This window comes from Triticum urartu, chromosome 2A, assembly GCF_056163025.1.
Source record: "Triticum urartu cultivar PI428250 chromosome 2A, HENAU_Tu73, whole genome shotgun sequence".
NCBI lineage: Eukaryota > Viridiplantae > Streptophyta > Magnoliopsida > Poales > Poaceae > Triticum > Triticum urartu.
In genome coordinates, this window is record NC_141874.1 from 763203160 (window position 1) to 763343125 (window position 139966).

General features: G+C 46.2%; 3 protein-coding genes and 2 pseudogenes across 4 annotated transcripts; 2 read left to right on the forward strand and 3 right to left on the reverse strand.

Annotated features, from left to right (window-relative positions):
* The window catches only part of LOC147988020 (uncharacterized), a 716-nt pseudogene extending 209 nt beyond the window's left edge, over positions 1–507 (forward strand).
* A 62541-nt stretch (positions 508–63048) lies between these two features.
* LOC125527755 (3'-5' exonuclease-like) lies at positions 63049–64107 on the reverse strand. Its single transcript, XM_048692277.2, has one exon. It carries the CDS (start codon positions 63955–63957, stop codon positions 63253–63255), a length of 705 nt encoding a protein of 234 aa, XP_048548234.1. The 5' UTR covers positions 63958–64107; the 3' UTR covers positions 63049–63252.
* A 17442-nt stretch (positions 64108–81549) lies between these two features.
* Positions 81550–82242, reverse strand: LOC147988021 (uncharacterized). The gene has a single exon (XM_087542581.1). The coding sequence runs from the start codon at positions 82240–82242 to the stop codon at positions 81550–81552; it is 693 nt and encodes a 230-aa protein (XP_087398707.1).
* Positions 82243–93891: 11649 nt separating this feature from the next.
* Positions 93892–114859, forward strand: LOC125538524 (disease resistance protein RGA5-like; annotated as a pseudogene).
* An 18331-nt stretch (positions 114860–133190) lies between these two features.
* On the reverse strand, positions 133191–136624 carry LOC125534616 (uncharacterized). Of its 2 annotated transcripts, XM_048697791.2 has the most exons (4): positions 136559–136624; positions 136278–136399; positions 133908–134257; positions 133191–133833 (listed from the first exon to the last, which is right to left on the reverse strand). In XM_048697791.2, the coding sequence occupies exons 3-4, from the start codon at positions 134253–134255 to the stop codon at positions 133342–133344; spliced, it is 840 nt and encodes a 279-aa protein (XP_048553748.1). In that variant the 5' UTR covers positions 134256–134257; positions 136278–136399; positions 136559–136624; the 3' UTR covers positions 133191–133341. The 2 variants fall into 2 exon arrangements, with proteins under 2 accessions (XP_048553748.1, XP_087396620.1); XM_087540494.1 differs by lacking the exons at positions 136278–136399; positions 136559–136624 and having other exon boundaries at positions 133908–134270.
* Between the last annotated feature and the right edge of the window lie 3342 nt (positions 136625–139966).

Here is a 139966-nt window from a genome sequence, read left to right on the forward strand (position 1 = left end):
AAAGAAGTCATGCACGGAAGGAAGGAGATATTTTGTTTGCCCCAATTATGCTTACGATCGTGCGCTTCCAACTAACGCCTATGACCTTCCACCGATATGCTAGAGAAGTAACATGTTACTCTAAAATGTGTGTCAACACTAGCATCCGTTTTATGTGCAGTCACCGCCTCCTCTATGCAAGTACTTCACCTGGATAGATCATGAAGTGCCAAAAGATGTCCAAAAGGACCAATATGAAGATTGTCTTAGGCGCCAGCGGCTGTTCGAAGAAAGGTTTCAAAGAGGTTTGGAGGAAGAGCGTCGTCACAAAGAGAGGACGGAGCGGAAGCAATGCGAGGACGAGAGGACATGCCAAGCGAAGCTTGCTCGTGAGGAGGAGAGGGCAAGAAAGCTTGCAAAAGCTTTCAAGGCACAAGAGGAGGATGAGGCATGTGACAAGAAGGGGAAATGGCCCCGTATGACTCAGTAAAGCCTTCGCTTCAGTGGACTCGTCATGTAACCGGATGAAGCCATGCCAAATTTATCATGAACTATGTAGTACTAAGGCAAGAAGCCATGTGTCGTGAACTTGTCGTGAATGAATTTGTATTGAATTTGGTCTGGAGATGTTTGCAATGTGTCGTGAGAACTTCAGTTTGTCAGCATATTCTATGATTTGTCATGATCCTTATTTAATAACTGTTGTGCTGAGAAGAAGGATAGAAACAGAGGATTACCCTGTTTTCTGAGCTTCAAACCCTACCGCCACCGCCTCTGGCGGTAGGTTGCACGACCCTACTGCCAGGGACCATGGCGGTAGGGGGGGGGGTAAACTTGCTGTGATGGAAAAAACGAGCGCTCTGGCGGTAGGGTCAACCCCTAACGCCATAGACCGTGGCGGTAGGGTTGACCCTACCGCCAGGGTGCTCATTTTTACCGTCACAGCAAGTTTAACCCCCCTACCGCCATGGTCCCTGGAGGTAGGGTCGTGCAACCTACCGCCAGAGGCGGTGGCGGTAGGGTTTGAACCCTTTCCTCTCCTCTGTTTTGCCCCTTTTGTCGAATGTTAGAATAATATACCACCCAATTCTATCAAATATTAGAATGATCATCTCGCAAGCACATACATAACTCAACTCAACATAGTTCATTACATCCACGAATAACACATGTTCAAACTAATTAAAACATGACCCAGTTCGGATGACATCGGTTCAAACTAATAACTCATGCTCAACGGCACATTGTCTAAACAGGTAACATCTTTCTCATACTTATCAGACGTTCAATTTGATCGTCACGCGCTTGATTACGCTTCAGTTGAAAGTCTGTGGATCATGCCCAATGACCCAACACACCATTCGTTTCACGAAACCAAGCCCATGCAGCACGACGGGTGGGATTCTCTGACATGCCTTGTTTGATTGCCCATCCTATGACCTGGCCGGGTTTCCTCAAGTCCATCTCACGGAATTCTTCTTTACTTGCAGTGAACGCAATCTCAATTGCCAAAGCATGTCTGCAAGCATATTCCCGGTCTTGCAGCTCATCAAGCATCCTCTCTTTCTCCTTCACAAGCTTTCGGAAATATTTTTTCTCCTTAGCATCAGAAGGTTCCTTGATAACGTGATACTTGCTGAAACCCTTCATGGCCGCATTTGCCTCATCACAACTCTTCAACCATGCTTCACATTCCCCCTTCAAGCGACGGTGTCGCTCCGACATGACCTTCTCACACGCTATGTTCATATCATGGATCGAATGTCCATCCTACATGAATATACAGGTTTAAGATGACATAGACCAAAACACAAAATAAATTCAGTGGAGTACAACATTTGGTTACTTGATATGACATACAACACCAAGTTCTTAATGAGTCCAAATGTTAAGGGTACAAGTCATAGTAGTTCAAATGACGACCAAGCAAAGGGTACATGTCATTACAGTCCAAATGACAAAGATTACATAGCCTCATGCAATTCTATGTGGCGTACGGTCCCGGGTTGCAACAAATAACATCATTTCTTTCTTTGACCCATGCCCAACGAGAAGCCCGCTTCTCGTCCGCCGAGAATGGTTGGAGAACTAACCAATCAATGACCTGGCCATGATTTCCCATCTCTATCTCAGCATATTCTCCCCTTGTCGCACACAATGCAATTTGCATTGCAAGATCACGCCTACAATTCTTTTCCGCCGTCTTGAGCTTCGTGATCTGCCTCTGCTTTTTTTTGATAAAATTTTCGGAACGGTCTTTAGTGAAATAATAATGTGAAAAGGCCCTACACTCCACATTCAACGCATCAATGGCTTCCATCCACAAGTTCATCTTTTCCTCAATCAATTCGCGTTCACAGTTCGCCGCCGCCTCAGCAGAAACTTCAAAGAAAACGAACGGTGCCATCCTACATTTCGAGAAGTTGCTATTAAAGTAACTTAAGTTTAATTGCTTTCTTAAGCATAACCCAACCCCAATTATGTACACTAAGACTAGCACTAGATCTAGGTACACAAACTATTCTACAAGCAATTCTAAGCACATCATACATAAGGAAATCACAAACATAAACCTAAATGGATCATAGTAATTGATTTGACCACACCAAAATGATGAGCTAGGGTTTGCAACCAAATGAGAAAATGCAAAGTAAACAAAGATATCAACCAATCAAAATGAGGGGAAATGAGAGAGCTACCTTGAGTGATGAAATGGTAAGAATCCACCGGAGAAATCTCAAACAAATGAGAGAGATTTGGGAGACTTGAGCTCAGTGGAGAGGTGAAGTGGCCTGAATGAGTGGTTGAGGAGGGGGGGGGGAGGAAATATCCAGCCCCTCCCCACCTTATCCACCACATAGGACCCTACCGCCAGAGGGGCTGGCGGTAGGCTTCAGTACCCTACCGCCAGGCCCCGTGGCGGTAGGCCCTTTTCCACGTCAGTACGTGCCGATGGCCGTCAGTCACCGTCAAAGGGCCTACCGCCAGGGCTGATGGTGGTAAGACATGCAAACCTACCGCCAGCCCCCCGGCAGTAGGCAAAAGCGTCAGATCCTGAAATATTTTCAAACTGGGGTCAGATCCTGAATTTGTTACCAAAAAGGGTCAAAATACGAAATTTTGCCCCGTCGTGTGCACGTGTTCCGGCAGTCCCCTCCAATCCACAGTTCTTGCATTTCCCCGGCTTACGGGGTTGCTTGGGAATCCCCTCGGTCTGGGAAGGTTGGCGCTTGTGGCCTTCTCCACGACAAATGCTGCAGAACCTTGTATGTTTACTCAACCCCTCGTACGGCCCTTTCTCCTTGCTATTAATCGGCCTGCCAACACCTCCTTGTTTCTCTGGAGCAGCAAGACCTTGAAGGGCAATCACATTTGTAGAGAGGCCACCACTGTCTTCATGGTCTGCACCGCCATTGCCAACAAATGCTTCCCGCAAAAAAAAAACAAAAAAACTAATGCAACTTCTCCATTGCCAAGCAGCTTCCCGGAAGGCAATTTTGGCAGGCGGTCCTCCAAACCCAAACCTCCCTCTTCTCTGCGAATGGTGCGTCGCTCACCAACAAAGCCTTTAGCCCCGCTGACATGTGCTCGAACACTTCTGCACTGGCGTCGTCCAAGAGTTGAATGCCTGCATGTGAAAGCCATATTTACCGAATGGTCTTTATGGTATTGAACGAGGTGCGTGGGTAGTCTGTCCCTTTCGTCCTGGTCGACCTATTGACGATGTGCTTTGTATGAATCTCCTCCAAGTGAAGTACATCCATCACCTGTAGAAGACCAACAAAGGGCACACAACTGAAAACACTTATCCAAAATGCGGACAGGGACATAAAATGATATCTACTACTCCCTCCATCCTATGATATAAGAGCGTTTTTTATACTACATTAGTGTCAAAACGTTCTTATATTATGAGACGGAGGGAGTAGGAAATTATCCTTAGTACATGGCAGCATAATGTTCCTGTGTGCTAGAATTGTCATCACTCACACTCACCTATGTGCTAGAATTGTCGGCACCCACACTCAAATTCTGAACCATCATCCTTTGCTATCACCTCGTACACCATTCTGCTCCATTTCTCTCGCTTGGCTACATTATTGCGTGTTGTGAGAGCAACAACACAACAATCCAAATCGTGTCTAGTTTTGCCAATGTCTTATTCGTTTGGGTCGGTCGAGCGGACGGGTTTATCCGTTTTTTCGTTTGGGTTAGCCGATGTGCCCAACGGTAGCCGATGCATTTTGTGGCAGGGCGAGTGCGGTGGTCGCGTCCTGCCATGGAGAGCGGTGCGGAGCTATGCGGCATGCAGTGGTGGATGTACAGGGTGGCCAGGGTGGGCCGCGGCCCACCCTGGGTTTCTGAGACAGCCCATATACATATAGATTATAAATGGGCTAGAAAAAAAAACAGCCCAATAAACAGACCAGGTCCATATCCAAATTGCGTCTAGTTCCCCGACGCCCACTGCTCCCTCGCACCTGCTCGACGCCTCGATCCTGATAGCCGCCTCGCCTCGCCGTTCCTCGCCGCCGTTCACGCCCGACGCCCTTGCCGCCGCCCAACAGCCGAGGAAGCTCTCAGCTCCCGCCTCTTCTCCAGCCCGCCCGGTCGGCCCTCGATCCAGGGCTCCAGGCGCATCTCCCTGCGTGCGCGGTGAGCCCCTGTCCCAGCGTGCGGCTGTGCCTTGGCCCTGCCGCCCTACCAGAGTCTGGCTGCATGCGCCCCTGCCGCCGCTCGTCGGGCGGTTGCCTGGTGGACCTGCCCTCGCCCCCCTCCAAATCCGGCTGTAGTGAGGTACTGAAAAAATACCCCAAATTCATGATTTACCCCAAATTTATGATTTAGGGTTTGCTTTTTTGCACTATGTTCTGCCTCAATTAGCTTTATTTATAGGAAGCAGTACTTATAGAAAGTAGTATTCTTGCAGATTTGTTGAAGAATGAAGAGGGCAGCAGACATTGTTTCTCTTTTCCAAAGAGAAGCTATGAAGATAGGAAAGAAGAAGAAGGCAGAGAATATGTCGGATGTGGCTGAAGAGCAGACCCGCGAAGTTGTGTGTATGCCGGTTGTGATCGAAGAGCAAATTGAAGAACCAACATTGTCTATGTCAAATGTGACCATAGAGCAAACTGAGGATGTGTCACCGCCATCACCACCGGTTTATGATTTTAGTCGTCTTAAACATGATCCCGGGGACAGGCCACCCATTGCAAGTTATCCTATCAATGATCAAGACGCACTTCGAAGAGCATATATCCTTAAAAAGCCATTCAAACCTTATGCACATGACTTTAAAAAAAGAACAATTGGGAGTAGAGAACGTTCATTCAATCCTTTGTGGCTCCATAATCATAGCTGGCTTGAATATAGTATCAAGAAGGAATCTGCATTTTGCTTTGTATGTTACTTGTTCAAAGAGAAAAAACTGGTGATAAGGGAACTAATGCATTTACTGATGGTGGTTGGAGTAGTTAGAATATAGAGAGGATGCTCATGTTGGTTGCGTATCAAGTGTGCATAATGCAGCTCAAGAGAGATATAACTTATTTGTGAATCCTCATGCAGCAATTGATGATCTTTTTATGAAGGTGAACAGTGAGAATCTACGTCTTTACAATGAGGTTGAAGTATTCACTTAGATACTTGCAGTTTCTTCTTCATCAAGGATTGGATTTCGTGGGCATGATGAAAGTGAACAGTCTAGCAATAGAGGAAACTTCCTTGAGCTATTGAAGTAGCTTGCAGCAAATAGTGAGGAGGCGAATAAGTATGTTTTGAAGAATGCACCAGATAACTGCCAATTGACATCTCATCAGATACAACATCATATTATTCAATGTTGTGATCTATTTCTATGTGCTATTGATAATTAGTTAGAATGTTCACATGTCATATTAGTTATCAAAAAAAATTAGGGCGGACCACCACTAGTGCAGAACCGGGCAATAGCACCGGTTCGTAAGGCCCTTTAGTGCCGGTTAGGTAACCGGCACTAAAATTTCGGCACTAAAGGCCCCCCCCCCTTTAGTACCGGTTCAGCACGAACCGGTGCTAAAGGGAAACCACGTGGCACGAGCCAGCTCCGGGGGCCGGGAGCCCTTTAGTACCGGTTGGTAACACCAACCGGTACTAAAATGTTTGGGGGGGTTTTGGTTTTATGATTTTTTTTTCATTTAATTTTGTGTTTTCCATTTTAATTCTTTTTCGTTTGCTGGTATTTTACGGTACTACACATTGTACACGTTATGCATATATATATATATATAGAATTTCTAGTAGAACCAATCATATATATATATATCATCAATCATGTCTCACAAACCACCATATTAATTCACACATACACACATGTATAGCTATATACAATTTCTCCTACATATGCATGTTGCCTTCGGAGCCAGTGGCATTAGCCTGATTGGTGCCTTCGGAGCACGATGACAATTGGAAGTGGTTCATGTCTTTTTCGATGGGGCGGTAGCGGGTAATAGTATTCTCCCTTCGGATTTATGACCCGGTCGAGCAAAAATCCTGCTATTTCCTCTTGAAGTGCTTCTACGCGCTCCGTTGGTAGGAGCTTGTCCCGCACCTCTTTGAACTGTTAAGAAGGAGATCAATATGCATGTGTATTAGTTGTGTGACTAGATATCGATAATGGTGTAAAAATTGTGAATAGTGTTCTGACAAGCGTACCCATTCCTGTCTTTGAGATCTGCTCCTTTCGGACGCCATCATGCGAATGTTCTCGCAAATGCAGAATGCACACAGATCAGTCCCCTGCGGCTGCTTCAGGGCCTTTATTACGAGAATTGAATTTAATTTGATCAGATAATAATTAATCAAGCATGATAATTAAAGAGATGGCAGCTAGCTAGCTAGCTAGTACTACTTAATTACTTACCTTGGCTCGAAACCATTTCAGCTTTGGTTTCCATTCGCCTTCCGTGATGCTGATGAACCTTGCCCAAGCCCTGCCCGCCGACAAAGAAAATGAATAAAGGGGTTATTAAATAGTTCATATCGTGAAATGACGAACTAAATAGGCCGAGATATATAGTTAATAATGATTGAAATTACGTGTTGACTATCCCAAACAAGATGTTATAGTCACTATTTGCTTTGAGTAGCGAGTCCAGTATTTCAACTGTTCCGGCGTCAACTTTAATGATACACAAGATCCAGTGAAATCTGCATGCACACACGTTTGCATGTCTTAATTAAGCGGGCATATGTAAGCAAAAACATGTAGCTAGCTAGTAGGCAAAAACAGAGAATTTGTAGTACAAGAAAGTGTGACTCACTGGAAGTTGTAAGGAAGTAGTATATCTTCATTGTATTTGAGGCGCTTCAAGAACTCTAGCATGCTGTCCTCTACCTACTTTTCATAATACTTGCTCATTTTCCATGTGTATTGATTAACGGTGTTTGGGTCAATGAACCCAATGCCATAGCGTCCACCTTTTCTCATTTCATACATCTTCATCCTGCATAATACCATAGAAAAGAATATAGTGAGGATAATTACACGTAATGATTGATCAAAAGGATCACTACAGCTAGCTTGAGACTTAAATTACAAAAATAAATCACTTACAGACAATAGCAACTGACGATAGATTTGTCGAGTGCGTCTTGATTGTATAACTGAAACAGTTCAGAATACTCAACGGCCATAGCTTTCTCATGGTAGTAATCATCCTTCTTGACATACACCATGAGGGACTCTCGATCGGATCTCTTGGTAATGTCCATGTACCATTGCTGCAATTCATACATTCTCGTTGGGAGCTTCTTGACATCTTCTGGCTCGACCAAAGGTTGGCCCCGGACAAATTTCCGTTTTATTTCCTCCTCTGTAATCAGAGGCATGTCCTCGATCTCGAGGAGTTGTCCAACAGTGATCTTGAGTTCTTCAGCCTGCATTATATGCTCCTGGGTTATTACCACATCGCCCACCTCGGGAACGTAAACTGTTTGGCCACAATAATATTGGGCGCGCATACTGTCACGTGTTGTTGGCGGCACAACAAGCGGGGGGGTCGATTGCGCCGCCTGTTTTCCCAGCTGGGCAACGGTTTTCCCGCATTTTTTGACAGCTGCTTGTTGTTTGCTCGAGCTCGAGCTCGCCTCCTTCTGTAGACGTTGTCGATGTAACTTCCTGATGTGGCGCTCATAGTCTGAGTCAACAGGCTTAGGAGCTGGTGGTTGAGCCATACGAATGAAGTGGTCAACTACTTCCACAGGCACTTTCTCCCTTGGAGGCGGTGGCGGTTTCGGTCCAAAATGGGCGTCGACTTCTGCCCGCACTATGGCATTGGTTTGCTCCTCGGTCCTGTCGTAAGCCCTCACAGGAAGAGGAGTACTGAGGTTTGGACCATATTTATATCGCTTGCCTCCGCCTGTACTTCCTGTACTATCACCTCGACTCGTACCGCTACGCACCATAGCTGCGGGGTGTCTCTTCTGCGATTGCTGAGGCGGCGGAGACGGCTAGCGGGGCTGAGTTGGACGAGGAGGAGTGGCCTGAAGCTGTGCTGGACTTGGAGGAGGAGTGGCCTGAGGTTGTGCCGGACTTGGAGGAGGAGTGGACGTCTGACGCTGTGTCGGACTTGGAGGAGGAGTGGCCTGACACTTTGCCGGACTTGGAGGAGGAGGAGTGGCCTCACGCGTTGGTGGACTTGGAGGAGCGGGAGTCTGCTGACTCAGTGGCGAACTTCGACGAGGAGTCGGGTGACGCGGTGTCGGTGGCCTTCGAAAGATGATGCAATCCTTTCTCCATAGGATGATATGATGTTTGGCATCTCCGAGTGTGTGCTCCTCGTCACCTCCAGGAATGTCAAGCTCTAGCCCCGAATATTGGTCCACCACCTCATCAACCACGACACGAGCATAGCCTGCTGGAATCGGGTTGCAATGGAAGGTTGCATCGGGGGAATTTGTATAAGCAACACCGTCCGCCACCTTCAAGGATATGTTCTTAATTTTGAAGTGTAGCTCGCAGTTAGTGTTCTCCGCGATATCATCCATGGGGTATCTATCCAGCAGTGCGTCGCCCGGGGCAGAACCCACGCTGCTTCTCGGCATGGATGGGGCGGTGGTATCCAATGCTGGATCATCCGCTAGCTGCTGCAGCTGCTGAGACCCCCTTTGCTGGCTAAGTGAGTCGATCTGCTCCTGCTGCCGCTGGAATTTAGCTGCCAATTCCGCTTGACTTGCTTCTAGGCCTTGAAGGCGTTCATAGTCCCGCTTCCTCTACTCCTCCTCCATCTTCCTCTTCTTCTCCTCCGCAATCTTCTTTCTCGCACGTGTTCTGTAGTCGGCGTTCCAGTCCGAAAACCCCTCATACCACGGAATAGCGCCCTTGCCTCGTGTTCTTCCCGGGTGTTCAGGATTTCCCAGGGCACACGTAAGCTCGTCGTTCTCTCTGTTGGGCTGGAACACCCCCGATCGAGCCTCTTCTATTGCAACAAGTAGCGCATCGTCGGCTCCGTTCAGACATGCCTTCGTCGAAACATTACCTGTCTTCGGGTCCAACTCCCCCCCATGCACATAGAACCAAGTCCTGCACCTGGGGGGCCAGCTCTTAGTAACCGGAGTGACACTTGCATCCTCCATCTCTTTCTCAGACTTATCCCACTTAGGCATTGCCACCGCGTAGCCACCTGGCCCCAGCTTATGGAACTTATCCTTTTTTCGGCATTCTTCTTGTTTATTCTCGACCGTTCCTTAGCTAATTCTGAATCCTTGAATTTCATGAAATCGTCCCAATGAGCACTTTGATTCTCTAGTATCCCCTCGAATACTGGAGTCTTCCTTCCTCCCTTGACGTACTTCTCCCACGTCGTTCTCTTGTGGTTCTTGAATGCAACCGCCATCTTCCTAAAAGCAGCGTCCTTGACTTTCCGCACATCTGCTTCTGTGAAATGATCTGGTAGGGTGAAATGTTCCATGAGAGTATCCCAAAGCAGTTTTTTTGATTCTCATCGACAAAAGTAACATTTGGACGTGGCTTTGCTGGCTTTCTCCATTCTTGAAGGGAGATCGGGAGTTGGTCCTTCACAAGAACTCCGCACTGACGAACGAACTTGTCTGCAATCTTCTTAGGCGCTAATGGTTCGCCATTAGGTCTGATTGCCTCGATATTGTACTTTACGCCCTCCTTCAACTTTTTGTTCGGGCCTCGTTTCGTCCTTTTGCCTGAAGATTTGCTCGATCCGGATGGCTGAAAGAAGAAAGATCGATTCGTTAATATATCTTCAACTCATTTAAAACATGCGATGATCACCAGATTCCTGCTTATATAAATATATATACCTCGCCGGTGTTTGTTGTTTCAGGATCAACATGTTCTTCGTCGTAGTTCATGACTTCATCTTCTCGGTCGTCGCGATCGAATATCATATCACCCTCTCCGGTGTTGTTTAGAAATTCGGAGCCGTCAAAATCTTCTTCATTCTGATCATCATCTAGCCCGCGTATGATATCGAACATGGTCTGTTCTCTCTCTCTGTCGGTATTGTCCGCCATAGCTTTTATTTAACTATGCCAAAAGAAATATAAAACAATTTAGTATTCAAATTACATTGTCTCGAATAATAGATATAATCTCGAATACATTGTCTCGAATAATAGATATAATCTCGAATACATCGTCTCGAATAATAGATATAATCTCGAATACATCGTCTCGAATAATAGATATAATCTCGAATACATCATCTCGAATAATATATAATCTCGAATACATCATCTTGAATATTATATATGGAGTACATCACTGGCTAGGTAGCTAATAAAGATCGAATACTACAGAAGAATGTAGGACACTCGCGGTTCCTGTGGCGCAGGCGGTGGACACCCAAAGAGAAGGAACCCTCACAGGATCATAGCTGAAGTGAGATCCCTGAAGAAACTGCCAGGTATTGGAGAACCTGCCGCCCTCTAACGCAACCATGTAGCGATGGATGTGCTCGTCCTCCTCCCTGACACGGCGACGTACCTCCTCCGGCGGGGCCGGCTCCCTCCGCACCGAAACTGGCCCACGTGAACGCCACCAAACGAGATCAGGGTCGACGACGGGACCCGGGGCCGGGTTCCTCATCAAGCGGCGCGCCCCTCCAGGCAGCACCTCCCAGTGCCAGCCCGGCGGAGCCCAGTCCCGGACATGGGTCAGCCGGACGTCGTCGCGGACGGGTCGACGGCGAGGATGCGGGCCGGGCATCGTCGAGAACAAATACTATCTATATGTCCGCAAAAAGTAACATTTTTTTAATGATTAGATTTTGATAACTAAAATTTCTAACATTTCTATATAACTAACATTCCTATAACATATCTAACAATGCTATATAACTAACATTTCTATAACATTTCTAATATTTCTATAACTAAAAAACAGAAAAACTAGCATTTCTATATAACTAACATTTCTATAACATTAATATAGAAAAAACTAACATTTCTAACATTTCTATATATAACTAAGATTTTTGTAACATTAATATAGAAAAAACAGAAGAAAAAAACTAAAAACTAAAAACTAAAAACAGAAAAACTAAAAACTAAAAACATTGTGTGTGTGTGTGTTTGTGTGTATGTGTGTGTTTGTGTATGCATGCGTGTGTGCAGAGGCGACGGCGATGGCGAGCCAAGGCAACGGCGTCGACGGCGTGGCAGCTTCGATTGGAGGGAGGAGAGGGGGGACAGGGGCTCACAGCGCGGGCGAGAGGTCGAGGCGACGGCGATGGCAACGGCGACGCGGGCAGGTGCGGGGACGTGGACACGGGCCGGTGCGGGGACGGGGACGGGCCGGCGACGCGGATGGCGTGACGGGAGCAGCGCGACGAGGACAGGGGCGGCGCGACGGGGACGGCGCGGCGGGGGTGGAGATGGTGCGACGGGGACAGCGCGACGGGGGTGGCGACGGTGCGGAACTAGGCGGCGGCGATGAAGCAGAGGAAACTGACGAAATTTTTCGAAGTGTTTTCTTATATAGAAAACACCTTTAGTACCGGTTGGTTACCGGTTGGAGCCACCAACCGGTACTAAAGGCCTGTTTTGGCCAGGCCAAGCGGCGGGAAGCACCGCCCTTTAGTACCGGTTCCTGGATCCAACCGGTACTAAAGGCCCCCCTTAGTACCGGTTGGTGCCACGAACCGGTACTAAAGGGGGGTACGCTGCCAGGCGAGGGGCGCAAAGTTTAGTCCCACCTCGCCTAGCGAAGGGCAGCCGCACTGGTTTATAAACCCAGCCGCGGCTGCTCCTTCAAGCTCCTCTCAAATGCAGGCCTTCTGGGCCTACCTGTGCTGTGCTGCCCCGTGGGCCTACCGGGCTTTTGCGGGCCTGCATCCTGGCCCAACAACGGGTTGGGTTTCTAGTCATATGAAGGCCGCTCTAGCCTAGTAGGCGGGCTTTTTTATTTTTTTTTGCTTTATTTATTTTTGAGTTGTTTTTTTGTGTATTTAGAGTTTCTTTGTGAATATTTTTGCTTTAGGTACAAAAAATTACAAATTTTCTGTTAGTGCCCGTAGTTTTCAAATTTGAATAGTTTAAATTTTCAATTATTTGAAATTAGTGTGAATCACTAGTTTGTGAATAACTTAACTTTAAAAATCAGTAAAGGCATGAAAGAATTTGTTTGCACATAAAATTTCTTCGCGTTTCAAATGCCAAAACACATAATTAACTACCCTAACTATTACAGAGATTCCCTTCTGGGTGTGAAACACAGAAGAAAGTGATGATAGCTAGTGAAGCCGATCACATCCCAGATCTTTGGGTGTGGAACTTTTTCTTCGCGTGTGTCCCTTTGCACCGTAACCATGGAAAATCTTCATCATTTAACGGGATGCTCGGGTCAATATTCACTGTGAATGGAGCAATTTCATCAAACTTTTCATAATCTTCTGACTTGTCTGTCTTGTCATCCACTCCCACGATGTTTCTCTTTCCAGAAAGAACTATGTGCCGCTTTGACTCATCGTACGATGCATTCGCTTCCTTATCTTTTCTTTTTCTTGGCTTGGTAGACATGTCCTTCACATAGAAAACCTGTGCCACATCATTGGCTAGGACGAATGGTTCGTCTGCATACGCAAGATTGTTGAGATCCACTATTGTCATTCCGTATTACGGGTCTTCCGTTACCCCGCCTCGTGTCATATTGACCCATTTGCACCGAAACAAAGGGACCTTCAAACCACGTCGATAGTCAAGTTCCCGTATGTCCTGTATATAACCATAATATGTTTCCTTTCCCGTCTTGGTTTCTGCATCAAAGCGGACACCACTGTTTTGGTTGGTGCTCTTCTTATCTTGGGCGATCGTGTAAAATGTATTACCATTTATCTCGTACCCTTTGAAAGTCATTATATTCAAAGATGGTAACTGGGACAGCAAGTACAGGTCATCTTCAATAGAGGTGTCATGCATGGTACGTGCTTGCAACCAGCTGGCGAAACTCCTGGTTTGTTCACGTGTAATCCAGTCATCAGACCACTCCGGGTGTTTGGAGCGTAGCAAATTCTTGTGTTCATCCATATACGGAGCCACCAAGGCGGAATTCTGTAGAACTGTGTAGTGTGCTTCAGTGAGAGAATGTCCGTCCATACATATTATTTGTTCCCCTCCTAGCGTGCCTTTTCCATCCAGTCTGCCCTTATGCCACGATTCAGGAACACCAATCGGCTTAAGGTCAGGAATAAAGTCAATACAAAACTCAATGACCTCCTCATTTTGACGGCCCTTGGAGATGCTTCCTTCTGGCCTAGCACGGTTATGAACATATTTCTTTAAGACTCCCATGAACCTCTCAAAGGGGAACATATTGTGTAGAAATACAGGACCCAAAATGTTAATCTCTTCGCATAGGTGAACTAGGACGGGCGTCATGATGTTGAAGAAGGATGGTGGGAACACCAACTCGAAACTGACAAGACATTGCACCAAATCATTCTGTAACCTTGGTATGATTTCTGGATCGATTACCTTCTGAGAGATTGCATTGAGAAATGCACATAGCTTCACAATGGCTAATCGAACATTTTCCGGTAGAAGCCCCCTCAATGCAACCGGAAGCAGTTGCGTCATAATCACGTGGCAGTCATGAGACTTTAGGTTCTGGAACTTTTTCTCTGCCATGTTTATTATTCCCTTTATATTCGACGAGAAGCCAGACGGTACCTTAATACTGAGCAGGCATTCAAAGAAGGTTTCCTTCTCTTCTTTGGTAAGAGCGTAGCTTGCATGACCCTGATGTATGCCGTCTTTTTCGTGCATACGTTGCTGGTCCTCCCGTGCCTCAGGTGTATCTTTTGTCTTCCCATACACGCCCAAGAAGCCAAGCAGGGTCACACAAAGATTCTTCGTCACGTGCATCACGTCGATTGCGGAGCGGACCTCTAGGTGTTTCCAATAGGGCAGGTCCCAAAATACAGATTTCTTCTTCCACATGGGTGCGCGTCCGTCAGCGTCATTCGGAACAGGTTGTCCACCAGGACCCTTTCCAAAGACCACCTTCAAATCCTTGACCATATCATGTACATCAGCACCAGTACGGTGGCCAGGCTTCGTCCGGTGATCCGCCTCACCTTTGAAATGCTTGCCTTTCTTTCTTACGGGATGCCTGCTCGGAAGAAATCGACGATGTCCCAGGTACACATTCTTCTTACAATTAGCCAAATATATACTGTCAGTATCGTGCAAACAGTGCGTGCATGTGCGGTATCCCTTATTTGTCTGTCCTGAAAGGTTACTGAGAGCAGGCCAATCATTGATGGTCACGAACAGCAACGCCTTTAGGTCAAATTCTTCCCCCATGTGCTCATCCCACGCACGTACACATGTTCCACTCCACAGTTGTAAGAGTTCTTCAACTAATGGCCTTAGGTACACATCAATGTCGTTGCCGGGTTGCTTAGGGCCTTGGATGAGCACTGGCATCATAATGAACTTCCGCTTCATGCACAACCAAGGAGGAAGGTTATACAAACATAGAGTCACAGGCCAGGTGCTATGGTTGCTGCTCTGCTCCCCAAAAGGATTAATGCCATCTGCGCTTAGACCAAACCATACGCTCCTTGCGTCATCTGCAAACTCCTTCCCATACTTTCTTTCAATTTTTCTCCACTGCGACCCGTCAGCGGGTACTCTCAATTTTCCGTCTTTCTTACGGTCTTCTCTGTGCCATCGCATCGCCTTGGCATGCTCTTTGTTTTAGAACAAACGTTTCAACCGTGGTATTATAGGAGCATACCACATCACCTTGGCAGGAATCTTCTTCCTGGGGCGCCGGCCCTCGACATCACCAGGGTCATCGCGGCAGATCTTATAGCGCAATGCACCACATACCGGGCAAGCGTTCAAATCCTCGTACTCACCGCGGTAGAGGATGCAATCATTAGGGCATGCATGTATCTTCTGCACCTCTAACCCTAGAGGGCAGACAACCTTCTTTGCTTCGTACGTACTCTCGGGTAATTCGTTGTCCTTTGGAAGCATATCCTTTATCATTACCAGCAACATTCCAAATCTCTTGTCAGATACACCATTCTCTGCCTTCCATTGCAGCAATTCCAGTGTGGTGCCCAGCTTTTTCTTGTCACCTACGCAATTCGGGTACAATAATTTTTTGTGATCCTCTAACATGCGCTGCAACTTCTTCTTCTCCAAATCACTTGCGCAGTTTCTCTTTGCATCGGCAATGGCCCGACCTAGATCATCAACGGCCTCATCTGATGCCTCTTCTTCAGCTTCTTCCCGCATTGCCGGCTCAGCTTCTTCCCGCATTACCGGCTCAGCTTCTTCCCCCATTGTTGTATCATCGTATTCAGGGAACCCATGGCCAGGATAGCTGTCGTCGTCCTCTTCTTCTTCATTGTCTTCCATCATAACCCCTCTTTCTCCGTGCTTGGTCCAAACATTATAATGGGGCATGAAACCGGACTTAAACAGGTGGACGTGAATGGTTCTTGACGTAGAGTAATTGTGACCATTCTTACAGCGAGCACATGGACAAGGCATAAAACCATCCGCCCGCTTGTTTGCCTCAGCCGCAAGCAGAAAAGTACGCACGCCCTCAACGAACTGGGGAGAGCATCGGTCATCGTACATCCATTGCCGGCTCATCTTCATTACACAACACCGAATAGACCAAATTAATACAAGTTCATACATAAAGTTCATACAACACTTAAATGCAACAAACAAATAACACTCTAGCTAAAGCATTTAAATGCAACAACAAATACGATCAAGATCGCAACTAAGGTAACAATGGATCCAACAGCATAATGATACCAAGCCTCACTATCGATGGCATATTTTCTAATCTTTCTAATCTTCAAGCGCATTTTCTCCATCTTGATCTTGTGATCATCGACGACATCGGCAACATGCAACTCCAATTCCATCTTCTCCCCCTCAATTCTTTTCAACTTTTCTTTCAAGTACTCGTTTTCTCTTTCAACTAAATTTAACCTCTCGGCAATAGGGTCGGTTGGAATTTTCGGTTCACATACCTCCTAGAAAAAATTTCTATGTCAACTTGATGGGCATAATTTGTCATAAACACGAAATGCAACTAGTTTTAAAAGAGAATATACATACCACATCCGAATCATAACGAGGACTAGGGCCGACGGGGACGGATATCAAAACCATGGCACTATATGTATAACAAACAACGTACGGGTAAGATAATTATACGAGTAACTATATATCCAAATCACACAAACATCAATTTTTATATAAAATTTCATGAACAAGAGGCTCACCACAAGGTGGTGCCGGCGACGGGACGGTGCGGGCGATCGACGGTGGCTACGATGGAGATTTAGAAGGCACTAAGTAAACCACACCTACATATGCAAACTAAGTGTTATTTTTGACCTCAAATTGCATATAAATCAAATACTAGCACACACACACATATATATATATATATATCCTCCCAAATTACTAAACTCGCAAATTAATCACTATATAAAGCATTGCAAGAGCTAATCTAGCAATGAGAGATGAAAGGACAAAGTTGCTAACCTTTGTGATCATTTGAATGGATGGGGGCCTTCAAATCTTGACAAATTTTGGGCAAATGTGTGATGAGCTCGAGAGGAAAAGGGGAAGAACAGAGAGGAGAGGGGAAAGGGGAAGAACAGAGCGAGCTCGGGTGGACGAAGGGTTTATGTAGGACGACCTTTAGTACCGGTTCGTGCCAAGAACCGGTACTACAGGGGCTGGAGGGGCCCCATTCTGACAACATCCTGCCACCACTCTCATTAGTACCGGTTCGTGGCACGAACCGGTGCTAAAGGTTCGCCACGAACCGGTACTAATGAAAGCGGTGCCGGCTCAAATACAAACCGGCACTACTGTGCTTCACGTTTGACCCTTTTTCTACTAGTGCACCCTGATGTCAAATGCTAGCTCCGCAACTGGCGGCATGGCGGGCGAGAGAGAGAGAGAGAGAGAGGAGAGAGAAAAGGAGTTGCATGAGTGGTTGGCAGGTAGCCACGCGGGACAGATGTGGCCGAAGATGACACATAAAACGTTTGGTTTGTGTTCGCCTTCGATTCAAATCTTTCAAAAATTTGAAATGAAAATGAGTCTAAAAACAAACAAAGCAGACAAAAAAAATGTGTCCATGCGTTAGGCGGCAAAATTTCACGGTTTGACCTTTTTTTAAAACTTGTTCGAGATCTGACCCTAGCTCGTAAAAATTTCAGGATCTGACCCTTTTGCTACGGCCAGGGTCCATGGCATAGCCTACCGCCAAAGTCCTTGGCGGTAGGAAACATCCCTACCGTCAAATAAGTTGGCGGTAGTCTGTACAACCCTACCGCCAAGATGCCCCGCGATATAGCATGCACTGTGTTCTATACCTAGAAAAAACTTGTGATAGGGCGTGCAACCCTACCGCAAGAGACCTTGGTGATAGGCTACAGCCTATCACCATAGACTCTGACGGTAAGAAAAGGGTCAGATCCTGAAATTTTTTCAGACTAGGGTCATATCTCGAACAAGTTTCAGAAAAAGATCGAAACACAAAATTTTGCCGCGGTAGGCAAAGTTTTTTTTGGCCGCGCGGACACAAACTGGCAAAAGAGTTGCTCTGACGTATTTCCTCATCTTCTCAACTTCTGCAACATTGTATGTTGTGCCTTCAATTAGCAGACGGCGGAAGTGCTCGAACATATACAGTGATTTTTGGCTGCACTGTATTCATCGTGAGCAAGAAAGTTGAGCATGACGTGTGCAGGACACGCGGACAATCTTTTTTTCCTGCAGGGGTCAAGTCTGAACAAGCTAGACGCCCTAGCCCACTGTGGGCTGTGGCCTCGACTACCAGAGTCGACCGCGATACTGTTCGCTCCGTGTTCCTGCCAGCAGTAGTGCAGCGGAGCAAGCTGGGTCTGTCAACGGAGAAGACACGTCTGTCAGCTCTGTCTGATGTGTCATTCAGAAATAATAGCACGGCGCTACTTGAACTCAGTGGACTCCAGGAGCACCTAGCTCTTTTTTTTGGGGACATGAGGCATGGTCAGAGCAACTTCAACGGGCCGACCTAAACGAACGATAATTTCATTCGCTTTTTGTCCGTTTGGATTGGCCAGACAGATATGGATGCCCGCTTTCGTATTTGGATCGGCGCCTGCGCCCAACGCTGGCCTGAGACCCATTTTAAGGCGCCAAAAAATGAACGCATGCATATTTAAAAAAAGAGAAACAATATTAATTAAACATTAAACCCGGCCACGGAAGCCGGCGAGAGTCCATGCGTCCACATATGCATTAAAAAAACAGCCTAAACTACGAGGCGGCGCGCTGCCCTAGGCGTCGTCGTCCTCGTCCTCGGGGTCCGTGAGGTCGATGAGCGTCGGCGCCGGCCCGGCCCAGGCGAACGCCATGTTCCAGAGCACCGCCATGTCGGGCTGTGCCGACGCAGACAATGCCGGGGCGGGGGGCTGTGCGGCCGCCTGTGCAGCCGCGGCCTGGCGCGCCTCCTACTCGGCCTCGCGTGCCTCCTCCTCGAGGTCGCGCTCGAGCATCTCCTCGTACTCGCCTTGACGGCGTTCCTCTGCCAGCCGGCGCTGGCGCCACATCTCGAGGTAGGCCTGCTCCTGCGTCGGCGTCGCCCCAGCCAAACCGGTGGCGCGGACATCCACTCGCGCACCACTCCATTCAAGGAGAAGCGCGCGATGGGCTCGGGCTCGGGCTCGGGCTGTGGCTCCGGCTTGATGGGAGACGGCGGGGCCACCGGCGGCACCACGCTGTCGCCGGCCACGGAGAGGGCAAGGGCCTGCGCCATTGCCGCCTCGTAGCGGGCCTCCTCTTCCGCCTCTGCCGCCTCCGCTCTGTGCCGCTCGTCCTCCTCGCTCTCCCGGTAGACGGCCGCAAGAGCCGTCTGGTAGGCGTCCTCCGCCGCCTGGTCCTCCTCGCGGACGACGAGCGGCGTTGGCCTCAGGTCGACCTCGCGCACGCGCCGTTGCCTTCCTCGTGCTCGAAGGCGAACCACCTCGCCAGTTGGGCGAGTCGGTTGCGTAGATCTTGTCGAGGCGCTGCTCCGCCGTCAGCAGCGCCCGCCGGCGCCGCACCTCCTCCGCGTGGGCACGAACCGTCCGTGGCGCCGCTGGCACTGGGATCCTATCTGGATCCAGATGCCAGTCGTGCGGCAGCGTCACATCCGGATACGGAAGAGACTGGCGTTTCTGCCAGTGCCACTCCGCCTGGTGCACTGGCACGTTGACGCGCTGCCTATGCCAGCGAGGCGCCGGCGGAGGTGGGAGGAACTCAAAGGGAAAAGGGGTGGCGGGGGACTTGCCCTTGGCCTTGCTGCCGCTGGCGCCGGAGAAGAGGCCCATCCTCGTTGTGGTTATGGTGGCTAGGGTTTGCCGGCGACGAGGGAGCAAGGTGGGCAGATGAGGACGGCGAGTTTGGATGAGGACGGCCCCGCCGCACGGTCGGCTTAAAAAAGGACGAGCGCCGCCGCTGACGCGTGGGCCAGTCGTCATAAATTAAGCTGACCGCGTGGGCAACGGATAGTTGGACGGCTGCCCATGTGGAGACGCGGCGGATAGCGAGAAGGCGCGTGAAGCGTCCGTTCGGCGTCCGCGCCGACGCATTCGGGGCACAAATTTGGGCCGCAAATGCGTCGGCGCGGACGCGACGCGGACGTGATTTGGGTTTGGGTCGGCGCATTGGGCCGCTATTTTTGTCCGCGCCGACCCAAACAGATGCAGACGAACGAAATGGGTCGGTCCTTTGGAGTTGCTCTCACATCATCTTCGGTGCTGCACCGCCCATCTGCCTAGGAATCATTATTTGCTTTTTTTTACAAAGAAGTATAAGAAGTAGTGATCTAAACATTTATAATTTTTTACAGAGAGTATTGTTTTTTTCATCAAGCCAGATTTTATGCTAAAAATTGGCCTTGGTAGTGTGTTAAATATTGGCCATTAATTGATTGATTAGTAAGTTATCTTGACTATCTCACATAAAATTGCTAATATTTAAAGAATTGATAATATCAATATTTGACAATGCCAATATTTAGCTAGCCAAATATTGATAACAAATCAATTCTGCTCATAACAATGCCCCATGGTCGTCAACGTCTTCCTTCTTTTTCTCTCTCTTTCCTATTGTGGTAATTTGCCTCCTCCCTCCATCTTCCCCTCTCTCTCCTCTCTTTTTCTTCTTTTGCTCGTAAAACATCCGGCTCCTCTGCAAGCCACAACGTTCATCCGCTCAAAAAAAAGTGACCTCAAACCTATCTCAAATCCGAGAAGGATATGTGTCTGTCCGATCACGCCCTGACTCTCCACTCCATGTCATATTCCTCCCATGCGGTCCCACCTGCAGCCACACACTCCTTTCTCTCTTTCTCATCTCTCTATCGATCAAAGCCGTCCGCTGCATCCTAGCCGCCGCGTGCCCACCAGCCGCCCATGTCCAGGCAAGTCGCCGCGTGCGCGCCGCTGCCCGCGTCCTGGCCGCCATGTGTGTGCCAGGCTGCCAGCCATCCCGTGAACGCAGCCCTCGCCTCTGGACGCCGCGTGCTGGCCGCCGTGTGTGTGCCACCTGTGCGTGCCGGCCATCGCTGCATGCTAGTAGCTGCGAGGCGCTGCTGGGCGAGCCGCTGCATGCTAGCTAGCTAGCCGTTACGGGCGCATCCGCATGCTGGCGAGCCGCTGCGTGCACAGCCGCCCGCTGGCCACTGACCGCTGGGTGCGCGCTCGAGCCTGCGTCCGCGGTGGTCAGAACCGGAGCTCGTGTGCCCGTGGAGGTTAGCGCCGGATCCTGTCACCACCGTCGCCACGTGCTCTAGCGAGGTCCCATGCAGTGCGCTCGTCAAAATGCTTTGAAGTAGGGAGGAATATTTAAGGTGCATTTTTATTTAATAGAAAATACGAGGGGTCAAAACTAACACGCTTCGGTCACTGCCCGAGCGTGTCTGTGAACGTTTGAGAGATGAGATTTGCTCATTGTGGCGGTAAATGCTCTAACAACTCACATCTTCAGCCGCGACTTGCAATCGGATGCATCATTTGTTCCCGGTCACCTGACCACATGCACGTAATGTTTGTCCCCATTTCAAACGAAAATTGACAACCTTTTCTTTTTACAGAAACTAACAAATTTCATGCAAATCGGAAATCATTTAGTATTTTTTTACATATTACATTAAACAAAAGAGGACATGACACTTTTATTAATATAATGATTTTCTCATAGAAAAAGTTACCCTAGTCTAAATCTTCACCGGCCACATCCTGTTGTTCGCCTGACGTGGGCATGTCAGTGTCACATGTCTTACTCTTTCTCGCCGGATTCCGCTGTCTGGCCGTGGACGTGGCCGATCGAGGTGAGGTCTATGATCAATGTGTACAGGCCGGCCTCTTGGTCGTTGCGGCGTGCGCGCCGCGCGGCTGCTGGTGTTGGCACCGCCTCCTGCATCTGTCTCCGCCTAGGACCGAAGCAGCCACCGCTTGCGCTGAGCGGTGCATGCACTACGCGCGCGGACTCGCAAAACACCCGCTGCTGGTCGACAAAGCCCGTATCCTTTGAGACAATGGCCGTGATGACCTACTCGTTAGCCAGCTCGCCGGCGATCTACTCCTTGGCCAGTTGGTAGCGCGAGGAGGTCGAGGTTGTATCCTCGTTACCGGTTTTGTTCTTTTTACTCGTACCCGTATTTTCATATCCCGTGATCATAATCTCAAGTATCTGGCCATACGATAATTATATCGTAACACCGAGTGGGCAGAGAGTATCTCTTTATCGTTAGACGAGCAAATCTCTACCTTGTACTATCGATACAAAGACATATATATCCGATTTACCAGTAAGTTACCTTTATTCCCACCCAATTATGAAGTGATATTTCGTAACCCCAAAGTAATCATCTGGTATGTTCGTACACGATATTCTTAGGGTCAAAGGAACTAAGTAAATGTGAACTATTATAGGAAAATACCGATAACATAATAATGATAACATCTCTTAGTAATTTATAGGTTGGGTAACAATGCTTCTTAGTATGACAATGCTCATGATCAGGAAAATAAGACCATTATTAATAGGGATAAGTATATTTTTCGTCCTCGAACTCTTCTGAGAGTTTAGAAATCATCCCTCAACTCAAAACCGGATAGTTTTCGTCCCTCAACTATCAAAACCGGATAGTTTTCGTCCCTCATGTCGTTTTGGGCAGTTTTCGTCCGTCATGAACAGTAAATTTGAAAAAATAGCAGAAAAAATTAAAAAAACTGAAAAATTGTGGGATCAAAGTTCCTCAGGTGCGCAAGGTGCGTAAATTTTTTCATATTGTTTGGACATTCCAGGTGCTCATGAGAAAGAAAAAATATAAATATGTACGTCTGTGAACAGTAAATTAAACAATAGCAAAAAAATATGAATTTTTTTGACATCAAAGATGCATGGGTGTGCAAGGTCCGTGCATATTTTCGTGCTCAAATGACATAGGAGGAGCTCTAGCAAAAAAAAAACAAAATAGTGCAGTTTTTCAAAGTTTCTTTCCCAGCCAATTTTTTTTTTGCCACAAGCTCCCACAATGTCCAAACACAATGAAATTTTGCAGACACATTGAGCACCCGAGCATCTTGTATGTCAACATTTTTCATATTTTTTTAATTTGTTTTCTATTTTTTTCCGAAATTACTGTTCACCGGCGTACATATTTATGGTTCTTCCGTTGTCACGAGCTCCTTGAATGTTTAAATAGAAAAAAAAATACGCACCTTGTGCACCCGAGGAACTTTGATCCCACAAATTTCCAGATGTTTTTGACATTTTTGCTATTTTTTAAATTTACTGTTCATCAGTTTACTGTTCATGCGGACGAAAACCGCCCGAAGCGGCATGAGGGACGAAAACTATCCGGTTTTGATAGTTAAGGGACGAAAACTATCCGGTTTTGAGTTGAGGGACGATTTCTAAACTCCCGGAAAAGTTCGAGGACGAAAAATATACTTATCCCTTATTAATACATGAGCTAGTCTTGAAGGCAAGACTAGGAATCATATTGGTGTTTATGTTTCCACACGTGTATTTGGGTTTTCATCTAAATCTTATATTCAAGAACCAATACAATTATAGCACAAAAAATAAACTTAATTACAAACATGGAAATGTAATGTTATATTTATTATTGCCTATATTTCTAACATGAAGTACCAACAAAACCTTCAGCCATGTCCCACTGATACACCCATGTATGCATACACTCCGAGTTATCATGATAGGCAACAGGGCTAGCAGGATTCATGCCAACACATTCTACGATTTCCTTCCCAAATCTGAAATTGTACATGCACTGGTGTATGAATGTTGACAATTTGATTGCAGTGGGGACTGGCAAATAAAGTGCAGTGCTCATCGTTGCATATATATTCAGGCCAACATCAAACTTCAGTGTGAAGATCAGGCAGGTAGCTTTGTGCATCATTGGATATGAGAATTGCTTACTATATATTGGGAATTGTTTCTGTTTCTTGGAAATATTAACCGTAGCTTCTTATTAGTGCCAGGCTGCCAGCATGGTGAAAGAGCTATATTGTTGTGCCTTTCTTGGATTCAGATTCTTCTATTCCATATGCTCACAAGAAACTTGAGAGTATTTCACAAATCTTTGCCTTGCCAAAATAAGGGTGACTGCAAACTCACTTATTCTGGCCTATTTAGTTTCTGATTGCTCACTTTCTTATTTGTGTGCTGAGTTAGGAGTTTTCACAGATTAAAGGTATGGTGGAACTGTACATGCCACAGCCAAAATATGGAACTGTCCTCTCGCCCCCGCCATGTCGTTGTTCTATTACAAAACTAATGACATCGGCCTCTGAAGCTGCTCACAGTCGCGGGGATAGACTGACTTGTAGCAAAGAGCTGGCCACTGAAGATTAGTTCGTGCAGGGGCGAATCATGATCCAGAAGCAACGGTAGACAATACAAAGTACAGAAAACATTTCCAAAGAGATAGCAGAATACCAATGTGTGTAGAGAGTATTTACATGAGCATAGAAGAATGCAAAAATATTCGTGGCATAAACAACTTGATTACAACATGGTAGTTGTTGCTATATTTCCTGTTCATACTTTTTGTTTTTTTTTGTTACAATATCGCAATCCTTCACATTATTTGGAAAGAAGATCCCTAAACCTTTTCTGTTTGTTGCCTGAGAAATATATGTAGTACTCTACTGAGCTCTTACTGAAATTCTATTGGTATTTGCTTTTCTTCTCTTTTGGTGCCAAAAACCAAATGAAAAATCAGTAAGTAAAATAATTTGTGGTAGTCTGAAGGAGTTACAGTTGGCTGCACAACGCATGGGTTGGACTATTGTTTTTTTTCTCAATGACAGAGTTGTCTGAGTTGCACCGTGAGATTGTATTGGGAAGCTACCAAATGTGAGAGGGTAGTCCTGATGTTCAGAGCATGTGACCATCATGTGTTGGTCCATTGAACCTTGATTTTCTCTCTCTCAGAGAAACGTGGAAGCTGGAAAGTAATGAGATATGTATTCCCGCCAGTGTTATAACCATAACTTCATAATTATGCATGCAATTGTTACTATTTCACATGTTTCCTTGATATATTCATCCAGTTTTAAATCCAAAAAGGTGAACATTAGTCATTACTCTTAATAATAATTTGTGGCTTAGCATCAGGCATAAACGTTATTACCATAAAAACTGTAAATTGGAGTCTTCTATGAAACTATTTTTCTTGAAATTCCTACTCTTAAAGTCAGAGTTTATAAATGGAAATGTCTAAATTAAATTCTGCTATTATATCTATTCACACAAATACCTCGACGATTTTCAGTAGTTAATACATAAAGAACAATAAGCATGTCTCGGGTTGGTACACAAATAGAATCCCAAATAACGGAAAATAAAAATAAAATGTTCAAAACAATATCGCACGTAAGTATATTTAGACGACATTTTTTTGAGAACATCATCTTTTATCAAGTTAATATATCTTTTATTAAGCAGAACAATGTTCAGGTTTACGAAAAATATATTTAAGGTTTAGGATAAAGTTGTTCTAGCTTCCAAGAATATTGTTCCAAGTCCATGAGGAAAATATCCTAGGTTTAGGGAAAATATTTATCCATGTTTATGATTATTTCTTAATGAGCCAGTGACAACTGTTAACCTAATCAGATTAAGACGTCTTGAATTAATCTCAGACAATTAATACACCATCATGACTAGATAGCACCTCAAACAGTTGAGGTGGGAATACAACTAGGAAAGACCCAAACTGAACAAACATACATTTCTCAGTCGTTTTGCAAAAATGGTCCTGTTGAAAGCACAATTCTTTTTCATGTTGGGAATAATTGATGTGGGAAATGAAGCCATTAGTTGTATTTTGTGCCATACTTACTACTCCCTCTGTTCCTAAATATAAATCTTTCTAGAGATTCAAACAAGTGACTACATACGGAGCAAAATGAGTGAATCTAAACTCTAAAATATGTCTACATACATCCGTATGTTGTAGTCCATTTGAAATGTCTAAAAAGACCTATATTTAGAAACGGAGAGAGTATCTGATAGGGAAATGTGATGGAGTTTTCATCCATTGCAACAAATTTAAGGGCGTGATAAATATTTCTCCCGTTTCAATGCACGGGCTCTTTTGCTAGTCTTATATTCAAGAACCAATACAATTATAGCACAAAAAATAAACTTAATTACAAACATGGAAATATAATGTTATATTTATTATTGCCTATATTTATAACATGAAGTACCAACAAAACCTTCAGCCATATCCCACTGATACACCCATGTATGCATACACTCCGAGTTATCATGATCACTCGTTGAAACCCATAGGAGTTAGCCGCTCAACTAGCAAGTGCTCCCAGCTCCAGACCAATGAGACGGTCATCAGACCATCCATATTTATTTTCTTTGCATGGCGGTGTTGTCTCGATCAATGCCCCTATGGCAAGCCTAGTCCAAGTACACACACAGCAAGAGAACTATGTAAATACAAACTAGAGAAAAATCTATATTGTGAAGATACTATGCACAACTAGTTACCTGGTGGTACAAATAAGCTAGTGCTAGGTACCCCAATTGAGTCCACGCTCCCACCCAGAAAAAAACTTAAGCTATATAAAGGAAGCCTTCACGCTAGTGCCGTCAGGAAAAAGAACCCAGCGGATTACATACCACAAGTATGCCCGGGCATACTGCTGCACCATTTCACTATTATCAGCAATCCAATGATAAGTTGCATCCGCGGACTTTCCTCGCACCCTTGGCTCCTTCCAGATGAGTCCAACCATAGTGTCAGGCCATCTCTTAGAATTTGTGCCAAGACAAACATGATCTCCTTTGATAGGAAGTGACAGGATCATTGAAACAACCTGCAAAGCCACGATCATCTCCACACAATGTATGTGGAAAGTATGTGCCTCAGGTCGGTCAACGAGTGTCGTGCTCGCAAAAGGGTTGAACTTCGGTGGCAAATGAGACATAGGTGTGATTAAAGGGAGAAGCCCAGTCTTTTAGATATACTTTGTGTATCGCCTGTCATACTACATCTTATCATGAACCCCACCGGACCTAAGGTGAAGTTGGTCAAAAACTCTTCCTTCCCGTGAATGGTGCAATTTATTGTACGACTCATGGATCAGAGACATCTTGCAAACTTGCAATGTATCGTAAGCCTTGGTGTTATTGTGCAAATATTCATGCAAGTGCAAATATCCATACCCCATTTCTCATATACTATCATGTGGTACTATAAACTCTACTTTATTATTTTTAGTATGTTCATATACTATATCTAAGATACTCCAAAGTGAGTTATATGAAAAAAATTGTAAGTGAGTCCATAGTTTTATTGTATTTGTGAAATACGCACATATTTATATGCAAAATAAAGTATGCACAAAATATGATACATACTACCAAAAAAGTAGTATATATACTACCTAAACATTATTATATACTACATATTTTACCCGTACATACTCTCCGGTATGATAGATACTACGTAGAACATACGGAATAAAAGTGGAGGTAACTACACCCGGTAGTAGGAAAAAATTGTCCATATATGTGTGTGTGTGTGCGCGCGCAGATAAATACATACGTGCAAATATCCATACTTGTGTACGTAGGTACACACATTTACAATTATCCATGCAAGCGCCATGCCAAATTTGCTACAAACCCCAACCCATACCTAAAAACTATAAGACCCAACTATACATACAAAAGCCCTAACCATAGCATACAAATCCTAAACCATGCCTAACAAATACAAGTGCAAGCATAAATGAAATTTGAAAAAGTGGGTGAACTAGGATTTTTCTAAGTTGGTACAATGCGAATATAGAAACCAATAAAAACAGAATACATATGTCAACTAGTGACCTTCTGTCAGTGACCCTGAAAGAATTGGTCATAGATCTATGACCATTTCAGACCAATCGGTCAAAAACTGTTCGGGGGGCTCCAAACCCTAAACTATAACGACCATTTTGGTCAGAAAGGTCGTAATTTCCTTACACGAAATGGTCATAAAGCAGATAGCACAGGTCTGCTGCCTTATTTCTAGCTGATCATGACCAATATAGATGTTCATAACCTTGTAAATTGTGGTGGGTTGCTATGACTAGCGCTACCTCATCAGTTTTGCCTATGTGTCATGTCCATGTGGCAGTTTTTGCCCTAGGTTGTGAAGCAACCTATATTTCTGTCATTCCCAAAATTCCCAAAAAAATCTCATAAATTCTTTGGGTCATATCTTCGTCAAATATGTAAAAAAACCTTCCTTGCCTAGTTCAAAAATAATTCAAAAATATTCATTTTCTTATTTTGTTCAGAAAAACACTTTGTGAAGGAAGTACCACTTTGGCATGTCCAAATGGTATCCATTTTCTACAGTGCTTTCCTATGCCCAAATAACCATCCTCCACCAAATGCCAGCTCAATCCATTCATTATTTTGAGCTCAGCTTCAACATTTGTATTTATGTCCAGTGTGGTACTTTGCAAAGCAAGTACCACCTAGGCTCCTCCTTTTGAGCTGAAAATTTGTGAAGATGGTCTTCTTAGTAACTGATCATCCTCAGCCAAAACTCATGCCCATTAGCCATGTGAATTTCCCGTACCGCTAATCAAACACTTGACTGCTTATTCATGTTTGAGTATCGACCGGTCTCCTCGTGAGAATCTTATGTTATGATTTTCTTCCTAGCACTTACCTGGGGAGTGCCCAACCCACTAGACATGCCTAGGCCGCCCAGAACACATGGCAACGCCACAGTCACGCGGTGACCACGTGGCGGGCATGCGAGTTTACGCGCTCTAGAGTTGGGGCCCTCGGCCACCGTCCAAACCTCGACGTATCGCCACCAAACCATGTATTTATTATTAAATAGGTACTTATGTAACTAGAAATTATTTTTGGAAAAAATAAATAGAAAACTATGAGGCAGCTGCAGTCCAAATTGGACCCGCTTTCTACTGAATCGGCGAGAATTTGTCTTTTTCACCAGAGGTGGATCAAAACTTTTGACACCCAACCATTTTGTCAATTGTGCATTAAATATGGCCTAGTATTTTAGAAAATTGATTTGGTCCAATTTTGCAACAAATATATGGTAGGTCCTTCACAAAAAAAACTCATTTCAGGCACTCAGAAAATGGAAAATGAATTTTCCGTGCAAAGAAAATGAAAACTCGCTTAGGCAACATTGTTTGGAATTCCAAGATGCACCCTTGTGCACAATATGAGATCATTTGAACAAACTATGCCATGAATGTGGCCATAAGATTGATCATTTGGCTTGAAAGCCATTAATCTTCACGCATGATAGCTCATTTTTAAGAACACTTTTTAAAAATAATTTCCGTATTACAAGTTTATTATTTTTTCTATAAACTTGGTCACATATGATGACACAATCCGAAGGTTTTCCAATTTTTTGATTTTTTTGAATTTTTTATGCCCATTTCAAAATGCGGTCAAAACGGCGGGAATGACCGTTCCTAGCTAGTGGTTGAATCTTGGATATTTTTGGTGTTTCTTTGAATAAATAGATACTTATGTACCTATAAATGATTTTTGAAAAAAATAATGAGCAAACTACGAGGCAGCTGCAGTTGAAATTTTACCCGCTTCCTGCTAAATCGGCGGAAATTTGTCTTTTTCACGAGAGGTGGATCAAAACTTTTTACACCCACCCACTTGGTAAATTGTGCATTAAATATATCCTAGTATTTTAGAAAATTGATTAGGTCCAATTTTGCAGCAAATATATGGTAGGTCCTTCACAAAAAAACCTCTTTTCGGTCACTCGAAAAATGGAAAATGAATTTTCCGTGCAAAGAAAATGAAAACTCCCTTAGGCAACATTGTTTGGAATTCCAAGATGCACCATTGTGCACAATATGAGATCATTGTAACAAACTATGCCATGAATGTGGCCATAAGATTGATCATTTGGCTTGAAAGCCATGAATCTTCATGCATGATAGCTCATTTCCGAGAACACTTTTCTAAAAGAATTGCCGTATTACAAGTTTATTATTTTTCCTGGTAACTTGGTCACATATGATGACACAATGCGAAGGTTTTCCAATTTTTTGATTTTTTTTGAATATTTTATGCCCGTTTCAAAATGCGGTCAAAACGGCAGGAATGACCGTTCCTAGCTAGTGGTCGAATCTTGGAATTTTTTTGATGTTTCTCTGATTAAATAGATACTTTTGTATCTAGAAATGAATTTTGGAAAAAATAAATAGCAAATTATGAGGCAGCCGCAGTTCAAATTTGACCCGCTTCCAGCTGAAACGGCGGAAATTTGACTTTTTCACTAGAGGTGGATCAAAACTTTTGACACCCAACCATTTGGTCAATTGTACATTAAATATGGCCTGGTATTTTAGAAAATTGATTTGGTCCAATTTTACAATAAATATTTGGTAGGTTCTTCAAAAAAACCATTTTTGCCACAAGAAAATGATTAAAAATATCTAGAAAGATAAAAAATGCATGCAAATCGGTGATCATCCATAAAAATGGGGTCTAACTTGAGTGAAAAATTTAGTTTTGCTGTTTTGCAAAATATTTTAATAGTTGCTTCATAAAATTTCCCTATTTTTAGTACTTAGAAACTATTTTAAATCACTGATTTTCCGAACCAATCAGGGCTCTTCCCACGGATCGATGAGATGGCGTCCATCCATCCATCCATCCATCCATCTCTCCATCCCACATCCATCCATCCATCCATCCATCTATCTACAGAAAAAAAGAAACAAAAAAGAAAAAGAGATACCCCACGCATCCCCAACCCTAGATCAAACCCCTCTCCCCACATCGCACCCCTCCTCCCTCCTCCCAATCTCCTCGCCGCCGCCGCCGCCACCTCCTCCTTCCCGTCCCCGGCCCCTCCCGATCCACCTCCACCCCGTCCCCTTCCCGTCCTCTCCCACCCACAGCCCCGCACTCCTCCCTCGTCCCCATCTCTCTCCTGCACACCTCCCTCGTCCCCATCTCTCTCGCCCCCGCCACCAACAGCGCCCGATCCCAACGACCTCCGGCGGGAATCGACGGCGCCCATCACACCAACGTGACCCCGACGCTCCGCTCTTCCCTCCTGTCTGGTGAGATCCGGCACGCGCGTCCTCCGGCGGCCAAGCGCGGCCGTCTCCCGTCGTTAGGGTTTCGTTTGCCGATGGATCTAGCGCCGGCCGGCGACGAGGGCCGCTAGATCTGCGACATGGGAGGCTCCTCCAGTAGGATACGGGAGCAGAGCGCCGCACCCTGCAGTCGCCGGTCCAGGACGAGCGCAACGGGTCGAGGACGGTGGCGACAAACGCCGGCGCTCCTCTGCTTCATCGACCTGGACGGCTGCTACTCTGCCAAAGACGTCGCCTACAGGTTCGCCAACTCCTCAGATATGTGCCCAGGTCGTTGGACAATTTGTTGCAGAATTTCCCCGTCAGGTTAGTAAAGGGCCTTTGTGCATTGCCTGCCAAATAGGATGCCCACTACTACAAGCTAGCTGAGTGGCCTCATCGTGCGATGGATGGTCGAGCGAGCGGGTGGCCGTGCGTGGTTGTTGACCTAATTTGCGTTTGCATGCCTTCTGGCCGCTCCTTTTGAGTTCCCTCCGTGTGCACCGTTGAAAATTCAGATAAATTCCATCCGCTGATTTTTCTTTTGTACTTGCAAAAAAAAGAAAAAAATTGTGTTATTCTGTTCATGCATGCACCGTTGGCATTACAATCTTTACATATGCATACATATGCGTGATGTTTGTGACTCTGTGCTATGCCAACCTGCTTGCACGAACGTATAGATGATCAGTCCACATCTACAGATATAGATGCCTGTTAGGATGTGGAGTAGAGTATTCTCAGAGCCTAACTGCTCCACTAGCCAGCCCACTGTTGGTACCGGATGGATAGCAGCAGTATCATACAGTATATGGAATAGGATTCAGCGTACATGTTAAAATAGAACATGTCCGTACGACGCAAGCTCAAGATACTACTACTACTAGTGACAGTATAGTTGTATAGTAGTGTGGATCAGGGTATGTTTCTGCAATTCTGCTGTCGACAGTATTTTATTTTCATTCATCGAAAAGGAGCGGTGCTGCCGGCTGCTATGCTAGTGTGCAGTGCACGTGCTGGAGATGTAGATGCATTGGGGGTGTCTGTGTGAAGAATATTCCCAGCGATCGGTCGACAACGCAACCTGACATGCGTGAAAACTTACTTGAGCAACACACCCTTCTGTCGTTTATGTAAGGTTCCACCGTGATTGGCTCTTAAAAGCGCCACCCTGCGCTAGCTGCTGCTGTTCTACTTCGCATTGACTCGAGACATGCAGTGTCACGTAATGCTGCTGCTGTGCTTGGTATTTGGTGGATTATAGAACATAACCGAACCAGCAGTTGAGGCTGCATTTGGTGGATTATACAACATACCTGCTAACTTGCCGTAGATCACATTCGTGTAGCAGGAGAAAATTGTTGCGTGAAGAGTAGAATATCTTGCATCGACCGGTGAAGTTACACATAAATAAATACTCTAGGACATGATTTGAACTTGTAAAGGCGTACGGAGAGCACCGAACTGTCATTTATATACCACACGACGTTCCTGTTCAAAAAGTAGGACGGTAGCTTCAGGTTTGTATATAAAGCATCTATGTCCAGTTTGATGATGTGTGTTGTTTGTTTCTTACTGGCAGCTGTGGATACTGTGGCTACACATTGAACTTGAGCTCCTCAACACGGAACACGGCCAACATTGGATCCAAGTATGGGAAGCAGATCAGGAAAGGCGTCGTCTCATTCTTCGCGATTTTTTGTATTGTGTGCCTTGAAAAGCATGGTTGCAACCATTCCTAAGTTTTTGTTCTTGTTGTTGGGGAACGTAGCAGAAATTCAAAATTTTCTACGCAACACCAAGATCAATCTATGGAGTAATCTAGCAACGAGGGAAGGAGAGTGTATCTACATACCCTTGTAGATCGCTAAGTGGAAGCGTTCAAGTGAACGGGGTTGATGGAGTCGTACTCGCCGTGATCCAAATCACCGATGATCCTAGTGCCGAACGGACAACACCTCCGTGTTCAACACACATGCAGCCCGGTGACGTCTCCCACGCCTTGATCCAGCAAGGGGAGAAGGAGAGGTTGGGGAAGACTCTGTCCAGCAGCAGCACGACGGCGTGGTGGTGGTGGAGGAGCGTGGTACTCCAGCAGGGCTTCGCCAAGCACTACGAGAGACGAGGAGGAGAGAGGTAGGGCTGCGCCAAGAGAGAGATCAAATCGCGTGTTGGGAAGCCCCCATACCTCAAGTATATATAGGAGCAATAGGGAGGGGGAGGCGCCCTAGGGTTTCCCCTAGGGGGCGGCGGCGAGGGCAGATGGGATCCCCCCCTTGGGTGACTTGGCCCCCAAGCCAGGAGGTGGGAACCCTAGATGGGGTGCCCCAAACCCCCTGGTCACGTGGGAATAGGCGCCCCCTTACCTTGAAGCCCCCCCAACACTTGCCGGGGCTCCCGAAACACCTTTCGGTCATGCTGGTCATCACCCGGTACCTCCGGAACACTCCCGGACTCCAAAACCCTTCGTCCAATATATCAATCTTTACCTCCGGACCATTCCGGAACTCCTAGTCATGTCCGGGATCTCATCCGGGACTCCGAACAACCTTCGGTAACCACGTACATCTATTCCCTATAACCCTAGCGTCACCGAACCTTAAGTGTGTAGACCCTACGGGTTCGGGAATCATGCAGACATGACCAAGACACCTCTCCGGCCAATAACCAACAGCGGGATCTGGATACCCATGTTGGCTCCCACATGTTCCATGATGATCTCATCGGATGAACCACGATGTCGAGGATTTAATCAATCCCGTATTCAATTCCCTTTGTCTAGCGGTATTGTACTTGCCCGAGATTCGATCGTCGGTATCTGATACCTTGTTCAATCTCGTTACCAGCAAGTCTCTTTACTCGTTCCGTAACACATCATCCCGTGATCAACTCCTTGGTCACATTGCGCATATGATTATGTCCTACCGAGTGGGCCCAGAGATACCTCTCCGTCACACGGAGTGACAAATCCCAGTCTCGATTCGTGCCAACCCAACAGACACTTTCGGAGATACTCGTAGTGTACCTTTATAGCCACCCAGTTACGTTGTGACGTTTGGCACACCCAAAGCATTCGTACGGTATCCGGGAGTTGCACAATCTCATGGTCTAAGGAAATGATACTTGACATTAGAAAAGCTTTAGCATACGAACTACACGATCTTTGTGCTAGGCTTAGGATTGGGTCTTGTCCATCACATGATTCTCCTAATGATGTGATCCCGTTATCAACGACATCCGATGTCCATGGTCAGGAAACTGTAACCATCTATTGATCAACGAGCTAGTCAACTAGAGGCTTACTAGGGACATGGTGTTGTCTATGTATCCACACATGTATCTGAGTTTCCTATCGATACAATTATAGCATGGATAATAAACGATTATCATGAACAAGGAAATATAATAATAACCAATTTATTATTTCCTCTAGGGCATATTTCCAACACTTGTTACATCAGGACCCATCAAGTTGTCCTATCCGAGGGTTGATTTAAAAAAATTCAGAATAAGAATTCTGAAGGCTTGAACGATCCTTTTCACAAACGGATTGAGATGAAATTGCATGCTTTATCTGATAGGTTCTCTCCTTTTAATTATTATTATCATTGTGTGTTGATTATATGAGGTGTTAGCTCTTCCTAGACCTCTCATCATTTCACCTGTAGCTATTGAAGCTTAGTGGGAAGCATCAATAAATAATTGTTGGAATATTTGATAATTTAGATAGTTGCTGAGGCAGACATGCTGGTCCTCAGGTCAAAATATATCTTTGCTTGATCTTTGTATAGGTGGTATGACTATAACTGAACCATATGTTCTGTTTTATCATATATAACTGAATCATGAGTTTGTTTCATATTTTAAACCTACATCTTGATGATCCCTCATGCATTGCTCTCACTACCTCTTGCCCCTAGATTTCCAATTGCCTTTGTTTCCTGCTCATTTAATTAATTAAAACTGCATGTGTGCGTGTAAGTATATTAATTTGCTGCTGTTCATCTTCAAAATATATGGATATACCTATTCCTACAATGTTTTGATTTCCTAGGTAGGTCTGTATTAGGCAGTGTTTCTTCTATGAAGAACTGTGCACTAATAATAGTGTGAGATTGTTATTTACCCTTTACTTTTTTGGTGCTGGTTGGTGTGTGTGCGATCTTAAGTGCATATCGTTTGTCATTCACTGTTATTTACTTATGTGATCAGCATCATTTCTATGTAGATATGCAACTCTTGAGTATATTGTCCTTATATGCCCCTTTCATACCATTCCCACTCAAACCAAAGCTTCTGTATGCACTTGATATTTGCAATGAGACTTGAGAGAACTTCTATATGCATTGAAGTTTTCTCTAATATAGATTTCTCAAATCTCTCTCTAAACTTTTCTAATAAAAAATGGTGCTAACTCTTAAAGCTCTTCGTGGTGACATGTTTCTTTTACCAATACAATACTATATTAGCACTCAAGGACTGTTTGAGTGATAGGCTGTTCATAATATTAGAGAAGTGAACTGATTAAGCTATTGCTTTCCCCAACAACAAAAAATAAACACGGCAGTTGAACAACATGTATCCCTTCACTTGAAAGCCTATGAAACTTTCTGTAGCAGCAGTGCAGCACACTTTATATACATGTATGAGGCTGGGTAGTTGAACTCTACTTTACTTCCTAACTCATTCATATATATGATGGAAATTGTGCAGGTTCCATGGTGCCAAGTGGCCTCTGGCCATCTTGAACTGGGACTCCAGTAACAAGTAGATGTTGCTGCCGCACTCAATATTTTAAGTTGCTTTTTTTCTTCTCTGGGATGTTAATCACCCAGTTTCCCTGTTAATAACCTAAGAACACTTGCCTCCTCCCCAACCCTCGCCCCAGCCTGCCGCTGTCGGCTTGCCGCGTGGCTGTCGCCACAGCAGCTAATTAGATTTTTGGGACTCTGTTTCTATGCTTTGCTCGATAACATTTTGGATATTGATTCGACACGCTTTATATAAAATGATTTATCTTGTACATTGCTCTGCCTAACTTGTATACATGAAACCATAATTGTCAAATATCGAGTATCACTGCAGAATAATAACGTCTTGTTTTCTGTTTACTGAATCACAATTCTTCTCTCTTTTTACCATTAGTCCATCTTACAGCCATCAATAAGAAAAACACTTATCTTCATATTAGGCTTATTATTTTCTTGTCTGCAGTATTATAATGTACATATGCTTTTCTATTCACTGAATCACAATTCTTCACTCTTTTTACCATCAATCCATCTTCTTACAGTTGCATGTTTTTTGGGCTGTCCAGATGACCAAGCCAAAGGAGGAAGCGGCTGCTCATCACTGAGGACAAGTAACTCCAGCAGGTTGACGCCGTAGATTCACAATGTACCTTCCATATGCCCATCCAGTTCTGTGATTTGTTTCTTGAAACCCAAAAAACCCCATGCCCATGTGGGAGCTGAACCATAGTTTTTTGCTTGTGGAAAATAATATCCTTGGCTGAATCGACTTGAGGCAGTTTCTTCGAAATTCTTGGAAATGCTTTGGTAGTTCCTTTCGGCGAGAAACTGTTTCGTACTGAAGTTTACTTGTACATGTGTGGTTTGCTACTGTTGCTTTGTTTGGATTGGGTTGGTTCCAGCAGGGAGATGTGCACGCACACTGGCAGCATGAGCTAGCAGCCATGATTGCTAGCCAGCCACCACCATGTCAATGTAATAAATGTGTGGCCTATCTAGTGTGCTGCTGATAGAAATATAGATGTGTGGCCTATCTAGTGTGCTGTTGATAATCTATTTTTACCTCACTTGGCAGGCACCATAATCTGTTTTTACCTCACTGTACTGTAGGAATAAATGTGTGGCCTATCTAGTGTGTTGCTGATAGAAATATAGATGGAAGATTAGTTGACCAGTTATGCAATCTAGAATCCTTCATATATATTGTTGTTGTCTATGTGTGCTGCTGCTTCATACATGTTTAATAAAATCTATCAAGCAGTTGTTGTCATGTCATGCTTGCTGTATTAATAGCCAATTTAGTTGTGTATTGCCATTTCTATTTTGCTACTGAACACCTTCCAACTTAAATGTTGAATTGCCTTGTACACATAATTGTTTGTAATCTATGGGAAAGCCGTTAATAGTCAGCTGACCTTGTGAACTGTATAAATATATCAAAATCTTTTTTGTTAAATTGAGCTTATTGTCAATTCTTGCTTATAAGCTATGTTTGATGCTGCCTGCATGTTCTTATTCTTCTTTTCTTTCATAGGTGAAGTATGAAGTGCGAAGTCGTAAAGCCTATCAGCAAGAGTAGCATATTATGTATTGTAATATCAGTCAGAGTGTAATATTAGTCAGAGTAGCATATAATGTATTGTAATATTTAGTGTTGTTTTGGATGAATTTCATTCGCTCTAGTCTAAATATTGATTGTGTATATAACTTCAATACTATGAAATGGAAACCTGATCAGGGGGACATATTTATCAGAATTGTTTGACAAATTTTGAAATTTCTGACGTGTGGGTCCAATTGTGATATCAGCATGACAAGTGGGACCAATCTGACCAGTGGGACCAGCACAAAAATAATATGGCTGAAAATAGAAAATTAATAGTAATGGCCCAGAAAATAAAAATGTTGAATTGTTGGGCCAGGCCCATGTATCTGACCAGAATTAAAAAGAAAAATAACATTAAATGGGCTGAATTGTTGGGCTCGGCCCATATAGACACCGAATTGGACCGGGCTGAATCTTATCAACAACCTTTTCAATTGGTCGCAATTTTGCCACGTCAGATCCGACGTGGCTTGGGCAGACAGCTAGTGACCAAAACAAAAGGTCATGGGTTCAATGACCTTTTGTTTTGGTCGTAAACATCTGCGACCTTATCCCGAAGAAGGTCGTTAATATCAGTTTATGACTGCCAGCTTTTGACCTTCTGTTTTTTGTCACAAAAAGGTAACAAATGAAAAACAATGACCATTCAGTGACCAATAGTCAAGGTCACAAGTTGACATATTTCTTGTAGTGGAAGGGGAAGAAGATTCCCCTTTTTAGCTTCCATCCGCAAGATTTGGCCACCTATTTTTGAGGGGGTGGGGAGAGGGGCGAAGGGGGGGGGGTCCGAGGAAGAAAAGAAGAATGTACATAGTCCTCTGGCTCGGGGTGGGAGGCCTCGTGCTAGTGCCTGCCTGTTTTCTTCAATGAAGGGGCATGGTGCCCTGGGCTAAGGCTTTATATGGTTGTGAGCATGGAGCCTCCGTCTGGGAGTCATACTCCGTCAGCTAGGCCCGTTTGGTTCGATGTGGTAGGTCAGCTCTGACCTCATGGTGCCCTTGACCAGGGCGTCATGCTGTCTAGCATGGCATGCTGGGCCGGGCGTCTTGAAAATGGGCCTTTTTTTCAAACAAAATTCATTTTGCACTTAAGTTTTTTATAAGGGTCAAATTTGTCATTTTCACTATTCCGCATAAGGGTATCTCCAACGCTGGCCCGGACGCACTTTGCCATCCAACGCAACACCCATCGGTCTCCGTCCGAAATCCCGTAAACCGGGATCAAACAAGGGCAACTTGGCGGAAGTCCGAACACCTACAACATAGAACTACGACATCCTCGACCCACCCAAAACCGAGACGGAGCCCGCCCATTTGGAGCGGTCCGTATTGTATACAAGCCTAAAACCCTTCTCTCCTCCCTTTCTACTCCAATTGTCACCTTCCTACCCCGGTTTCGTTGCCACATGGGCCCGCTTGATGATTTGCCAGTGCCGGCAGAGGTGGACGATCCATAGAAGGAGGAGGCCCGAAGGATCAACTTGGCGACACGGCAAGCCCGCCACCTCAAAGTGAATGCAAAAGGATGGGGCGGCCGGCAAAAAGAAGTGCGACGGTCAGGGCCTTGGGCTGGGTGCAGCAGCCGGTCGGTGCGCCACCACCGCAGCCGTCCATGCACACAAGCCATCCTGGCCTATTAGGATATTCAAGTACTTGACATCCGATTTTACAATGGTGGAGAAGCCGGCGGCGGCTGGTCCTCGCCTGTTACGATGTTCAATTACTTAGTATTCGATCTTAAGATGGAGGAGAAGACGACGACGACTGGTGAGGAGGCGGTTGGTGATAAGGAGCTGGCAGCAGAGTGCGTAAGGAGGCTCGGGCAGTGAGTTAAGGGCATCTCCAAAGCCGACCCTCAAACTGTTGGGTTTCGTAGTAATTTCAAAAAATTTCCTCCGCACACACAAGATCATGTGATGCATAGCAACGAGAGGGGAGAGTGTTGTCTACGTACCCAACACAGACCGACTGCGGAAGCGATGACACAACGTAGAGGAAGTAGTTGTACGTCTTCACGATCCAACCGATCAAGCACCGAAACTACGGCACCTCCGAGTTCGAGCACACGTTCAGCTCGATGACGATCCCCGGACTCCGATCCAGCAAAGTGTCGGGGAAGAGTTCCGTCAGCACGACGGCGTGGTGACGATCTTGATGTACTACAGTAGCAGGGCTTCGCCTAAACTCCGCTACAGTATTATCGAGGACTATGGTGGCAGGGGGCACCGCACACGGCTAAGGAATAGATCACGTGGATCAACTTGTGTGTTTCTGGGGTGCCTCTGCCTCAGTATATAAAGGACTAGAGGGGGAAGGCTGGCCGGCCAAGCTTGGCGCGCCAGGAGAGTCCTACTCCTTCTAGGAGTAGGATTCCCCCCCCCCCCAATCCTAGTTGGAATAGGATTCGCGGAGGGGGAAAAGAGAGAGAGAGAGGGGGCCGGCCACCTCTCCTAGTCCTAATAGGACTAGGGGAAGGGGGTGGCGCACAGCCCATGTAGGGCTGCCTCTTCTCTTTTCCACTAAGGCCCATCATGGCCCATTTAGCTCCCGGGGGGTTCCGATAACCTTCCCGGTACTCCGGTAAAATCCCGATTTCACTCGGAACACTTCCGATATCCAAACATAGGCTTCCAATATATCAATCTTTATGTCTCGACCATTTCGAGACTCCTCGTCATGTCCGTGATCACATCCGGGACTCCGAACAACCTTCGGTACATCAAAATGCATAAACTCATAATATAACTTTCATCGTAACCTTAAGCGTGCGGACCCTACGGGTTCGAGAACAATGTAGACATGACCGAGACACGTCTCCCGTCAATAACCAATAGCGGGACCTGGATGCCCATATTGGCTCCTACATATTCTACGAAGATCTTTATCGGTCAGACCGCATAACAACATACGTTGTTACCTTTGTCATCGGTATGTTACTTGCCCGAGATTCGATCGTCGGTATACCAATACCTAGTTCAATCTCGTTACCGGCAAGTCTCTTTACTCGTTCTGTAATACATCATCCCGCAACTAAATCATTTAGTTGCAGTGCTTGCAAGGCTTTAATTGATGTGCATTACCGAGAGGGCCCAGAGATACCTCTCCGACAATCGGAGTGACAAAACCTAATCTCGAAATACGCCAACCCAACATCTACCTTTGGAGACACCTGTAATGCTCCTTTATAATCACCCAGTTACGTTGTGACGTTTGGTATCACCCAAAGTGTTCCTCCGGCAAACGGGAGTTGCATAATCTCATAGTTACAGGAACATGTATAAGTCATGAATAAAGCAATAGCAACATACTAAATGATCGGGTGCTAAGCTAATGGAATGGGTCATGTCAATCAGATCATTCAACTAATGATGTGACCTCGTCAATCAAATAACAACTCATTGTTCATGGTTAGGAAACATAACCATCTTTGATTAACGAGCTAGTCTAGTAGAGGCATACTAGTGACACTTTGTTTGTCTATGTATTCACACATGTATTATGTTTCCGGTTAATACAATTCTAGCATGAATAATAAACATTTATCATGATTATAAGGAAATAAATAATAACTTTATTATTGCCTCTAGGGCATATTTCCTTCAGTCTCCCACTTGCACTAGAGTCAATAATCTAGATTACACTGTAATGATTCTAACACCCATGGAGCCTTGGTGCTGATCATGTTTTGCTCGTGGAAGAGGCTTAGTCAATGGGTCTGCAACATTCAGATCCGTATGTATCTTACAAATCTCTATGTCTCCCACCTGGACTAGATCCCGGATGGAATTGAAGCGTCTCTTGATGTGCTTGGTCCTCTTGTGAAATCTGGATTCCTTTGCCAAGGCAATTGCAACAGTATTGTCACAAAAGATTTTCATTGGACCCGATGCACTAGGTATGACACCTAGATCGGATATGAACTCCTTCATCCAGACTCCTTCGTTTGCTGCTTCCGAAGCAGCTATGTACTCCGCTTCACATGTAGATCCCGCTACGACGCTTTGTTTAGAACTACTCCAACTGACAGCTCCACCGTTTAATGTAAACACGTATCCGGTTTGCGATTTAGAATCGTCCGGATCAGTGTCAAAGCTTGCATCAACGTAACCTTTTACGACGAGCTCTTTGTCACCTCCATATACGAGAAGCATATCCTTAGTCCTTTTCAGGTATTTCAGGATGTTCTTGACCGCTGTCCAGTGATCCACTCCTGGATTACTTTGGTACCTCCCTGCTAGACTTATAGCAAGGCACACATCAGGTCTGGTACACAGCATTGCATACATGATAGATCCTATTGCTGATGCATAGGGAACATCTTTCATATTCTCTCTATCTTCTGCAGAGGTCGGGCATTGAGTCTTACTCAATTTCACACCTTGTATCACAGGCAAGAATCCTTTCTTTGCTTGATCCATTTTGAACTTCTTCAAAATTTTGTCAAGGTATGTTGTTTGTGAAAGTCCAATTAAGCGTCTTGATCTATCTCTATAGATCTTAATGCCTAATATGTAAGCAGCTTCACCGAGGTATTTCATTGAAAAACTCTTATTCAAGTATCCCTTTATGCTATCCAGAAATTCTATATCATTTCCAATTAACAATATGTCATCCACATATAATATCAGAAATGCTACAGAGCTCCCACTCACTTTCTTGTAAATACAGGCTTCTCCAAAAGTCTGTATAAAACCAAATGCTTTGATCACACTATCAAAATGTTTATTCCAACTCCGAGAGGCTTGCACCAGTCCCTAAATGGATCGCTGGAGCTTGCACACTTTGTTAGCTCCCTTTGGATCGACAAAACCTTCTGGTTGCATCATATACAATTCTTCTTCCAGAAATCCATTCAGGAATGCGGTTTTAACATCCATCTGCCAGATTTCATAATCATAAAATGCGGCAATTGCTAACATGATTCGGACAGACTTAAGCATCGCTACAGGTGAGAAGGTCTCATCGTAGTCAATCCCTTGAACTTGCCGGAAACCTTTTGCGACAAGTAGAGCTTTGTAGACAGTAATATTACCGTCAGCGTCAGTCTTCTTCTTGAAGATCCATTTATTCTCAATTGCTTGCCGATCAACGGGCAAGTCAACCAAAGTCCACACTTTGTTCTCATACATGGATCCCATCTCAGATTTCATGGCTTCAAGCCACTTTGCGGAATCTGGGCTCACCATCGCTTCTTCATAGTTCGTAGGTTCATCATGATCTAGTAGCATGACTTCCAGAACAGGATTACCGTACCACCCTGGTGTGGATCTTACTCTGGTTGATCTACGAGGTTCAGTAGTATCTTGTTCTGAAGTTTCATGATCATCATCATTAGCTTCCTCACTGACTGGTGTAGGTGTCGCAGAAACAGTTTTCTGTGATGTACTACTTTCCAATAAGGGAGCCGGTACAGTTACCTCGTCAAGTTCTACTTTCCTCCCACTCACTTCTTTCGAGAGAAACTCCTTCTCCAGAAAGTTTCCGAATTTAGCAACAAAAGTCTTGCCTTCGGATTTGTGATAGAAGGTGTATCCAATAGTTTCCTTTGGATATCCTATGAAGAAACATTTCTCTGATTTGGGTTCGAGCTTATCAGGTTGAAGCTTTTTCACATAAGCATCGCAGCCCCAAACTTTTAGAAACGACAACTTTGGTTTCTTGCCAAACCACAGTTCATAAGGCGTCATCTCAACGGATTTTGATGGTGCCCTATTTAACGTGAATGCGGCCGTCTCTAGAGCGTATCCCCAAAACGATAGCGGTAAATCAGTAAGAGACATCATAGATCGCACCATATCCAGTAAAGTACGATTACGACGTTCGGATACACCATTACGCTGAGGTGTTCCGGGTGGCGTGAGTTGCGAAACTATTCCACAATTTTTCAAATGTACACCAAGCTCGTAACTCAAATATTCTCCTCCACGATCAGATCGTAGAAACTTTATTTTCTTGTTACGATGATTTTCAACTTCACTCTGAAATTCTTTGAACTTTTCAAATGTTTCAGACTTATGTTTCATTAAGTAGATATATCCATATCTGCTTAAATCATCTGTGAAGGTGAGAAAATAACGATATCCGCCACGAGCCTCAATATTCATCGGACCACATACATCTGTATGTATGATTTCAAACAAATCTGTTGCTCTCTCCATAGTACCGGAGAACGGCGTTTTGGTCATCTTGCCTATGAGGCACGGTTCGCAAGTACCAAGTGATTCATAATCAAGTGGTTCCAAAAGTCCATCAGAATGGAGTTTCTTCATGCGCTTTACACCGATATGACCTAAACGGCGGTGCCACAAATAAGTTGCACTTTCATTATCAACTCTACATCTTTTGGCTTCAACATTATGAATATGTGTGTTACTACTATCGAGATCCAACAAGAATAGACCACTCTTCAAGGGTGCATGACCATAAAAGATATTACTCATATAAATAGAACAACCATTATTCTCTGATTTAAATGAATAACCGTCTCACATCAAACAAGATCCAGATATAATGTTCATGCTTAACGCTGGCACCAAATAACAATTATTTAGGTCTAATACTAATCCCGAAGGTAGATGTAGAGGTAGCGTGCCGACTGCGATCACATCGACTTTGGAACCGTTTCCCACACGCATCGTCACCTCGTCCTTAACCAATCTTCGCTTGATCCGTAGTCCCTGTTTCGAGTTGCAAATATTAGCAACAGAACCAGTATCAAATACCCAGGTGCTACTGCGAGCATTAGTAAGGTACACATCAATAACATGTATATCACATATACCTTTGTTCACCTTGCCATCCTTCTTATCCGCCAAATACTTGGGGCAGTTCCGCTTCCAGTGACCAGTCTGCTTGCAATAGAAGCACTCAGTTTCAGGCTTAGATCCAGGTTTGGGTTTCTTCTCTTGAGTAGCAACTTGCTTGCCGCTCTTTTTGAAGTTCCCCTTCTTCTTCCCTTTGCCCTTCTTCTTGAAACTAGTGGTCTTGTTGACCATCAACACTTGATGCTCCTTCTTGATTTCTACCTCCGCAGCTTTCAGCATCGCGAAGAGCTCGGGAATAGTCTTGTTCATCCCTTGCATATTATAGTTCATCACGAAGCTCTTGTAGCTTGGTGGCAGTGATTGAAGAATTCTGTCAATGACGCTATCATCTGGAAGATTAACTCCCAATTGAATCAAGTGATTATTATACCCAGACATTTTGAGTATATGCTCACTGACAGAACTGTTCTCCTCCATCTTGCAGCTATAGAACTTATTGGAGACTTCATATCTCTCAATCCGGGCATTTGCTTGAAATATTAACTTCAACTCCTGAAACATCTCATATGCTCCATGACATTCAAACCGTCGTTGAAGTCCCGATTCTAAGCCGTAAAGCATGGCACACTGAACTATCGAGTAGTCATCAGCTTTGCTCTGCCAGACGTTCATAACATCTGGCGTTGCTCCTGCAGCAGGCCTGGCACCCAGCGGTGCTTCCAGGACGTAATTCTTCTGTGCAGCAATGAGGATAATCCTCAAGTTACGGACCCAGTCCGTGTAATTGCTACCATCATCTTTCAACTTTGCTTTCTCAAGGAACGCATTAAAATTCAACGGAACAACAGCACGAGCCATCTATCTACAATCAAACATAAACAAGCAAGATACTAATCAGGTACTAAGTTTCATGATAAATTTAAGTTCAGTTAATCAAGTTAAAGAACTCCCACTTAGATAGACATCCCTCTAATCCTCTAAGTGATTACGTGATCCAAATCAACTAAACCATAACCGATCATCACGTGAGATGGAGTAGTTTTCAATGATGAACATCGTTATGTTGATCATATCTACTATATGATTCACGCTCGACCTTTTGGTCTCCGTGTTTCGAGGCCATATCTGTATATGCTTGGCTCGTCAAGTATAACCTGAGTATTCCGCGTGTGCAACTGTTTTGCACCCGTTGTATTTGAACGTAGAACCTATCACACCCGATCATCACGTGGTGTCTCAGCACGAAGAACTTTCACAACGGTGCATACTCAGGGAAAACACTTCTTGATAATTTAGTGAGAGATCATCTTATAATGCTACCGTCAATCAAAGCAAGATAAGATGCATAAAAAGGATAAACATCACATGCAATCAATATAAGTGATATGATATGGCCATCATCATCTTGTGCTTGTGATCTCCATCTCCGAAGCACCGTCGTGATCACCATCGTCACCGGCGTGACACCTTGATCTCCATCGTAGCATCGTTGTCGTCTCGCCAAGCTTATGCTTCCACGACTATCACTACCGCTTAGTAATAAAGTAAAGCATTACATCGCGATTTCATTGCATACAATAAAGCGACAACCATATGGCTCCTGCCAGTTGCCGATAACTCGGTTACAAAACATGATCATCTCATACAATAAAATTCAGCATCATGTCTTGACCATATCACATCACAACATGCCCTGCAAAAACAAGTTAGACGTCCTCTACTTTGTTGTTGCAAGTTTTACGTGGCTGCTACGGGCTTGAGCAAGAACCAATCTCACCTACGCATCAAAACCACAACGATAGTTTGTCAAATAGACTCCGTTTTAACCTTCGCAAGGACCGGGCGTAGCCATACTCGGTTCAACTAAAGTTGGAGAGACAGTCGCCCGCAAGCCACGTATGTGCAAAGCACGTTAGGGGAACCGGTCTCGCGTAAGCGTACGCGTAAGGTTGGTCCGGGTCGTCTCGTCCAACAATGCCGCCGAACCAAAGTATGACATGCTGGTAGGCAGTATGACTTATATCGCCCACAACTCACTTGTGTTCTACTCGTGCATATAACATCAACATAAATAACCTAGGCTCGGATGCCACTGTTGGGTTTCGTAGTAATTTCAAAAAATTTCCTACGCACACGCAAGATCATGTGATGCATAGCAACGAGAGGGGAGAGTGTTGTCTACGTACCCAACGCAGACCGACTGCGGAAGCGATGACACAACATAGAGGAAGTAGTTGTACGTCTTCACGATCCAACCGATCAAGCACCGAAACTACGACACCTCCGAGTTCGAGCACACGTTCAGCTCGATGACGATCCCCGGACTCCGATCCAGCAAAGTGTCGGGGAAGAGTTTCGTCAGCACGACGGCGTGGTGACGATCTTGATGTACTACAGTAGCAGGGCTTCGCCTAAACTCCGCTATAGTATTATCGAGGACTATCGTGGCAGGGGGCACCGCACACGGCTAAGGAATAGATCACGTGGATCAACTTGTGTGTTTCTGGGGTGCCTCTGCCTCAGTATATAAAGGACTAGAGGGGGGGAGGCTGGCCGGCCAAGCTTGGCGCGCCAGGAGAGTCCTACTCCCTCTGGGAGTAGGATCCCCCCCCCAATCCTAGTTGGAATAGGATTCGCGGAGGGGGAAAAGAGAGAGGGGGGGCCGGCCACCTCTCCTAGTCCTAATAGGACTAGAGGAAGGGGGTGGCGCACAGCCCATGTAGGGCTGCCTCTTCTCTTTTCCACTAAGGCCCATCATGGCCCATTTAGCTCCCGGGGGGTTCCGGTAACCTTCCCGGTACTCCGGTAAAATCCCGATTTCACCCGGAACACTTCCGATATCCAAACATAGGCTTCCAATATATCAATCTTTATGTCTCGACCATTTCGAGACTCCTCGTCATGTCCGTGATCACATCCGGGACTCCGAACAACCTTCGGTACATCAAAATGCATAAACTCATAATATAACTGTCATCGTAACCCTAAGCGTGCGGACCCTACGGGTTCGAGAACAATGTAGAAATGACCGAGACACGTCTCCGGTCAATAACCAATAGCGGGACCTGGATGCCCATATTGGCTCCTACATACTCTACGAAGATCTTTATCGGTCAGACCGCATAACAACATACGTTGTTCCCTTTGTCATCGGTATGTTACTTGCCCGAGATTCGATCGTCGGTATACCAATACCTAGTTCAATCTCGTTACCGGCAAGTCTCTTTACTCGTTCTGTAATACATCATCCCGCAACTAACTCATTTAGTTGCAATGCTTGCAAGGCTTTAATTGATGTGCATTACCGAGAGGGCCCAGAGATACCTCTCCGACAATCGGAGTGACAAAACCTAATCTCGAAATACGCCAACCCAACATCTACCTTTGGAGACACCTGTAATGCTCCTTTATAATCACCCAGTTACGTTGTGACGTTTGATAGCACCCAAAGTGTTCCTCCGGCAAACGGGAGTTGCATAATCTCATAGTTACAGGAACATGTATAAGTCATGAATAAAGCAATAGCAACATACTAAACGATCGGGTGCTAAGCTAATGGAATGGGTCATGTCAATCAGATCATTCAACTAATGATGTGACCTCGTTAATCAAATAACAACTCATTGTTCATGGTTAGGAAACATAACCATCTTTGATTAACGAGCTAGTCTAGTAGAGGCATACTAGTGACACTTTGTTTGTCTATGTATTCACAAATGTATTATGTTTCCGGTTAATACAATTCTAGCATGAATAATAAACATTTATCATGATTATAAGGAAATAAATAATAACTTTATTATTGCCTCTAGGGCATATTTCCTTCACAAACCTCCCGCAATGATCCGTGCCGCACTGTCTGGACAGCGGAAGCCATCCAACGTCGACCTGTATCAGTCCGCGGAGCGGTTTGGACCTAATTTCTCCCGCAAACCAAAGACAAACGTGGGGGGCTTTGCGGGAGTCTGGTCATGCGAAACGTCGCTCTCTGCCATCATGGCCCACCCAAAAGGAAGGTGGAGCCCGCGCTTTTGTAGCATCCGCACTGTTTCAATGCCAAAATCTCCCGCTCTCTTTTTCAATTCCCCGCCGCTCTTTGCCCAATTCCCACTCATGTCTCCCACCCTCTCTTCTCTTTCACCGCCGACGCATGTAACCGCCGAAGAACTTGTCAGAGGTGCCGGAGGATCCAAGCATCACGCTTGCCCGGAAGATCAGTTCGAAGACGTGGAAAAATTGTCGCGTCAAATCGAAGGCCGCAAAGGAGGAGCAGCTCAAGAAGCGGTTGGCCACTGGTGGGCCTGGTAGTGGCGATTGGCGTGGAGGTTGTGGTGGACGAGGTGGTCGGCTGGGTGTGGTGGACGTCGGCAGATCGGCACGCCGATAGTACCGACATCACCGTGGCCGGAGCTTTACAAGCCTCCGTAATACTACGCCGCCAAGCATCTCGAAACCCCCGCCGGTATGGTGCCTTACATCGTCGATGATAATGAGGCACCACTTTTCTCTGAGTATTCTTTGTCGCCACTTGCCCGGGCTCGATCGGTGGCCGGGTAGCAGATGGGTGTCCGCCCGCTGTTCGCTGTAATGCCCAGAGAGCTGGTGTATGATGCGAACAAGGAGATGCTCAAAATCATCGACGACGGAGGAGAGGGAGGAGGAGGGGACTATGAGGATGTGCATGTCGAAGACTCGGATCCCACCCAGTCCGACAACTACCAGCAGCAACTGTTCTACACCCAGACGGCCACCCAACAGTCCTACACCTAGACTGGCGATGGCACACAGCAACAGCAGCATTGGGCCGCAGGAGAGTAGCTTCCAAAGGGAGAGCAGGAGTAGCACTAGTAGAAAAAGGGTCAATCGTGAAGCACATTAGTGCCAGTTTGTATTTGAGCCGACACTAATGTATACATTAGTGCCGGTTCCAATGGCTAGCCGGGCCGCTTTCATTAGTACCGGTTCGTGGCGAACCTTTAGCACCGGTTCGTGCCACGAACCGGTACTAATGAGAGTGGTGGAAGTATGTTGTCAGAGTGGGGCCCCTCCAGCACCTTTAGTACCGGTTCGTGCCACGAACCGGTACTAAAGGTCGTCCTATATAAACCCTTCGTCCACCAGCACTCTGTTCTTCCCCCTTTCCCCTCTCCGGCCCTCTCCTCCGTTCTTCCCTTCTTCCTCTCGGGTTCATCACAAAATTTGCCCAAAATTTGTCAAGATTTGAAGGCCCTCATCCATTCAAATGATCACAAAGGTTAACAACTTTGTCCTTTCATCTCTCATTGCTAGATTAGCTCTTGCATTGGTTTATATAGTGATTAATTTGTGAGTTTAGTAATTTGGGAGGATATATATATATATATGTGCTAGTATTTGATTTATATGCAATTTGAGGTCAAAAATAACACTTAGTTTGCATATGTAGGTGTGGTTTACTTAGTGCCTTCTAAATCTCCATCGTAGCCACCGTCGATCGCCCGCACCGTCCCGTCGCCAGCACCACCTTGTGGTGAGCCTCTTGTTCATGAAATTTTATATAAAAATTGATGTGTGTGATTTGGATATATAGTTACTTGTATAATTATCTTACCCGTACGTTGTTTGTTATACATATAGTGCCATGGTTTTGATATCCGTCCCCGTCGGCCCTAGTCCTTGTTATGATTCGGATGTGGTATGTATATTCTCTTTTAAAACTAGTTGCATTTTGTGTTTATGACAAATTATGCCCATCAAGTTGACATAGAAATTTTTTCTAGGAGGTATCTGAACCTGAAATTCCAACCGACCCTATTGCCGAGAGGTTAAATTTAGTTGAAAGAGAAAACGAGTACTTGAAAGAAAAATTGAAAAGAATTGAGGGGGAGAAGATGGAATTGGAGTTGCATGTTGCCGATGTCGTCGATGATCACAAGATCAAGATGGAGAAAATGCGCTTGAAGATTAGAAAGATTAGAAAATATGCCATCGATAGTGAGGCTTGGTATCATTATGCTGTTGGATCCATTGTTACCTTAGTTGCGATCTTGATCGTATTTGTTGTTGCATTTAAATGCTTTAGCTAGAGAGTTATTTGTTTGTTGCATTTAAGTGTTGTATGAACTTTATGTATGAACTTGTATTAATTTGGTCTATTCGGTGTTGTGTAATGAAGATGAGCCGGCAATGGATGTACGATGACCGATGCTCTCCCCAGTTCGTTGAGGGCGTGCGTACTTTTCTGCTTGTGGCTGAGGCAAACAAGCGGGCGGATGGTTTTATGCCTTGTCCATGTGCTCGCTATAAGAATGGTCACAATTACTCTACGTCAAGAACCATTCACGTCCACCTGTTTAAGACCGGTTTCATGCCCCATTATAATGTTTGGACCAAGCACGGAGAAAGAGGGGTTATGATGGAAGACAATGAAGAAGAAGAGGACGACGACAGCTATCCTGGCCATGGGTTCCCTGAATACGATGATACAACAATGGGGGAAGAAGCTGAGCCGGTAATGCGGGAAGAAGCTAAGCCGGCAATGCGGGAAGAAGCTGAAGAAGAGGCATCAGATGAGCCCGTTGATGATCTAGGTCGGGCCATTGCCGATGTAAAGAGAAACTGCGCAAGTGATTTGGAGAAGAAGAAGTTGCAGCGCATGTTAGAGGATCACAAAAAATTGTTGTACCCGAATTGCGTAGGTGACAAGAAAAAGCTGGGCACCACACTGGAATTGCTGCAATGGAAGGCAGAGAATGGTGTATCTGACCAGGGATTTGGAAAGTTGCTGGTAATGATAAAGGATATGCTTCCAAAGGACAACGAATTGCCCGAGAGTACGTACGAAGCAAAGAAGGTTGTCTGCCCTCTAGGGTTAGAGGTGCAGAAGATACAAGCATGCCCTAATGATTGCATCCTCTACCGCGGTGAGTATGAGGATTTGAACGCTTGCCCGGTATGTGGTGCATTGCGCTATAAGATCTGCCGCAATGACCCTGGTGATGTCGAGGGCCGGCGCCCCAGGAAGAAGATTCCTGCCAAGGTGATGTGGTATGCTCCTATAATACCACGGTTGAAACGTTTGTTCCAAAACAAAGAGCATGCCAAGGCGATGCGATGGCATAGAGAAGACCGTAAGAAAGACGGAAAGTTGAGAGTACCCGCTGACGGGTCGCAGTGGAGAAAAATCGAAAGAAAGTACGGGAAGGAGTTTGCAGATGACGCAAGGAACGTATGGTTTGGTCTAAGCGCAGATGGCATTAATCCTTTTGGGGAGCAGAGCAGCAACCATAGCACCTGGCCTGTGACTCTATGTTTGTATAACCTTCCTCCTTGGTTGTGCATGAAGCGGAAGTTCATTATGATGCCAGTGCTCATCCAAGGCCCTAAGCAACCCGACAATGACATTGATGTGTACCTAAGGCCATTAGTTGAAGAACTCTTACAACTGTGGAATGGAACAGGTGTACGTGCGTGGGATGAGCACATGGGGCAAGAATTTGACCTAAAGGCGTTGTTGTTCGTGACCATCAATGATTGGCCTGCTCTCAGTAACCTTTCAGGACAGACAAACAAGGGATATCGCGCATGCACGCACTGTTTGGACGATACCGACAGTATATATTTGGCTAATTGTAAGAAGAATGTGTACCTGGGACATCGTTGATTTCTTCCGAGCAGGCATCCCGTAAGAAAGAAAGGCAAGCATTTCAAAGGTGAGGCAGATCACCGGACGAAGCCTCGCCACCGTACTGGTGCTGATGTACATGATATGGTCAAGGATTTGAAGGTGGTCTTTGGAAAGGGTCCTGGTGGACAACCTGTTCCGAATGACGCTGACGGACGCGCACCCATGTGGAAGAAGAAATCTATATTTTGGGACCTGCCCTATTGGAAAGACCTCGAGGTCCGCTCCGCAATCGACGTGATGCACGTGACGAAGAATCTTTGTGTGACCCTGCTTGGCTTCTTGGGCGTGTATGGGAAGACAAAAGATACACCTGAGGCACGGGAGGACCAGCAACGTATGCACGGAAAAGACGGCATACATCAGGGTCATGCAAGCTACGCTCTTACCAAAGAAGAGAAGGAAATCTTCTTTGGATGCCTGCTCAGTATTAAGGTACCGTCTGGCTTCTCGTCGAATATAAAGGGAATAATAAACATGGCAGAGAAAAAGTTCCAGAACCTAAAGTCTCATGACTGCCACGTGATTATGACGCAACTGCTTCCGGTTGCATTGAGGGGGCTTCTACCGGAAAACGTTCGATTAGCCATTGTGAAGCTATGTGCATTTCTCAATGCAATCTCTCAGAAGGTAATCGATCCAGAAATCATACCAAGGTTACAGAATGATTTGGTGCAATGTCTTGTCAGTTTCGAGTTGGTGTTCCCACCATCCTTCTTCAACATCATGACGCACGTCCTAGTTCACCTATGCGAAGAGATTAACGTTTTGGGTCCTGTATTTCTACACAATATGTTCCCCTTTGAGAGGTTCATGGGAGTCTTAAAGAAATATGTTCATAACCGTGCTAGGCCAGAAGGAAGCATCTCCAAGGTCCGTCAAAATGAGGAGGTCATTGAGTTTTGTATTGACTTTATTCCTGACCTTAAGCCGATTGGTGTTCCTGAATCGTGGCATAAGGGCAGACTGGATGGAAAAGGCACGCTAGGAGGGGAACAAATAATATGTATGGACGGACATTCTCTCACTGAAGCACACTACACAGTTCTACATAATTCCGCCTTGGTGGCTCCGTATATGGATGAACACAAGAATTTGCTACGCTCCAAACACCCGGAGCGGTCTGATGACTGGATTACACGTGAACAAACCAGGAGTTTCGCCAGATGGTTGCAAGCACGTACCATGCATGACACCTCTATTGAAGATGACCTGTACTTGATGTCCCAGTTACCATCTTCAAATATAATGAATTTCAAAGGGTACGAGATAAATGGTAATACATTTTACACGATCGCCCAAGATAAGAAGAGCACCAACCAAAACAGTGGTGTCCGCTTTGATGCAGAAACCAAGACGGGAAAGGAAACATATTATGGTTATATACAGGACATATGGGAACTTGACTATCGACGTGGTTTGAAGGTCCCTTTGTTTCGGTGCAAATGGGTCAATATGACACGAGGCGGGGTAACGGAAGACCCGCAGTACGGAATGACAACAGTGGATCTCAACAATCTTGCGTATGCAGACGAACCATAAGTCCGAGCCAATGATGTGGCACAGTTTTTCTATGTGAAGGACATGTCTACCAAGCCAAGAAAAAGAAAAGATAAGGAAGCGAATGCATCATACGATGAGTCAAAGCGGCACATAGTTCTTTCTGGGAAGAGAAACATCGTGGGAGTGGATGACAAGACAGACAAGTCAGAAGATTATGAAAAGTTCGATGAAATTGCTCCATTCACAGTGAATATTGACCCGAGCATCCCGTTAAATGATGAAGATTTTCTATGGCTACGACGCAAAGGGACACACGCGAAGAAAAAGTTTCACACCCAAAGATCTGGGATGTGATCAGCTTAGCTATCATCACTTTCTTCTGTGTTTCACACCCAGGAGGGTATCTCTGTAATAGTTAGGGTAGCTAGTTATGTGTTTTGGCATTTGAAACGTGAAGAAATTTTATGTGCAAGCAAATTCTTTCATGCATTTATTGATTTTTTCAGCTAAATGACCCTGAAATTGAAAAGCATTTCAAATGAACTCAGAAAAGGATGAAAGTTGGCATGGTATCATAATTTCACCCACATAGCATGTGCAAAAAAGTAGAGAGGGTTACCGCAAAAACTGGATACACTTCGTGTACAAAATGGACAATCTGTTTCGAAGTATCAGGGTTTCGGACGAAAACTCATCCGTTACAAAGGCATTTCATTTTTAAATAACTTAAGCATTACCAAATTGAATATAATGATAAAACACACTAATATTAAACATAAGAAAAAAGAATCACTGGAAAATGTATTTTTAAAGTTAAGTTATTCACAAAGTAGTGATTCACACAAATTTCAAATAATTCAAAATTTAAACTATTCAAATTTAAAAACTACCGGCACTAACTGAAAGTTTCTAAAAACTATCAAAAATATTCACAAAGAAACTCTAAATACAGCAAAAAACAACTAAAAATAAATAAAACTAAATAAATAAAGCAGAAAAGAAAAAACTAAATGAAAAAAGCCCACCTACCGGGCCACAGCGGCCTGCATACGACTAGAAACCCAACCTGTTGTTGGGCCAGGATGCAGGCCTACAAGCCCAATAGGCCCCACAGGGCAGAGTAGCAGAGGTAGGCCCAGAAGGCCTGCTTTAGAGAGGAGCTCGAGACAGCAGCGGTGGCGGGGCTTATAAGCAGGTGTGAGCGCCCTTCGGCTAGCGAGGTGGGACTAAACTTCTGCGCCCCTCGCCTGGCAGCGCACCCCCTTTAGTACCGGGTCGTGGCACCAACCGGTACTAAAGGGGGGGCCTTTAGTACCGGTTGGAGCCAGGAACCAGTACTAAAGGGGGGTGCTCCCCCCCCCCCCGCTTGGCCTGGCCAAAACAGGCCTTTAGTACCGGTTGGTGGCTCCAACCGGTACTAAAGGTGTCCCCTATATAAGAAACACTTCGAAAATTTTCAGTTTCTCATCTCCCACTTCTCTCTGCCACCGCCCCGTCCCGCGCCGTCGCCGCCCCCGTCGCGCCGTCCCCGTCGACAACGTGACGCCCCCGTCCTCGTCGCGTCGTCCCCTTCGACTCCGCGGCACCCCCGTCGCCGTCCCGGTCGCCGATCCCCTCGCTTCGCCGTCGCCGTCGCCTTTGGATCGACCTCGCCCTCGCCGTCGCCGTCGCCTCGACCTTGCCCGCGCGCACTGTGAGCCCCTCCCCCGGCCCCTCTCCTCCCTCCAATCGATCGTAGCACACACCGACGCCGGTGCCGGCGCCGACCGTAGCGCACACACACGTGCGCGCACGCACACACACACACACACTACACACACACTAGACGCGCACACACACACAATTTTTCTGTTTTTAGCTTTTAGTTTTTTCTGTTTTTCTGTTTTTCATACAAAGTTTTAGATGAATTAATTAATTAGATTAGATTAATGTCAAATAGTATGTAGAAATGTTAGTTATAATATATATAATGTCAAATGTTATAGAAATGTTAGTTATATAGAAATGTTAGAAATTTTGGAAATGTTAGTTTTAGCTAGCTAGATGAATTAGATTAATTTCAAATTGTTAGACGATGATCGATGTTTTTTTAGTTTCTTATATTTTTAGTTATAAAATTTAGAATTTGCATATATGAAATCATCACAATCCATCATTTAAAAAATGTTACTTTACTTTTGCGGCATATAGTATTTTGTTGTAGACGATGCCCGGCCCGCATCCTCGCCGTCGACACGTCCGCGACGACGTCCTGCTTCAGAGGACCCATGTCCGGGACTGGGCTCCGCCGGGCTGGCACTGGGAGGTGCTACCTTCAGGGGCGCGACGCTTGGTGAGGACCCGGCCCCGGGTCCCATCGTCGACCCTCATCTCCTTTGGTGGCATTCACGTGGGCCACTTTCGGTGCGGAGGGAGCCGGCCCCGCCGGAGGTGGTACGTCGCCGTGCCAGGGAGGAGGACGAGCACGTCCATCGCTACATGGCTGCTATGGACGTCAGGTTCTCCAATACCTGGCAGGTTCTTTGGGGAGATCACCCGAGCTATGATCCAGTGATGGTTCCTTCTCTTTGGGTGTCCACCGCCCGCACCTCAGGAACCGCGAGTGGCCTAGATTACTCTGTACTATTCGATCTTTATTAGCTTGCTAGCTAGCTAGCTAGTGATGTATTCAATATTATATCTATTATTCGAGATGATGTATTCGAGATTATATCTATTATTTGAGACGATGTATTCGAGATTATATCTATTATTCGAGATTATACTAAATTGTTTTATATTTATTTTGGCATAGTTAAATAAAAGCTATGGCGGACAATACCGACAGAGAGAGAGAACAGACCATGCTCGATATCATACGCGGGCCAGATGATGATCAGAATGAAGAAGATTTTGACGGCTCCGAATTTCTAAACAACACCGGAGAGGGTGATATGATATTTGATCGCGACGACCGAGAAGATGAAGTCATGAACTACGAAGAACATGTTGATCCTGAAACAACAAACACCGGCGAGGTATATATATTTATATAAGCAGGAATCTAGTGATCATCGCATGTTTTAAATGAGTTGAAGATATATTAACGAATCGATCTTTCTTCTTTCAGCCATCCGGATCGAGCAAATCTTCAGGCAAAAGGACGAAACGAGGCCCGAACAAAAAGTTGAAGGAGGGTGTAAAGTACAATATCGAGGCAATCAAACCTAATGGCGAACCATTAGCGCCTAAGAAGATTGCGGACAAGTTCGTTCGTCAGTGCAGAGTTATTGTGAAGGACCAACTCCCGATCTCCCTTCAAGAATGGAGAAAGTCAGCAAATCCACGGCCAGATGTTACTTTTGTCGACGAGAATCAAAAAAATCTGCTTTGGGATACTCTCATGGAACATTTCACCTTACCAGATAATTTCACAGAAGCAGACGTGCGGAAAGTCAAGGACGCTGCTTTTAGGAAGATGGCGGTTGCATTCAAGAACCACAAGAGAATGACGTGGGAGAAGTACGTCAAGGGAGGAAGGAAGACTCCAGTATTCGAGGGGATACTAGAGAATCAAAGTGCTCATTGGGACGATTTCGTGAAATTCAAGGATTCAGAATTAGCTAAGGAACGGTCCAGAATAAACAAGAAGAATGCCGAAAAAAAGGATAAGTTCCATAAGCTGGGGCCAGGTGGCTACGCGGTGGCAATGCCTAAGTGGGATAAGTCTGAGAAAGAGATGGAGGATGCAGGTGTCACTTCGGTTAGTAAGAGCTGGCCCCCCAAGTGCAGGACTTGGTTCTATGCGCATGGGGGGGAGTTGGACCCGAAGACAGGCAATGTTTCGATGAAGGCATGTCTGAACGGAGCCGACGATGCGCTACTTGTTGCAATAGAAGAGGCTCGATCGGGGGTGTTCCAGCCCAACAGAGAGAACGACGAGCTTACGCGTGCCCTGGGAAATCCTGAACACCCGGGAAGAACACGAGGCAAGGGCGTTATTCCGTGGTATGAGGGGTTTTCGGACTGGAACGCCGACTACAGAACCCGTGCGAGAAAGAAGATTGCGGAGGAGAAGAAGAGGAAGATGGAGGAGGAGCAAAGGAAGCTCCACTATGAACGCCTTCAAGGCCTAGAAGCAAGTCAAGCGGAATTGGCAGCTAAATTCCAGCGGCAGCAGGAGCAGATCGACTCACTTAGCCAACAAAGGGGGTCTCAGCAGCTGCAGCAGCTAGCGGATGATCCAGCATTGGATATCACCGCCCCATCCATGCCGAGAAGCAGCGTGGGTTCTGCCCCGGGCGACGCAGTAGTGCTGGATAGATACCCCGTGGATGACATCACGGAGAACACTAACTGCGAGCTACACTTCAAAATGAAGAACATATCCATGAAGGTGGCGGACGCCGTTGCTTTTTCAAATTCCCCCGAGGCAACCTTCCATTGCAACCCGATTCCAGCGGGCTATGCTCGTGTCTTGGTTGATGAGGTGGTGGACCAATATTCGGGGCTAGAGCTTGACATTCCTGGAGGTGATGAGGAGCACACACTCGGAGATGCCAAACATCGTATCATCCTATGGAGAAAGGATTGCATCATTTTTCGAAGGCCACCGACACCGCGTCACCCGACTCCTCGTCGAAGTCCGCCACCGAGTCAGCAGACTCCCGCTCCTCCAAGTCCACCAACGCGTGAGGCCACTCCTCCTCCTCCAAGTCCGGCAAAGTGTCAAGCCACTCCTCCTCCAAGTCCGACACAGCGTCAGACGTCCACTCCTCCTCCAAGTCCGGCACAGCTTCAGGCCACTCCTCCTCGTGCAACTCAGCCCCGTCAGCCATCTCCGCCGCCTCAGCAATCGCAGAAGAGACACCCCGCAGCTATGGTGCGTAGCGGTACCAGTCGAGGTCATAGTACAGGAAGTACATGCGGAGGCAAGCGATATAAATATGGTCCAAACCTCACTACTCCTCTTCCTGTGAGGGCTTACGACAGGACCGAGGAGCAAACCAATGCCATAGTGCGGGCAGAAGTCGACGCCCATTTTGGACCGAAACCGCCACCGCCGCCAAGGGAGAAAGTGCATGTGGAAGTAGTTGACCACTTCATTCATATGGCTCAACCACCAGCTCCTAAGCCTGTTGACACAGACTATGAGCGCCACATCAGGAAGTTACATCGACAACGTCTACAGAAGGAGGCGAGCTCGAGCTCGAGCAAACAACAAGCAGCTGTCGAAAAATGCGGGAAAACCATTGCCCAGCTAGGAGAACAGGCGGCGCAATCGCCCCCCCCCCCCCACTTGTTGTGCCGACAACACGTGACAGTACGCGCGCCCAATATTATTGTGGCCAAACAGTTTACGTTCCCGAGGTGGGCGATGTGGTAAGAACCCAGGAGCATATAATGCAGGCTGAAGAACTCAAGATCACTGTTGGACAACTCCTCGAGATCGAGGACATGCCTGTGATTACAGAGGAGGAAATAAAACGAAAATATGTCCGGGGCCAACCTTTGGTCAAGCCAGAAGATGTCAAGAAGCTCCCAACGAGAATGTATGAATTGCATCAATGGTACATGGACATTACCAAGAGATCCGATCGAGAGTCCCTCATGGTGTATGTCAAGAAGGATCATTACTACCATGAGAAAGCTGTGGCCGTTGAGTATTCTGAACTGTTTCAGTTATACAATCAAGACGCACTCGACAAATCTATCGTCAGTTGCTATTGTCTGTAAGTGATTTCTTTCTGTAATTTAAGTCTCAAGCTAGCTGTAGTGATCCTTTTGATCAATCATTACCTGTAATTATCCTCACTATATTCTTTTCTGTGGTATTATGCAGGATGAAGATGTATGAAATGAGAAAAGGTGGACGCTATGGCATTGGGTTCATTGACCCAAACACCGTTAATCAATACACATGGAAAATGAGCAAGTATTATGAAAAGTAGGTAGAGGACAGCATGCTAGAGTTCTTGAAGCGCCTCAAATACAATGAAGATATACTACTTCCTTACAACTTCGAGTGAGTCACACTTTCTTGTACTACAAATTCTCTGTTTTTGCCTACTAGCTAGCTACATGTTTTTGCTTACATATGCCCGCTTAATTAAGACATGCAAACGTGTGTGCATGCAGATTTCACTGGATCTTGTGTATCATTAAAGTTGATGCCGAAACAGTTGAAATACTGGACTCGCTACTCAAAGCAAATAGTGACTACAACATCTTGTATGGGATAGTCAACAGGTAATTTCAATCATTATTAACTATATATCTCGGCCTATTTAGTTCGTCATTTCATGATATGAACTATTTAATAACCCCTTTATTCATTTTCTTTGTCGGCGGGCAGGGCTTGGGCAAGGTTCATCAGCGTCACGGAAGGCGAATGGAAACCACAGCTGAAATGGTTTCGATCCAAGGTAAGTAATTAAGTAGTACTAACTAGCTAGCTAGTTGCCATCTCTTTAATTATCATGCTTGATTAATTATTATCTGATCAAATTAAATTCCATTCTCGTAATAAAGGCCCTGAAGCAGGCGCAGGGGACTAATCTGTGTGCATACTGCGTTTGCGAGAACATTCGCATGATGGCGTCCGAAAGGAGCAGATCTCAAAGACAGGAATGGGTACGCTTGTCAGAACACTATTCACAATTTTTACACCATTATCGATATCTAGTCACACAACTAATACACATGCATATTGATCTCCTTCTTAACAGTTCAAAGAGGTGCGGGACAAGCTCCTAGAAACGGAGCGCGTAGAAGCACTTCAAGAGGAAATAGCGGGATTTTTGCTCGACCAGGTCATAAATCCGAAGGGAGAATACTATTACCCGCTACCGCCCCCATCGAACATGTCATGAACCACTTCCAATTGTCATCGTGCTCCGAAGGCACCAATTAGGCTAATGCCACTGGCTCCGAAGGCAACATGCATATGTAGGAGAAATTGTATATAGCTATACATGTGTGTATGTGTAAATTAATATGGTGGTTTGTGAGACATTGATGATATATATATATATGATTGGTTCTACTAGAAATTCTATTTATATGTATATATATATGCATAACGTGTACAATGTGTAGTACCGTAAAATACCAGCAAACGAAAAAGAATTAAAATGGAAAACACAAAATTAAATGAAAAAGAAATCATAAAACCAAAAATCCCCCAAACATTTTAGTACCGGTTGGTGTTACCAACTGGTACTAAAGGGCTCCCGGCCCCCGGAGCTGGCTCGTGCCACGTGGTTGCCGTTTAGCACCGGTTCGTGCTGAACCGGTACTAAAGGGGGGGGGGCCTTTAGTGCCGAAATGTTAGTGCCGGTTCCGAAACCGGCACTAAAGGGCCTTACGAACCGGTGCTATTGCCCTGTTCTGCACTAGTGCAGGAAGAGGAGGACGTCGATGACGATGATTCGGATGATATAGCCGGCGATCAGAAGAAGAAAGGTAGAGGAGAAAGTTTCAACATGCGGGAGGACGAGCTGTTGTGCGATGATTGGTTGTCCACTAGCCCTGATCTTCTCCACGGCGCAGAGCAAAAGGGCTCAACTTTTGGAGGAACATTCACATATGGTTTCATGAGCATGAATGCGCTCCCTACTCCGACGCGTTGATCTGCAACCGTGACTGGAAGTCCCTCAACCATCGATGGTACACCATCCAAGAGGACGTCTCCAAGTATTGCGGGCACTTGAAGCATCTCATCGCATGGTGGCCTAGCGGTGCACAGATCACCGAGCAAGTAAGTTGATCACTAGCCGGATATGCTTTAGTTTGTTGAGCACTAGCCGGATATGCTTTAGTTTTGTTGATCACTAGCTGGATATGCTTCATTTTGTTGATCACTAGCCGGATATGCTTTAGTTTTGTTGATCACTAGGCGGCATGTATTGCTTTGTTTCTCACTAGGCGGATATGCATTGTTTCACTTTGTAGCCTACTCGTGCTTGTGTGATGTACAAGAAGTTGGAGAAGAAGTCCTTCACCGTCATGCATTGTTGGTTGAAGTTGAATGGGCAACTGAAGTGGAACATTTTTATTGCCAAGACCGCCGTCCTATAAGCCAATGAGGACGAAACCGGTGACCCTACGGAGCCAACCCAAGAACCACCAAAAAAGGTTAGAAGAAATTTACGGGCCAAGAAGTGGGAGGAGGGGAGGGCGAAGCGAGTAGGTGTGGTGGCCAAACTCACGGAGAGGTTCGAGGAGATCTTGGCGAAGAAGGAGGAGCCATGCGTGAGGCGCTCGAACATCAAGGAGGAAAGGAAGTCGGAGAGGTTCAAGCAGTTGATGGACGCGACGGAGAAGAAGATCAAAAGATCAAGCTCGAAGAGAGGAGGACCATTATCGAAGAAAGGAACCGATGCTCGAGGAGAAGAAGGGCGTGCTTGAGGAAGAAAGGGTGAAGATCGCTGCCAATGCGCAGGACGCCAAGATATTGACCTTGAATATCGACTCTTTGGATGCCGGCGCTAGAACTATTGTGCAATCGGTCCGCTACCAGATGTTGGAGCGGCATAAAGATGAGTTGGCAGCGACGGAAGATGAGGACATGGCGGAGGCGGAGGCTGCCTACGCGGCGCCGACGGCACCTTCTTGATCATAGAGCAGCTCGTTGGCATTGCTGGTCCGACAGTGCAGAAATGCACGGACTGTCAGACTAATGTTCTTTTGGTTCGGGCATGTAAAAACTAAGCATATTTGCCTTTTTTCGTTGTGATCGGGGATACGATCCGGCGCGGGTGTGATCCGACGTATCGTGTGGATCAATCGTACTTTGAATGTGCATTTGTTGATGGACATATACACGCTTCGGTTGGATGTCGCGCTTCCCTATTGTGTCTAGTCCCTGTCCGAAAACGGATGCGGAGGAAATTTGGGGTGCAAAAATTTCCATTTTCTAGACGGACTGCCGTGGCTAGAACTTTTGTCATCAGGCGTACGAAGAAACTATTCCCTTAGAAGTCAGTTCATTGTGCATGACACGACAACACCCTGCAGGAATAGTGAGCAGCCAAGTACAACAAGCACCGCTTTGACAGCTACTGACCCGTCTTTCACTCCTCTGCTGTAGGGGACAGGCCCGTCATCACGACCTAATGCCTACACCTACTGCTATACCTAGGTCGCTTTGTGCACCGCAATTAGAGGCGCTAAATGGACCGAGAAACTGCCCTGCTGCTGATAACTATGGTCTGTTGATCCTCCTCAACCCATTTCCCAAATCTATCTCAGCGAGACTTGACATGATAACGGGTGTGTTTAGTCCCGTTGCACTTCTAGAGATGATGTAGTCGACCACCCGTCAAGATCAAAGCCAACTCTGGTGGACATTTGTATGGAAAGGCTCTAGCCGAAGCAGTTGCCATGGCCATCACCTCTTTAGAAGAAAGCGGTCCTCGACTCCTCATCATTACGAATGTCTGGCTGATTCTTCAACACAAATCGATAAACTCCTAATACTAGTACTAAACAACCTTAACGCACTACCTAATTAGCTTAGATATTGTTTGCAGCAAGGACTCGGGACGGCCATCCCCACTGTCCTCAGACATGTTGATCGCAAGAAATCTAACTTGTTGGTACTGCTCCACTGAGAAAATGCATATATAGACGACGAGAATATTAATAATTCACAAGTAGCACAAGTTGCCATTGCACCAAGCTAGATCTAGCCACAAGAAGCTACTAGTCATGATTATCACCATGGCAGGTACACTCCTACTCCTAAACCATCCACTGCTTAACCTTACGAGATCAACAACTAGTAAGTCTAAACGCGAGCAGGACACGGGACGACGGCCATCGAGATGACCTCAGTAGTCCTCCTCGGAGGAGCCATACTCATCGGAGGAGTAGTAGGAGCCATCTTCTTCTTCCTCCCCTTCCTCCTCCTCTTCATCATCAGAGGAGCAGTAGTAGTCACCGGTGAGGAGCTTCCGGCCGACCTCGAAGGAAACGAACGCGCCGATGCAGGCGTACTTGATCTGCTCATGGGAGAGGCGGTAGGCGTCCCAGGCCCCCGTCCTCACACGCTGTGGCTTCTCCAGGTTGGCCCTCATGACGGCGCCCGTGCTGACCTTGAGCCCGGCCTGCCGGAGCCACGGCCTGCGCATCCCGTCGGCCGCGAGGCCGCGCAGGTCGACGGTGTTGTTCACCACGAGGTCGTGGTCGTTGCGGAGGCGGTCCGCGTCGTCCTGCACGCCCACGCCGACGAAGCGGAAGTCCGGGTCGGCGAGGAAGCTCTCGAGGGACCGCGGGATGTAGTCGGCGTGGAGGAGCTGGAAGATGAGGCAGCGGCGGCCGACGCAGAGCTGCAGGAGCGCGACGCGGTTGTACCCGGGGCCGAAGCTGGGGCGCCACTCCACGTCCAGCCCCACGATGAGCTTGTGGTACACCCAGCGGTAGGCGTACCGGATCTTGCGGAGCCAGGCCACGACGGCGTCGCCGGAGGACGTGACGGTGGTGCTGATGACGTCGTCCTCGAAGGCCACGTCGGTGACGAACGTCTCGGTGCCCATTGCGATCTTTGTTGGACCTTGGACGAGCGACAGCGATCCCTCAAGCTAGCTACGGGGAGTTGGCTGGGAAGAGATGCGCAAACACAGGAAGAGATCAAAACAAGAAGGCGAACACCAAGCGAACGAGACATCTGTATCTGGTATTTATACTGTTGAGGTAGTAGGAGTATTTTGGTAATTTATTGCAAACCAAACCTATATATATCTTCCATGTGATGGGACGAGTAGCCAGGCCGGAGACCAGGTCTAATTCAAATTCAAAATCCTTCCATGCACCATGTAGTATAATTCAAATTTGTTCCATGGGCGAGTTCGAATTTATAATTCAAAGTCCTAAAAAAAAGAATTTATAATTCAACGGTGCATAATTTCCGGGGCAGGAGAACAGCCACGTCCAATTCATTGTTAGGCCACATGCAAGCAATTTGTGGAGGCACTTAATTCAATCTTGCATGCTTAGTTAGCCGTTTCAATCTAGGAATTGAATCAACCTGATTAATGCATGCGGCAACTGAAAGAGCATATTGTGCATGCATGTAAGCCTCGGCGGAATTGCAGGGGACGAAGGATTTATTAACACGGCCAGCGACCAGCATGTCGGACTCTACCATTTTTTAGGAAGTATACGGTTGTATTCAATCACAAAATAATACAAAGTCCTTAATCCGTACAAGCACATGCTAATACATGCACCAACAACCGGAATAACTCTTATAAAAGTGAATGAACAGATAAAACTCATATATTCCATCCATAAACAGTAAATGAATATACAACTAGAACGGACGCAAAGCAGTGGCGCGTCCGATCGCGGGGATGCGAGAAACCGTCGTGGCGGTTAAGTATCTGCATGTGCAGTTCAGAGAGAATTATAACTTAATTCAACCCTTACACTTCCCCTAATCCTTGTCTGTCCCTATGACTGATCATACTTGGAATTATCTCCTCCAAAACCATATGGGAAAAATATGAGAAGATACACATAATATGCCATAGAAACTCCTTTAAAAAACCCAGTGGAAAAATAAGAAGAAAATGACACATCACAATGCTTGTACTTCAACACTTCCCCTGAATCTTGCAAATCACAAAGTCTCATCTCATACCAATTCCATTAACGTATTTTTGTAATAAAAAATTTGGTAAAGCCTTAGTGAACAAATCGTCGAGATTATCACATGACTTCGCTTGAACAATATTTATCTTCCCACCTCTTTTCAACTCACGGGGAAGAAAAATACATTCATAGCAATACACTTTGCATTATTAGTTTTTATAACCTGTTTGCATCTCCGTAATACAAACAACATTATCTAACATGTACACGTAGCACGTATGTTCATTACTACAATACCCTTAAAATATTATAATAATCATTTACCACAAATAAAGTAATTAAATATGTTGACGAAAATTCATATGTATGCTGCTAGACATATTGATGTACATGCATATTTTTCCTATAAAATATATATTAAGGAAAATTATATTGTTTTTTGCTTTTTAAGTCCAAATGACCTGGATACATTTTGGGTTTTCGGATGTGAATACCTCGTCTTGTTTTGTCAACATTGGATCAAACAGGGCAAAAATTCTAATCTGAGCTCAAGGTCAAATGCTCTTGGCATGAACAGTAAAATCAAAACAAATTTAAAAAATTAAAAAAAATCTGAATATGTTTTGAGGCAGACATTAATAAATGTTTAAAGTGCTTGCAAAGTTTCATCATCATATCATATTTGTGGAAGTTGTGGCAAAAAAGACAAAATCATCACTCCAAAATGCTTTCGAAAGTAGCATCTTCGAAGCATCAATTTTTTCACGATTTCCATGAATGTGATTCCAAGATAAAACTTTGCAAGCACTGATTTTTTTTCTTAATGCCCCCCCCCCCATCCCCCCAAATCAGAATTTTTTGATTAATCCGGGCTCACCCGAGCTAAGAAACTCCATGTCCAAAACAGGGTAGCTTCTTATACCTTCTAGTCCAAGATTACTTTTTTGAAGTCTTGTTTATGTTGCTATCACTTCTTACGATCAATATGATCTTCCTCAAAGATACCGAAAAACTTGATTGGCCTCATGTTAGCTATAGAATTGTGAAATGTGCTTCATGCTTAGAGAACTTGCAATTACTTGGAGATGGTTGTGGTTAAGGTACTAGCTAAGACTGATTATATAGAGTAGCAGATATAATCATAGAGTTATATCTGTATTTTAAAACCTTTAAAGGTCTGAGGCAGGGTGATGCAATGTCACCATTGTTGTTTGATTTGGCTTCTGATGCCATGGCTGTTATTTTAAAACACGCAAGAGATAATGATGTAGTGAAAGGAGTGCTTGGAGTAATGATAACAAAGGAGTAAACATGTTACAATATGCTAATGACACTATTTTTCTGTTGCAAGATGATTTTACTAGTGCAAAAAATTTAAAGTTCATTTTGTATCCTTTTGAACAAATGTCAGGGATAAAAATCAATTTTCATAAGAGTGAATTGCTTCTCTTTGGCAAGGCTAATGACAGAAAAGAAATCTACCAGGAAATCTTTACATGTAAGATGGGAGATCTACCCATGAAATATCTGAGCTTGACTATGTTTGATATTAGGGTTAGCAACAAACATTGGAATGGGGTGGTTGATAAGATTGAAAAATGGTGCAGCTGTTGGAAAAGGCAGGTTATTGGGCTCTATAGCTGGTAGAATTTCTCTAGTCCAGGCTTGTATGACTATTACGCCCCTGTTCATGATGTCCTTCTATTCCTTGCCAGTAGGTGTAAGAAAAAAACTGATTTCTATAGAGTAAGACCTGTACGGCAGGGAGATGAGGACAAAAGAATTACCATTTGGTAAATTGGAGGGAGTGCTGTCTCCCTAAAGATTGTGGGGGTTTGGCAATTTTAAATCTAGAAATTATGAATATAGCTTTGCTTGTGAAATGGTTTTGGAAAATGGAAAATGATGAAGGATTGTGGCAAACTGTGTTGGTTGACAAATATATCCCTGATGGATGTATATCCAGAGTGAAGATGAAACAGGGAGATTCCCAATTTTGGAGCAGTTTATTAAAAGTCAAAGATAATTTCTGCAAATTTACTAACGAAAATTTGGGGTATGGGAAAGGTACTAGGTTTTGGGAAGATCTTTGGGTTGATGATCATGCTCTAAAGGATGATTACCCCAGGTTATACAGTCTCTGCTTTGATCATAATATCACTCTGACTGCAGAAGGATGGCAGGGATTTAGATTTAGGAGAACTTTGTATGGAGAAACTTTGGAGCTCTGCAATAGTTTAAAAGATAGATGTGGAGAGGTTGAAATGGGCGAGGGCAGAGATAGAGTTGAATGGACTCTTACTGCTGATAAAAAAATCTTAGTTAAAACCTTATATAGGAAAATGGTCACTGCAAAATTGTAATTATCCTAAAAAGAAGTGGAAAGTAAAAGTTCCTACAAAAATTAAAGTGTTCCTTTGGTTGATGAATAAAAAAGTATTTTAACTAAAGATTCTTTGATTAGAAGAGGGTAAAGGATCTAAGGGATGTGTACTTTGTGGTAGGGGGGAATAGATAGATCATTTATTCTTTACATGCCCAACTATATCGCTATTACGGAGCTTGTTAAAATGTGCTTTTGGTCTAAAAACCACTCCCACCTGAGTTGAGGAAAGCATTGGGATTTGGTTCAAAACTTTCAGGAAAACGGAACCGGATTTAGTTCTGGTGGGGCTGTCAGCAATCTTCTGGGCTATTTGGAAAAGCCGTAATGCAATTATATTTGAAAACAAAAATTATACTGATCCGATGACACTGGTTCAAATGATGATGTATTGGATCATGGCATGGTCTATTTTGCAGATAAAGGACGAAGCAAAAAGTAGCTGGAGCTGGGCTCAAAGCTTCTTGAACGAGTAGCAAGTGAAGTTTACAAGTCAGAGCAGGGGTGGAGATTTAACGTGCCAAGACTGGAAGCTTGAGAAGTCAGGCAGGGCATGGGATACATCTTTGCCTCGAATGCAGTAGCTGACTAGTTTAGGCTTTGTGTTTTCTTTGGCTGTTGCTTTTGGTGTTTTTGTGTCAAAACTGTAGTAGACCTTTTCCCTAGTCTTATATGGTTTTATTTCCCTGTTTAGTCGTAGTATCAATTCTATTGGAAAAATTCCATCGATTATTTTTGGAGATTTTGAATTTCCTCTACCTACTGTCAAGAAGAAATATGATATTCTTATTATAGGGGATGTGCATATCCCCGTTAAGGTAACATAGTGTTATTTAAAATTTCTCCGGTTCCATGTTATTCGGAATGAGTTTGTTAACAAGACCTGATCAACCTTGTTAGTGGATTCTTTTTGATGAGCATGAGATGGATGAAGTTAGAAGGCACAACCTTCTATACCCTCCTTTTACTTTCTGTTATTTGGTTGAAATAAAGTAAAATTAGTATTTTTTGTTTGTTTTCTGAATTATCCGTGCAATATAAAAATACCCAAAAATAAAAGTCCTCCAAATGCCCTGCCAATTTAATATGATTTTTTCTGAAATATTTGAGAATATTTGGCACTGAGAACACAGCAGAGGGAGCAAGCACCTGGGCACGAGGGTCCAGGGCGCGCCCACCCCCCTAGGCGCGCCCCCTGCCTCATGGGCCCATGGTGGCTCCCCTCCACTTATTCCTGCACCCACACACTTCTTCTTCCTCCCAAAAAAATCACCAACCAGCTCAAGCACGAGTTCTAGCTCATTTTGCTGCGATTTTCGATCTCCTTGCTCAAAGCACCTCTCACAAAACTGCTTTGGGGGATTGTTCCTTGGTATGTGAGTCCTCCATTGGTCCAATTTGTTTTTGTCCTAGTGCTTTATTCATTGCAAATTTGTGCTGCCTAAGTGACCATGTTCTTGAGCTTGCATGACAAATTTATATGGTTCCAAGTAGTTCTAATGCATGATATAGGATCTAGGCACTTGTAAGAGTAGTTGCTATCAATTTTGTTGAGTTTGGTTCACTTTTATTTGAAGTTACTAAAATTTTCAGAAATTTTTCAGAGGAAGAAAATGTTTAGAAAAATGTACCAAGGTGGTCCTTCGAGGAAGCAAGGACCCAGGCTTGCAATGCGCGATGCTGACGATGAGCCACCAAGGGATGCTCCAGTGCAGGCTTGTGAATGGCCTTCAGAGGACTTCATGGATCAAGCAGGAATCAAGGAAGAATTTAACGCATATATGCGTAACGCTGATCTTGTGAGCTTCGAGGCAGACAAGTGTCGTCAGTACCACTATTTCACTAGTTCCTTTGTGGGGAGGTTTGAATTTTCATCTTCACGCAATTCTCAAATTGTCCTGTTTGATCTTTATGAAAATTCTTATACTATGGACTTAGAGGATTTTACCACTGCTTGCAAACTTCCACAATGGGGTAGTACTAGGGAACCTCGCAAATCTGAATTTAGAGATTTTCTTGCTAGTATAACTGTGGGGGAATCTAGAGACATAGCACAAGCTACCACAGGGAGCATCCATTTCCTGCTATACATTATTTTGCTCTCTTCATAGGTAGGTGCATAAATGGTAAGGATGAAGCATGTTACATGTGTGTCCCTGACCTCAGTGTTCTCAGGAGTGCTGTGTTAGAAGATAAACATTATAATTTGGGAGCCATTGTTGCACATAGGTTGCATAATAATATATTTAATGGAGATTTCTTTGGTGGAATTTATGCAACCCGTTTAGCTAATTTTCTTGGTGTGACCATATGTGAGGATGATATTGAGTTGCCTCCTACTTACTTAGATTATGAGGCTATGGTTCGTCATCGTTTTGTTGAGTGGAACGATCAGTTCCTCCAGTACCGACTAATCTTTGACAGACGATGCACCTATCATGTCGCTCTTCCTGCTTCTATTTTCTTTGACTTTCAGGCAAAGGGGAGATATTTCATAACCAGAGGGGAGGGGACCGAGTACGAGAGGAGGGCTGAGATAACTCGCCTCCAAGCTGCAGCCCACAATGCAATGACTGCTGCATCTTAGTATGACCCCAATTACAACTTTGGATATCCGCCAGCCCAGCCGTGGCAATAGACCAACTTAGGCCAAAAGCCTAAACTTGGGGGAGTACGTATTTCCCACCGACATTACATTTATGTTCACACACACTCATTGCTAGATGTCGGTGCTCATATTCTTTCACTGTAATATACATGCTAGTTTATTTTCCTTTTTATGCTTTCTTCTTGTGTGTTTGATAAACCTTAAGAAAAACAAAAAAAATAGTAGTAGCTTTTATCTAGTTTACTTTCCATGCTATAGTAGTAATAATTAAAAGAAAACCCAAAAAGATTTCCCGTTCTTCTTTTGCTTGTTGGGAGCTTTCCCATGTAAATAGTTTTATTTCTTTTTCTTTTCTTTGGGGGTCGATAGGAGAAGACCATGATTAAATTGTTGAAGTGACTCTTTTATGCATTATTGTTGATTTAACCAAGAGCCCATATTGCCTTGTCTTCTCCTGTTTATTGAAAGCCTGCAGATTCCATCTTAGTCCAATGCACGTGCACTATTATTATTATTCACATCATTCGGTCGTGCAAGTGAAAGGAAATTATGACGATATATGATGGACTGCTTGAGATGAGAGAAGCTGGTATGAACTCGACCTCTCTTGTTTTTGTAAATATGATTAGTTCATCGTTCCTGATTCAGCCTATTATGAATAAACATGTTTTCGATGACAATTAGATATTATAGTTGCTTATGCCATGCTTAATTAGCTAGGAGTTTATAATGGTTTACCTTGCGTGCCAACATGCTATTAAAATGGTTGTGATGTGGTATGATAGGGTGGTATCCTCCTTTGAATGATTCAAGTGACTTGACTTGGCACATGTTCACACATGTAGTTGAAACAAATCAACATAGCCTTCACGATATTTATGGTCATGGTGGATTATATCCTACTCATGCTTGCACTCAATGTTCATTAATTTTAATGCATGTTCATGACTGTTGTCACTCTTTAGTTGGTCGCTTCCCAGTCTTTTTCTAGCCTTCACTTGTACTAAGCGGGAATACTGCTTGTGCATTCAATCCCTTAAACCCCAAAGTCATGCCATATGAGTCCACTATATCTTCCTATATGCGGTATCTACCTGCCGTTCCAAGTAAATTTGTATGTGCCAAACTCTAAACCTTCAAATGAAATTCCATTTTGTATGCTTGAATAGCTCATATATCAACTAGGGTTGTCCGTATCTTCCATGATAGGCGGGTTATTCTCAAGAGGAGTGGACTCCGCTCCTCACTCACGAGAAAATGGCTGGTCACCGGGATGCCCAGTCTCATGCTTTATGCAAACCAAATCAAAATAATTGCAAACAAAACTCCCACGGGTCTGTTGTTAGTTGGAGGCACTCGTTGTTTCGAGCAAGCCATGGATTGATGCTTGTTGGTGGAGGGGGAGTATAAACTTTACCATTCTGTTTGGGAACCGCCTATAATGTGTGTCACTACAGGAATCAGCTACTTTGCCATCTGCCACGGCAGACGGCAAAGGCATGGATGGCTGACGGCAAAGGTCTTTGCCGTCTGCCGCGGACGGCAAAAGGGGACGGCAAAGTAAGGTTCGGCAAAGAGCTACTTTGCCGTCTGCTTCGGGCGGCTGACGGCAAAGGGGCCTTTGCCATCAGCAGCGGACGGCAAAGAGTGCAGACGGCAATAAATGCGCTGTTACTCCGTTAGGTGGTTAACGGCAGGCCTTTGCCGTCCTCCGCTGACGGAAAACTTCGGAAGGCCTTTGCCGTCCGCCGAATGATGTCAGCCGACGTCACTACACGGCAGGCCTTTGCCGTCCGCCACTATAGGCAAAGTTTTTACTCTTTGCTGTCCGCCGCGGACGGCAAAGCCTTTGCCATCAGCCGCTGTAGGCAAACTGACCAAATTGGTCAGCCTCCCAGGAAGCACAGTTGCCTGCCACGTGGCCTCTTTGCCGTCCGCTGCTGATGGCAGACGGCAAAGAGCCTGCATATTGGCTCTTTTTTCTGTTTTTTTAATCCAACAATTTTCACAGCAAATATATATGACATATATAGATATATTTAACAGCAAACATATCACATATCCAGCACATAATTCCATATACATATTACATAGCAAAGTTTCATCAACATAGCAAGTTCCATCAACATAGCAAGTTCCATCAAGTTCCGTCCATACACATTGTTCCATATACATATTACATAGCAAGGTTTCATCAACATAGCAAGTTCTATCATAGCAAGCTAGATACAATGCAAAGTTTTAGCAAAGAAAAAGCAAGCACTCCATCATAGCAAGCTAGCTTCCATGAAGTGAGTGAAATCTGCAAAATGGTAAATAAGAAAGTTAGAAATAGGTGAATAGAACAAGAAGAAGACTAGAACAAGAAGTATATGTCATTTATGAGCTAACTTAGGTGAAATGGATCATATATAAGCTAACAAAGTTGAAATGGGTTGTTTATGAGCTAACTTAGTTGAAATGGATCATTTATGAGCTAACTTAGTTGAAATGGGTCGTTTATGAGCTAACTAAGGTGAAGGGCATCGTTTTTGAGCTAACTAAGGTGAAATGGATCGTTTTTGAGCTAACTAAGGTGAAATGGATCGTTTTTGAGCTAACTAAGTTGAAATGGATCATTTTTGAGCTAACTAAGGTGAAATGGATCGTTTTTGAGCTAACTTAGGTGAAATGGATCATTTATGAGCTAACTTAGGTGAAATGGATCATTTATGAGCTAACTTAGTTGAAATGGGTCATTTATGAGCTAACTAAGGTGAAATGGATCATTTTTGAGCTAACTAAGGTGAAATGGATCGTTTTTTTTAGCTAACTTAGGTGAAATGGATCATTTATGAGCTAACTTAGTTGAAATGGGTCGTTTATGAGCTAACTAAGGTGAAATGCCACGTTTTTGAGCTAACTAAGGTGAAATGGATCGTTTTTGAGCTAACTTAGGTGAAATGGATCATTTAAGAGCTAATTTAGGTGAAATGGATCGTTTTTAGCTAACTTAGGTGAAATGGATCGTTTAGGAGCTACTCTAGGTAAATTGGGTCATTTTAGAGCTAACTTGGATAAACTGGATCATTTATAAGCTAACTTAGGTAAGATGGGTCATTTTGGAGCTAACCTAGGTGAAATGGGTCATTTTGGAGCTAACCTAGGTGAAATGGGTCATTTTAAAGCTAACGTAGGAAAATGGATCATTTAGGAGCTAATCTACGTAAAATGGGTCATTTTAGAGCTAACTTGGATAAATTGGATCACTTATAAGCTAACTAAGGTAAAATGAGTCATTTTAGAGCTAACTTAGGTAAAATGGATCCTTTATGAGCTAACTAAGTTAATTATGCAATTTTTGACATAAGTAAGCTAATACATATCGTTTTAGAGCTAACTTAGGTAAAATGGATGGTTTATGAGGTCAGTAAGCTTATTAAGTCATTTTGGAGGAAAAGAAGCTAACTCTAGGTCATTATGGTAAGCATATTGGAGGAAATAAAGCTAAGTCTAGGTCTTTATGCATTTGTTAAGCAAAACACTAGAGAAACTTACCGTGATCACGAAGATGTAGGAGTGGGCTGGCTCGCGCCGGTAGCTGGAGAAGGATCGCCCGATGTGTTTCTGGAGTTAAGCTGCACCAAAGATCATTTCCAATGTCTCGTTAGCATTATGACACTCAAATGTTAAGACTAGCAAGTAATGTCCATTCAAATTAAACTCACCGTGCTCCCAGGAGCAATCACTGGCATCGGCGGAGTGGTCTGACCGGACTTCTCGCACACAGACTGCACATTTGGTTTTCACAACAGAGTCATACTAGTTAGTAATGAGACTCAAATGTTAAGACTAGCAAGTAATCTGCAGAAGAAACTTACCACAAGGAGCTCGTACATGGCCCTTGCCTGCATGTCATTCTGTGCCCTCTCCTCCTCCAACATCTTTGTCGTCCTCTCCTCCAACTCCCGCTGCCTCTCCGCCGCCTCCGCCAGAAGTTTCTCCGTTCTATCTCTCTCTCACTCTGTATAGCAGCCTGCAACACCACTCACATGAACATTTGTAATCATTGATGGAAGCGCACACAATGTAATGGAGAAAGATAGCTGAGTACGTATAACTAACCTTGAAGGCGAGTTGGACTGGCCATTCACGAGGCCTTATCTCAGGAGCGGAGCTCGACTGGCGCGCCTTGATCTCCGGGAGAGTGCTAGGACAACGGATAAGTCCATCTCCCATGGCTATGGAGCCATGGGACCTCCCGCCACCAGATATCACCAGCAGCTTTGTATCAATGGGACCCTGGCTCGGGTTAAAGTCCTCCCCTTTCCTCGCCTTCCCCTGATCTCTATATTGCACGAGCTTGTCGTGGGCGGAGATGTTGGTGAAGTTCTTTGGATCATCGAGGTCAGACGCAGAGAATGCCTTGACTTTCTTGTAAGGGCCAGTGTGGGCCATGGCATACAGGTCGTACACCTCTGGCACCTTATCCGCCTTATTGTAGCATGCCTGAAAGAGAGAAACAAAGTAAATTAGTAATTAAAGGGCTAAAGCTAGCATGATGAATGAATTGCATGAATCATGAAGCAATCCACATACCCAGTTCCGCCCATACTGAAATAAGTTGGAGCTGCCTTGGTGGTGTGGCACACCTTCCATTTGGGCACGTTTGACCTTGGCCTCTTCGTGGGTGGCCAGCCATTCTTTTGAGCACCACGCATTGACCAACACCTCCCAACAATCCATCCGATCCGCACACCATCTCGGAGGGGCCTAAGTTAGCAAATAGAAACTTGAGCACTACGGCTATGAATTACTAAATGAGGGAAGTAAGTACAAGCCCTTAAGAATTACCTTCATGTACTTCTCCTTACTCAAGAACTTATCGCGGCACTCCTGCTTGGGCTTCTTGATACCACACCTGGCGTAGTAGTCTCGAATAGCCTACACCCGAACCTCATGCCGTAAGTTCTGAAGTAGGCGCTTGCACTCCTTGTGGATAACATCTGCCGCCTCCTCCTCGTATCCCTCCTCACATCTGTAGAATGTCTGCAATCAAATGAGACAATATTGATTAGTACAATTAATAACTAGCTAGTTGAAGATTTTTAATTGTGTAAAGGAGCAATTACCCAGAACTTTCTGATCACCATGTCTGCCCTCGTCTTGCACAAGACACCGTCGATAATCTCACCCGGCGGGGCCGGGGCAGCCAAGTAGTGCTCCCAAGTCAATCCAACCTCTGGAAGCCGACCCTCACCAGGCAATAGTCAAGCCTAAATAAGGCACATCCTTTCTCACAGGCATGTATCTTCTCATAGGGCATCTTCAGTGCACGGAGGATTTTGTCCGACTGGTACAGGTTTGCAGGCATTACATGGCCTTTGGGTAGAAAGCGTCCAAATACTGTCATAATTGTGTCATAGCATTCTCTGCCCAAGTTGAACTGAGCCTTCAGAGCCATTACTTATGAGATGGCATCCAACTGACAAAGCTCAGTGTGCTCGTGGAGCGGACGTTTTGAAGACTCCAACATTTCATTGAAGGCCTTTGCAGATTCCTCCATCTCCTCGTCTGGATCCCGAGCATCATCATAGTCTTGCACCATGTTTTCCATCCCGGTACCATGCTCGTCGGTGCGACGACGATCCACCTCAGCTCGGTCACGTTGGGCAGACTCACCATGAAATGTCCACACCGTATAATCGGGCGTAAAACCACTCTTCTGCAGGTGTTTTCCCATTTCATCCTCTGTCTTCTTTTCCCAATTGCCGCACCGGAAACAGGGGCACCAGGTTTTCTTCTGGCCATTTGCAAATGCGGCTTGCACAAACCCCTTGGTTTTTGTGAACCATTCAGCGCTCCATTTGTTCTGACCAGTGTGACCGGTATACATCCACGCACGGTCACTCATCTTGACTTTCAGAGCTACTGGACACACAACAATTATATATGTAATTCACCATGTATATATTCATCAGTTGATCTACTTTGTCAATTTTATTACGTCCATGCAACCTACACTCTAATAGGTAATGATAGGTCCTAATCCCACCCGTGTATGTGTAGATTGGGTTCATTTTTCCATGCTATGCTCCGGATCCGACGCAAAATTTCGGCAGCACCTCCCCGTTGTTCTCCTGATACACGTCTCTGCAATAAACAGAGAGGATGTGTACCCGGAGAACAACAGGGGAGGCACTGATGAAATTTATGCGTCGGATCCGGAGCAAAGCATATGGGAAAACGAACCCAATCTACACATACTCGGGCTGTCCATGGATAGCGTTGGACAATTCGAAAGAATAAAGGTTATAAATATGCAAATGCATGCATATTTATAACTATGACGCTTTCGAACGGGAGACACATATTGGTTACGCATACTGATGATTCAAGACACATATATAGCTAGCTATCAAGTTTCATCGGCATAGATCAAATAATTAATGGGGGAGGAAGACATGTCATTTGTGCTCACCCACGAACGAAGGGGCCGAGCTCGTCAAATGCACGGCGAGGTCGTCGAACACCAAACCTCGCAGCGATGAAACAACTGCACATTTAAAACTACCCGATCAACACAATTAGATATGATGTTTTTCATAACAAAATCGAAAAATATATGACCTAACTAATAATTCACAAATATATGACCCCGTCGGCCTCTGCAAGGCCAAAGAACACCTTTTTGGGATGTGTTGGGGGTCGGGGTGTCGTGTCGGTGTCGGGGTGCCGTGTCGGGGTCGGGGTGCTGTTTCGGGGTCGGGGGGCCGGGGTGTCGTGTCGGTGGGTCGGGGGGTTGGGGTGTCGTGTCGGTGTCGGGGTAGTGCCGTGTCGGGGTCGGGGTGCTGTTTCGGGGTCGGGGTGTGGTGTCGGGGTCGGGGTGTCGGGTCAGGCTCGGGGTCGGGGTGTCGGGTTAGGCTCGGGGTCGATCGGGGTGTCAGGGTCGGGGTCGGGGTCTCGGGGTCGGGGTGTCGGGTCGGGGTCGGGGTGCCGTGTCGATGTCGGGGTCGGGGTGTCGGGTCAGGCTCGGGGTCAGGGTGTCGGGGTCGGGGTCGCGGTCGGGTTCTCGGGGTCGGGGTGTCGGGTCTCGGGGAGCCGGGTCGGGGTCGGGGTGCCGTGTCAGTGTCGGGGTCAGGGTGTCGGGTCAGGCTCGGGGTCGGGGTGTCGGGGTCAGGGTCGGGGTCGGGGTGTCGGGGTCGGGGTCTCGGGGTCGGAGTGTCGTGTCGGGGTGCCGGGTCGGGGTCGGGGTACCGTGTCGGGTCGGGTTTTTTTCCTCTTTTTTCCTTTTCTTCTTATTCCTCTTCTTCCTTTTCTTCCTTTTTTTCCTTCTTCTTCTTCTTCTTCTTCTTCTTCCTCCTCCTTTCCTTTTTCCTCTTCTTCTTCTCCTCCTCTCCTCTTTCTTCTTCTTCTTCTTCTTCTTCTTCTTCTTCTTCTTCTTCCTCTTCTTCTTTTTTCTTCTCCTCCTCCTCTTCTTCTTCTTCCTTTCCTTTTTCCTCTTCTTCTTCTCCTCCTCTCCTCTTTTTCTCTTCTTCTTCTTTCCTAAAACTAAACTAAACCTAAACCTAAAACTAAAAAAACAGAAAAAGGAAAAAACTAAATCTAAACCTAAAACTAAACTAAAACTAAACATATAAACCTAAAACTAAACCTAAAACTAAAACTAAAACTAAATCTAAACTAAACAAAAACCTAAAACTAAAAAAACAGAAAAAAGGAAAAAAAGAGGCAGAGCTCACCTGGGGTGGAGGAGGGGGGCGGGGCGGCCTGGGGCGGCAGTGGCGACGGGGCCGGGCCCGGCCGGGGCGGTTGGGCGCGGGGGGGCCGGGGCGCCGGGGCGCGGCGACGCCCAGACGGCAGGGGCGACGGGGGCGACGAGGCGGGGGGCCGGTGGGGCGCCGGGCGGCAGTGGCGACGGGGCGGGGGGCGGTGGGGCGGCGCGCGGGGTGGTGGGGCGACGGGGCGGCGGCGAGTGCTGGGGGCGGCGACGCGCGTGTGAAGAAGAGAAAGAGAGAGGGGGGGCGGGGTGGGCGCGGCCGTTAACGTTAGTGGGGCCCCTCCCTCTTTGCCGTCCGCCCCCCTTTGCCGTCTGCTTATTTTCTCTTTGCCGTCTGCTAGCGGACGGCAAAGAGGAGGGGCATTAGGTTTTTTAAAGCAGCTCGTCAGTGGGGCCCCCTTCCTCTTTGCCGTCCGCTAGCCGACGACAAAGATTCTTTGCCGTCCGCTAGCGGACAGCAAAGAACTGGCTGATGGCAAATTAGGTCTTTGCCATCAGCCAGTTCTTTGCCGTCTGCTTTTCGGTAGCTGATGGCAAAGAGCTCTTTGCCGTCCGCTAGCTGACGGCAAAGAGCTGGGAGATGGCAAAGTACCTGATTCCAGTAGTGTGTAGCATGGAATATATCGCCATCTCTTGGTAGTTATGTTGATAATGAAAGTATGCCGCTCAAAATATTATTTATCTCTGCTTTAAAATCGAGGTCTGGCACCTCTACAAATCCCTACTTCCCTCTGCGAAGGGCCTATCTATTTACTTTTATGTTGAGTCATCACCCTCTTATTAAGAAGCATCAACTGGAGAGCACCGCTGTCATTTGCATGCATTACTGTTAATTTATATTGGGTATGACTGGATCTCTTTTACCATGAATTACAATGTTTAGTCAGTCCTTGATCTTTAAAGATGCTCTGCATTTATGTTTTGCGGTCTCAGAAAGGGCTAGCGAGATACCATCTTGTTATATTATATCATGATTGTTTTGAGAAAGTGTTGTCATCCGAGATTTATTATTATTGCTTGCTAGTTGATTATGCCATTGATATGAGTAAACATGAGACCTAAGTGTTATTGTGAATATGGTTAGTCATAATCTTTGCTGAAAAATTGAATGCTGGCTTTACATATTTACAACAACAAGAGAAAACCGAGTTTGTAAAAAATTTTCTTTATCACTTTCAGTTTGTCAACTGAATTGCTTGAGGACAAGCAAAGGTTTAAGCTTGGGGGAGTTGATATGTCTCCGTCATATCTACTTTTCCAAACACTTTTTCCCTTGTTTTGGACTCTAACTTGCATGATTTGAATGGAACTAACCCGGACTGACGCTGTTTTCAACAGAATTGCCATGGTGTTATTTATGTGCAGAAACAAAAGTTTTCGGAATGACCTGAAACTTCACGGATATTATTTTTGGAAATAATAAAAAATAATGGCGAAAGAATCAAGGTCAGGGGGTCCACACCCTTTCCACGAGGGTGGGGGGCGCGCCCCCTGCCTCGTGGGCCCCCTGGAGCTCCACCGACCTTAACTACAACTCTATATATTCACGTCCGGGGAGAAAAAAATCAGAGAGAAAGATTCATCGCATTTTACAATACGGAGCCGCCGCCAAGCCCTAATCTCTCTCGGGAGGACTGGTCTGGAGTCCGTTCAGGGCACTGGAGAGGGGAATCCGTCGCCATCGTCATCATCAACCATCCTTCATCACCAATTTCATGATGCTCACCACCGTGCGTGAGTAATTCCATCGTAGGCTTGCTGGACGGTGATGGGTTGGATGAGATTTATCATGTAATCTAGTTAGTTTTGTTAGGGTTTGATCCCTAGTATCCACTATGTTCTGAGATTGATGTTGCTATGACTTTGCTATGCTTAATGCTTGTCACTAGGGCCCGAGTGCCATGATTTCAGATCTGAACCTATTATGTTTTCATGAATATATGTGAGTTCTTGATCCTATCTTGCAAGTCTATAGTCACCTACTATGTGTTAATACTTTGGTCCGGTACTCTATTAAAAGGAGGCCTTAATATCCCTAGTTTTCATTAGGACCCCGCTGCCACGGGAGGGTAGGACAAAAGATGTCATGCAAGTTCTTTTCCATAAGCACGTATGACTATATTCGGAATACATGCCTACATTACATTGATGAATTGGAGCTAGTTCTGTGTCACCCTATGTTATGACTGTTACATGATGAACCGCATCTGGCATAATTCTCCATCACCGATCCAATGCCTACGAGCTTTTCACATATTGTTCTTCGCTTATTTACTTTTCCGCTGCTACTGTTACAATCACTACAAAACCCAAAAATATTACTTTTGCTACTGTTACCGTTATTTCCATATTACTTTGCTACTAAATACTTTGCTGAAGATACTAAGTTATCTAGGTGTGGTTGAATTGACAACTCAACTGCTAATACTTGAGAATATTCTTTGGCTCCCCTTGTGTCGAATCAATAAATTTGAGTTGAATACTCTACCCTCGAAAACTGTTGCGATCCCCTATACTTCTGGGTTATTAGGGAGCAGCCTTGGGAGCTCGGGCGGGGAGCAGCCAGGGAGCTTGGGCGGTTCCAGCCCGCCGCAGCTGCTGCTTCCCGCCGGCCACGGCCAGAGCTGGACGGCCCTGACGAGCTCGCCGGTGTGGTGCTGGCCGGCTCCGGCGACGAGCTCCCCAGGAGGACGGGATTGCTTTTTTTAAAAAAAAATTCAGAGACCTGATTACTTTTATATTTTGTTTCAGGGACCTGTTTGCTAAAAAATACTTAGGCCGCACCTGTCATAACCTGTCAATGGTCAAACTAACAGTCAAATCAAACGGTCAACCTAACGAGTGGACCCGAGCTGTGATAATAACGTTTAAAGTTAATCAAAGTAGTCATCAGTGCGACATGGTACTTTTTTGGAACAGCTAAACAATTTTATGGTAGCTTTTTGAAAAGATTAAAAAAACGATAACTTTTTGGAACGATGACCCATAACGCGTAGTAGTTTTTTGCTATTCACTCGTTTGCGCCTGTTGGGCAGCAGCGGTAGCTGTTTGCAGTTCGTGCATGTACAACGCTAGTTAGGGTCCTCTTAAAACAAAGGCTGGTGCTTGTAGTTTGCTTTTGGCTTCCCTTTAATGGAATCGGAGGGGGGAAACCCTTCTTCTTTGATAAAAAAAAGATACAAGAGCAAGGAGGGAGAAGAGAGAGCCGTCCATCCATCGTACGTTCTAGCTGTCCGGGTTGATGCCTATCTACTGCTACTTGGGTCTCGCTGAACTGGGCTCAACTAGTTGACCCATTCATTCCCTATTACTTTTGGGTTGGCCTTTCGCTTTCGTGAAGCACTGCTATCTAGCACGTCACGAACCATGCTATCCTCTGAACCACAAACGTAACACGATAAATAGTCGATGATGGTGTCCCCGCGGAATTCATGTTCCATGTTTCCATCCAGTAGGTGGTAGGCGTTAATTCTTGGCTGGTAGTCAGTCGACTCGTCCCCGTCGCGGCACACGTACACTGTGTCAGCACTGATAGACGAGGACAGCCCGGCCGGCACCGATAGCGTGCGGCCAGTACCTAGGAACACGGCGCGCCCATGCAGCCTGTTCATGGGCACTGTCTTGCCTGCGTCTAGATCCACCCGGTGTGTCTTGTACCATGGCATCTTGGTTCTCGTTCGACACACCAAAATCAGCTCGTCGTCGTTGTCGACAAGGTTCACAAAGCCACGGTGAAACAGGAAGAGATCTTCATTCATCTCGACCGCCACCACCAATTGTGGCCTCTAGCCAGCAGCCGTGAGGTCCATCACCATGACGCCCTTCTTGGTGACGCCATAGAAGCGGCCTGCGAAGGACAATGCTGTAATCATGGGATCGGAACCAGGCAGCGCACACCGGCTCCATCGCTCAACATTGGGCTTGGCGATCGCCAACACTTGTCCATAATCGTGGAAATCAAGCGCTATACTTGAGTGATCTGCGAGGCCGGCCGCGTACATTCGCAATCTTCCCAGCCTATTGCTCCAACTGACATCCTCGCGGTTGAGCGAACACAAGAGTGTGGTCGCATTCGGGAGGGCCATGAGCTGCCGGGTTAGCGGATTAAGGAGCTGGATGGCGTAAGTGCCCTTGTCGCACATCATGATGAGGCCCTCGGAGGTTGGCCCGAACAAGAATTGACGCCGGAGCTCCGGGAGGTCCACCTGGATGCGCTCCCCGGTCGAAACGTTCAGGAAGTCGCGGCGCTTGCACTTCCAGATGTCGTCTAAGGTCCGCCATGGGAGCATGATCCACCGCCGGGGGTGGAACCGGCGGTCCATACAGTTGTGCACGTGCGGGGACTCGGTGCATCGCCGCCACTGGCTGCACACCGCGCGGAAGCGGAGGTAGTCGGAGACATCGTCCACAAGGAGACGCTCAGCGATCTTGCCCGCTGGCCCGTCCGTCAGGTTGGCCCAGTCTCTCCTGCAAGCCATGCATAACGAGTCGTATCACGTGAGACTTTCTTTTAACCATATAACCATACAGAAAGATTAGATGCATGAGATGATAGTATTACAGAAGAGGAGAATCCCAACAGAGTATACGTCTTAATAATAGTACAGTAATACAAAAGCAAAACACAACTATGATTTTCTGTTGATCTTCTGCGATTAATGATGATGGAATGATGGATCGAGATCCGATCGAGAGGAACAGGAAAGGAAATCCTTCCTACGCACCAGTTGGGGTGGGCGGAGAGGGCACGCGGTGAGTCGATGTCGACGAGCTCAGTGCGTGCTTGCTTTGCACGGTGGCAGCACGTTCCTACGACCATGTTGCCAATCGGGTCCGCCGTGTTTGCGTCCCTGGTTTCGTCGGAGTAATATGGTGGAGACGGAGTTTCCTTGTGCTGTCCGGAAACGAGTCCTCCAAGAATTCCAGTCCGGGCGCGACGATACCCTCAGCCTAAGCCGGATCGTGCCTCACCGCGACGCTGGGCAGTCTGATTCCAACGAGCGCCTCGCGCCAAGGCGAGACGGGCCAGGCCCAAAGTACAATTTCTAAATCGTGCAAATTTTTTTTTTTGCGAATGCTAAAAATTATAAATTTTTCATGCAATAAACGTATAAATTTCTCATGCCGTAGAGTGTAAAAAATTGTCATACCTTAAAAACAACAAAAATGCACACGTAGTAGCCATGCTGTATAGCATAACAGAAATGCCATGACATGCAGCGTAAATTTGCCATGCTAAAGAGCAAAATAATTTTTTGTGTGTATATTGAAACAAAACACAAAACAAACATACAAAATTCCCATGACATAGCCAAAAAACTACCACCTGTCTAGATACAAAATCATATACTCCCTCCGTTCCTAAATATAAGTTTTTTTAGAGATTCCAATGCGGACTACATACGAAGCAAAATGAGTGAGTCTACACTCTAAAATACGTCTATATTCATCCGTATATAGTCTTTATTGAAATCTCTAAAAAGACTTATATTTAGGAACGGAGGGAGTACTATAAAACAACAGCAACATACAAAAATTATTGTGACAAATAGTCTTATGGATAAAATTAGATAATTTTGTTCCTTGGAAATCATGGCAAATTTTGAAAAGGTTTGTACTGCTCATGCGGCAACATGAGATAATTCTTATTCCTACAAATCAAGGCGAGGATTTAAAAAATATATGTAAAAGTACTTGCATCACAAGTTTAGGGATAATTGTTCTCTACAAACAAGACAAATTTCGAAAGTGTTTCTAATGATCACATGGCAATTTTAGGAAAATCGTGTTTCCTAAATGTCATGGCAAGTTATAGAAAATTTGTAAGTCACATGCCAAAGTAAGAACTGGTTGGCGAAAGCTTGCCAGCGAAGGAATTGATGTCAATAGTACACTAGACGACGCAGATGCGGCGGTGCCAGGATGGGGGCACCGGCGGGAAAGACTCCTCCCCTCGAACTCAGCAGATCTCTGTCTCTTCGAGTAAGCGCAGAGAAATTCAGTGGCGGCGGTGGAGTAGGAGTGCAGTGAAGACGGAGGAGGGGGCTAAATATATGATAGGTGGGGGAAACACCGCAGTTTGAAAACCAAAACCACCTCCAATGTTCACAAACTACAAGTGGTTTCAGAATCACGCCATGCCGGAGCGCTGCTCGCAAGCCAGCGAGGAGGCGCACAGAGGAGGCGGATAGTTGACAGATACAAGAGATACAAGTCTTGCTACCTCAACACATTTTAATTACTATCTCGAGTAGAAAATTTTAGAGTAGTGATACACACGAGGTAGCCTACTACATGCCATGATCTTGCTGATGGTGTTTAACATGATTTGTCGATGATAACAACGCAGAAGGATCTTGTTAAGAGCCATTTATAATTAACACAACGAAGTGTGTGATCAACCAAACATTCTCTAATTCCATTGCCGGGGGTGAATGCAGAATGTACTTGCAATTTTGCTGAGTTTCAACCGCACACATCCGGACCATCCATCGATAATGGGACGGTAGATGATCATTAGTGCTTGCATACTCCCAAAGTGCCTACTTCATACGTATCTTCGGTCTTACTATTTTCTAATGTAAAATTTATCGGCTTTTGGAGTCTGTATAGAGTTATAGACTACACATATACCTATGCATAGTTGTTGCTGTGGAAGTCTTGCTACATTCACCAAAAATTGGCAGCAATCTTTTGTCTTCTCTCAGTTTCTTAAGCCTATGAGTCCAAAGGGTGAAGTCTTCAATATATATGAGTCCCCCCGTATACACCGGGCAGCTTACTTGGGCCGGCCCATTTGCGGTGGCATGCCATGGGAAATAGCGAAAAATGATCGCACAAGCTGGGGATCGAACCCACGGCCACTTAAAACGTTACATGAGTCCACAACCGCTGCGATAGCGTACCTGTAGTAGATTATCTAAAGATAGGCGCATTAAGTAAGTGACGGGCTGGGAAATTTAAAAAGATTTTACGAACACTTTGTGAAATGGTCATTTTTTTCATAATTTCTTTTTATTTATTTATTTTCCTTTTCCTGTTACGTTTTTTCTGCCTTTTTCAAAAACTGGTCACGCTTTCAAAATGTTGCCCAAAATTTCAAAAGGTTCGTTGTTTCCAAATTTTCTGCATAAATTAAAATTATTTGCATTTTTGAAAATTGTAAGGAAATTTCAAAAAAAATTGTGTCTTTAATTTTTTCAGAATTTCAAAATGCGGATAATTTTTTGGACAGCACAAACAAATTGTGAAAACAGACATTTTCTGAGAGCACGGACAAAAAATAAATTCCTAAACAGTTTTCAAAAATGAGACTAAATATATGATATCAAAAGTGTTCTAAATTTGCCGGAACATTTTTTTGATTTGTGAACAATTTTTGTGAAAATGAGATTTTTTTAAATTCTGAACAAATTTCAATAGTCGCTTGACAGGACCGATGCCGTCGCTTAGTTGGGCAAGGCCTAAGATTTTCTTTTGTGTTCTATATTTCATTTTTCTCATTTTTTGTTAATTTATCTTTTTTCCTTTTAAAACTTTATTATTATTTTGAAACCTGTACAAAAATTGAAATACCAATGCAGTAGTTTTAAGTAACTCTTTTAAATCATGATTTTAATTCTTTTTTCATTTAAATATTTATTAAATGCTTTTAAAAAGCATTTGTTGTTTTCAATTCTATCATTTCCTATTTATTAGTTATGTTAGAAACTTAAAATGACATTTTTAAGTATCTATATGAATAATGATTTAAAATACATTTTTCCTTCAAACCTGGCATGGATGATTACTCGGACATGCTACGTTGCGCATGGTGTTTTTTTTGGACATTCTTGAAATGACCCCAACATTTGCCAGCAGGTGGCATGCCTATACCTGGCCATGGGCCGCCCAGCCCGGATGGCCCGACCCAACCCGGCCCGAAAATCCTAGGCCGGGCTCGGGCCTGGAAAATGAACTCGACGAGTAGATTGGGCTAGGATCGGGCCTGCAAAAAATGCAATTTTAACCATAGCTAGGCCGACCGGGCCATGTCGGGCTTTCTCGGGCTCGGGCCCGATTTAGTAGCCCGATGGTCGTGCCGGGTCGGGCTCGGGCCTGGGTTTTTAGCATCGGACTTTTTTTGCCCCAGCTCGAAGCCCGGCCTGGCCCGAGGTATGCCCAGGTATAGGCATGCCCATGGTACGCCTCCATTCCCTCAGTATTTTTTTCATGGCCTTGTATGACCAATTCAAGGCACCAATCCATGTTGCATGGGTTTTCGACAAGTTTTGCATTTTCTAGAGTTTTCTTGGTGAAAAAATAACAATTAATGACAGAACATGTTGCAATGTGCATACGGTGTCGAAAATCATTCAGAATAGGTACGGATGCCTAACATGGGCATGCCCACTTGTTTGCAAAAGTGGGGAGCTGTCGAGTGCGGCGAATCTGCACCCGGGCTCAGCTGCACCCATGCTCATGGGAAAAATCAAAACAAATACAAAAGTTTCAAAAATTCCAAAGTTTATTTGTGTGGTTGATAATTAGATGCATGAGGGTCTCTGCAAAATTCAACTCATTTGGACATTTGAGCAAGTTTGTGCAAAAAAGACAAAATTAGGGTCTGTAAAAAAGTTTATTGTTCACGAACTGTTTTGACCCGATTTGTCCTTTTTGCCGAGACCTACTCAAATATCCAAATGAGTTGAAATTTGGAGCGGACCTCACGCATCAAATTATCTACCACACAATTATTTTTGGAATTGTTTGAATTTTTCTAGTTTTTTTTGAATTTTTTGCTGATCGGGAGCAGCTGAGCCCGGGCTCCAGGATGAATTATCGGGGGCAGTCTTGATATTTCCAAAAAATACCATGTTCAATGGAGAGTGTTCGGATAGGCCAGAAGGGTATGTTTGGGAGCACCTCATTTCTCGACATCCTTAAATTGCCCCATTTTTCATGGCCTCGTTTGACCAATTTAAGGCACAATGCCAAATTGTTTGGGGTTTCACCCAATTTTGCATTTTTTGAAGTTTTCATGGTTAAGAAGGCCGATAAAATGACCGGATGTGTCACTACTTGCATATGGTGTCGAAAATAGTCCAAACCAGGCATATGCCTACCATGGGCATGCCTACCTTCTTGCAAAAGTGGGGTTCATTTTAAGGATGTCCAAGACTATGTTTAATGTAGAGTGTTCAGATAGGGCCAGAAGGGTCCGTTTGAAAGCTCGTTGTTTTTCGACAACCGTCAAATAAGCCCCAATATTTTCCACCGGCTTCTATGACCAATTCAAGGCACTATGCCAAGTTGTTTTGATTTTTGAGAAGTTTTGCATTTTCTAGAGTTTTCTCGGTGAAAATAGGTCGATAAATGGTCAGACGTGTCGCAACATGTAAACGATATCGGAAGTCATTCAAACCTGACATGGATGCCTCATATGTCCATGTCAGGCTCTTACAAGACGCTGGGATCATTTATCCATAGCCTAAAACATACAAGTTAGATGAGTGTATTTGTAATTCCCGTCACTATCACTCAACATAAACATTTTATTTTTTCCTAACAATTTCCTGAAATTTGTCAACAATTTTGGAATTTCAAAGTGTGTATGGAAATTTTACTACCTTGAACACTTTTTTTCCAATTTGAAAAAATGATGTGTTTTTGTTTCCCAATAATGCTCGCCAATTTGAAAAAGTGCTTGCATTTTTAAATGTTTGGAAATTCAAAAACTGACATGTTTTCAAAAAAAATGTTCACAAATTTGATAAATTATTCGTCTTTTTGAAAAAATGTCCGCAGTTTCAGAAAAATATTTACAATTCTGAAAAACTATTCTCAAGATTTGAAAAATGTTCACAAAATCAAAGTATTTTTCATAAAAAAGGTTCAGAAATTTCAAATAAAAGATCACGTCTCCAAAAGAAGTTCAAGTTTTGAAAAAGGTTTCGTATTTTTAAAAATATTCCAAAAGATGAAAAAAAACACATTAAAATATAAAAGACGCTTTAGCTAGAATGTCCGGTCCGGTTGTACAGTACCAGTTTTGATCTGCTACAGTATTTCTAATAAAAAAACATCTACAATACGTCCACTCTAGGTGATAAACAACTGCGCTACATAATTATCACCAAACGGTGATGGTTCCGGTGGCTGTTAGCAATTTCACAAACCAGGGACAGCTTTTCGCGACGTATTTTCAGGAAAGACCATCCTACCCTTTATTATGAAGGGGTATGGACAGATCTCGTCCATTGATGTGTTCAGGGGTTGTATCGAAGAAGAAGTGGATATATAATTGTTGCGCTCTCGTTTAACTGTGAACCCTTGTTCCAAGTATACAATTGTCCTTGGCTCAAGGTTAATCCAAGAGAGCAAGATTGAGCCTTTATTCTGATAGAAAGCAAGATTGACCCTCGTTCCCCTGCCACCACTGGAAGCACCTCCTGCTTGCAACGATGTTTTATTTAGAGGTCAGCCCCCCTCAGTACTAATTTTTTTTCGCGAATACGCGCGGAGCGTATCATTCCATTGATAGAAAGAGGAGAACAAACAGAGGCGAACCTCACTAAGCGTACACTGGAAGGCGCTTATGAGGTCGCAGTGAGCAGGGAAGGGGGTTGCTCAGCCCACATACAACAAAGTCAGGTTACACCAATGATCGAACTAAGCCCTCGAGCACCGGCGTTGGCCCAAGTGCGAGCTTCCTCCTTAATGCTATGGGTGAGGAGGGTGGTGGAGGGGGTTGCACCGTCGAAGATGCACGCGTTGCGATGTCTCTAGATGTTCCATGCAGTTAGCGCAACGAGGGAGGCAAGGCCTTTGCGCTGGCCCGTCGAGGAGTCATGGATGGCCATAGTCCACCAATCATAGAAGTCCATGGTGCCGTCTGGAGGAGGCGTAGTGAGGCGGCACCAGGAGAAGATATCATACCACACTGTGTGGGCCACGACGCACCCCATGAGGAGGTGATGCCTCGTCTCCACGTCTTGGTCACATAGCGCGCGGGCGGCGTTGTGGGGTAAACCATGGCGGGCAAGGCGAGCGGAGGTCCAACAACGGTCGAGGCCGGCAAGCCAGAGGAAGATCTTGATTCTCTCCGGCACCCAGGGCTTCCAGGTGAGGCTCCAAGTCGGGGAAGCAATTGAACCATGGAAGAGCGCAAGGTAGCAAGACTTGGCGGTGTAGGTGCCGCTCTCGGTCCATTTCCAGCGTATGGAATCCGGTGAGTTTTGCAGCGAGATGCCAGATAGGCGCCGCCAGATATCCACGTATTGGACGGTAGATTCCACACCCAGGGCCCCTTGGATGTCTCCAATCCAGGCCCTGTCAGGGATTGCCTCGGAAACCAGCCGACGGGAGCAGCGTCGCTTAGGAACAAGGGCGACCAGGGCGGGGGCAAGCTCGGCGATGGAGGAGCCGTCGAGCCAGGGATCGATCCAAAAACGACACTTGTTGCCATTGCCTAGTGTCCAGGAAGTTGAGGTGCGGAAGATCTGTCTCACATCAGAAGCTACGGGCAGGTGAAGGTGGCTCCAGGGTCTCGTCGGGTTGGTGGCCTGTAGCCATAGCCAGCGTGAACGCAGCGCAATGCCAGGGCGTTGTAAATCACGGATGCCGAGGCCCCAAGCTGTCGCAGCCGACACACCTTTTGCCAGTTAACGAGGCAGCTGCCCGACCTAGCATCCTTCCTGCCGTGCCAGAAGAAATCCCGAATGATGCGGTTCGCCAACTTCAAGATGGTGGGACAAAGCGCCATTGAAAGCATGATGTGAACGGGCATCGCCGTGAGGACGTGCCGAACAAGTGCCAGTCTCTCACCACGTGAGAGAAGCGAGGCCCGCGAGGAGGAAAGCTTCCTAGCAAGGTTGTCGATCAAGGGCATGAGGGCCGAAGAATGGATCTTGCGGATTGAGAGCGGCAGTCCAAGGTATTTGACCGGGAAGGAGGACACTTGGCATGCAAGGGTTGCACCCATCACAGACGTAGCCTCATCAGAGCACTGAATGGGGGTGACCGAGCATTTGGCGTAGTTAGTGTGTAGGCCGGATGCCGTCCCAAAGGTGTGCAAGATGGCCTTGACGGAGGTCAGCTCGTCCTCGTCCGGCTGGCAGAATAAGACAACATCATCCGCAAATAGGGAAATGCTCGAGGCGATCCGCCTGGGGGTAAGGCGACGAAGAACTCCCATGCTAACCGCGTGTTGCATGAAGGTGTTTAGCGTGTCGATGACCAAGACGAACATCATGGGGGAGACGGGATCGCCCTGGCGTAGCCCCTTCTCGTGGAGGACCGGTGGGCCTGGTTTCCCATTGATGAGAACTCGAGTCTTGGCCGTAGAGAGAAGGATGGAGATCCACTCACACCAATGATGCCCGAATCCGAGGTGCTGCATGGTCTCGAGCAGGAAAGCCTAAGAGACGGAGTCGAAAGCTCTAGCAATGTCCAACTTGAGCATAGCTCGCGGGGCGCGAATCTGATGGAGGTACCGAGCTGTCTGTTGCACCAGCAGGAAGTTGTCGTGAACCGAGCGCCCAGCCACAAACGCGCTCTGGTTCGTGGAGACAAGCTCACCGAGCCTCGGAGCGAGGCGAAGCGAAAGCACCTTAGCGAAAAGCTTGGCCACGAGGTGACTAAGGCTGATCGACCAGTAATCGAAGAGCGTGGAAGCGTCAGCTTTTTTCAGCAGGAGAACAACAAGGGCCTCGTTGAGCTTCTGGAAGCCACGCCCGTTGCCCGTGAAGAGCTTATCAAAGGCCTCGCAAAAGTCGTCTTTGATGATTGGCCAACATGAACGAAGGAACTCCGAGGAGAATCCATCTGGGCCTGGCGATTTGCCCGTGGGGAGCTGCTTGACAGCATTCCAAATCCCGTCCTTGGAAAAAGGTCTCTCAAGCTCGGAGAGGTTGAAGTTGCGCCTATCCATGACGCCAAGGTTGAGGGTGAAAGGACGCTCATCGATAGTGACAAGGATGCCCGAGAAGTGCTCAAAGGCCGCGCGAGCAAGGCCCTCCTCGTTGCGGATCACATCATCTCCAACACGCAGCTCGGCGATGAATTTCTTTTGTTGTCGATGCACGGCATGGATCTTGTGGAAGGCAGAGTTAGTTTCCCCATCTCGGAGCCAGGCAAATCTTGTGCGTTGGCGCTGAATAGAACGCTCCAAGGAAGCTAGACCAAGGTAGGCTAGTTTGGCTCCCGGCGAAGCCAAGATTCCGCCGGGGAGAGGGGGCGAATGTCCTGCGCGGCATCCAGGCGCATGATGAGCTCGCGAGCAATCATCCGCTGGATCGTAATATGGCCAAGCTTCTTAGCGCTCCAGCTTTGAAGGTGCTTGGCAGTAACTTTGAGACGAGCGTAGATGCGCTGGAACGGGTCTGGATCCGGGGGCACCGAGGCCCACGCCCCAGTCACCACGGCCTGGAAGCCCTCAAGTTTGGGCCAGAACCGCTCGAAATGGAAACGCCTGGGGGCCCGTGAGCGCGGGGTGTAGTCGACCATTAGGGTGCAGTGATCGGAAGTGGTGGAGGCCAAGCAACGAAGCATGCAAGTGGGGTGCGCCGTCTCGCAGGAGGGGGTGCAGAGCACTCTGTCATTACGCACAAGCGTCGGGGAGTCCTGCTCATTCGACCACGTGTACCGCCGGCCGTGAAGGTACATATCATGGAGCTCCATGTCCGCCACAAAGCGCCGGAAACGATGCATGATGCGACGGTTCAGCCGGTTGTTGTTCTTGTCCTCAGCGCTTAAGATCATATTGAAGTCTCCCCCGAGCAACCAAGGGCCGGCGATAGTGTCACGGAGATCGTGTAGCTCGTTGAGGAAGGTGATCTTATCGGTGTCCCCTTGCGGTCCATACACTCCCGTAAGCCACCAGTGCTGATCTTCGGAGGGCGATGTCACAAGGAGCGTGACGTGGTGGTCGCCGATGGAAGGGTTGGAGAGAGTCGCTAGGGTACGCTGCCAAGCAATGAGAATTCCGCCACGGGTGCCGTCCGCGGGAAGAAAGAAGAAATCCTGGAAGCGGGGGCCTAAAGTTTCAATCACAGGATTGTTTCCTCGAGGCAAACGATACAAGGAGGGGAAGCGGAGAGCGTGCTTCGGACAGTCGTACGCTTCGCGCGGCTATTCAAGCCACGGACGTTCCAAAATACAATTTTTGTACTATCCATAGAGAGAGGGGGGGCCTAGAAGGTGACGAAAAATGCGACAGTCAAATCTCGACGAGGCGTGGCTCAGTCTTAGGCCTAGTCGACGGCGTGATGCTCTCAAGCAACTGGCGGGGCACCGACCAGCCATAAAAGTCCGCAAACGCCCGGACAACGTCTGCAGCCAGAGGCTTGGCAAAGAGCTTGGCATACTGCTCAAGAGCCTTGGCAGAGACGGGCTCATCGTCCTTGAGGATCCTGAGTCGATGAAGGAGGACGCGCTTCGCTTTTGTCTCCGAGTCAAGGCCCCGGTCCGCCTTGGCAATCCGGTCGCTCCAGCGCGGGGTGAAGTCTATCGGGATGGCACGTCGTCGTCGGGGCCCAGGGGATGGGAGCAGCGCAACGGTAGGGACTTGCACTGCCTCGATGAATTGCTGGAGGGGAGGGGCTGGTGCCTGGTCTTGGACCGAAATGACAGCAGTTGGCTCATGCATGGCCTGGCTAGCAGGTGCGGCATGCGAGGAGACTTGCCCAACATTGCATGGGGGCGGGCTTTCCCCATGCATGGAACGTGAGGCAGCGGCAGGAAGCGCCAAACCAGGTGGGGCCATGGAAGCGACATCCTCATGCACCGCCAGGCTGTCGGGGTGGGTGGTAGCCAAGGCGCAGATCCCGGGGCTCCCGACAGGATCAGAAGCACCAGTCACCAACGATCGTGCGGGGGGGGGGGGCAGCAGATGGGGATCCGAGGCCCGACGTGGGAGGGACGCCGCCAATCAGCAGCTGGCGCGGAGGCGTGGGTGGTAGGCCATGCGCAGGATCCTTGCAGGAGTCCTCGATTGGCGCAACAACAGGGCGCTGGCGCACTGGCATCGGATCGTCCTGGAGCGCGGGCCCAGGCACAGGGCAGCCCGCTGATTGGGCAGGGCGGCGCTGGGGGAATTTCCTGGCCGTTCTCGGCACGAGCCAACGCCGGGTTTCGAAATTCGAAACTAGTCCACGACGCGGACTGACAGGTGCTTTGACGCGGAGCGGTTGCTTTATCCAAAAGCAGCGGGAAGGACAAACGCTGCTGAGGAGGAGGCCTGGCGTTGTGACGTGGGGCGGAGGGGCCCAGCACCCCTTGGTAACCGCGAAAGGGGGGTGGCGGCGACCGCGGTGGCGCCGGCCGCCGTGGGCGGCCCCAGCGGCGCCGGAGCGGCGTGGCGGGAAGTCGTGGCAGCGCGGCCACTTGGGCGGTAGAAGAGGGGAGTCGCCGGCATCGTCGCCTCTGGCCTCATCATCATCAGAACCCGGCATAGAGGGCGGCGGTGGCGTTGGCGGGAATCTGTAGTCTTCAGCCTGGGAGACATGAATTGCGACCGGGAACCGTGCCAAGGTGAGGGCAAAGCGGCTCACAGAGTCAGTCGAGGCATTGAGCGGCACGCCGTCGTCCACCGGAAGAAGCAGCTCGGAGGTCCGAGGAATGGCGTCGGGGTTCAGCGTCCATGCCGTGAGGCGAAAGACGGACATGTCGCTGCCACTGGCAGTCTCAGGGGCAAGCGCCTCAATCATGCAGAACGGCGCGCTGCCACTGGCAGTCTCAGGAGCAAGCGCCTCAATCATGCAGTACTAATTAGCCTGCATCAAGACGATGGTGCTCTCTTGCACTCTTGTCTCTGTGATACCGTGAGGAACGTTGCCGACGTTCGGCACATGAGCTTCAGGAACCCCTTTGTCATAACTCTCTATTCTCCTTGTAATCTCTAGCTGTAACATTTGTTTATCTTTTTTTATGATATTCAGCCTGTTGTCCATCAACAAAAGAAGACTGAGTGAAGCATGTAGGGATGGAGCCAGAATTCGCTCATAGGGGGGCTCAGGGGGTGATATTTGAGCCTTTCATCTGATTAAAGGGGCTAATTATTTTTTTATTTTGCTTATTAATAGAGCATGAACACTATTAATTATCTAAAAAACAAGATTGTTGGGGACCGTGGAGCCATGGATCTCGCAATGGGGTCGATGGGCTCCCTCCTCTGCAAACTGGGTGAGATTATCAAGGAGAAGTCCAACCTACAGACGGGAGTTGAGAAAAAGGTCAAGTCCTTCTCTACCCAGCTGACCATTATGCGCGCTGCCCTTGGCAAGGTGGCAGAGGTGTCGCTGGATCAGCTTGACGACCAGGTCAAGTTTTGGGCTGATGATGTTAGGGAGCTGGCTTATGACATGGAGGATGTCGTCGACTCTCTCCTGGTGCGTGTTGAGGGTTGTGAGCCCAATGCTAATCAGGCCAGCTTCAAAAAGCTAATGGCCAAGATGGCAAATCTCTTTAAAAAGGCAAGGCTGGCCATGAGATTTGCACAGCAATTGAAGAAATCCATGAGCGACTGCAAGATGTTGCTAGCCGACATAAAAGATACTCCCTCCGTCCCATAATGTAAGACGTTTTTTACCACTAGTGTAGTGTTAAAAAACGTCTTACATTATGGAACAGAGGGAGTATAATCTTGCTAATCTACAGGCAGCCATAAGGACCACTATTGACCCTTTCATGGAGGTTCTTTACGGATATAAGAAGAATATCATCAGCATAGAGAAAGCAAGGGATGATATTATCAAGAAGATTGGTGAAGGGGACCAATTGATGCAGAGGCCAGAGGTTTACCCTCCTCCGAAAAGACAAAAAATCTGTGAGGGGGGCTGTGTGTCCAAGGAGCAACTCAAGACACTTTCTATTATTGAATTTGGATGATTGGGCAAGACTACACTTGCCAGAGAAGTATATGATGCCCTTCCAACAAAATTGTTTACAAAGCTTTTGTGACTGTGTCTTGGAATCCTGACATGAAGAAAGTATTAAGCCATCTTCTCTTTAAACTTGACAAGGGAAAAAATACTAGTCTTCATGGAAATGCAGCAAACTTGGATGTAGAGCAGCTCATCATCCTAATCCGAGAATTGCTTAGCAAGAAAAGGTAAGCATCGCCCACCCGACGAGCCATGTCAATTATATTGCTCCAGATGCCATCCACGCAAAATGGCACATACACCTCCGGTACATATTACATTATGACTCATTGTGTATTATAATTCCCTAGTGGTACATCCAAGCAACACCCATATAGCGTCAATCCTGGCAGAAAATATAACTATGATTTTAGTCAAATAAAAAGGATAGCGTATATACTTCCTCTGTTCCATAACTTACTACATATAGAGTTCTCCAGAAGTCAAACTCTACGAATTTTCAGCAAGTTTATAGCGAAAATTATCTACATTAAGAATATCAAATGCATATGACTAGATACATCATGAGATATATTGCCATATTGTATATGTTGGGTATTATAGATATAGATGATTTTCTCTATAAACTTGGTCAACGTTTTATAATTTGACTTTTGAAAAAAACTATATGCACTACAATGTGGGATGGAGGGAGTAATATATGATGAACTAGTCGATGACACATATATGTATCTTTACATTTGATATTAAGTTTATACTTGTTTAGTTCATTAGATAAGGAAAAACACCAAGTCTCTAAAAATCATCTCACTTTATTTTTCATGGATTTCTCATTGTACATGCTTAATAACAGTACCTCATTGGATTATTGAGGTGATTGACATGCTTTCATGTTTTGGATAAATATGCTGCTTTGTTTTGCTAACCTGTAGCTCTTGTGCTGCCATGTGCATAGGTACTTCATAATTATCGATGATTTATGGAATAAAGAATCATGGGGAACAATCAGATATGCACTTACGGATGATGAGTGTGGAAGTATAATAATTACTACAACCCGCCATGTTGATATCTCTAAAGTTTGCTACTCTTCTAAAGATATGATTCATAAGATGGATCCTCTCTCTAACGATGACTCACAAAAACTTTTCTATGGAAGAATATTTCCTAATGAGGCGTGTCCTTCTCGATTTGAGAAAGTATCCAAAGAGATCTTGAAGAAATGTGATGGGGTACCATTAGCCATCATTAGTTTGGCTAGTTACTTGGCTAATAATCAGATGAACGACCGAGTTGACCAATGGCATGTTTTGCTCAACTCTATTGGACATGGACTTAGAGAAGGTGATGATCATGTGAAGGAGATGAAGAGGATACTGTCATTGAGCTTTTATGATCTCCCTTCTTATTATCTTTCCAAAAGATCATCAAATTAGCAGAGATCGGCTGATAAGGAGATGGATTTCTGAAGGATTTATCCAAGTAGACAATGAAACTGCTAGCCTGCTTGAGCTTGGAGATAGCTACTTCAACGAGCTAGTAAATAGAAACATGATCATGCCGATAAACATACGTGCTGATGGTAGGGTTGAAGCTTGTTGTGAACATGATATAATGCTTGATCACTACCGGAATCGCACCCTATGCCGACGGCCAGGGCAGTCGGCATAGCCCTGACTGGTCGTCGGGACAGGCCTATGCCGACGGCCCCCGTTGGCAACATATCCGTCAGCGTAGCCCGGGTGACCGTCAGCATATAAAGGCCGTCGGCATAGGACCTATCCCGACGGTGTCCAAGGCCGTCGGCAACGTTACCTCCTAACGGCGGCCGTCGTCAAGTGCTGACCAACGCCTGCTCGCCACGTGGCAGCCGTATGACGACGACCTAGCCATCGGCACAGTTTCAAACTAAGCCGACGGCCAGGCCGTCGGCATAGGCCTGCCACGTGGCAACAACTAGGCTCTCCTGTGGCAGGGCTATGCCGACGGCCTGGTCATCGGCTTAGTTTGAAACTGTGCCGACGGCCTAGGCATGCCACGTGTCATCCACTGGGAGCTCACGCCAGCTGTATGCCGACGGCCTAGCCGTCGGCATATTTTCTGTCTGCTTTTTTTTTTCTTTTTTCTTTTTTGTTTCAGCTCAATTCATTTGAATATATACAACATACATAAGGATCATACAACAATATATGCATCACATAACAATAAGGAGCAGCATCACACAACAAATTCATCATAACACATCATAAGAAGCATCGCAAAGCATAAACATATAAGTATCATCACCACCAAAGCATATAAGAATCTCACAAACAACAATAAGAAACATCACTAGCATATAAGTATCATCACCACCAAGACCACCACAATGTGACCCAAAGGCTTAAGCGCCAGGAAGTCGAGCACCGCGGAGGTCGTCACCGCCAAGACCGCCTCCACCTCCGCCTCCGTGGATCGGAGTGGTCGGGCTCCGTGTCTCGGGAGTGCTGCGAAGACCACCGCCAACGGTAGATCCACCTATTCCCTGGATGTTGAAAAGACATATTAACGGGATATATGACTGTGTTGAAAGGCATGACATGCTTTGGATGAATATATTGGGGATGAACTAACCGGCGAGGGGCCAGCGTTCTGTGCCACAAACTCCTCAAAGGTCAACAGCACTGGTTGTGCTGGAGGACATTGTGCTGGCTGCAACTGAGGACACCTGTCGGCCGCCATTTCCTGAAAGCCTGCTGCATCTGGCGATCCCTCTGCACCTGGTGTTCATAAAGCCTCTCATGCCACGCCATGGTCTCCTGGCGTGTGTGCTCCAGGTAGGCCTACGGTATGACATGATGGAACACATAAAACTACTAAATGCGGAAAATAAAGTGAGCAATGAAGATAAGAGGGAAAATACTTACAGATTGTGTTGCTCCTGAAAAAGGGACTGTGACTGTGCACTGGTCACTGGCTGGCTCGTGCGCTGGCTCAGGCTCGGGTCGATCTGACAGAGCTGTGTGTAGGAGATAGTAGGAGTGATCACAGCATCGAGAACCGCCTCCCGATCGTGCTCCTTGGGCCCCATGCCCACCACCACTAGTAGAAAAAGGGTCAAATGTGAAGCACATTAGTGCCGGTTTGTAAAAAAACCGGCACTAATGTGATCAATAGTACCGGTTCGTGGCGGCGATCAATAGTACCGGTTCGTGGCGAACCTTTAGTACCGGTTCATGCCACGAACCGGTACTAAAGAGCCTGTGGCAGCCTTGTTGGGGAACGTTGCAGAAAACAAAAAATTTCCTACGGTTTCACCAAGATCCATCTATGAGTTCATCTAGCAACGAGTGATCGGATGCATCTACATACCTTTGTAGATCGCGAGCGGAAGCGTTCAAAGAACGGGGATGAGGTAGTCGAACACGACGTGATCCAAATCACCAAAGATCCTAGCACCGAACGGACGGCACCTCCGCGTTCAACACACGTACGGTCAGCGTAACGTCTCCTTCTTCTTGATCCAGCAAGAGGGAAGGAGAGGTTGAGGAAGATGGCTCCAGCAGCAGCACGACGGCGTGGTGGTGGTGGAGCTGCAGTACTCCGGCAGGGCTTCGCCAAGCACTGTGGAGGAGGATTAGGTGTTGGAGAGGGAGAAGGAGGCAACCAAAGGCATGGATGAAAAAGCCCTCCTTCCCCCACTATATATAGGAGGGCCTAGGGGGGGCGCCGGCCCTAGGAGATCCAATCTCCTAGGGGGGGGGGGCGGCGGCCAAGGGAGGTTTCCCTCCCCCCCAAGGCACCTAGGGGTGCCTTCCACTTGTGGGACTCTTCCCCTTTGGAAACCCTAGGCGCATGGGCCCCTTGGGGCTGGTGCCCTTGGCCCATGTAGGCCAAGGCGCACCCCCTTACAGCCCATGTGGCCCCCGGGGCAGGTGGACCCACCCGGTGGACCCCCGAGACCCTTCCGGTGGTCCCGGTACAATACCGGTGACCCCGAAACTTGTCCCGATGGCCGAAACAGCACTTCCTATATATAATTCTTTACCTCCGGACCATTCTGGAACTCCTCGTGACGTCCTGGATCTCATCCGGGACTCCGAACAACATTCGGGTCACTGCATATACATATCCCTACAACCCTAGCGTCACCGAACCTTAAGTGTGTAGACCCTACGGGTTTGGGAGACATGTAGACATGACCGAGATCGCTCTCCGGTCAATAACCAACAGCGGGATCTGGATACCCATGTTGGCTCCCACATGCTCCTCGATGATCTCATCAGATGAACCACGATGTCGAGGATTCAAGCAACCCCGTATACAATTCCCTTTGTCAATCGATATGTTACTTGCCCGAGATTCGATCGTCGGTATCCCAATACCTCGTTCAATCTCGTTACCGGCAAGTCACTTTACTCGTACCGTAATGCATGATCCCGTGACCAGACACTTGGTCACTTTGAGCTCATTATGATGATGCATTACCGAGTGGGCCCAGTGATACCTCTCCGTCATACGGAGTGACAAATCCCAGTCTTGATCCATGTCAACCCAACAGACACTTTCGGAGATACCCGTAGTATAACTTTATAGTCACCCAGTTACGTTGTGACGTTTGGTATACCCAAAGCACTCCTACGGTATCCGGGAGTTACACGATCTCATGGTCTAAGGAAAAGATACTTGACATTGGAAAACTCTAGCAAACGAACTATACGATCTTGTGCTATGTTTAGGATTGGGTCTTGTCCATCACATCATTCTCCTAATGATGTGATCTCATTATCAATGACATCCAATGTCCATAGTCAGGAAACCATGACTATCTGTTGATCAATGAGCTAGTCAACTAGAGGCTTACTAGGGACATGTTGGTGTCTATTATTCACACATGTATTATGATTTCCGGATAACACAATTATAGCATGAATAAAGACAATTATCATGAACAAGGAAATATAATAATAATGCTTTTAGTATTGCCTCTAGGGCATATTTCCAACAGTCTCCCACTTGCACTAGAGTCAATAATCTAGTTACAATGTGATGAATCGAACACCCATGGAATTCTGGTGTTGATCATGTTTTGCTCTAGGGAGAGGTTTAGTCAACGGATCTGCTACATTCAGGTCCGTATGCACTTTACAAATATCTATGTCTCCATCTTGAACATTTTCACGAATGGATTTGAAACGACGCTTGATGTGCCTTGTCTTCTTGTGAAACCTGGGCTCCTTGACAAGAGCAATAGCTCTAGTGTTGTCACAGAAGAGCTTGATCGGCCCCGACGCATTGGGTATGACTCCTAGGTCGGTGATGAACTCCTTCACCCATATTGCTTCATGTGCTGCCTCCGAGGCTGCCATGTACTCCGCTTCACATGTAGATCCCGCCACGACGCTCTGCTTGCAACTACACCAGCTTACTGCCCCACCATTCAAAATATACACGTATCCGGTCTGTGACTTAGAGTCATCCAGATCTATGTCGAAGCTAGCGTCGACGTAACCCTTTACGACGAGCTCTTCGTCACCTCCATAAACGAGAAACATTTCCTTAGTCCTTTTTAGGTACTTCAGGATATTCTTGACCGCTGTCCAGTGTTCCTTACCGGGATTACTTTGGTACCTTCCTACCAAACTTACGGCAAGGTTTACATCAGGTCTGGTACATAGCATGGCATACATAATAGAACCTATGGCTGAGGCATAGGGGATGACACTCATCTCTTCTATATCTTCTGCCGTGGTCGGACATTGAGCTGAGCTCAATTTCATACCTTGTAACACAGGCAAGAACCCCTTCTTAGATTGATCCATATTGAACTTCTTCAATATCTTATCAAGGTATGTGCTTTGTGAAAGACCTATGAGGTGTCTTGATCTATCTCTATAGATCTTGATGCCTAATATATAAGCAGCTTCACCAAGGTCCTTCATTGAAAAACTCTTATTCAAGTAGGCCTTGATGCTGTCCAAGAGTTCTATATCATTTCCCATCAAAAGTATGTCATCTACATATAGTATGAGAAATGCTACAGAGCTCCCACTCACTTTCTTGTAAACGCAGGCTTCTCCATAAGTGTGCGTAAACCTAAACGCTTTGATCATCTCATCAAAGCGAATGTTCCAACTCCGAGATGCTTGCACCAGCCCATAAATCGAGCGTTGGAGCTTGCAGACCTTGTCAGCATTCTTAGGATCGACAAAACCTTCCGGCTGCATCATATACAATTCTTCCTTAAGGAAACCATTAAGGAATGCCGTTTTGACGTCCATTTGCCATATCTCATAATCGTAGAATGCGGCAATTGCTAACATGATTCGGACGGACTTTAGCTTCGCTACCGGTGAGAAAGTCTCATCGTAGTCAACCCCTTGAACTTGTCGATAACCCTTAGCGACAAGCCGAGCTTTATAGATGGTCACATTACCATCCGCGTCTGTCTTCTTCTTAAAGATCCATTTATTTTCTATGGCTCGCCGTTCAACGGGCAAGTCAGTCAAAGTCCATACTTCATTTTCATACATGGATCCTATCTCGGATTTCATGGCTTCCAGCCATTTGTCGGAATCCGGGCCCGCCATCGCTTCTTCATAGTTCGAAGGTTCACCGTTGTCTAACAACATGATTTCTAAGACAGGGTTGCCGTACCACTCTGGTGCGGAACGTGTCCTTGTGGACCTTCGAATTTTAGTAGGAGCTTGATCAGAAGTATCTTGATCATCATCAATAACTTCCTCTCTAGTTGGTGCAGGCACCTCAGGAACATTTTCTTGAGTTGTGCCATTTTCCGGTTCAAGAGGTAACACTTCATCAAGTTCTACTTTCCTCCCACTTACTTCTTTCGAGAGAAACTCTTTCTCTAGAAAGAATCCATTCTTGGCAACAAAGATCTTGCCTTCGGATCTGAGGTAGAAGGTATACCCAACAGTTTCTTTAGGGTATCCTATGAAGACGCATTTTTTCGACTTGGGTTCGAGCTTTTCAGGTTGAAGTTTCTTGACATAAGCATCGCATCCCCAAACTTTCAGAAACGACAGCTTAGGTTTCTTCCCAAACCATAATTCAAACGGTGTCGTCTCAACGGATTTCGACGGAGCCCTATTTAAAGTGAATGCGGCAGTCTCTAAAGCATAGCCCCAAAAAGATAGTGGTAAATCGGTAAGAGACATCATAGATCGCACCATATCTAATAGAGTGCGATTACGACGTTCGGACACACCATTACGCTGAGGTGTTCCAGGCGGCGTGAGTTGTGAAACTATTCCACATTTTCTTAAGTGTGTGCCAAACTCGTGACTCAAGTATTCTCCTCCACGATCTGATCGTAGGAACTTGATTTTCCTGTCACGTTGTCTCAACCTCACTCTGAAATTCCTTGAACTTTTCAAAGGTTTCAGACTTGTGTTTCATTAAGTAGACATACCCATATCTACTTAAGTCATCAGTGAGGGTGAGAACATAACGATAGCCACCGCGAGCCTCAACACTCATTGGACCGCACACATCAGTATGTATGATTTCCAATAAGTTGGTTGCTCGCTCCATCGTTCCTGAGAACGGAGTCTTGGTCATTTTACCCATGAGGCATGGTTCGCACGTGTCAAATGATTCGTAATCAAGAGACTCTAAAAGTCCATCAGCATGGAGCTTCTTCATGCGTTTGACACCTATGTGACCAAGGCGGCAGTGCCACAAGTATGTGGGACTATCATTATCAACCTTACATCTTTTGGTACTCACACTATGAATATGTGTAGCATTACGCTCGAGATTCATTAAGAATAAACCATTCACCATAGGAGCATGACCATAAAACATATCTCTCATATAAATGGAACAACCATTATTCTTGGATTTAAATGAGTAGCCATCTCGAATTAAACGAGATCCCGATACAATGTTCATGCTCAAAGCTGGCACTAAATAACAATTATTGAGGTTTAAAACTAATCCCGTAGGTAAATGTAGAGGCAGCGTGCCGACGGCGATCACATCGACCTTGGAACCATTCCCGACGCGCATCGTCACCTCGTCCTTCGCCAGTCTCCGCTTATTCCGCAGCTCCTATTTTGAGTTACAAATGTGAGCAACTGCACCGGTATCAAATACCCAAGAGCTACTACGAGTACTGGTAAGGTACACATCAATTACATGTATATCACATATACCTTTTGTTTTGCCGGCCTTCTTGTCCGCTAAGTATTTGGGGCAGTTCCGCTTCCAGTGACCACTTCCCTTGCAATAAAAGCACTCAGTCTCGGGCTTGGGTCCATTCTTTGGCTTCTTCCCGGTATCTTTCTTGCCAGGCGCGGCAACTTCCTTGCCGTCCTTCTTGGAGTTCTTTTTACCCTTGCCCTTCTTGAACTTAGTGGTTTTATTGACCATCAACACTTGATGTTCCTTCTTGACTTCTACCTCCGCTGATTTCAGCATAGCAAATACTTCAGGAATGGTCTTTTCCATCCCCTGCATATTGAAGTTCATCACAAAGCTCTTGTAGCTCAGTGGAAGCGACTGAAGGATTCCGTCAATGACTGCGTCATCCGGGAGATTAACTCCCAGCTGAGTCAAGCGGTTATGTAACCCAGACATAGTGAGTATGTGCTCACTGACAGAACTATTTTCCTCCATCTTACAGCTGAAGAACTTGTCGGAGACTTGATATCTCTCGACCCGGGCATGAGCTTGGAAAACCATTTTCAGCTCTTCGAACATCTCATATGCTCTGTGTCTCTCAAAACGCTTTTGGAGCCCCGGCTCTAAGCTGTAAAGCATGCCGCACTGAATGAGGGAGTAGTCATCGGTACGTGCCTGCCAAGCGTTCATAACGTCTTGTTCTGCACGGAGAACAGATGCATCACCTAGCGGTGCTTGTAGGACATAATCTTTCTTGGCAGCTATGAGGATGATCCTCAGGTTCCGGACCCAGTCTGTATAGTTTCTGCCATCGTCTTTCAGCTTGGTTTTCTCTAGGAACGCGTTGAAGTGGAGGACTACGTTGGCCATTTGATCTACAAGACATATTGTAAAGATTTTAGACTAAGTTCATGATAATTAAGTTCATCTAATCAAATTATAATGAACTCCCACTTAGATAGACATCCCTCTTCTAGTCATCTAAGTATAACATGATCCGAGTTAGCTAGGCCGTGTCCGATCATCACGTGAGACGGACTAGTCAACGTCGGTGAACATCTTCATGTTGATCGTATCTTCTATACGACTCATGCTCGACCTTTCGGTCTTCTGTGTTCCGAGGCCATGTCTATACACATGCTAGGCTCGTCAAGTCAACCTAAGTGTTTGCATGTGTAAATCTATCTTACACCCGTTGTATGTGAACGTTAGAATCTATCACACCCGATCATCACGTGGTGCTTCGAAACAACGAACTGTCGCAACGGTGCACAGTTAGGGGGAACACTTTCTTGAAATTATTATGAGGGATCATCTTATTTACTACCGTCGTTCTAAGTAAACAAGATGCTAAACATGATAAACATCACATGCAATCAAATAATAATAGTGACATGATATGGCCAATATCACATAGCTCCTTTGATCTCCATCTTGGGGCTCCATGATCATCTTGTCACCGGCATGACACCATGATCTCCATCATCATGAACTCCATCATTGTGTCTCCATGAAGTTGCTCGCCAACTATTACTTCTACTACTATGGCTAACGCGTTTAGCAATAAAGTAAAGTAATTTACATGGCGTTTCTCAATGACACGCAGGTCATACAAAAATAAAGACAACTCCTATGGCTCCTGCCGGTTGTCATACTCATCGACATGCAAGTCGTGATTCCTGTTACAATAGCATGAACATCTCATACATCACATATAGATCATTCATCATTCATCACAACTTTGGCCATATCATATCACAAAGCACTTGCTGCAAAAACAAGTTAGACGTCCTCTAATTGTTGTTGCAAGTTTTACGTGGCTGAAGTAGGGTTCTAGCAAGAACGTTTTCTTACCTACGTGAAAGCCACCACGTGATTTGTCAACTTCTATTTACCCTTCATAAGGACCCTTTTCATCGAATCCGCTCCAACTAAAGTAGGAGAGACAGACACCCGCCAGCCACCTTATGCAACTAGTGCATGTTAGTCGGTGGAACCGGTCTCACGTAAGCGTACGTGTAAGGTTGGTCCGGGCCGCTTCATCCCACAATACCGTTGAAGCAAGATAAGACTAGTAACGGCAAGACAGTTGACAACATCTACGCCCACAACAAATTGTGTTCTACTCGCGCAAGAAGAACTACGCATAGACCTAGCTCATGATGCCACTGTTGGGGAACGTTGCAGAAAACAAAAATTTTCCTACGGTTTCACCAAGATCCATCTATGAGTTCATCTAGCAACGAGTGATCGGATGCATCTACATACCTTTGTAGATCGCGAGCGGAAGCGTTCAAAGAACGGGGATGAGGTAGTCGAACACGACGTGATCCAAATCACCGGAGATCCTAGCACCGAACGGACGGCACCTCCGCGTTCAACACACGTACGGTCAGCGTAACGTCTCCTTCTTCTTGATCCAGCAAGAGGGAAGGAGAGGTTGAGGAAGATGGCTCCAGCAGCAGCACGACGGCGTGGTGGTGGTGGAGCTGCAGTACTCCGGCAGGGCTTCGCCAAGCACTGTGGAGGAGGATTAGGTGTTGGAGAGGGAGAAGGAGGCAACCAAAGGCATGGATGAAAAAGCCCTCCTTCCCCCACTATATATAGGAGGGCCTAGGGGGGGCGCCGACCCTAGGAGATCCAATCTCCTAGGGGGGGCGGCGGCCAAGGGAGGTTTCCCTCCCCCCAAGGCACCTAGGGGTGCCTTCCACTTGTGGGACTCTTCCCCTTTGGAAACCCTAGGCGCATGGGCCCCTTGGGGCTGGTGCCCTTGGCCCATGTAGGCCAAGGCGCACCCCCTTACAGCCCATGTGGCCCCCGGGGCAGGTGGACCTACCCTGTGGACCCCCGGGACCCTTCCGGTGGTCCCGGTACAATACCGGTGACCCCGAAACTTGTCCCGATGGCCGAAACAGCACTTCCTATATATAATTCTTTACCTCCGGACCATTCCGGAACTCCTCGTGACATCCTGGATCTCATCCAAGACTCCGAACAACATTCGGGTTACTGCATATACATATCCCTACAACCCTAGCGTCACCGAACCTTAAGTGTGTAGACCCTACGGGTTCGGGAGACATGTAGACATGACCGAGATCGCTCTCCGGTCAATAACCAACAACGGGATCTGGATACCCATGTTGGCTCCCACATGCTCCTCGATGATCTCATCGGATGAACCACGATGTCGAGGATTCAAGCAACCCCGTATACAATTCCCTTTGTCAATCGATATGTTACTTGCCCGAGATTCGATCGTCGGTATCCCAATACCTCGTTCAATCTCGTTACCGGCAAGTCACTTTACTCGTACCGTAATGCATGATCCCGTGACCAGACACTTGATCACTTTGAGCTCATTATGATGATGCATTACCGAGTGGGCCCAGTGATACCTCCCCGTCATACGGAGTGACAAATCCCAGTCTTGATCCATGTCAACCCAACAGACACTTTCGGAGATACCCGTAGTATACCTTTATAGTCACCCAGTTACGTTGTGACGTTTGGTATACCCAAAGCACTCCAACGGTATCCGGGAGTTACACGATCTCATGGTCTAAGGAAAAGATACTTGACATTGGAAAACTCTAGCAAACGAACTATACGATCTTGTGCTATGTTTAGGATTGGGTCTTGTCCATCACATCATTCTCCTAATGATGTGATCTCGTTATCAATGACATCCAATGTCCATAGTCAGGAAACCATGACTATCTATTGATCAACGAGCTAGTCAACTAGAGGCTTACTAGGGACATGTTGGTGTCTATTATTCACACATGTATTATGATTTCCGGATAACACAATTATAGCATGAATAAAGACAATTATCATGAACAAGGAAATATAATAATAATGCTTTTATTATTGCCTCTAGGGCATATTTCCAACAAGCCTGCGGTCAGGCTATGGCCCCACCATCACCATTTAGTGCCGGTCCATACCACGAACCGGTACAAATGAGGTTATGGCAAGCTGTTTTTAGTCCCACCTCGCTCCCCTAACAAGGCTTTTACCACCTTAAATATGTTACTTCTCAAACTATCACAAGCACTTGGTCTTCATTGAACTCTATGTGTAGAATTTGTGGCCGCAATATGAGTCTTCACCGGTTTATAAATCGTTGAGGACTCATATTGACAATTCAGATTGTACACAAAAAGATCATTGATGATCAAAGTATTTTTGATGTATAAGATCATATTGACAATTCAGACTGTAAAGAAATATAAGATCATGATCTAAATGCTCTTATATTTTTTGCGTTCAGTATGCACCAACCAAAGCGACGCCATCAACTTTCAACCATTTCTGCCTTCATTTGCTATTTTTCATGCATTTAATGATTTGTTTTGAGAACTAAATGACCTGGAAATTAAAAAGCACTACAAATAAACTCTGAAAAAGTTGAAACTTGGCATGGTATCATCATTTCACCCACATAGCATGTTCAAAAAAGTAGAGAGGGTTACGGCAAAAACTCATCTGTATCAGGGCCGGTTTCAGACGAAAACTCATCTGTTACACCGGCATTTCATTTTTGGAAACTTTGGTTATAACTCCAGACTTTGAACCATCAAGTTTTAGCCATCAACTTGGCATGGTATATAAAAATAAATGAATAGAAGAAAATAAATAAAGCAGAAAATAAATAAACTATAGCAGAAAAGAAAAAAACTATATAAAAAAACTACTCAGAAATAAATAGAAGAAAATAAATATAGCAGAAAAGAAAAAAACTACTCAGAAATAAATAGAAGAAAAAATGAAGCAGAAAAGAAAAAAACTATATTTGCTATTTTTCATTCGTTTACTGATTTGTTTAGAGAGCCAAATGACCGTGAAATTGAAAATCACTACAAAATGAACTCTGAAAATGTTGAAACTTGGCATGGTATCATCATTTCACCTACATAGCATATGCAAGAGAGTAGAGAGGGTTACGGCAAAAACTTGACGCATTTCGTGTACAAACTGGACAATCGCTTTCAGAGTATCAGGGCTTCGGACGAGAACTCATGTGTTATACAGACACTTCATGTTTTTTAAACTTATTTGAACTCCAGACATTTTTTGCGTTCAGTATGCACCATTCAGAGCGACGTCATCAATTTTCAACACGTTCTGACATTATTTGAAAATCACTACAAAATGAACTCTGAAAATATTGAATTTTGGCAAACTAGATAAAAAACTACTCACAAACAAATAGAAGAAAAATAAATATAACAGAAAAGAAAAAAAACTATACAAAAAACTACGCAGACATAAATAGAAGAAAACAAAGTAGAAAAGAAAAAACTATACAAAAAACTACGCAGAAATAAATAGAAGAAAATAAAGCAGAAAAGAAAAAAACTATACAAAAAAAATTGGGGCGCTGCCCCGTGGGCCTGCTAGGCCATGGGCGTGCAATTATAGGCCCTAAAGGCCCAGCAGGCTCACAGGGCAGCGCGCAGAAGTTAGGCCCAGAAGCCAGCTATATAAAGGAGTTCAAAGAGGCAGCCGCGGCTGGGTTTATAAACCAGTGCGGCTGCCCTTCGCCCGGCGAGGTGGGACTAAACTTTGTGCACCGCGGGGTGGCAGCCCAAGGCCTTTAATTAGTACCGGTTGGTGGCTCCAACCGGTACTAAAGGGCTTCGTTTCCCGCCGCTTGGTCTGGCGAAAATAGGCCTTTAGTACCGGTTGGAGCCATCAACCGGTACTAAAGGCCCATCCTATATATATAGCACTTATGAAAATTTCAGTTTTCATCCCCCACTTCGTCTCCAACCGCGCGCGCCGCTCGATCCCGTCGTCCGTCGTCGCCGCCCGTCGCCCGTCGTCCGTCGTCGTCGTCGCTGTCCCCCGCCGCCGCCCGTCGTCGTCGTCATCTCGCGCCGCTGCCCCGAACGCCGCCGCCGTCTGTCGTCGTCGCCGCGGCGCCGCCCGGTACGTCTCTCCTCGCACCCGCGCGCCCCGGTCGGCCGACCCGTACGTACGCCGCCACCCCCGCCCCGTACGCCGGCGCCCCCGTCCCCGCCCCCGCCCCGTACGCCGGCGCCCCGCGGCGTACACGCAGTACACACACACATACACACACACACATATACACACACATACACACACACATACACATTTTTTTACTAGTTGAATAATTAATATAATTAATATAACTAGTTTATTTTTAGTAAGAAAATAATCAAACTAGTTTATTTAGGTATATGAGATTTGAACTAGTTGAATAATTAATATAACTAGTTTATTTTTAGTAAGAAAATAATCGAACTAGTTTATTTAGGTATATGAGATTTGAACTAGTTGAATAATTAATATAACTAGTTTATTTTTAGTAAGAAAATAATCGAACTAGTTTATTTTTAGTAAGAAAATTTAGGTATCTGAGATTTGATGATGTAATTAAAATATTATTTGTTAATGAGTTTTTCTGTTTATTTAATTTTTTATATATTTTTAGTTTATATAAATGTTAGATTAATGTCGAATGTTAGATGAATTAGATAGCAAAGTTAAATATATATTAATGTCAATTGTTAGAGATGAATATAGTTAGATATATTAATGTCAAATGTTAGATGAATATATATTTGAATTAGCTAGATATTAATTAATGTTAGATAGTAATAAGTGTTTAATATTTCACCTATATGAACATAGGAAATGTCATCTGACGGTGAAAAAGATTTCATTATGTGCGAACACTGTGAAGACCAGCGCGGCCTGTGCGACAGAAATTTCCTTGTTGATGGTAGGCGCTTCAGCATCAAGCTGGATGAGACATTCGAAGTGGATACAGTAAGTCACAACGGCAATTATTTTTTGAATGCAAAACTTATAATTTTAAATTATAATTTTAAAGCATGACTTATGCTTCATTTGCTTCAACTTATAATTTTAAATTTTCACTATTCTACTAGCGCATCCCCTGCCATGCAAGAATTTTTGTCATGGATAAGATAGGTTTTCGTGCTATAGATGATATGGAGGTAAAGAGAGTTTACTTGAAGACCGAGCATGGGTATACTTTCAACGTCAAATTATACAATGGAGACACATACACCCATTTTGAATGCAAAACTTGGGAAGCATTATGCAAGGCTTATGCATTTGAGTCTGATATGGTTATCACCTTTGATATTCGTCTGGAAAATGATATTGAAGGTAATAGAGACATCTGGGTCGATGTGCAAACGCCTCCAGTTCTACCATTATGTGAGTTTTTCTCAACCATGCATGCATATGTTTATGTCTTTGATATTGTTTATTCAAAAATAGTTGACAACTAATTTGTATTGTCAGCTTATTTCGGTTCAAGCAAACATGTCCGGCGCTTGATAGACAGGACCTACTACTGCCCCGGGGCTGAACTAAACTGTGAGGAGATAAGTCATTATGTTTCATTGCTTGAGGATCTTCATACTGTCAAGACAAATTTTCTTCCTGCACTTAGAAATGTTAGTACTCAAAACGTGCGACCAATAGTGATTGTATTGAACTACGGTCACATCTATAATGGAAAGATGGTAAGATTTTTACTATTTGTTCTTAGTGCATCTTTTGCATACATTATTTTTAAAGCTAAACTTTCATTGCTAAGTATATTAATTACTATACGATGTTCTTCAACAGGGACTCCCGATGACAGTTGTGCCTCAGTGGATCGAGACAAAAGGTCGCATGTCAATGGTTAGCTTACGACCAAGATATCCTACATTGCACATGAGTGCATTCAGGATTTCTAAAAGCGATGAATGCTTAATAATGAAAGATTGAAGCAAAATTGTTAACGATCACAGAGAAGTACTAGGGGGCAGCAAGGACAAGCGCAACCCACGATTAGGAGACAGATTCATCTGCATGCTCCAGTATGATGAATCAGGAGAGCTATACATGTTCTATGCTATTCTATGATCTTAGTACTTGTCCTCTCATGTCCGTATTCTTGTCCTGAACTTAATTAATCTCAAATAGTGATTTGCTTGTGAACGCTTATAATATCATGACCATGTTGAACTCGATTATATCTTTGCTTTTGTTACAAGTGAATGTTTCTTCTTTAAGCTAGTGTTGGTGGTGATTAGATAGCGGTAATGACTATGATGATTAAATAGTGGTAATTAATGACGACTACGATGATTTTTAGCTAGCTAGCACATATATATACTGTTGTTGGTGATGATATGATGCAAGAGTTTATTTATTTATTAATATGTGATGATGATTAGTTATTATATATATCATTTATGAAAGAAACCGCAAATTAGTTTGAACTCGATGGATCCTAAGTGATCAAGTATATATATATGCCATATCCATATCCATATCAAGTATAACAAGTCATTATAACGTAAAACAATCCTAAATTAAATTGATAACACAAATTTAAAGGAAAAATAAAAAATAGAACCAAAACCCAAAAACATTTAGTACCGGTTGGTGTTACCAACCGGTACTAATGATCTCCCGCACCTGTGGCCTGGCTCGTGCCACGTGGTGGCACTTTAGCGCCGGTTCGTGCCGAACCGGTACTAAAGGGGGGGCCTTTAGTGCCCACCCTTTAGTGCCGGTTATGGAACCGGCACTAAAGGCCTTTACGAACCGGGACTAAAGCCCGGTTATGCACTAGTGCACCACCCTCTCGTCCAGATCCGCCGCAATGAGGTCAGGTGTGTCAGGATGTAACTTCATATACCCTTCGGAGTAGGCCTTCTTCCTCCCCGCGGTCTTCTTGCCGTAGTACTTGGGCTCGCCAGGCTTCGGGTCCTTCCGCGTATGGGCGATCTCCCACGCCTGCATGTGTGAGAGCGGCCGCTTCAGTTTCTCCTCCTGCACCACCAAACAGACGGCGTCGCCGCCGGCACCGAGAGGGGGGAAACGGACGCGTCGGCTCTACAAAGAGGGGATCTTGCTGTGGGTCTGGCCCGGATGTTGCTCCAAAGTGTTCCTATGGGATGACCTAACACAACCGGGTGGATAGGTCCACTACTCAAAGCCCGTCCATGCAAAGTCAAAGGGCTAGATCCCGTGGTCAAACGCTACAGGGTTAGGCGGGACGGGGGCCCTGGGGGGGTAGCAATGCCACCCGAGCGTCGCACCGGGCCCTCATACATGTGGGGTGGTGTGGTGGCATGTCCGAAGAGGCGGCACGCGTCTCCGGGGTGTGCCCCCCCTCACGGACGGCGCCACCGCCGGCACCTGGAGGGGGGAAACGGACGCCTCGGGTCTACACGGAGGGGATCTTGCTGTGGGTCTGGCCCGGATGTTGCTCCAAAGTGTTTCTATGGGCTGACCTAACACAACCTGGTGGATAGGTCCACTGCTCAAAGCCCGTCCGTGTAAAGTCAAAGGGCTAGATCCCGTGGTCAAACGCTACAGGGTTAGGCGGGACGGGGGGGCCTCCAGGGGTAGCAATGCTACCCGAGCGTCGCACCGGGACCTCATACATGCCGTACGGTGTGGTGGCATGTCCGAAGAGGCGGCACACGTCTCCGAGGTTTGGCCCCCTCCAAGTGACGGCGGCACTGCCTTGCGTGGAGGGGGAGGGGGCACACCGCGGAGCCCCAAGACGGGCGTCTACGCATGCCTGAACACTTTCACATATGCATCGGGACCCGTGCGATGTTTCGGTGACATAGCTACACCCCGAATCCCCCCACCAACCAGAATTCCCTCTGTGTCGACCGTTTCCCCCCTCCGTGACACGGCGATAGCGACGTTCATAACGGGGGGGGGGGGGGGGGCAAACGATATACCATCGGGGTATGTTTTTTTAGATAAGGCATAATTATCTTATGCAAAAACAAAAACTAAAATAAAGTAAAAATAACAAAATAAAGTAAAAATAAAAAAAGTAAAATAAATCTATGCCGACGGCAAGGCCGTCGGCATATCTGTGCACTCACGGAGGTGCAGTCCCACGGATCGATGACGTGGCATGGCACACGGATCGATGACGTGGCAGAGGGGCCTATGCCGACGACTATGCCGTAGGCTTACCTTTGCCGTAGATAGTATAAAGCAAAATTAAAAATAAAACTAAATAAACATATGCCGACGGCAAGGCCGTCGGCATAGCTGCGCACACGGATCGATGACGTGGCAGAGGGGCATGGGCCAGGTCTATGCCGTAGGCATAGCTCTGCCATGGATATGCCAACGGCTGTCGTTACCTCCCGTCGGCGTAGTTTCAACGCCGTCAAACGGTCAGCACTGACCGGGTAGGTGGGCCCAGGCTATGCCGACGGCTGCGTCTATGCCGACGGTCCCTGTAGGTGTATCTCGAGCGGTCCCGACAGCCTCGTCTATGCCGACGGCCCCGTCAGCATAGATGGATGTATGTCGACGGCTTTTCTACGCCTACGGCCTGTCCTTGGCCGTCGGCATAGGTCCATCTATGCCGACAGGGGCCGTCGGCATAGATGAGGCCGTCGGCGCAAGCGGATATTCTGGTAGTGGATCTTATATGTGAATTACCAAGCGAACAAAACTTTGTCACTATATTGGATGGTATCAAGCGAGACAGACCTTTGAAAAAGAAGTTCCGCAGATTGTCCATCCCGAAGAGCATGACAGATCTCACCACCACTTAGCTGGCTACCACAAGCATGGCACAAGTGAGGTCTTTGACATCATTTAGTACTTCTATTAATATAATCCCGCCTCTTTCTATATTTAAAGTTTTACGTGTATTGGATCTGGAAGGTTGTGATCTTCGAAAAAATCCTGGGGTTGACCTTAGACATGTTGAGAACTTGTTACAGTTGAGATACCTAGGGTTAAGGGGCACAAAGGTTGGCAAGCTCGCGATAGAAATGGGAAAGCTGAAGTTTTTGAAGACAGTAGACTGGCAATTGACCAATTCAAAAGAATTACCGTCCAGTGTTGTTCAGCTGAGGCGGTTAGTGTGCCTAATCCTTGATTCAGATATGTCACTACCAAAAGGGTTCTGCAACCTGAAATGCCTTGAACAGCTGATGGGGCAAAATATGGGCTTTCTTTCTGAAGAAACCGCAAGAGAGCTGGGCCATCTGAGCTGGTTAAGAGAGCTCGCCTTTAGATTGGATTCAGATAATAGTGAGGGAGCTGTTGAAGCTAGTAAAGCTCTGATTGGATCCCTAGCCAAGCTACACAAACTCGAGAGCCTGGAGATCTCCGCTACTGGTCGTTGGTTTGAGAACTTCATGACGGCCTGGGTGCCGTCACAAAACCTACAAAGGCTTAGATTGTTCGGATGTTTCTGGAGCTTGCCTACATGGATTTGTTCTTCGTCTCTGCCTCTACTCTCCTACCTTGATCTAACTGCCAATGAAGTGCGATCCGGAGATATCCAGATCCTTGGGATGCTGCCGGCTCTCCGTTATGTCTCCCTTGACACAGGCAATGCCACAGTAGTGGTGGAGAAGCTAGTGCTCAGCGCCGGTGCCTTCCCGGAGGCGAGAGTATGCCTTTTCCAACGTTCCAACAAGGAGCCATGCCCATGGTTCAGCGCCTTCGCTTCGGTGTCCAAGTGAAGGACATTGTCAGTCCTGATTTTGATTTGAGCATAGGGAATCTTCCTTCGCTACGGCAAGTCAGAATTGACCTTCTCGGTGATAAAGTCAAACCTGAGCATTTTTCTCGAGCCGTGGAGGCGCTGAGCCGTGTGGCGATGGGCCATCCCAAAAGTCCCACCCTTCGTGCCGATAAATACTTACATGATGGAGAGGTACACATGTTTCTGCATTTAATTCAGTCCGCTGTTTCTTTTGCCTTGTCTAACAATGACTTCTTTCAATTTCAGACCAAGTCGAGCCAAGCGATGAACAAAATCCTCTGTCCAGGTACCCATTCCGTCTAGTTGTTTTCTCTTTAGCACTCCACTGTCTGTTTACTTCACCACACCATCAAGAAGACGCAATATGAACTGCATGTGATTCTGTGTCTGCCTTTGATTTCAGCTAGCAGGAGGTGGTTCTGTCGGCAACGACTCTATCGCACATATTTCCATCTTCCAAGCACTTCTGCATGTTCGGTTTATGTTCCTTCTATGTCATCGAGAAGAAGTTTTGTGCGCTTCTGCATGTACTGTTCATTTGGTGAACCATCTGGTTTGTTCAGTGTGTAAGGGCATCTCCAGCCGTTGGCCCCCCAGGATGCATAAAAATCGCCCCTTGGAGGCGAGCCTGCGATACAATCGGCGCTGGGGACGGTTTTGCGCCCAGTCGTCGCCCTCAGGCGCCGAAATTGGCCCACTTTGCAGCCCAATTTCGGCGAATAAAGGGCCCATATTCGACGTGGTTTCGCCGTGTCTCGGCGTTCAATTATCAACACAATTATTTCTTATCACATATTTCATCACAGAAAAATCAAATACTTCAACAAAATAGTACAACAACAAATAGTTCAATACAAATTATATAGTTCAACAAATAAAAACTCGTATTTCATCACACGACGTCCCCTTTGAGCCTCCATAGGTGCTCAATCAGATCTTTCTGCAGTTGATGATGCACCTGTGGATCTCGGATCTCCTGACGCATACTGAGATAGGCAGTTCAAGTTGCCGGTAGATGGTGATCAACTTCGGCTAGAGGACCCTGCCTGTAGTATGGTTCAGTGTCAAACACTGGGTCTTCTTGCTCGCTCTCGATGATCATGCTGTGCAAGATGACACAGCAAGTCATAATCTCCCACATTTGATCTTTGGACCAGGTCTGAGCGGGGTACCGAACAACAGCGAATCAAGATTGGAGCACACCAAATGCCCGCTCGACATCCTTCCTGCAAGCCTCCTGAACTTTCGCAAACCAGGCGTTCTTGCCTCCTGCCGCAGGGTTTGAGATCGTCTTCACAAATGTCGACCATCTCGGATAGATGCTATCTGCTAGGTAGTACCCCTTGTTGTGTTGGTGCCCATTGATCTCGAAGTTCACCGGAGGAGAATGGCCCTCAACGAGCTTGGCAAAAACAGGAGAGCACTGCAGCACGTTGATGTCATTGTGAGTTCCTGGCATACCAAAGAAGGAGTTCCAAATCCAGAGGTCCTGTGTGGCTACCGCCTCAAGCACCACACTGCAACCGCCTTAGGCGCCTTTGTACATCCCCTGCCAACCAAATGGGCAATTCTTCCATTTCCAATGCATGCAGTCGATGCTTCCAAGCATCCCAGGAAATCCTCTTGCTGCATTCTGGGCTAGGATCCGAGCAGTGTCTTCCGCATTGGGTGTTATCAAGTATTGTGGCCCAAACACTGCCACCACTGCCCGACAGAACTTGTAGAAACACTCTATGCTGGTGAACTCTGCCATGCGCCCAGAGTCGTCGAGTGAATCACTGGGAGCTCCATATGCAAGCATCCTCATCGCTGTCGTGCACTTCTGGATGGAGGTGAATCCAAGAGCGCCGGTGCAATCCATCTTTCACTTGAAGTAGTTGTCGAACTCCTGGATGGAATTCACAATCCTGAGGAAGAGCTTTCGGCTCATCCGATAACAGCGCCGAAATGTTTTCTCGCCATGAAGTGGAGCATCGGCGAAGTAGTCGGAGTAGAGCATGCAGTAGCCTTCGAGACGATGCCGGTTCTTTGCTTTCACCCGCCCCGGCGCCAAGCCACCTCGCCGCGGCTTTTCATTGCTCGCCAGCAGCTGGGCGAGGGCGGCGAGCACCATGAGATGCTCTTCTTCCTGGACGTCGGCCGCGGCTTCCTTCTCCAGCAGTGCGGCGAGCTCTTCCTCGTCATCCGAGTCCATCGCCGAGTCAGGCAAAACGCCGAACACCTTGCACTCGGTGGGCGTGTACCCACGGCTAACCGCGCCTCCGCGGCCGGAAACGGCGGCCGGAAACGCCCAGCTGCTATGGGAGGGGCTGCCGCGGCGAAGCGCTGCTATTTTCCGGCGGGGAATGGCTATCTAGCGGAGTAGGGCGGCGGCCGTCGCCGGGATATAGCTAGTGGTGGCCGAGGGCGCGGGGGGTGCGAGGCGAGTCGGGGGAAGAAAACCTTGACTTTTCCCCTGTCGGTGTGGGCCAGGCGTGCTTTTCCCTAGCGCCGGAGCCCCCAACTGCTCCCCAGCGCGCGGGGTTTGGCCTATGACCGTCGGGCGGAAAAAAGATCCGAACCGGCGATTTTCGGCGTCCAGGGGGCGCGACTGGGCCGTTTTTTCGGCGCCGGCGCCGAAAAAGTGGACTGGGGGGCCTGTTGGGGGCGCGGCTGGAGATGCCCTAACAAGGCTAGTTTGGCGGCGTGCCAGGTTTTTTGTCCCTTAGGTTATGTTCCTGAAGAATGTAACTAGAGGGTTTTCCCGGTGTGCGTCGAACTCAACGGACCTATTTCCATTCCATATTGTTGTGTTGAATACTTGTCTACATTCTTGTAAAATTAAAAAGGGGAGCCTTGGCGCAGCGGTAAAGTTGTTGCCTGGTCATGGGTTCGAGTTTACGTGCACCGGACTGTCTTTTTTTTATTCTTGTAAAACCAAATTCTGTATCCCCTATTCTGTTCTTGCTTTCCTCGGTTCAGGAACCATTCAATTTCTGAGCTCCTCAGTTTTACTGCTTGAAAGCTAGCTAGCTCATGATGAACTATTTAATTTCACTATCATGCCAAATGAGTAGCTTAATACTATTTACTACTGTACTTTACTTCTTTATGATGTACTGCTGGCTTCTTTACCCGGCGCCACTGCTGCCCCAATGACTGCTGAAGGTGAAGTCAGTTTTTTTTAATTGGTTGCATAACTTTTCTTTTTTCTAGTGCTACAAATGCCTATTAATTTTCTTCATCTGCAGTGAGCTGATCTGTTATTAGTTCAGTTCAGAGTTTTCGTATATCCTGTACGAGAACAGCTTGAATTCACATTAAGATCTCAAGCAGACATATTAAGATCTCAAGAATGGCCAGGATCAGTTCCTGATCCCTAATAGTATACACTAAAAGTTTCGCTTGTGAATTTCTTGTACTCCCTCCATCACAGTTTAAAGGGTATATCTCCAAAACCAATTTTTTTCACAATTAAAGGAAAATAGGGCGCAGGTCATTAATTAGCCCGCTGAAATTACTCCTTCCGCTTGCCTTCCTGGTGCGCATGCATGGTGCGAACTGAAACTTTAGGTGGAGGTGTGAATCGGTTTTGTTTGCATGCATGGCTGTGCGAGGCCTTTTATTGGACGAGGAGGTTACTATGCGTTTGTTTGGCGATTAATTAGGCACATATCCTTAACTACCGCAGCTCCAGTGCATCATTTATTCCTGCCAGTCGCTAGCGATCTTGCGCCTAGAGAGATGTGAGGTACGTCCTTTAATATGTGATGGAGGGAGTAGTGTCAACAAGTCTAACTATAAATGGCTACAATCGGCCTTCAATTGCGTAATTTTCTCGGTAAAATTAGCGGAGGAAGCTCACCTAGTAGCAGCGTGCCGTCGCCGATCTGCTGCTTGCCGCTTGGATACTGCTAACTAGCGCCGACGAGCCACCATCCACCTCCACCGGAGTAAAAATCACATCGGAGGGGTCGCCGCCATAACTCCCCTGCCGCCTCCGGCCGTAGGCGCACGCAAAAGAACAGTCGGGAGCCAATGATGAGCTACCGATCGATTCGCACGAGCGTGTGGCCTGCTGCGGCCCAACTAAGAGAAAACCAAATGGGTTTATGGCTAATTGCTGCCGAAAATGATACAGAGACGGGACCTCCTATAGGGCGCCCCTATGTCTCGCTTTAAGCGAGACAGGAGGATGCGCTCGCGTCGGGGCGAGCCTCAGACGGGCCAGGCCCAGCCGCGCGGGAGCCACAACATGATTTTTTCTGCATTCTGTTTTCATTTTTGTACTTTTCTTTATGCTGTAAAATAATATACATAAATATATAGGAGTATATGTGTGTGTGTGTACTACAAAAAAACACTCTTTACAAAACATTTGAAAAAATGTTGAATAAGTGTTTAAAAATGTTGAATAAGTATTAAAAATATTGAACAAGTGTTTGAAAATATTAAACAAGTGTTTGAAAATATTAAACAAGTGTTTGAAAATGTTGAATAAGTATTAAAAATATTGAAAAAGTGTTTGAAAATATTAAACAAGTGTTTGAAATGTTGAATAAGTATTAAAAATGTTGAACAATTATTTGAAAATTTTCGAATAGGTATTAAAAAATATTAACGAGTATATGAAAAAAGTTGAAAAAATATAATATAAAATATGTTAAACAAGTATTTAAAAATGTTGATTAAGTATTGAAAATGTTGAATAAGTATTTCTAAAATGTTGAATAGGTATGAAAAAATGTTGAATGAACAAGTATATAAAAAATGTTGAACAAGTACTTGAAAATGTTGAATAAGTATTAACAATGTCGAACAAGCATTTGAAAAATATATTGAATAACTATTAAAATCTTGAACAAGTATGTGAAAAATGTTGAAGTAGCGTTCAGACAAATGAAAAATGTTGAACAAGTATACAAAAAGTGTTGATCACTTGTTACAAAAAACGATTCTAACATGTATGAAAAAAGAAAAGAAAACCAAGAAAGAATTGATGCCCGAAGAAACAAAAGAATAAAAAAGAATGAGAAAAACAAAAAAAAGAGAAGAAAAAAGAAAAAGAACAAAAAAAGCAAAAAAGAAGAAGAAGAAGACAAACCGAATAACACAGAAGAACATGAAGAAAGAAAAGAAAAAAAAAGGTAAAAAGGTAAAACAGAAAAATCAAACTGCCTACTCAAATAATCGGCAGAAACAGAAAAACTCAACGACGCTAGTGGTACAGTAAAGAAAAAAAAGAGGAAGAAAACAGGGGAAAGAACGAATCAGTATGAAGAACGGCTTTGTTTTAGTCAAGTAGGTCGCGTCCTACATATTGGACAAGAACTCAATGACAGCGCGGTGGCTACCAGCATTGCCTCAGCGCTGGTGGGCCGGCCCAATACTGGAGGGCTTCCACGCGATAGGGTTCGTCCCCGTCTGGCTCTCAAAGAGTGAAATAGCTCTTGTACCTCCTATATGCCGTTGTTTTCGGAAAAGTGCCGGCTTTTCGCACGGGGGCGTCTAACCTGGGCCGGCCGATTTTCAGTGGCACGCGGAGGCACGTTCGCGAGATGAAAAAAATGCAACAATTACAATCGCGCTTGCCTGGAAACTCAAACCCGCCACTTCATAGTGATTAGTGTGCCGTGCAAGCCACTTGGACTGAGGGCCTCCACTAGTAGAAAACGGAGCTTTAGCACCGGTTCGTAAGAACCTTTAGTGCCGGTTATAGGGGGTGGGCACTAAAGCCCCCCCCTTTAGTACCGGTTCGGCACGAACCGGCGCTAAAGTGTCACCACGTGGCGTGAGCTCGTGCCCTGGTATGGGGGACCTTTAGTATCGGCTGGTGTTACCAACCGGTACTAAAGGTTTTTTTTTTTGAATTTTTTTTTGAAAATTTTGGGAAAAAATTTGATTTTTTTTTGATTTTTAATTTGATGATTTAGTCTCTAATCACCTCTGTTAACTGCTCAAGTGTGGATCACTCATTCCAAATCACCTGACTTCCCGGCCAGTCACCCATCCTCTCACTCCCCCAGCTTGAGCACGCTTAACTTCGGAGTTCTATTCCCCCTACATTCCAAGTCTGCACTTATTGTTTTCCTGACAAATGTAAGCTGTTAATCCTATTAACCCTCAGCAGTTTAGCTTGAGCATTAGGTCACACGTTTCACCGTTTGAGTTTGAAACTATTATTCTAAAAAATAGTAATTATTTAGTAACACTAATATTTCTTGAATAAGTTTGACCATAGTTTGACCACAGTTTGACCAGATTTGACCAAAATTTTAGAAAATGAAATAATTATTTAGTAAAACTAATATTCTTGAATAATTATGTGGTAACATTAATACTTCTTGAATAAGTAGTTTGACCAGATTTAACCAATTTTTTTTAAAAAAACTAAAATTTGACCATATCTTTTTTTCGTTTTGGAATTTGAGGATTCTAAAAAATTTCAAACAGGCCGTAAGCGGTCTCCATCGGATACGAATTTTCGTGCTAATTTTTTTGATATATTATACGGTTTTTGCCGACATCGTATGCAAAAGTTATAGACGTTTTACATTTTCCCTACACTTTTTGCAAAACATGTCCAAATTTAAGTTTTTAAATTTTCCTAACAAGTAGATGTAGTAATATAACTACCTCTAGAAGGATTTTATTTTTTAAAGTTTTTATCATTTTCTTTTGATTTTTTTCAGAACTGAAATGGCGACACCCCGGGGGGGGGGGGGGGGGGTAGAGTTTGAAAATTGCCCTATAGTGCCGGTTTGTGTCACAAACCGGTACTATAGGTCAGACCCCTTTAGTACCGGTTCGTGGCACAAATCGGTACTAAAGTTTCCCTTTAGTACCAATTTGTGCCACGAACCGGTACTAAAGGTGATCGTGGGGCCCCGGCCTGACGCTAGCCTGCCATCACCCCTTTAGTACCGGTTCGTGGCATGAACCGGTACTAAAGGTTCAACACGAACCGGCATTAATGCATAGCCGTTCGAACCGTCACTAATGGTACCATTAGTGCCGACTCAAATTCAAACCGGCACTAATGTGCTTCACGTTTGCCCCTTTTTCTACTAGTGCTCCCGTGTTAGAGTTGCAGCGGGACACTTAAAGAAAGATATGACAGCGAGAAAATTAGACAATAATTCACAAAAAAAACCCCAAAACTACAGTCCGTGTAAGGGGTCGAACCGAGGACCTCCTGCGACATTTTTTTTGAAAATACGAATATTTTATTAAAAACGTGACCACTTTTTGAATTTTTGAACAAATTCTGAAAAACATGAGCATTGTGATGATGTGATTTTTTTAGAAAAGTGCGAACATTTTTTGAATTTCTGGATAAAAAACAAAATATTGTACATTTTTTAAAATTCCAGAACATTTATTGAATATGCGGAAAAAATGAAAACAAGAACATACAAATTTGGAAAGCTGGAACATTTCTTGCAATTGCCTAACATTTTTAAAACTTGCAAATACAAACAACTTTGAATTTGTGAACAAAAACATAAAATGCAAACTGTTTTTGAATTTACGAAGAAATTTGCAAAGAACGAACATTTTTTGAATTTGTGCACAAAATTTCAAAGAACGAACATATTTTAAATTTTCAGAACAAAATTTGAAAACCCACACAAATTTGGAAACACTAATTTCGGGTTTGCTAGAGTAACTAGTTCCTGCTTGCTACAGTACAAGAGTCCGGTTTAGTTCTTTAGCGTATGCGCTGCTCTACGACCAACTGTACTAGTCTACTGGAGTGGCTACGTGTGTGAGGTCGCAAGCAGTTGGACAGACACTTATTGGTTTAGGGACTTAAAAAAGTCTCTATAAGTCCCATCTAAACTAAACAGGAGGAACTTACAGGGACTTAAAGTGGGCATTTGAGACTTATGAAATAAGACTCTTAAGAAGGGACTTATAGAGACTTATAGTTGTAATATGGTTTTATAGAGACTTATAAGTCTCAAGAACCAAACAGATAAGGACTTTTTAGGAACTTAGAAACTTATAGGTTGGGACTAAAAAAAATCTTAGGACTTATGAACTAAACAGGGCGTCAGTAGTTCGAATCCTCGCCTCGCGTGCGTGGGGCTCGCCTCTTCCGTTCCCCCTCTCACAGCAACTATGCTCCTACCAGCCCAGCTCGTTAGAGCCCATCCACGTTCCTTCCTGTCTCAAAATCCCAACCAGGCCAGGACACGACACACGAGCCTTGGCAAGCGGTAAGTAGCACAAGCCACAAGAGCAGCAACTTATTAGGGAGCACGGCCCACCTATGAGAATTCCATGAGGACTACGGTGATTTATTCGTTTTTTTAGCATCAGTACAGACACAAGCGCTCATATATACATGCATACACTCACCTCTGTGAACGCACACATGCACACCCTACCCCTATGAGCACCTTCGAGATACTGAGACGGCATATCATCTTGAGATTTACGAAGTCACCGTAGGCGCTTCGTCGTCGACGGGAACGTTTCCTCCTACTGAAAGCGCATCGTCGGAAATCCTGAAATAAATTCAGAAATAATGCGAGCACCAGGATTTGAACTCTGGTTGGTTGAGGATACCACTGTTCACCTAACCAACTCAACCACATGTTGATTCACGTGATTTGGTCATACACGTATCGCGACGAAAGGACCGCCTTGATTTGTTTGTTTGTTTCACGGAAAACCCCGATGAGACTTGGTCATACACGTCGAAAGATGAAATGTTTTATATATTTACAAAAAATATATATTGTTTCTTCTCGACCTTTCTCTAAGCGTGTTTTTAATCATATCAGGACAGTTGGGACAGCCGGCGTAGTCTGTCGTTGGGCGCGTAGTTTCACTGCAAGACAAATTGAGCACCTTGAAATACAAATGTATACTATACGTACTACAAGCTGCTACATAGTACCAAACACTGCTCATTAATTACTACCTCGAGTAGAAAATTGCAGAGTAGCGATACCCTCGAGATAGCCTACCACATGCTACGAAACATGCATTGTTGGGGCTTCATTTGTAAGTTGTGACGAGCATATGTTGATCCTGTCGAGTACCTGTCGTATTACACAGCTACTGGCAGGCGTCAGAGCACTATACAAATCGTCTGGCTGTTTTGGACGACGACAATAAAGCCTGGCGTACGTAGTTCGAAGCTACCTTCAATTTTTGGGTACTAGGGGTGAGCTGTACAACGCTGGTTTATCATTATCAAAAACTGGGTTTAAGTTTAACCATATTCACGTACTACATTAACACACCATTAGAGCATCGAATTCTATGTGAGGAAAGGAAGTGTCATTTGCAACTATCAACGAGGGCTCTTGAGATAGGATGATCAGCCAATACAACTCTTGGCCAAGGAGAAAATAGCCTACAAAGAAATGTCTCTGCGTTCTAATTTTTGTACAAATACGTCTTTTTCATTTGGTGGTGTTTTGGGTTTCGCGTGTTGGTTAGGTAACTCCGTCTATGCCGATTCCAAGCCCAGACAAAGGAAGAGGGACCAACCATGTAATAGTTAAGGAGGAATCGATGTCCTCAGGCAACGACCAAGCCATTTTACATGATGTAAACTCCACTACTTGTTCATAACTATTGACGAGTTTGATTGTATGTGGATCAAATTTCAGAGTTACTTCAGTATTTTTTTTTAGAAAAGGAGGAACACTGTCACAGCGGCGGTACACACCACCGTGTGACTGCCAGTTGGCATGGCCAAGTGTAGGTGTGTGTGGGTTCCACCTGTAAGCGTGTGTAAGGCCGTGGCGTGCGGGAGTACAAATACCCTGAGAGAGGGATGTAGCGGTATGCTGATGAAAGTAATATGAAATTCCTCACCTAACCTCTCCCCTCGCTCATCCCCTTCTCCAAGTCTCCTCTTCCCCTTCCAGATCCCCCTCGCAGCCTACTCAGATCGCGATCGGGGCGTTACATTTGGTAATCAGAGTCTCAATCCTGGCCAAAAATTTTCTCCGCTGCCTCCTGATTCAGATCGGTAACACCCACCGCCTCGGGTGTGACTTGATCCGGCGAGCTCACGCAAAATCCCCGGCGGGGTTCGATCTAGCAGGGGTGCGAGACGGCACCATCCAAGCCCTCCGTCCAGACCCGGCAGCTGCTGGCGGCCATGGACGACAACACCACCAGCCTCAAGGCCATCATAGAGACGATCCTCACGCGCCTCGACGAACAGAAGGTCGACAGCGACAAGCGGCTCGAGGCCCAGATCGCCTTCAACACGCAGGTCTCGCAGGATCTGCGCTCCCTCACCAAGCAGGTCGACCTCACGCAGGCGGACGTCGACGAAACCCGCAAGGCGCTGGAGCGATCCCCTTCACCTCAGGATTCGGGATCTCCGACGGTGATCCATCCACAACAACCTCCACCACGACCTCAGGCCCCTGCTCCGCCGCAACAACACGGGCCGCCGCCATCTCCACGCCTCTCGGACCAGCGTCCGCCTCTGTTGGCAACGGCACCGCAAACCGGCGTCCACTTCCAGCACCAGCCGTACAGCCCGACCAACGAGGCGCACCACCACCAGAATCACCATCAGGACACCTACATCAAGCCGCCCAAGCACGACTTCCCGCGGTTCGATGGCAGCGCGCCGTACCTCTGGCTCGACCACTGCCGGGCGTACTTCGACCTCTACCACGTGCCACCGACAAGCTGGGTGACCACGGCGACACTCTACATCGAAGGGCAAGCGGCACACTGGCTTCAGGCATTTCGTCAAACGCATGGCGGCCTAGCGTTGGATGCATTTTGCGCCGCGATTAAAGAGGAGTTCGGCGTCGATGAGTTCGAGATGGAGATGCACAAACTTCTGCAACTCCGTCAGACGGGCACCGTCAGCGAGTACCGCAAGGAGTTCGATACACACATGTATCACCTCTTGGCGCTCGATCCCTCACTCAGCAACAAATTCTTCATCACCCAGTTCCTGTTGGGCCTCAAGGACGAGCTTCGCGCAGCAGTTCGACTACAGGCGCCCAACAGCATCACGCGCGCGTCGATTCTGGCCCGAATCCAAGAGGAGGAGCTGAACACTCCCAGAGCGCGCCCGCGACCGCAGCCGCAAGGCCGTCCACCGCCTGTGCCCGCGCGTGCGCCGGCCGCACCACGCCAACAGCCTGACGACTACGCGCGCGAACATCAACTCAAAGAGTTCCGGCGTGCCAACGGTCTCTGCTTCAAGTGTGGAGATCGGTACACTCGTGATCACCGTTGCAACACGCAGACGCAGTTGCTCACCATCCAAGTGGGCGCCTACGGCAAGCTACTCACCGACGACACCGTTCACGCACTCGACCTGCTGGACGCCCCAGAACAAGAGGTGCCCCCTCCAGAGTGCTGCACAATTTCCGCGCACGCGTTGGATGGCTCTGAAGCGCCCAGCACCATTCGCCTCCGCGCTCTTGTGGGCAACCAGGTCATGTTGCTCCTCCTGGACTCAGGGAGAACACACAGCTTCGTCAACAAAACCTTCGCCGAACGCGTCGGTGCGACGACAAAGGAGATCGCCACACTGGACGTGCGCGTGGCGAACGACGACCGGCTCACCTGTTCGCGCCAAGTCCCCGAGCTCAAGTGGTGGATGCAGGGCCACATGTTCTCGACACCGATGTACGAGCTCGACACCGGCGCCTACGACGGCATCCTCGGCATGGATTGGTTGGAGAAGAACAGCCCGATGACTTGTCACTGGCAAGAGAAGTTCATTTCCTTCGACCACGATGGCGAGACGGTCACCCTGCAAGGTGTTCGACCCAAGACGACGCCCACTCTCGCTGCCGTGCAGCCGGCGAAACTCTGCAAACTGATCGCCGGCAATGACATCTGGGCAATGGCTATGGTGGAAATGCAACCCCCAAGACCCAAGCCACGCAAGCCGTCTCAGACGCCCATAAGTGACCTACTGGAAGAATTTGCATATGTCTTCGCGGCACCTACTGGCCTGCCCCCGCACCGGCAATATGACCATGCCGTCACCCTGGAGGACGGAGCCCAGCCAACAAACACTCGTCCTTACCGCTACACTCCTCTGCAAAAGGACGAGATCGAGCGGCAGGTGAAGGAAATGCTCGACGCCGGTGTGATCACCCACTCGGTCAGTCCATACGCCGCGCCGGTGCTTCTGGTGAAGAAAAAGGATGGCACCTGGCGATTCTGCGTGGACTACCGGCGCCTCAATGAAGTGACAGTGAAGAACAAGTTCCCGCTGCCCATCGTCGAGGAGCTACTCGATGAGCTTGCCGGCGCGGCATACTTCTCCAAGATCGATTTGCGCGCGGGCTACCATCAAATCCGGATGCGTGAGGACGACGAGCACAAGACGACGTTCAAAACACACCACGGCCATTTTCAGTTCCGGGTTATGCCGTTCGGATTGACAAATGCTCCGGCGACATTCCAGTGCATGATGAATGCCATCTTCGCCAAATACACCCGTAAGTTCGTCATCATTTTCCTTGACGGCGTACTTGTTTTCAGCGAGACCCTGGAGGAACACATCGAGCACCTACGGCTCGTTCTCGATCTGCTCCACAAGCACCAGCTTTACGCCAAGATGTCCAAGTGCTCGTTCGCTCAAGACCACATCAACTACTTGGGTCACGTCATCTCCAAGCACGGCGTCGCGACCGATACAGAGAAGACGAACGCCATGGCGCAGTGGCCAACCCCAACCAACGCCACTGAACTCCGCGGCTTTCTTGGACTCACCGGCTACTACCGCAAATTTGTGCCACATTATGGGATCATCGCCAAGCCCCTCACGCAGCAGCTCACCAAGAAAGGCTTCGAGTGGCCCGAGTCGGCGCAGCGCGCGTTCGACGCGCTCAAGCAGGCAATGGTGACCACGCCGGTACTCGCCCTCCCCGACTTCGACAAGCCGTTCTCCATTGAGACCGATGCGTGCGACACCGGCATCGGCGCGGTCCTCGTCCAGGAGGGCCATCCAATCGCCTACTACAGCAAGGCCTTGGGCGTGAAGAATCAGAAGCTGTCCACCTACGAGAAGGAGTTCTTGGCGGTGATGATGGCCATTGACAAATGGCGCTCCTACCTACAGCGCGGGCCGTTCACCATCGTCACCGACCACAAGAGTTTGTGTATACTCGGCGATCAACACCTGGTGACCGACGTCCAGCGCCGTGCCATGTCCAAGCTCGTCGGCCTTCAATTCAAGTTCCAGTACAAGCGCGGGGTCGACAACGGTGCCACGGACGCACTCTCGCGCGTGGGCAGCCACTTCAGCGCGAATGCGCTGTCCCTGTGTCAGCCCGCGTGGATCCAGGAGGTGGCCAACTCGTACGCTACGGACCCCGATGCCCAAGAACGGCTGCAGCAGCTCTCTGTGCACAGCCCTGACGACGACGAGTACGAGCTGTATCGCGGGGTCATCCGTCGCCACGGGCGGCTGTGGATTGGCGCCAACACCGCCCTGCGCACAAAACTGATCAGCGCCATGCACGACAGTGCTGTCGGAGGCCACTCCGGCTCGACAGCCACTTATCAGCGCATCAAGAAGCTATTCGAGTGGAAGGGCCTGAAGCAGGACGTCGGCGACTACGTGCGGCAGTGTCAAGTTTGCCAACAGGCAAAGCACGAGCTGCGCAAACCAGCAGGCAAGTTGGCACCCTTACCCATCCCCACGGCTCCGTGGCAAGATCTGACGATGGATTTCGTCGAGGGCCTACCCAAGTCCAAAGGGTACGACGCCATCATGGTGGTGGTCGACCGCTTCACCAAGTTCTTGCACTTCGTGCCCTTACGCCATCCGTTCACGGCGACTCAAGTGGCAAAGGTGTTCTGGGACAACATCGTCAAATTGCACGGAATCCCTTCCTCCATCATGTCAGATCGCGACAAGGTGTTCACGAGTGTGCTCTGGCGCGAGCTGCTCTCCGGCGCAGGCACCAAGCTCCTCTACTCGACGGCGTACCACCCGCAGACAGATGGACAGAGTGAGCGCGTGAATCAGTTCATGGAAATGTACTTGCGCTGCGCTGTTCATGACACTCCGCATCAATGGCGTCGTTGGCTGCCCTCTGCTGAATTCTGGTACAATTGTTCTTTCCATTCTTCATTGGGTTGCTCTCCATTCAAGGCGCTGTACGGGGTCGAAGCAAATGCAGGAAGCATGGCCACTTGGCCAGCAACACAAGCAGCCTTGCCGGATGGTGAACAGTGGGATTGGGCAGTGCATAAAGAGCAGTTGCAAGCGCAGTTGGCTCAGGCGCAGACTAAGTACAAGAAGTTTGCAGACCGGAATCGCTCCGAGCGCGTCTTTCAGGTGGGGGAACAAGTGCTGCTGAAACTCCAACCTTATGTTCAGAAATCGGTGGCCAGTTGCCCGTGCGCCAAGTTGGCGTTCATATTCTTTGGACCATTCTCAGTCACCGCAAGGATCGGTCCCTCAGCTTACAAACTGGATCTACCGCCCGACAGCCACATCCATCCAGTGTTCCATGTTTCCCAGCTGAAGCCCTTTACACCCAACTATACATCGGTGTTCTCTGAACTGCCTGCAACTACAGACCTGTCGGCAGTCGATTCCCAGCGAGTTGAGATTCGGGACCGACGCATGATGAAGAAGGGCGACGCGCCAGTGGTTCAGATTCAAGTCGAATGGAACACCACACCCCCATCAACAACCTGGGAAGACTATGAGGTTCTTCGACGGCGCTACCCGCAAGCAGTCATCTGGAACGACAGCAATTCCGACGAGGAGGCCCATTCTCAAGGAGGGGAGAATGTCACAGCGGCGGTACACACCACCGTGTGACTGCCAGTTGGCATGGCCTAGTGTAGGTGTGTGTGGGTTCCACCTGTAAGCGTGTGTAAGGCCGTGGCGTGCGGGAGTACAAATACCCTGAGATAGGGATGTAGCGGTATGCTGATGAAGTAATATGAAATTCCTCACCTAACCTTTCCCCTCGCTCATCCCCTTCTCCAAGTCTCCTCTCCCCCTTCCAGATCCCCCTCGCAGCCTACTCAGATCGCCTGCGATCTAGATCGGGGCGTTACAAACACCCCCGGTCTCTCCATCAGAGAGTACCAGTGAGATTGGCGATCAATTGTGTTTCACTACCTACACATGTGAACAGACAATGCTTGTATGGCTTTCCTTGACTTCGACTCATAGCATGTTGGGAGGAACAGATCTAATAATCTACTCTTGGTCGCTCCTAGGTTTAGCTTAGATCGAATCCTTTTCGTGATATCTAGGATGACTTGGATTCCAAAACGACCTGTCGCTTACGCCGCTAAACATAGGAGCAGCTCGAGAGAACCGTAGCACCACCGTCACATCCCCACCCCACCCCCGCTACCCCTCGCCGGCGCCGGGCAAAGCCCACGCGACGGCTGGCGGCGGCGTTGTGGCCAATCCTAGATGACGTAGCGCGTTCGGCGATGCAAGGCGTCGGGGCAACGGACCCCGGTTCTCTCTGCGGTGGAGGCGGCCGCGGTGGCTCGGAGGTCCAGGTCGGGTGCTCGGAGGTCCAGGTCGGGTGCTCGGAGGTCCAGGCTGGGTGCTCGGCTCCCGGTGGCTCGGCGTGATGGCGCGGGTCTGGTTTGGGCCCATGTGGGCAGCGGTTGGGTGGCCAAGGAGGTGATGACGGCGGGAAGTGTCCTAGAGGAAAGGGTTTGAAGATCCCGGCGGTGGCGGGTCCAGTCTTCAGTGGATATGTGGCGGGTTCTGCTACAGTGGCGCGACTATATGGTGATGGCTGCGGGAGATGATGGCGGGGAGAGAACAGTGGCATTGCGCTTCCGGTTGCGTGGGGCTGTGGTGGTGGGCTACTCCGGGCGAAAGCCTCTATGGCACGGCGCCCGTGAGTGCCCCTTCCTCGGGGGAGGGGGAGCTTGTGGGGCTCCTTGTTGCCACCCACTCCTAGATCATGTCCTTTGAGCCTAAGAGCATCTCCAACAGGCGCCGCTCGCGCCGCGCGCAAAAAACACATATGCCGCGCGCGCATCGGTTGGTTTGGCGCGGCGCGCAGCGCTCGTTCCAACGACTGCGCTAAAATGCAGCGCGCGCGTCGCTCCAGCAGCGCGCCAAAATGCAGCGCGCGCGACCCGCCGGTGCATTGCATATGGCATTTTTCAACACAAAATGATGAACATTTTCAACACAATAAAAATTTCACACAAACAAGTTGATGAAGTTCATGCCCACAAGTTTAAAATCATGCCCACAAGTTCATCCAACCAAGTTCAAAATGCAAATCAAGTTCAATACACAAAGGAAAGACACATCATTCCTCGTCCTCGTCGTCGTCTTCGTCCGCGTCCTCATCTTCGGAAGATGATTCTTCCGCCTCCGAAGATGAATCTTCCTCCCTCTCCTCATCGCGCACCGCATCACGTGAAGCTCCGACGGTGTTGGCAAGATCTTCAACGGCATCTTCATGGGAATGTGTGCGAGGAGGCTCATCGAAAGACATTCCGCCCATGGCGGCCGGAGGTGCACCCATGCCTCCCATGAGAGAAGCAAAACTCATGCCTCCCATCGTGGCCATAGCGTCGGGGGGTGCTCCAAAGACAGCCATGCCTCCCATTGCACCTAAACCGCCCACGGTACCTCCGAAGCCACCCATGGCACCCATGGCGCCGAGGCCACCGCCACCCATGGTGCCGAGGCCACCGCCACCCATTGCGGCGGCGGGGGCGGCGGGGTCACGACTATAGGACGGGGTGAGCGGGGTGCCGGCGCGTGCGTCCATGGGTGCGGGTCGCCGGCGCCGGCGCGCGCGGGGCTTTGGAGGGGGGGAAGAAGAGCGCGCAGCGCGAGCGTGGAGTGTGCCGCGCGCGGAAGCGGGCGCCGCAAATACACCGTGCGAGGTACCGCTTCCACGCGCGCGCCCAACTGCTTATACCGTGCGCGCGGTTATTGCGCGCCCGCTGAAGCCATCCGCCGGGTTGCACGCGCGCTAAAACGGACGATTTTGCGACGCGGCGCTTATTTAGCGCGCCTGTTGGAGATGCTCTAAGACTCCAACGTGGGTCTGGTGATAGCATTGTTCCCACATCGCTTCCTCCTTTGAGGCGTCGACTTGAAGGGCATTGATTGATTTCACACTCTCCCAGTGCTAGACGCCCATGCCACCAAGGTCAGCAGGTGGCTGGCCGACGGTGCATGTGGGGATGTCGGGATGGTTGTCTTGCATCTGGTAGTGTTGCGACTCAGGTGGCAACGATGGTGGTGGCAAGAGAAGCAGGGTCACGACTATCCTTCGTCGCCGGCCATTTGACATGTCCTTGAGTGTGAGGTTAGCGCTGTAGCATTGCAGGGCGAAGTGGTGGCAACGATGACATGTGATGGACATGTCAGGCTATTTTTGTGGAAGGTGTGCTTCTTTCTCCTGCAAGACTCGTGACCGAACTCGCAGTTGCCTGGTACTCAATGCATTTGGCTGGTTGTTTGGCATAGGCCGATAGGATTCCCGTGTGTGTCATTCGTTCGGAGAGCTCTTGGTGGGCCGTCTGTGATGAAGATGGAGTTTCTTGCTGGGGAGAAGTGACGATGATCACATTGTTTGCAATCTTGACTTGGCGGTGTGTGTGGGTGTTCTGGGTATCCAGCTCGGCCGGTGCCCTATCTTATCGGCGTGTTGTAACTATTTTCGCCCAGTTCTCTACTAATTAACCGGGCAATAATTTCTACCTTCTTTAATGAGTCGAGTCCTAAGGGGTCAAGGTATGCTCTTGTTTCCTCCCCAAACCCTAGGCGGCTAGGACAAACTCTTCCCTCCAGACTTAACCAGCGAGCATGTGAATTCACCTTGCCTCTGCCTACCATACCGGCGGCATGTGGCGGGGAGGGGAATCACAACGCCTCTTTTCCGGTTAGTAGTTTAGGTTAGGGTTTTTTAGTCATCGTATGCGTGTAGCTCTCGGGCGGATGGCGACACTTCTTCAAAATTGTTGTACGGACTTTGATCCTCCTCATGTTTGTTTGTCGGGACATAGTCGACGGAGCTCCGGCGTAGATTCCTGTCATCTTCTTGGGGCAGTGAGGTAGGTATTTTGTCATGTGGCGAGATTTCCTGTCAGGTGTTTCAGATCTACGCAAAGGTTCAATGACGAAAACTATAGCTCCAGGGCATTGGTCTTTAGGGGGTCGTGCACGAAGATTTTCCGGCTGTCATCGATAAGATCAAGTCGGCTCCGGCAGGGGAACGGCGATAGCGGCGCGTCGGCAGCTCGTTCTTGTGACAGCAATGGTTGTTCGGTGGTTTCAGAATCTCAATGTAATTTTTATTATGTTTGAGATGGTTCGTACTTCCGGTGAATTTTTATAATAGATCTGATCATTTCTGAAGAAGAGTCCTAAGGGTCGACTTAAACGAAAATGACTTTGAAATGCTTCGGGGAGTTGAAAATAAGCATAGATCTGAAGAATTCCAAATAGGTCAACCTTTTAAACTGCCTACTGATAGTATCACTGAGGATGGCTTCATACACATCGACTGGTCATAGACGGCATTGGCTGAAATCCCGAGTGGACACAGTCAGGCCAGTACCCAACGCCTTTTCCACTCCCTTGACAGTAATTCTGCTCCTACCAAACCAGCTCGTTAAAGCCCATCAGGTATGAGCCTACGCAGATGTTTAGGGTGTGTTTGGTTGGGGAACCAACTGTCATGGAATGGAATGGTTCCATTCCAGAGGAATGGGTCCGTTCCATTCCTGTGTTTAGTAGGAGCAAAAGAGCGGAACGGGTTGGTTCCATTCCGCTGTTTGGTTGGAAGAACGGAATGAAAAATGGAATGACATAAATTCAAAATTTCGGCAGCATTTCATTTGTATTTTCAAAAAAGACAACAATATATATATATTCAAGAAAGACAACATAACAACACATATAGCACAGGTTTCAACAACACATATAACATAGGTTTCCTAAAAGCAATCAGAGTGCAATAGAGCCATACATGTCAAGTTCACATACTTGACAACCACACATGTCATGTTCACATACCAAATCTCCAAAAGCAATCAAAGTGCACTACAGCCATACATGTCAAGTTCACATACTTGGCAACCATACAACCATATCGAATTTAGAAGTTCTTCTTGACATACCTACTCACCCAAACAGACTTGTTGATTTGCGTAAGTTTCATGAAGGCTCTTGCAGTCTTGGGGTTGTCCACAAGATGAGCATAGTAGTGGGCTAGGTGCTCTTCTTGAAAATCTGGCAGTGTTGATATTACATCCCAAAGGTCATCGGGTATGTCATCATCATCTCCACTAGACTTCACAAGCGCTTCAGCCACAAGTTTGAACCCATCTTTGAGAGTGATAACTAGTGGATCCTCAACAACGTGCTTTATCTTAGCCTTCTTTTTGGGTGGTGCTTTGGGGTCACAAGACTCACCAACATTTGGTGACGTGTTCACCTCACCATTCTCCTCGTCTTTGAGATCAATAGAAAGAAGATCGTTGCCAGACCTAGCATTCTGCCCCTTGGCCCCCATTGTCCCATAAATGGAAGCCATGGCATGATAGTGTTCAATTGGTGTATTCAAGAAGGGGGCATCAGCTTTGCGGGTCTACAAACATTGTGCAAATTGATTAGCATAATGCTAACATAAATGGCATCAAATTTGTGGGATGAGAAGCATACCATACAATGCCCTGCATAGTGCTCCTCGCTGAGCCTAATTGTGCAAGTGTCTTCATCCCATAGAGCTCCACTTAAATTCTTCAAGTTGGCTACCCTTCCCCATATCTTCCTCCACTTCTTGAGATGGTTTTTGACTTGATCTCCGGTGACAGAAAGCTTGAATTGCTCATTCAAAACAGCAGCACATTGTCTATGATGCACATCCCTGAATCCACTTGAAGTTCTCTTCCCATCAGCAACAAGACCAGCCAAAAAACCAAGAATGGTTTTCGTCATCGAATTGGTCCATACAATGATCCCAGCTCTCCCGGAGCTCCCACTTGCAGCGGTGACTTCAACACTCTCCATTTCTGTCCAGCCAACAAGAGATTGAGAAAACATGGATTATAGCATTTCAAATACATGGTGCAAATAGAGTAAATGATATAATCTTTCCAGCCATGAAATAAATTCAAATGTAGTTGTCGAAACATCACAAATACATGGTGCAAATAGAGTAAATGATATAATCTGTCCCGCCATGAAATAAATTCAAATGTAGTTGTCGAAACATCACAAATACATGGTGCAAATAGAGTAAATGATATAATCTGTCCCGCCATGAAATAAATTCAAATGTAGTTGTCCAAACATCACAAATACATGGTTCAAATAGAGTAAATGATACAATCTGTCCAGCCATCAAATAAATTCAAATGTAGTTGTCCAAACATCACGAAATACATGGTTCAAATATAGTAAATGATACAAATACATGGAGTGTGCCACACTCATAGATTAGCATACATGAGTTGTCTATCTTCCCACATTTGGGCTGCCATTTGTAGCCTACGGTCTACCACGGCCCTAGTGTCACTTGCTTGTTGCCTTGATGTTCTAATTGGTTGGGTGGTCCATGTCACTTCAGGTATAATAAATTCATCAATCCCTTGTGATAGTGCATAATTGTGAAGAACACAACAAGCTATAACAATGTCAACTTGTGTTGGGAAAGTAAAGAATGGTTTGGCATCATCTAAAATTTTGAAACGCCTCTTGAGAGATCCAAAAGCCCTCTCTACCGTCACCCGTAGTGAAGAGTGCCTAAGATTGAATAGCTCTTTATCATTTTGGACTGGATTGTTGCCCCACTCATTCAAATGGTACCTCACACCACGAAAAGGTGGTAAGAACCCGGGCTTGGCTCCATAACCGGCATCAACTAGGTAGAACTTCCCTAAAAAGGTGAAACAAATAATTGTGACAATGGTTTCTTGAGGCAAAGAACATATGACAATTTCTATCTAAGCCAACTTCTTACCTGGTGGTACTTGTAAGCCTCTCTCGCGCGTTAACGCATCAGCTAAAACGGTTGCATCGTGTGCTGACCCTTCCCAACCAGCCAATACATACGTGAAGCGGAGATCAAATCTACCGCTGCCATCACATTTTGGGTTGTAAAGGCCTTCCTACCACGAAAAGAATGCTCCACATCTTTGGTAACACCTGCTCGCACATGTGTACCATCGATAGCTCCAATACAATCCTATATAGTGACAAGTAGTAAATACCATATCATATAGCCTACATACCTAACGAATAGTTTTAGAAATTACCTTAAAATATGGGTCAAACCGATGATTTCCTGCAATTTTTGTGGGGGTCTCCAATGATGGTGGCCGTATATAATCATTACGAAGCTCGCCTATGGCATGAAGAACCTTTCTAAAATAGATGCTGGTTGTGCCGTATGATCTACAAAAATTGGCTGACACAACCCTATTCCGAAGGTTATGCCCAATTGTATGCAAAAACATCGCCAATTGTTGCTCCACACTAAGATGTGGACCGTCTTCTAGCAACTTGCGATCCCTTATTATGCTACACAAATTAAAAAATGCAGCTCTTTCAAACCTTAACATGTTTTTGCACAACACATCACTTTGCCATATTTTTTGGTTTAGATAATCAAATCTGATTCGATCTCTTTCATGCATTGGCCCATAGGTAATGCGTGGTCTTCTTTTCCTTATTATAGCCCGAATAATGACTGCCACTGCAGCTAGTGCAACAAAAACAGCAACTCCCCTAACCATCTTTTTTCTTTTGTTCATCTTCTTGGCCATCTACAAGTGATGCATAGTATCAAAAATATAGTTACGAATGACGCATACATCAACAATATATATTGCAAAAATATACTGGACAGCATGTATTTTCGTACAAATTAGGAAAACAGAGTACTAATTTTACCAACATAAATTAACGAAAGTGAAACAAATACAACCATGAATCATCACAAGAACCACTCCATATCTCTGTATCACTCTCGTTTGGGCATATCCAAGACCAGCAATAGAATATACAAGGGGAAGGGATTGATGTTTGTACCTAGAGATTGGGATGGTGTGCTGGGCCTCTGCTGCCGCTGTCAGCCTGCCAGAAGCCGCTGCCCCGCTGCTATTCCTCTGCAAGCCGCCGCAACTGCAGATCCAGATCGAGCTCCCTCTGTTCTGCAGCAAATCATGAGAGGAATGAGAGGAGTTAGTGGGCACCGAGGAAAGGAGGGAGTCGGCCGGCGGGGAAGGGAAGATTTGGCCGGCGGGGAAGGAAGGAATCGGCCGGCGCGCCTAGATCCATGGACGGGGAGAGAGGAGGGAGAGGCGGCGCACCCGGAGGGAGAGCGAGGCGATAGGGCTGCGAGGGCTGCGAGAGAGCGAGGGGTGAGCGGTTCCGCGTGGTCCGGCCATTTTCGAGGTCTCACCACGTTCCGCATCTGGGCCGAATATTCGGTCCGCGGGAACGAGTTGGTTCCGATCCATAAGTCCAACTGAACGCGAAAACGAGGCCTAGGAATGGGTCGGACCCATGCCATTCCAGTCCGTGACATCAACCAAACACACCCTTATGGTATGGCACGAAGTACCACAACAACAGCAGCTTAGCGAGCACGGGCCAACTCAGCGAATTGGATTCGGGGGGTCGCAGGAGAGCAACTAGTTGACGAACGCTCCTTCGGCAACCTCCCAACGATTAATTGGGGTGATATGAGAACGTGTCAAATAGCGCGCTCTTAGTCGCCGTCGCGTGTCGCGCTCTAGGCGCCCTCTGTAATTTTTTTTCCATTTTCCATAGGCATTTAAAAAACAGTTTTTTTTCAATTTTCTTTGCGCTTTGGTTTTTCAGTTTTTTAAACAATTTCTTAGCTTTCGGACGAAAAAATGAAAAAATAATTTGCGCGCAAAAATGTGTTTTTTGCTTCTGAGAGACACATGGTTTCGCTTCGGCGAGAGGCACAGATTTGCTTTCGTGAGACGCATGGCCATGCCTTCCGTAAATGGAAACAAATATGTTTTTCCTTTTTCTTTTCATTCTGTCAGAGGCACGGTTTTACTTTCGCAAGAGGCACGATTTTGTTTCCGAAAGAGGCACGGCCGTGCCTCTTGAAAACGAACCGTGTCTCTCGGAAACGAAAAAAACGCATTTTCTTTTTTTCTTTCCTTTCATGAGATGTATGGTTTTGCAGGCACGGCCGTGCCTCTCGAAAACAAAAGAAAAACATGTTTTTTCTTCATTCTTTTTTGCTTCTGCCAGAGGCACAATTTTACTTCCACGAGAGGCATGGTCATACCTCTCGAAAATAAAAAAATCGTATTTTTTTTCTTATCCTTCCATGAGTGACACGATTTTGCTTCCGCAAGAGGCACAATTTTGCTTCAAAGGCACGACCGTTCTTCTCGAAAATGAAAAAAATATTATCTTCTTTTTTCGCAAGAGGCACGGTTGTTTTGGTGAAAAAAGTTCGTTAAAACCTATCAACATGAGATCTAGTTTTAAAGATCTAACACGAGGATTCAACAATGGAAACTGTTTGAGATTTGGACGCACGATTTAAGAGTTAAACTTTTTGAATAAACGGATTTACGAAAAAATGAATAACTTCCAGGTTGCGGCATGTGATGCACATGCAACGTGCCACTTATCGCAACCGGGGCAGGTGAAAGTGATCTTTGAAAGGAGTACTCCTCAATTACGGATTTCAGGGTCGCAGCCCGTGAGCAGACGAGTATCGCGCTTTATGTATTTGTTTCGAGGAGTCTGATACCAAGATTTGGGATGAAAGTTTTTAAGACTTTGTCATACAATCATATTATCGAGCTTTCTTGACGTGTTTTTAATCCTATTGGGACAGGAGCTTGGATATGTACGAACCTTTCTTTTGGCGTGCAGTTTCACCGCAGGCCAAATTTGGTTGCCGCCGTTGCCGTCCAACCTCGACGCATGCATTATTATACCATCGTTTGATGCTAACTGGTATCAGCTGTCAGTTGTAAATTGCGAGGAGCATACATTGATCCTGTCAATTATCTGTCGCGCTCGACAGAGCTACTTGCAGGCATCAGCTCACTATGTATGTCTTTTTGCTCGACAACAACCACCACCCCTGGTGTACGTAGTTGTTTAGTTCGAAGCTATCTTGAACGATCGTGTACTAGGGGTAGGCTGTACAGCGCTGGCTTATCATTCTCAAAACTGGATGTAAACATATTCGCCTACATGAATACACAAAATAGAGCATTTCATTCAATGTGAGAAAAGGAAGTGTCATTTGCAACCATCAACGAGGGCTCTTGAGATAGGATGATTGGCCAAAACAACTTCTAGCCAAGTATTTCCTGCATTTTCTGTGACTTCATATAGCGTGTCATACCAAGTCTTGGTACCGCTTCTTAATGTGTGTTCTGTCATTTCTGCCCATGTTGTGCACTCATGTATTTTTTACTTCTGGTGTTCTTTGTACTACCTTGAAGTTAATGAATAGATTAAAAGTTTTCCTCGCAGAAAAAAAGATGCATGACCAATTGTCGTGCTTTGTTTTTTAGGCAACTAACACACAAATTTGCCTTATCTGTATGTATGTCCTAGTGGCTCTGCATAAAGTAAAAAGACTTCATACAAGATACCCAAGTCTTGATACCCCAGCCCATTTTTTGCATTGTGCATTGTCATTTTATGCCCCATTAACCAATTACTACTAGTAAGTTACACATGCCTCACACGTGAGAGTTTAGATACCAAAGTACGACGAAATATTTGATATAACATCTTATGATAGGCTAATGTTTATATTTAGAGTCACATTTGCATCTTATAATAGGCTAACCATGCGTCGGCGGGTCTCGGCAACGACATCACACCAGCACGCTAACATGGTGTGCAAATTGAAGACCTACAAATTCTCTTTTGCTGGCCACCAGTATCGGCGCAAGGCACAGTCGTCGGAGTCCTTCACCGGCGATGAGGTTTGTTTGTTTGTTCTCTCCTGTAAAATGGAAGTTTGTTTTTCTCTTCTCCTTCAATATTATGTGACTGCGATGGTGCAGCCCTCTTCAGATCTGCCACCAAGAAAACAAATCTCCTCATATTCACTGCGAAGAAAACAAGACTCCTGAGATCCGCCGTGAGGAGACTGTGCTGAACGGCGATTTGGTAAATGACGTCACCAAGAACCAATTTCCTAGAAAGTACGGAGAGCCTTCAACGCCGAGTTGGAACGTTCCTTTGGTAGATCACCTGAACCAACTGAATGGTCTACGTATTACAACGTTTGTTTATATATATGTATGATGTTGGTTAATATATGGATGGCCATAACTGAATTGTCTATGTCTTATGTTGGTTCATATATGAATGGCTTCTATTATTTTGCCATGTGAGTGATTTGGTGTGCTATGTGGACATCACTTATGTGAATGAATGGATGTGCTATATGATGTTGTTGGAATAATCCACGGCGTCTGGTGCGGTCGGGCTCGTCGAGCGAGTCGGGTGCGCGCGGAACGTGCGAGACACACTGGTGCGGTCGGACTCGTCGGACGCGTCGGATGCGCGTGGGACATGCGGGACGCAGCGGCAGAGTGGCCGTGTGATGCGGCAAGTGTGACGAAGGCTGGAGCGTGGGCCTCTACGTGCATATTGAGTTGGTCTAGTTCTTTGGCCGTTAAGAGGAGGTTGAGCAAGGGCCGGGCATAGGCACGCATGTTGTAGTGATTAGGCTGCATGCATAAGTTAGTATGATC

Coding starts and splice junctions, on each gene's coding strand:
- LOC125534616 (XM_048697791.2), bottom strand. CDS start 134,255: ATGGAGAGTGTTGAAGTCACCGCTGCAAGTGGGAGCTCCGGGAGAGCT. Junction 133,834..133,907: donor ACTATGCAGGGCATTGTATG/GTATGCTTCTCA, acceptor CAATGTTTGTAG/ACCCGCAAAGCTGATGCCCC.
- LOC125527755 (XM_048692277.2), bottom strand. CDS start 63,957: ATGGGCACCGAGACGTTCGTCACCGACGTGGCCTTCGAGGACGACGTC.
- LOC147988021 (XM_087542581.1), bottom strand. CDS start 82,242: ATGGCTTGCAGGAGAGACTGGGCCAACCTGACGGACGGGCCAGCGGGC.